Source organism: Triplophysa rosa, linkage group LG18 (assembly GCF_024868665.1).
Source record: "Triplophysa rosa linkage group LG18, Trosa_1v2, whole genome shotgun sequence".
NCBI classification, from domain to species: domain Eukaryota; kingdom Metazoa; phylum Chordata; class Actinopteri; order Cypriniformes; family Nemacheilidae; genus Triplophysa; species Triplophysa rosa.
This window is the reverse complement of record NC_079907.1, coordinates 1,064,520-1,178,984: the sequence shown is the minus strand read 5'-3', so window position 1 is coordinate 1,178,984 and position 114,465 is coordinate 1,064,520. Positions and strand designations below refer to the sequence as shown.

Sequence of the window (114,465 nt, the reverse complement as noted above, 5' to 3'; positions counted from 1 at the left end):
CTGGTCAGTTTGTAGACATAATAATGTCCAGGACAAGCTTTGACTTGGATTGGGTTGGATGTGTAATGACTGCACTGGTCATAATGAGAGCCGTAGACTTCACGAGTAACAACTCCATCTTCTACTCCAGGATGAGATCCACCAAGCCACAGAGAACTGAAACCTCCACATGACATGTAACTAACACACCAGTCGGGCATCTGAGCACTCGATCCATTGATGAAGAGTCGATACCAGCCGTCCCATTTCACACGCGTGTCATCATGTCCAGTTATATATCCATACCAATACCAGTAATTGAGTGTGCTCCTCCAGTATTCATCCACTGTGTTGTAGTCTGAGCATGGGTCATCTGAGATTAAAACACATTACTGGTGAGAATGAGGGTAATTGTTAACCTGGGCCCATATTCTTAAAACATTCTTTCAGAAAGCTCCTAATTTATCTTAAAAATGTCTAGTCTCAGCTTAAAAGTGATTCAGAACCTGAATCTGAAAACTCTTGAAAGTACCTGAAACTCTGAGCGAGGGCAAAGACAAAAACTTCCCTGATAGCACACATACATCTGTATGTAAAACTGCTCTTTCTAAAGTGTTTATCAGATGTTTTTACACGTTTTCCAGATCTCCAGATCTTTAGCAGACGTCTTACAGATTTACTTGCTAGTTGGGATTTATCTAAGTGAGGAGGTTAGGTGTGACACACTGATCTATATAAATGACTGGATTGCTCATGACGTCATTACACTGAAGCCACCGCGCCGCCATGTTGGTATGCCCAAACATTTATTGTAATAACAGGGAGCTTATTACAGTAATGATAAAACAATACCTTAACAGTCCTTAACATTTTTTATCTGAAGTCTTCCAGTACATTCTTACAAATCTAATTCTGTCCAACACATTTATTTTCCTTCTTCTCGTTTTGTCCTTTGTCCCTGCTGCTAAAGTAACTCTTAAGCTTCTTAAAAGTCCTCGTCTATACTTCTACCAACTCTGGACCTCATTTAAGGGTTAAGATTCTTACTGAATTACTTTTTCTTTACTAGGATCTTTCCTTTTATTTTAAGGGGAAACGCCCACATTTCTAAGAATAATCTTTGAATTGTGTCACAATAGGAACAACTTTTTGCACTACGACTTTTCATGAATCTGGTTGTAGGGCTGATTCTGAACCCCCGAGAACATGACTCACCCCCTTCAATCCCCCACAAGATCTTCAAAACAACAAGCATTTTAATGAGTAATATGTGTCATTTTTTTCATTGTCTGTGTATCTTCTTGTTGTCATTTTTAAGTCTTGATATCTCTATCTATATTTTTCTTTCAGTTGTTGTGTTTAGTACTCTTTTTCGTCTCATCTCTGCCTTCCCTCCTCAACTGCTTTGTGTGTCTTTTACACCATAATGTTTTTCTGTTTCTCTTATTTTATTGATTTATTTGAGTGTAAGCTGTCTTAAACTGTAAAAAACATCCAGTCAATAAATGAAAAGTCATAAAAATAAAATCACCACCATATTACATTAATTTGTAAGACTTGAAGTAGCCATTTATTATTGAAACTTACTGACAGTGATGCTGGATCCAGGAGTCAGAGTTGTGGTTGTTATGGAATCAGTCTGTGATATAGTGCTGACATCTGAAAAACAAAATATTTTCAAGATATGACTAAAATAACATGAATTAGAAAGTTTGAAAGCTGGAAAAGCCGTACCTGTGCAGTATCCTATACACCAGTAGTCTTGTGGTTTCACGAGTTCATAGACGTAATAATTTCCAGGACAGGCTTTTACTCTGATGGGTTTTGACTTGTAATAACAACAGCTTTCAGACCAATAATCCCCCCCACAGACCTCCCGGGTCACCACCCCATCTTCTATCTGAGGGTGAGGACCGTTGAGCCACAGACCAATGCCTGAGTTACAGCTGTATCCATTAACACAGGTCTCTGTCATCTGGATGTTCATCCCATAATAATAAAGTCTGTACCAGCCACTCCAGGAGAAGGATTCATCACAAATCCACAATCCACTTTCAGTCGTTGCTCTCCAGGGACGATCCAGAGACTCATAGTTGTAACAGGGATCATCACTGGTGCTGCTGAAAGAAACTGGCATGAAGAAAAGAGATGTTAGTAAAAGATTTGTGATTAATGAAGTCAGGCTATTCAGAGAGAGGGTAAAAAATCATTTAAATGTAAAAATGAATTTCTGTACATTGAAATATGCATATAATAAATCAGCAAAATACAAAACACTAATTTACAACTTGAAAAGCAAATTTGAATGATGCTCGACTTCTTCTAATGTCTCACATTGTCTCTCTGATGGAGACTGTTAAATGTGTTGTTCCCAATCAAAACTGAGCATTATTGAGATGGTGTCACGGTCCCACCGTCTTGTTTATGAAATTCTAGTCGTGTGGTGGGATCGGGGCAGAGTCCTTGGGTTTTATGTGGGAAGACCATGAGATGTTTATACCTCTCATGTGTTTTTCCAGTGTCTCGTCTCTGTTCCCGCCATCTCGTTTCCTCGTTATCCTTCCCTAAGTGTTTGATTACCCACACCTGCCCTGTGTCGTTATCCCTCGTTTGTGTTCCCTATATATACCCTCTTGTTTCTTTGTCCTGTGCTCGTTCGTTGTTCTTGTTCCTGTCCGTACCAGTGGTCTGTTTAATTTTCCAAGTCAAGTCGAGTTTTGTAAGTCTGTTATTTAGCGTTTGTCTAGTGTTGTTCAGTTTACCCAGTCTTAGTTAATCTGTGTCCTGTCTGCTGCATGTTATCTTGTTTTCTTGGTTTTCCCCATCGTGGGTGNTGGTTGTGGTCGTCTCAGTGGTAGTGGTTTCTGTGGTTGTGGGCGTCATAGTAGTGGTTTCTGTGGTTGTGGTCGTCTCAGTGGTAGTGGTTTCTGTGGTTGTGGGCGTCATAGTAGTGGTTTCTGTGGTTGTGGGAAACGAGTGATTATACAAATCCATGAGCTCCTGTATATGTATTTACCTGTACAGTACGTTAAAAATGTCTGAACAGGCTTAACTCTAACTACAGTATGTGTTTACAAAATAAATCATCACAGGGACTCTTTTGGATATAATGGGTCACTTCATGTTTTGGCATCTATTGGTGGAATTAGTGTCACTAATACACCCATGTCTTGGCAATAACAGTGATATTAAGAGCCCCATGAGGCTCGACCTGATTTTGCCAAGTGAGAGATGTCCTCAGGGCAACATATTTTGTTGTCCAAACAACAACATTTTTATAAATAAAACCTAAACCCAGCCCAAACCCTCACCCTAACGCTAACATAAAAATCTGTGAGATGTTTTTATATGGAAAAAATATGTTTTCATTTTGACAACAACTAACCAAGATGTCTATGACCAGGCCTGGAAATCTCTTGGATGTCACCTAAAATATCTTCATTTGTGTTCAGATGTTGAACGTCATGTGGGTGAGTAAAAATGGCATAAATTAAATTTTGAGATGAACTTTTCCTTTAATGTTTGCTTCAGTAAACCATCTGTGATCATTTCAGATTTTCCTATTTTTACATTTACTTTACTGTAGCGAGGAAGGCGGGACGAGAGCCGTGGGGCAGGAAGGCGGGGCCGGTGGCGTGAGTGATAATGAGTATCAGCTGTACGCACCGGTCCCGCATGCCTCACGGAGGAGATCGGGAGCATAAGAGGACGAGCGACAGGACTGCCGACAAGAGAGGACCGGGCTGGACATGTTAAGTTTTATTTATGTTTGTGTGGCCGGCAGTCGACCATGAGGTGGCTGCCGGCCTTTTACTTCCGTGTTATTGTTTGGTTATTTTATTACAGTTTATTGTTAAATGTTCGCCGGTTCCCGCCTCCTTCCTTCCCTACTGGGATCTGTGTTACATTTACATTTAGTCATTAGACGTTACTATCCAAAGTCTATCCAGTTAGCCTACCACAGCNCTCACACACCACTCAGACATCTGAGCACTTTCTCCATTCAGATACAGCCGATACCAGCCGTTCCACTCAACAAGTCTGTCGTCATGTCCATAGTCCAGGTATGGGTTTTGCCGTATGTCTCTCCAATGGTCATCAATAGTGTTATAATCAGTGCACGGGTCAGAGATGGTGGTTGTAGGTACTGAGAAAATAATGTAAAAAATAAAGACGTCATTTGATTATACAGTATATGAAGAGTTTGGTTCCAAAATGAACCAAATTTAAGAACTCTGTTCTTAACATTTTTCAAATATCATGTTTTTTATTACGTTTTCATGTTTTTATTGCGTTTTATTGTACTAGTATTTGTTATTATGGCTTAAATCAAAACAAACCAACTGCAGTTTGTAATTGGAATTTGAAAAAATATTCTGAAACATTATCTCATTTTGGAACCAAAGTCTTCATTTACTCATTCACAGACTTTTCTTAGTAAATCCTGTAAGTAATAGAAACTACATTTTCAGCAAAGCACATACGAGTAGTGGTTTCTGTGGTCGTCTCAATGGTTGTGGTTTCTGTGGTTGTCTCAGTGGTAGTGGTTTCTGTGGTCGTCTCAATGGTTGTGGTTTCTGTGGTTGTGGGCATCTCAGTGGTAGTGGTTTCTGTGGTTGTGAGAAACAGGTGATTATTAAACAAGGCAACAGTTATCACATATAAATTCATGAGCTCCTGTATATGTATTTACCTGCACAGTATGTTAAACTGCAGCAAGTTGGTCTCACAAACTAATGAATATCTGAACAGGCTTAACTCTAACTGCATATAGTATGTGTTTACAAAAGAAATCATCACAGAGACTATTGGATATAATGGGTCACTTAATGTTTTGGCTTCTATTGGTGGAATTAGCCAGTGTCACAATACACCCATATATTGGTAATAACAGTGATATTAAGAGCCCCATGAGGCTCCACCTGATTTTACCAAGTGAGAGATGTCCTCAGGGCAACATATTTTATTGTCCCAACAACAACATTTTTATAAATAAAACCTAAACCCAGCCCAAACCCCAACCCTAACCATAACTTTAAAATCTGTGAGATGTTTTTATATGGAAAAAATATGTTTTCATTTTGACAGCAACTATAACCATGATGTCTATGAGCAGGCCTGGAAATCTCTGGGATGTCACCTAAAATATCTTTATTTGTGTTCTGAAGACGCGGGAGGTCTTAAAACATGTTGAATGTCATGTGGGTGAGTAGAAAGTAACATAATTTTAATTTTGAGATGAAGCTTTAGTAAACCATCTGTGATAATTTAAGATTTTACTATTTTTTACATTTACATTTAGTCATTTAGCAGACATTACTATCCAAAGTCTATCCAGTTAGCCTACCACAGCATACGAAGCTGAGTACAAACTAAATTCTTTTTCGTGTATGTAACGATAGAAAAAGAAGNGCCTTTTACTTCCGTGTTATTGTTTGGTTATTTTATTACAGTTTATTGTTAAATGTTCGCCGGTTCCCGCCTCCTTCCTTCCCTACTGGGATCTGTGTTACATTTACATTTAGTCATTAGACGATTACTATCCAAAGTCTATCCAGTTAGCCTACCACAGCATACGAAGCTGAGTACAAACTAAATTCTTTTTCGTGTATGTAACGATAGAAAAAGAAGTAGAAGAAGAAGTTGAAATATGTATTACTGGGTCAGGTGTTGACTGTAAGAATGAAAAGAATGACACAGATTTAATCATCTTTATGTTAACGTCTGTTCTGTTGTTAATGTAGTCCTTAGGTATAGGTTTAAGGTCACACAACAAATTTACAACACCCTCATATAATACAATATTAATAAAAAGTTTAAGAAACAATATAGCAGTATATTGAAGTGTTTTGATGCAAAGAATATCATTGTCTTTACACTGATGGTTGTTAGCTTTTTAATGATATTATCTGAAGGTGAAACAGATGGCAAACCAAAGAATTTAGAGTGTATTTAAAGAGAAAGATTGTGGTAGGAAGTTTAGTCAAACTGCAGCAATACAGCAAATGTTTTTGTTAAATCAAAGACGGCTTCATCCGCTGAGCATTTTAATGCATTTAATCTGTGAAAACCTGGCTACAATTTATGCTGCAATTATAATTATAGAAAAGTTAACCTGCCACGGCAGCAAATTCAGCAGCTTTTGGATCTTGTTGGTCTAACTTTGTCAAGAAAACTCGACGGAGCAGCCCCTAAATTCAGCTCTTGGTGTTTTTCCTGCTATAGCTGGTGATTATGTTCCGCGTTCTGCGCTTTAATTGAGTAAATAATGACACATATCAACATATATTATGTTAATATAAATTAGGGGTTACCAAACACAGGTGTAATCAAAGGTTATCTCATGGCACACCTTTTAAATAGAAAATAGGGAAAAAACACATTCATTTTAGTCATGAATGAATAAGTTTAATTGCAATATCAAAATACCTCATTGTAGGGCTGCACAATGATGACATACTTGTTTATATTATTCCCCTTGATATTGTAAGTGATTAATAATGTTGATTATATTTTCATGTTTTAATAAACGCGGCCATAAGATACATGCTTCGCGCTGTAAATGCGCCGCTGCGCATCCAATGTCCAAGCACAATAACGTTTGAAATATACAAGTAATAATTGTTAGTTGCTGGAATAAACTTTTTTAATGCACCGCAACAGCTAGTGGCTTTGCGTGACCCTCCTTATGACCCAAAGTTTGAGAACCTTTGATATAAATGACCATTCTGCCAGTTAGTGTAGCGGGTTTATACATTTGGGCATGAGATTGCGGGTTCGCACACTCATTTCACAACTTAATCATATCCATGGTTGGATTTGCAATTCGTTCTCCTAATAAATGCAACTTCAACTAAAGTGCTTATTTTATAAAGAACGCCGCTACCTCCCATAACGCAGTGAAGCAGTCCCTGTACAGTATAGAGTGAATAACTGATTGTCGAACGATCGATATCCATTAATTCAGCCCCACAGCCATGTGGACAGCACTTGGTAACGTGGGACGTAAGAAAGTAACCTCCTAAGCCTAAAGTATAGTTCAGGAAACAAATGTATAACTCTAGTTAAGGGGTACCTTAAGAGTCTTCGACGCGCGCTAAGAGACAACGTTATCGGGAAACGCAGCAGATCACAGTACGTCAAAAATGTGTATTCCATTGTGTTTTAATTCATTTTGTATAAAATTTAATTAAAATAAGTCAAACACATCATTGCACAAGATGGAAAATTAAACGAATTTATATGATTTCATTTTTTTGTAAAATTTTTAATTTGTTCATTACTTTGTATATGAATAATATACTGTATATGTGCACTGTGTACCTCAGCATCAGAAATAATTGTAAATATTTAAATGAAAGTTAATTAGTTTGATTTAAACCAGATATTAAATAAAAGATGAATTAATATTTAATTAACTTTAGGCTAACACTGTGTTGTTGTCTTACCACTGCAGTTTAGCGGGCTTTCCATTTCACAGCAATTGATGTCAGGTTATTTATATCAATGATATTAATATCAAATAGGTGTTTAACTATATGTGTCAGAAACACAAAACATATTTACCCTTACATATTTTATTAAGCTTTTAATATAGAAAGAAAACAAAGACATTGCTTAACAAATGTAGGTCATTGGGGTACAATGAAGTGGTCGTTATTTTTTCTTTGCAGAGTGGAGGCGACTGGCGCGCACCTTTCAGTCGCGCGCATTAAAGGAACAGAACAACTACTTGTTGTATTCTTATAATTCAATGAAGAAGACCGAAGAGTTTCCTTAATTTCTGCCCTCCAGTCATTTTTTATTTTACAGAATTGTATTTAAAGTGTGTAAAACACTCACCATTAATCAGCAACAGAAGACACACACACAATGAGAATAAGAACCTCATTGTGACAAATTGCCCCTCCTGCACCTGCAACACATCATTTACACAAAACGTTTTTGATTGTGTATTTTTGTGTGTTCATTGCACAATAAACACAAATGAAAACACTAATGGGCTAAAGTGAAAAGAATTAAAAGTACCTGAGATGACATGCTACTGCAGAGCAAATTCAGTGAGGTTCTCTATTCAACAGTGGAAGCAGAATAGTGATGCTACAGGTAATAAACTGCGTTTTATTCTTTAATGTGGGTGGAGCTTTACTGGAAGCAATTACTCACTGCAAACGTGTTTTTGTTTTTTTGACAGAAATATATTTGATGTTTGAACATTGCTGCCTTGTTCACCTGTCATTTAAACTGATGTTCTTTGTCTTAACGTGAATAGATCAGTATGCAGATGGAATGAATGGAGGCAATGAAATCAACACAAACGCAATGCTATTTTTAACTTGTTTTGTATTATGTAGGCTCCCCATTATTGCATCTAAAGTTAAATCGCATCAATCTATTTTGTTGTTCGACTTTTAAAACATAAGAAAGCTTTAGAGAAAAGAGTCAAAAAAGACAAATGCTGCAAAAAAAATGTATAAACGGCAACAATAAACAAATTTAACTTCCGGTGGACCCCTGAAAAGAATCAATAACTGTTGAGTAGTTTAAATAATTTAATACAATTAATAGCCAATCAAATATGAATATAAATTAATATGAACAGAAATTATATAAAAAATAAAAATTTATATTACAACCAAACACAGGCCGAAACCGTCTATATTGTGTAATGCGTACGTTTTTTAAGTAAAGCTGTTTGAAATTCAATGCACATTTTTTTAATAAAAAATACGTAATTTAAATGTAAAAAATATTTGTTATTCACAAATCTTTGACATACATATGAAATGTTCTTTAATTGCCTACTGAAATCATATTGCTGCATTTCAATTCTTGTTTCTTATTTTTATTTTATTCAGTTGATGATTGAATCTGCTAACCTTCTACCTTATGTTCAACAGACAGACAAACAAAAAGTATTTTGTTGTATACACACCTTTTTTGTGTTTAAAGCTGGTGCATTATCACTGTTTCGTGAAACAAAGGTAGATAAAAATGCTGCAAAGCAGCTTTCCCAAGCTCAAAGTGTGCTGTCAGTATTTTATAAATGGATTTACTGGTAACTCATGAGGCTGGTTGATCAAGATTCCACTATAGTATTACATGACTGTACATCACTGCACCACAATATTTGCTTTTTAGTTTGCATCGACAAATTCATTTAGATTTTATAATACGCTGCTGTTTTATCAAATGTATTTTAGAAATAATTTTACAATCATCCTGTTGATATTTGCTTCAATATTTTGGATTAAATTAGAATAAATTACAAATTAGAATTATTAAATTATTATTAAATTAGAATATTACAATTTTCTAAATGATAAATGAAAGCAACAATGGGCTTTAGTGATGGTGTCTTAAATCTATTGACTTGTGTCGATTTAGTGATCATAGAAACTTAATTTAACGAGTGCAAGAGGGTGCCCGAGGTTAGTTATTGGCAAAACATGCCCCGACCAGCTCCATTTAAGAGTTTTCTGCCAAGTGGTTTAATTTTAGTGTGATGTAAAATGTTTTTATTAAAAAAAACACGAGTGGATGGCATCTGATTGATCTGCCTTTGTAATCATTTTATGCTTGATCGGAGGTAAGCGTGAACTAAAAAAAAACCTTTACGTAATAAGGGGCCTAGTCAAAATGCCCTCATAATTGTCGATACGGACGTGCCAGCTAGCCAAATGGAAATAGATCTTTTTCAATAAATTTCTAGCACGCGCATAGCAGTCAAATAAATGTTTGGACGCATTAACTACAGCTTTTTTGTAATCCTTTCAAGCACTCTTACAAGTTTCATCTCAATCATACTTTCTTTAAATCGCACTGCAAAGTGCACAAGCTTTAGCCTAATTCAGAATGAGATGTCACGTCTGAAAGTTGGAGCGCTTGCATGCGTTCATCTGCAGCTCATGTCCTCAGTTCAGACTGGGCGTTTGGTGGTCCATGTGTGTAATACACAACATACTTGATAGACCTTTTCTGGTCGTTCGTACGCATCGTTTTAAAGTCGTTCGTACGCATGCTGAATAAGACTCAATGCGTTCACAGGACTAAACAAAATATTAAACAAATATTCAAAACAATATTTCCATAACCAAAACACTAGGGTGAAACATTCATAGCCTAAATATTTGCGTCTTTGGGAATGAGTGAAAGAGAAATATCTTGCATGTCATTAACCATCCGATGTTCTGAAAAAATATATATTTAAATCAAATTCAAAAACGTTTACTGTTACACTCACTGAACTCGTTTCATTCTTCTTATTCAGACTGAGTGCTCAATAACATTATTTTATCACCTGACAAAAGCATTTTAACCAGCGCAGCAACATTGTCCAAATCCCAGAAGTGAAAGTAAAATAAAACATTTCTCACGCAAATGAGTTTCAGTATCATTACCTTGAGAAATAACAATTACACAGAAAAGTTTTTTTTTATCCCACAAAAAAGAATTACACAATTATAAAATTACAGTTCTTCTAGGCTGATTATGACGCCAAGAAACAGAAAAATTCAATCCAGAATTACAGCTAACTTCAGATTTCCATTGGCAGCATAAAACACGTTTAAGAACTTCTGTTGGATTTGCTCTTTAATTCTGCACCTTTTCCTGACTCGAGTTAATTTATTTTATTATTTAATCAATGTTAATTATTAAATGTCATTGTTGATTCTTATTAGCAAACACAAAGAGTACTATTATGAAATAAATTTAGAGAGCTGCAATCTGCGTAACATAAAATTAGAAGATGATTTGCATGTATATTGTTGCACATTTTTGTGTGTAAATCTACTGAAGGAAGGTCAGAACACCCATCAGAGAAACAAACAAAACCATCAGAGAACTACACAGACACGAAGCCACAGACGCCTTCACTCGTTCTGAGACCCACAGATCTGTGAAGAGAAAATATAATACAACACAGTGAAATAAAATTCATCCACAGTCAAAAAATCTAAAACATCTGTTTAAATATTCACCTGCGTTTCTATCAGACACGACCAGAGAGGGATAGCAAAATTATAACTGAATAAACCTGAAATGTAAAATACTTTTACCAAAGTCCCCAGCAGAGGGAAGCAAAACAAGTCTCATAGCAATAGAATCTCAAATGTTTGAGCAAAGTTCCACATGAGACCAAATTTTATGTCACATACAATACAGTATTTAATGTTTGTAATTTCAATAAAAACTAATACATTTCAAATGTACAATTATGAGTTTGAGAGTTTATAAACTCACAGTTGTGCAGTAGTTGTTGGTCAGAAGACACAGATGAACAGAACAGTGCAGGTAAACTTTAGTGGTGTTTGAGCTGAAGATAAACATCCTGAAGGAGAAACGGCTGGATGTTGAGACACCATTCTGCAGAAGCTCCACTGTGTTGTCTTGTGGATTTGGACACCTGAAGATAAAGAGGATTATTTCTTGAACTCAAACACGTCTTTAAACACGTTAAGAAGAAAATTTAAAAGTGCAGAAAGGTTACATGATACAAAACAGTTTGTATCAGATCAGTGTGTCATAAAGTCCTAATAAAACATGGTGTGTGGGGGGAACCTACTCAATGTGATGGTGGATCCACAGCTGGAGTTGTTGTGATGTCCGTATGTGATATTGTGCTGACATCTTACAAGACAACAATGTAGTTACAGGCATGAATTTTTACAAAACAAAGTTAAAGAGAGAAAGTTGGAAAAGCTGTGCACACCAGTAGCCTATTGGTTCCACGAGTTCATAGACATATAATAATTTCCAGGACAGGCTTTTACTCTGATGGGGTTTGACTTGAAATCACAGCAGTTTCCACCCCAATAATACCCCCCACAGACCTCCCGGGTCACCACCCCATCTTCTATCTGAGGGTGAGGACCGTTGAGCCACAGACCACTGTCTCTCCAGCAGTCATCAATAGTGTTATAATCAGAGCACGGGTCAGAGCTGACAGCTGTAGATACTGAGCACAAATTCATTATACAAGATTTTGCTTACTCGTACCCCTTTATTCCCCAAACCTTACATATTGTTCCCCTTTATCTACAGATACAGTATGTACATTATTGTTACAATTAGTTGAAGAAAGCTGTAAATCCTGTTTAATTATGCGGTACTTTGCGGGCCATAGACAGACTCATGTACCAAACAGAGTTGTAATACTGCAGGACACTCATAATTACTGACATAAAGAATAATACAAGAATCTGTTTTGCTGCTCCAAATGTCCCGAGGCGACTGAGGAAATGAATGAGCACAGGTTGGCGAAAATGTAGGCTACATAAATAATCCTACTATACATTAGAAGCAACAGAACAATGAGATGTACAATGGAAACAAAGTGAGATAAAATGCTGCAAAGCAGCTTTAAATAAAAGCTCCAAACTCAAAATGTGCTGTCAGTAATCTGTACAGGTTGATCAAGATTCCTGTATATCAGGGCTAGTCAACCAATCATCTTCACCTGGCCCACCTTAACATTTCAAATAAGTGGAGAGACAATGTGCTTGAAGAAAGAAACGTCCTGAGACGCCACATCTTTGAAAGTCCAAAACGCTTCTACATTCAATGCAAAAGTAATTCCTGCTGCTCATAGCAATATGATGTCTTATAAAGCGATTTAATCGGTCTGTTCAAGGACTTAAAGGGACAAGCAGATCTCATCCCCCATTGACTCCCATAGTATTTATTTGTTTTAATATATGACCTATAAGTAACAGCAACAAAAAACAGCATAAAATGAACAAAATGCAGTAAATAACAGAAATACAAAATAATAGAAGAAATAAGGATATAGTAAAAAAACTGACCCGCATCCTATTTATACTTTTGGAATCTGGCCCTCAAAGAAAAGTAGTTGAAGACCCCTTGTGTAGATTATATCTTCTCAATATTTGCTTTGTAATACACAAGAAATTTGTTTAGTAGATGTTATCCACCACTCATTGGTTTTATTCAAATCAGTTGTCAATCATTTGTACAGTATAAAAATAAGAAGGACTTTTCTGAAATGAAGAAATGCAGCAATGGGCTTTAATGGTGGAGACTTAAATCACAATTCAGTAGTTCATACTATTCAAAATAGTATGTGTCTTTCGAATGAACACTTTTGTCTACTTTAAACATTTCTGTGAGCACAATACATGTAAGAACTGAATGTCTCCAACTCACGGCAACAGTTTGGGCAGGGCCCTTATACATTCCACATGCCCCGCACACAACAACAATCATAGAAAAATGACTGACACAGTTTAGTGTGGAAGAACTTGACTGTCCTGCACAAAACCCAGACCTCAATCCAACTGAAGACCTTTGGTGTGAAGTGAAATGCAGAATACAAACCAGACTCTCATCCCCAACACCCATCTGTGCCTTGTGTACAGTGCCCTTTCCAAAACTATTGAAAGAAAAATATGGATACAAAATTCCTTATGTCATAGTATAAGAAATTTGTTTTTGGATGATATGCATGTAAAGTGTTATCTATTTTTGTGTGTAAAATGAGAGAGAGAGAGAGAGAGAGAGAGAGTGAGAGAGAGAGAGAGAGAGAGAGAGAGAGAGAGAGAGAGAGAGAGAGAGAGAGAGAGAGAGAGAGAGAGAGAGAGAGAGAGAGAGAGAGAGAGAGAGAGAGAGAGAGAGAGAGAGAGAGAGAGAGAGAGAGAGAGAGAGAGAGAGAGAGAGAGAGAGAGAGAGAAGAGAGAGAGAGAGAGAGAGAGAGAGAGAGAGAGAGAGAGAGGAGAGAGAGAGAGAGAGAGAGAGAGAGAGAGAGAGAGAGAGAGAGAGAGAGAGAGAGAGAGAGAGAGAGAGAGAGAGAGAGAGAGAGAGAGAGAGAGAGAGAGAGAGAGAGAGAGAGAGAGAGAGAGAGAGAGAGAGAGAGAGAGAGAGAGAGAGAGAGAGAGAGAGAGAGAGAGAGAGAGAGAGAGAGAGAGAGAGAGAGAGAGAGAGAGAGAGAGAGAGAGAGAGAGAGAGAGAGAGAGAGACGAGAGAGAGAGGGAGAGAGAGGAGAGAGAGAGAGAGAGAGACGAGAGAGAGAGAGAGAGAGAGAGAGGAGAGAGAGAGAGAGAGAGAGAGAGAGAGACGAGAGAGAGAGAGGAGAGAGAGAGAGAGAGAGAGAGAGAGAGAGAGAGAGAGAGAGAGAAGAGAGAGAGAGAGAGAGAGAGAGAGAGAGAGAGAGAGAGAGAGAGAGAGAGAGAGAGAGAGAGAGAGAGAGAGAGAGGAGAGAGAGAGAGAGGAGAGAGAGAGAGAGAGAGAGAGAGAGAGAGGAGAGAGAGAGAGAGAGAGAGAGAGAGAGAGAGAGGAGAGAGAGAGAGAGAGAGAGAGGAGAGAGAGAGAGAGAGAGAGAGAGAGAGAGAGAGAGACGGAAACAATTATTAATAATGCATATATACACACTATATAAATTTATACAGTATATACTGATATTCTAGGGTACATCATGATGAATAAAAATTGTGGAAATGTACAAATACAAAAGATGTGTTTGTAAACTCACAGTTGGCAGTGTTGTTGGTGTGAAGACACAGATGAACAGAACAGTGCAGGTAAACTTTAGTGGAGTTTGAGCTGAAGATAAACATCCTGAAGGAGAAACGGCTGGATGTTGAGACACCATTCTGCAGAAGCTCCACTGTGTTGTCTTGTGGATTTGGACACCTGAAGATAAAGAGGATCATTTCTTGAACTCAAACACGTCTTTAAACACGTTAAGAAGCTCAAACTGATGTTTGTGTCTTACTCTCCAGTGATGAGATCCCAGCGCAGACTGTAATCTGGATCATTCACAGGTGTAGCCCAACATGTGTCAATCACTGTGACAAACTGACGGCTGTCAACCAGGGGCGAACTGACCAGTGGGACATTCTTTCAAAGTCCAGAACAGCCGTCTCACCGTTGCGAAATCTGTATTATCGCAACTTTTCCCAATGGGCCGCTAACGTATGGACACTCGGGCTGGTGAGAGTGAGACGACCACGCAAGGAGCAGTTGTGACCAAGATACTGTAAATTAACATCAGAACACAAAGTATTATTAGGTGTTTTATCTTATTGGAAATGAACTGACTCTGCAAAGTATGTAGAAATGAAATGTTTGTACTTGTTCAGTAAAAAGTAAATTATTCAATCTTCTGTGTCTGCTCATTTTTAGGTAAATTCAACCTTTGATGATGTATAAGTTTAACTATTCTTATTGATTGATTATTTAGTATTAATAATAATTAAAGAAACACTTTAGAACTTTTGCTCACGATTTCCCCCATGTGGTTGATAAGCGCAATTGTCTGTTACCAGCGTCCGGTTAAGAGTTGTTCTACCACTGAAATAATTTTAGAGACATTATTTTAAGGTCGAAAAACCTCAAAGTGTTGCTTTAAGTAGATGAATGTTGAGTGCTGTCAAAGGGTTAACATTACTCAAGTGTCATTAGTAATTAGTTGTCAAATGTATTAGGTAGACTTTACCCAATTTCTTTTAGTGTGTTATAGCTCATAAGTTTAGATACTCTTTACTCAAAAACATAGGATAGAATCAATGTACTCTAACAAAGTGAGTGCAAATTGTTACCTCAATTTTATTAAGTAGATTCTATAGGTTGTGTTTACAGTGGGACTGGGAGAACTGAACCGATGTATTTTTAAAAAATGTTTTAACAATTTATGATAGCAGTCAACTGAAAAATGTAACTACATAATTTACTCTACTTTCAAAATAAACTACAAGCTCCTTTTGCTGTGTTTTGCAGTGTTGGGTGGTTGCTGATGTATACATCAACATCACCTGTCACTCTCACTGTCATCCTTTCTGACCCTCTTGGGAAAAAAGCCATCATATAAGTGAACTATTGTTTCCCCTCATTGATGACATTCATACCTCGTTTTTTTTTTATTAAAATTGAATCAATTTAAACGTTAATTCAACATACTTGAATGCAGAATCGCCAAGCCCTTCTCTACAGTATTCAGTACACAGTATCTCACCACAAGACTGGTGCCACAGATCTGATAATTGTTATCAAAGTGAAACTGCCACTCAAAAAAATGAAACCTTGACTTTAATTAAAATTTTTTTGTCAACAGGTTCCACAAAATATAATTATGAAAGTTGAAAACAAATATTTCAAGGTTATCTAACTTAATGGGGTTGTTTTAGGAAGAAATAATATTTTTGACTCAAGCCAACTATTATCACTAATTTTTACTCAACAAGAGACGTTTGAGTTTAACTTACTAAAGTCAGTTATGTTATATGGACTAACAAAATTTACTTAGAAGCTGCATATTACATATTTGTCTATTCAATATAAACTAATGATTTTACAACAAAACATTCAATTCAAGCTTAATTAATCAAAATAAAATGCCTTCACTTACTTTAATTTTTACTAGTTAGGTTAAATTAAATCTAGTTTGTCAACAGGTTCCACACAAATTACTTCATTAAACTCAACTCAACATTTGTTAGTTCCTTTATTCACCAACACAAGAAAACAAATTCTGTTTTACAAAACAGAAAAACACACATTTAAACATACCAATGAGTGACAGCATTTAAAGAGGGTTATCTTAACCTTAAAAAAAAACTCTGGACACGCTTTACATGCATGTCACACAGAACACTGGTGCAAAAAAAGGTATAATATTTCATATTATATTTCAAATTTTCAAATGTTTTCAAGTGCAAAGCAGGCCTTTATGTTAAACGCCACAAACTTTTAAGTGCTCAATGTTGGTTCACTCATACGGTTTGTTTTTAAGCATCTGTACTCGCTTTACATGACAAAGAAACATGTCACCAGAACAGTGGTGCGTATTACACAAAAAAACACTATTCCAACATCAACTGGATTGGTGGTGGCATCTCCTCCCTCAGCATTAATGCTGTAGAAAAAATTAAAAAAAACTCTGGACACACTTTACAAAGAAACATGTCACCCAGAACAGTGTTGCTTCACACAAAAAAAAGAAAAGAAAAAAGGTATATAAACTTTAAAGTGTTTTTCAATTTAATGGTTTCAAGTGCAAAGGCCTTCATGTTAAACGCCACACGCTCAATGTTGGTTCACTCATACAGTTTGTTTTTAAGCATCTGTACCTTGGTTGAGAGTCTCGTAGCATCCAGCTGGAGGAAGATTTTCTGAAGCACCTCAAAGAATGTTTTCAGTTCTTGAGGATAACTGAGGTTCATTGCATATATGACACCCATTAAGAGTGCACATGCAGAAGCGATGTCTCCCAAGTCGTGAAGCACTTCAACACCCTCAATCACTATTCCAACATCAACTGGAATGGTGGTGGCATCACCTTCCTCAGCATTAATGCTGTAGATGCCAAAGACAACTTGTTCAAGGTCCCTCTGGGCAGCACAGCCATCTGAATCCTTTCCACACACAAAAAAGGACAACAATGAAATCACCAGCCAATTACATAATTCCAAAGAGCTCATTTGCATTGCAGTTTTCTCCGTAAATTATTTAAAATAGTGCTTCATTACTAACTTTAGGTACAAACTGATTCCTCACAATTTGTACAATCACTGGCCACTTTATTAGTACACCTGTATGATCTGATGCCATAAATTCTACTTTTATAAGTTTATAATTTTCAATTTTTAAGATTAAATGATCAGAAATGTGATTTTGGTCGAGACCAAAATTGCCATTCCTAAAAGCCCTAGGATACCATTATTGCTGCAGTGATTGTTATTAAAACCTACCAGATAGTCTTTGAAGAGACTGCTCGGATCTTCATTTAGATGGATACAAAGTGCCATGAGGAGGAACTCCCTCTTCTTTTCAACAGTTTCATTCTAAATAGAAAAAAGCAGCATCAACATATATACTACAAACCTATTACACTTCTATAATTATGTGAAATGGAAATTATGGACTCTAAAGAGGTGTGATGTAAGTGCATTCCATGACTTGAATGTACATGGACAACTAGTATATGTGCAAGGATATGGGTGCCTACGCCCATATTGAGGATGTTTTAACCTATGTTTTAGTAACTGACATCTAGTAGAGGTCTTTGAACCTCAACCTTTACACTGCCACATTCAATATCTGTAAAAAGCACACACATCACCAACCCCCCCCCAAACAGTGATTTCAGTTAAAAGAAACTTGACTTGCAAAAAAAATATTTATATAATTTTTAGAAGAGTTTTACAAAAAGCATATCATATGACTTTAAATATTTTAAAATACTAATAATTTTTAAAACATTTATATAATCTGTTAAAAACTGATGAACTGAAATCAATTGCTACTGATAAATAAAAGTAAACGGGATTAGGGCTGTGCAAAAATATCGATACATGTAACTATCGCAATATTTGTTTTTTTGATAGTGTATTGATAGCGATACCTCTATCGATATATTTTTTTAAATCATGTCATATACATACGGCCAAAAGTAAGTGGAAGTGAGCATGGCGAAAAATATAAGGCGGCTTGGAGCTCTCAGAGCTGATGTGTGGGTGTGCTCTGGTTTTCAAAATAAGTAATGGAGTAATGAGTTACATAAAATAATGCTGTTTGTAGGCTTCGCAAGTCAGGACACAAGTCACTTGGCAAAAAGTTTATTAAGAAAAGTAACAATGACATGTATTGTGCTTTCACGGATGTGACACCAGCACATTTACAGCACTGATGAAGCAGGGGTTTTATACTGCCCATATTCAGTATTTTAACTGTAATGCACCACAACAGCCAAGTGACTTGAGTGAGCCACCTTATTCCCCTGTGCTACCCATTTGAGGGGCGCAATCCACAGTTTGGGAACCCAAACCTCAGGTCCATGCATCGCACATCATGGCCACTCTGCAGAGCTAAGGGATGTTTTCACAATTATCCTTACAGAAAACCCCCGCTGGTGCACAGCATGTTGTATTTCTAGCTCTACTTTTTACATTTTCTATTTAAAGTATTGCAATATATCGCAAATGTGTATCGTATCGAAATACATATCATATCATATCAATACAATACTATCGTGATATGTATCGTATCGGGAGGCACTTGCCAATACACAGCCCTAAACGGGATACAAACAGAAACACTCGGAACAAAAAATAAATGAAATGGTCACGCAAGAAACAGTATTTACATTTGTAGATGTTGCAGATCTTACCTATTGTGAGTAAAGCACCTTGGCAGGAACACAAAACACACCTTTCATTAAGGACCTGAAAAATTGCAAAGGACAAAAACAAATAAAACAATTTGATAAAGATTTTGTGAAATTGAATTAATCTGAACTGAAAAACTACAAACCAATAAAATAATCACACTTCGTAATTTTTATTGAAAGTATCACAACAAATTGGAAAAAAAAAGTTTCAAACAAAGTATTAACCAATTTTGACAGCAGATTTTAGTTTAGTTTTAGTCTAATGGACCTAACGTTAGTGGTTGAACTTAGTATTGCAGTTTCAACGGAGAATGACTGTAGCATTGTTTTCAAATTAACAAGTATGTTATATTAGTACGTTTCTTAAATATATCTGCAAACATATTATTGTATTTTTAAGCTTTAGTAGAGTCAAAAATTTACAACATCTTAAACGCTACAGTCAGAAAAACGAAAGGGAAGTTACACGCTTCATGTAGACATTTGGACATTGTGTAAATCTATCTAGAAAAGATAGATTAGACGTGTAGAATAATTTCAAAAACATTATAAATGTTGCGTCCAGGCGTTCATGATATAAAAAATAAACATACAAGTATAACTTTTAAAACGGAGTGAACACGGAGCAGTTTTTCCGTGAGCGGGAATAGAAAACCCAGAGTGGATTCGGAGCGGCGTGATTAACAGAACCCTTAGAGTAGAGAAGAACGTGCTTTTAAGTCCACTTCAGGCTTTGATCACAGCCCCCTTTAGCGGCTGAATACACCTCATCTTTTCAAATTCAAATTAAGAAATATATTACACTATTTGAGAAATGTAATCCTATTTACAGCCTTAAAATTATGAAAAGTTAATATAAAACATTAAGGACAGACAGGAACCCTGCCATGGACGGAAAAAAATCCAACTCGCTCCAGTTAACGGAAATCCATCGTAGCGACGGATAACATTAATCCATTAACTATCTTTCTTTTCGCCCAAATAATGGATATATGCAGCGGACCAACCTGCGCCACGTGTCTAAACTAGCATGCTTACTTCAGCATGTCTAAGACCCTAGAACTCTCTAAAACTTACTAATAAAAAAGATCGGTACTGGAGGAAAAACAAATATCCACCTACCTTTACCAGCTGTAAAAAATATAAGACGTCCTTCTGTCAAATCCAATCGAGGAAAAGCTTTGCAGGGGATCATGCAGGTGTGCAGAGTCAAATATCATTGCGCGTCTTGCTTTTCTTCTTCTTTGGGGTTTCGTGGCAGTTGGCGTCGCACTATACTGCCACCCTCTGGATGTAAGATTTTTTTACTTAACATAAATGGTTTGTGTTTAGACAACGCGTTAAGATTTTGTAGAGTCAAGTTGAGACATAATTACGTGGACCTTAATAGAAAAAAACATTTCAAGTCAACAAATACAATTATTATAAGTAAACTGAATATAAACATTTTATGTAAAGTGCACAACCTTCCTTGTTCATTTTTTTGAGTGTGCACTCTTCCATTCTGGATGGTTCCTGTGCAGCCGGGGTCATTGAGATGTAGAACATGAGCTGGAAAACCAGCTTCAAACAGCATAATGTGAACACCCCTTTAAAGTAAACACGAGTAAATTCTCTCAGAGCCCCCAGAGTCTTCCAAGTCTCGAGAGCCCTCCCTGGAGTCCACCACAGTGGCCATTGTGGCATTGGTGCTGGCGTGCGCCGTGGCTGCGTGTGCACCCCAGGATTTCCTAAATAAATGGGGAGGGCTATTATACCCACGCTGTCGTGGCCAGTCCATGGGAAGCACCTCCTTGCAGCGGTTGTCCTGGCTGTTTCCAGCAGCCTCGCAGTGGCCAGGACAACCGCCTCCTCCTCCACGCCCAGGCCCCCTGAGCTCCCAGACCATCCGTGGTGCCCCAGCTCCATGGCTGCAGCGTCCGTCCCTGAGCCAGAACCCCCTATGCCCCCTGAGCTCCCAGATCCTCCGTTGTCCCCCTGATTCCCCTGGCTGGGAGCACCGTCCTGTCCTGTCCCTGCACTAGCCTCCAGGACAATTTTTAACTTGTGTATATAAAAGTTTGTATGCACCATTAAGAACTTGTTATCCCTCCGATTCCCTCGCCATTCCCTTGATGGTTTCAATGAGATCATAGGCATGAAGCTGCAGGAAAAGCTGACTTAGATCATCCCAAACTTGGCTGATAAATACTGTACAATGATAAATTCAGTCACCTACAGAAGTCTTAGGCACTGTGCGCGTGCTTGCATGTGTCAGTGTGTGTGTATATTGTGCTCTGTGCATGTGCAGTTGTGTTTTATGCATGTGCGTGTGTATGAACCTGTGTGCGTATTCTGTGTGTGTTCACTTTTTTTTACTTGTGTAACTTTAATGTTTTGCTTATAGTCAATATGTTTCATGTACAGCTGCTTTAAATCAATAGAGGTACATTTAACATGATTTATTAGTAGACTGATGTGTTTATCCAAAGTGACAAATGAAAGAGCATTTAAAACTTTGTCTAAAGAGCTATAGTCTATAAACCTGTGTTTACATAGGAAGTAGGCAAAAGATAAACAACAGCAATTAAACCTGCATGCTTGTTTTCCAGTACACCTGAATACTTTCTCAATCATCCTCGAACATAAAGCAGTGATGTTTAATGTTTACACTGGTTATAAGGCGCATTAGGCTACAGTCTCAGAGATACAGTATGAGGAACTTAATGTAACGCCATGTGCAAATGGTAGAATGGTTTCATTTTCAAAAAACAAAATGTTTGCTCACCTCTCCCTCCCAACTCCATTTCTGCATGGAAACATATAGGCTTGCTTTGTATGCATATTGTTTGCTCTTTAGACAATGTGGCATCTTACTTTAAGACATAGGATTAAAGACAGGATTGAACAATTGGTCATTCCTATTGCTGAAGCATAGCCAATCATCCTGATCGTGTAGGCTTTCATCATTTATTCCGCCTCATGTGGTTCAAAAACCAGTACATTACTATTGTTTCTGATAACACAAAAGATATTTTGAGAAATGTCATGACATGAGGTTGAATAAATAAAAGAAGCTTCATTTTTGTGTGAGCTATCCCTTAAAACAGCACTGGTACACTCTAAACAAGAAAGGTGCCATTCACTCTTAAATAAACAACGCAAGCGCATTAGCTGTTTGTTGTGAGTGACTTATTTTTTTGTCTCCGGACGAATGATTTGAGACGTTTAAGATGAAACTAACCGCAGAGGAATTCAGGAAATATCATTTAGCTAAACCATTGCCACTACACGTGTGTTGTGTTGACACGCCGGACAGAAGGGGGGTGGGGTTCGCTGTAACTCATCATCATTTAAAGAGACATGCACCAAAACGGGTTGCTGCGAGCATAGCTGTTTTTGACGAGGCAAGAAGGGTTTTGTTTACACAGCCATTGAGTGTTTTTAAGCAAAATATGTTCCAGACATTTCATGAAGACCCTAATAAATCATACCATCTTGTTGAAAGTGCTCGTCTGATTAGACCTTTAAGAAAAAAACATCACATAATGTAAACGAGTTGTCCCAGAACAAGAATATCCATTAACTCAAATTTAAGGACGAGACTAAATTTCATAAGCTCTTAGTGAAGGTAGTTGTTCAGTGAGAACACACCGGGGCTTTAACTGGAGACGGATGTCATGACCTCTATGATTCTGTAACAGAAAAATCTCATTTAGCCATTGAAAAAGACATTAAAGATAAAACATAAGTTAAGGCAGACTATTCAGTTATACCAAACAAGAACTTGAGTGAATGGTGTTGAATAGTGATGAACTTACCTCTCAGCTTTAACTCCACGTGCACAGAGACGAGCAAATACATGCATGTGCGACAAGGCGAACTGAAACTGTGTGTGAAAGAGAGAGAATATAGATTTACAGTATATACGCAATAATTGAGAGGGACAGAGAGTTGGTTTCATGTCATCATAATTGAATTAGAATGTATGTTTATTGTGTTGTTCACCTCTTCCTTGTGCCAGTCGAAACAGGTTGTCCTAAAATGCTCGGCGACAGTTTTGAACGCATGTAAATCCATCCGAGAATAATCTTCACCTCGACCATCCTCAACTACAGCGCCAGGAAAGCAACGCTGACTGATAGCTTTAACTGTTCTCTCAATTTTAGCTCTAGTCTGTAACATAATGATGATCTCAATCAGAAAGCATGTTCAAAATAAACATTTTACTTCAAATTAATTTGAAAGGATTTTAAAGATGCTGGTATAACCGTATGTTCGAACACGATCGTGGCATGAGCAACAATGTTCAGTTCAACAAGCCATTCATAGTTTGTTGCTAGATTTGTTCCAACATATATACATTAACTTGGGTTTGGGACTACTGGTTAGATATTTTTTTAATTGTCGGAAATCGTCTAGGTTACCTTCCGAAGCTTTAGTTAGTTAACAGCTCATGAGGTTTTGAGGATTTTTTGTCATCCAATAACACACAGCTGTATAGAACATCTGAGCTTGATAGTTAAATATATGATGTACTGTATTAAAACGATGTCAAACCTGATGAAGAGCTTCATATTTTCCGATCAGATCTCGTATCTTGACTTCATCAGTTTCTGTTTTAATTCGGTGCTCCAAGATTGTGAATGGCACTTCGTGGCTAGGGGTCAGATGAGTTAACTTGAGCCCCTCGGCTTTGGTCTTGTCTCGAACTGTTTTAGGGGTGTTAATCAAAAACACGCTGATTGGACATTCACCAATTGTCTAAAGAAAAGACATCCCAATACTGATGAATTCCTCATCTGAATGTCATCCTATATACATTGTATTGGTGACAATAACAAGAAAGTGAATTTAGTGTTTCATTTATTAGTTTAAAATGTTTTTACCATGTCCCCAAAACGGCAGGAGTGAGATCCCTTCATCGTTTCCTGAAGATAACTAAACTGATCCCGGAATGTTTTATTTTTAAGGTCATTCTGAAAAATAAAAAATACTTTTATTTACAGTCTTATTTGTTAGCATAATTCTTTACTAAGACAAACCGTTTCAATGAAGTACATCCAACGAGCTGAGAATTCATCAGCTAGATAGGTCTTCCTCACAGTGTCAAAATAACAGGCATAACTGTTCTCATCGGCTCTCGCTGCAGTCACTGCGTACACTGGAAACACAGTTGCATACTCACTATCTGTGCTCGGAACAAAACTGCTACTTGACTCTACAGTTGGGCATTATTCCCCACCAATTTCATTACAGTTTATTACGAAACCCCTTCTTACCATGAAATTCACCTGAGAGATCGGTGAACATCGATCCAGAATGACAGGATTCCATATATATTACCATCTGCACCACATAAGAAAAAGAGTTGGTGAGGTGTTTAGAGGTGTTACAAAACCTTAAAAGTTAATTTGGGAGAATAAAAATATTTAAAAAATATAAACCGGGGCTGTTTCAATCGACATTTTTTTAAACGGTCTTTGGTGGAGAAAACACTCAGTAATGAATTTGAACATGGTTTGTCTTAAAGCATATTGAAAAACACCACAAAGACATATAAACAACATTAAAAATCTCACCACAGCGGGATTTTAGGTTAAAGCAATAAGCCCCAAGAAGCAGTGGGTTACAGTGCATTTTACAACAGCTAAGGGCGTTGTGGCACGACGCGAAGCGGAGTATGCTTAGCAAGGTTTCATAAAATAAAGTAAATAAAATGATATTTAGGCTATGTGGTCAGCCGTTATATATTGAGGTATTTTATAACGGCTTAGAACTCCGCTCAGCCAATCAGAATCAAGGACCAGAACTGACCGTTTTATAAATGGAAGTTGAGTTCATAGAACTCCTCTGGTGTTCTATGAAAATAACCCATACATGGACTACTTTTAACTGGTGTATATAAACTTTACCTTTGAGAACTGGTTATTTCTTGCCATTTGAGTGATTGTGTCAATAAGATCATGGGCATTAAGCTGCAGGAAAATAATGGAATTATATCGTCACAATATAAGCAGTAAAATACCGCACAATGCTTTATTTCAATATGAATCTATTTACACTTTTTTTTCAGCATTTCCAAGCTGATCATAAAAATATTGGACAATAATGAAAAGTTACTGATAGCTATATGAATGATTCCAGTTCTTGATTTGAAATTCTTATAAAGAACTTTGGCTCCACACATTATTTTGTGGTTATAGATACGTAATACCAATATACTTTTAACCCTAGAGGTAAAAAGAAACTTACATAGCTGTTGGGAAAACTAAATAGGCCTGTAGCTCCATGATCTGACAGATAGACGAATATTGTGTCATTTTCTCCACTGTGTGACACCAAAAGATTACATTTATTCACAGAGATTTATTTAATTGCATTTTCACTATCATTAAAAACGAAACAAATTAAAAATTTCATTATTCTGTCTATTATTAAAGTCCCTGTGAACCGGAAGTTGCGATCGTTTTTACTTCCATATTTTGACATTTGCGAGTGAAGTGGAATTTCCAATGAGAAAATTAGTGGGCGTGGCTTTCGTCTTTTTCTGCGATTTGATTGGATGACGTATAAAAACAGACTTTGAGTTTTGAAATGAAACTGGCAGCAGACTGACAGTTGAAGGGGAGGAGTTAACGGATGCTCTGCCCAAACAGTCTAACATACGTCATCTACGATGGATTGTCATTACAGGAAGGAAGTGCATTTTCAGATTTTAACTGAAGTTTATGAGGACACAGGATTTTTATAAAGAGAATGACCCACATTGATAAACTATTTACAATAAACGCAGCAATATTTCATGATAAAATAAGAATAGTCATTTTTAATTTCACTGGGACTTTAACATCAGAACTGTAATTGACTACAATCAGACAAACCTTGCAATGACTTTTTTCGGCCCACTCTTTTTCACAGCACTTTGGTCTCCTTTGAGTGCAGCCAGAAAGTTTTCAGGTGTCACATCCTGTAATACAGTGAGGATTGAGCAGAGATACAGGATCAAAATATCTGCTTTGTGTTTGACAAAAAGAACATTACTGTACCTCTCCGGTGTAGTCTTTTGGAACCCCGGCATACACGTTCGCTCCTTTTGGTTTATTGATAATGTTTCCAAGATAAGGGTTTCTGTGGAGGCAGATTAAACATTATGTGGGTCATTTTTCGGGCAAAACACTTTTATGACCCATCATGTGTGTTGCTAATACACTGGGCCCAGTTTCACAGACAGGGCTTAGCGTAAGCCAGGACTCAAGAGCTCAGTTAAATTAGGATATTCATTTATAAAAATGTCTTAGAAAAACCATAACTGGTGTGCATCTTGAGACTAAACAATGGCACAGATGTAATTTAAGAAACGTCAGGGCAAGTTATTTTCAGATAAGACGGCTCTAACATTTATTTTAGTCTTAAGCCTTGAATTTTTTCCCTCAATGAGATGTTTTATTACCAAGTGGTACAGCATGACAGGAAAGATCTATGTGATTGTTGTGTTAAATCTGCTCTTAATGTACATCAGCAATGAAAATGTGCATGAATCTCTTACTGATCATTATTAGCGATGTCATCATACATCATCACCACGATCTGATCGTCAGGAATTCCATTCTGATGTTCTATCTGATAGGCGTGACACACGTCGGCCTGAAATGGAGGTGTCAAAGAAGAGATTTCTGTACAAACTGTAGCATCAGGCAACAACATGGAGCACGGAGGTGCCATGAACGCTAAGATCAATGGCTTGATTCACAGTGAAGGCACATATTCATAAGAAAAGTCACTGTAGGCCACATACTTGGTGTCTGTAATTGCCCCATGTCTTTGAACCAGCAACAAGCATTACCCACTGTTTTCCATTTGTGCAACCCATTTCAAGAGCAAAGCCTAATTCAGGTAGAAAATAGTGTCAATGTAATGCAACAAGTGTAATATTCACAGTAATATTTTCAGCGAACTGTTGATCAACTGTCACTCAAAACAGCTCACTTTAAAAAACGATTCTTTATATACTGAAGACACAGAATGTGACCGATATCAAGCAGTCATAGTTCTTACACTGACATGACCTCCTAAAAGCAGAGAGGTACGATGATCACATAAATGCTTTTTTAGGAAACACAACCAGAAACGCGTTTCATATTTGTTTTTATGTATACTCGGCTTCCGGGAAATAAATCTGATATCCACCGTTGTCCTTCTCAATAACAATGTGTTTCATTTCTTGATGAAATACTTAATATATGCAACACATAGACTGTATAAAACATGGACGTAGTGTCCGTGACTTCACCCGTAGGTTTCTGAGGTGCTGTTTTGAAGCTTAAAGTGGGCGGAGCCAGCCGTCGCCTTCTTAGCAGCACGTCACTCCCAGATAATCGAGAATGGGCAAAGAGGCGGGACGTGGTTGGAGCTGAGGTACCTGGTTGCTGAAACCACTTGTCATTTAAGTGGCCACGCCCCTAGTTCGCAGAATTTTAAGTCTTAATATAAGTTAAACGGGTGAGTTGTAAAAACGATCACCCTCCTCACAGCTGTCATGAAGGGTAAAATTAGCTATATGTACTGAAAAACAAATCCCGTAAAAAACGGATAAACTGCAGACAATTACCAGTACAGATTCCTTCATTTTACGGACATTTCCGTTAATGCTAAAATGTAATTTAATGCAGTGCAAAATGTCAAATTAAGATACAGGTAAAACAACTGTAAAAATGAATGCGGAAAATTACTTCATATTAAAACAGTATATTGTGCCCTATTTTTACGGATTTTTTTGCTGCTTGGTTCAACAACAATTTCATTTTAATTAATTTTTCATTCTTTCACACTGGTCAATCTTTAAAAACCACACAGAACAAAATAAAACTTGAATGTCAATAAAATAATGAACTAGAACATGCTTCTTGTGGCATTTAATCTGAAAGTTATGACACTTTTTACATATAAAAAGGGGTCCGTACAGATCACCTATGGACCACTACCAAACACAACAAAAAGAATCAGTTGCAAACTTTCAATGAATTGTCTCAAGCATTACGTTCGCAGGATCATCATTTGAATGAAATGCAAACTCGATAAAGCACCCTTACCAAGAGGAAGAAAAAGAGAAAACCTAATCTTACCGGTGGTGTTGGGACTTCTTTTTGTTTAGACCCAGAGATTTCTCTCTAACAAGAACTGTGAATGAAGACACAAGCGTTTCTCAAACACCACAATGTAAGGGTTTATATACAGGCTACCATCCAAATTTAATGTTCTAGGAAAAAACAAGTGAAACTAGACATAAAGGCATGTTCGTGATGTTCTGATGACACAGATCAAATAAGAAGAGTTGATTCCTGGAAAGCTTTAAGAAAAAAAGGCAAATATGGTCAAACCATTTACATGACAAGGCAGATGTGTTCGAAGGTGAAAAAAGTTTTTGTTGAGAAAAAATCTTTCGACACTACAAGAAGTCAAGTGCAGTGTAATCATTTCATCATCCTTTCCTAATTTATATAAAAACCAGAAAATTGAACTTTGTGCACCTGCCATGGCAGCGTGTTAATTAGTAAACTCTTGGCGCAAAAGATTGGAGCACCTTTATTAAGAGTGTATGTTTGTATTGGATCCTACCACAAGATTAGTACCACAGATTTACATTTACATTTAGTCATTTAGCAGATGTTTTTATCCAAAGCGACATATAAAGTAGGGAAAACAGTAGAAGAAATTTGTGCAACAAAAGAACAACAATGCATACGTGCAGTACAACTGGTCTCAGTCAGTCTATCACAGTATACCAAGCTAAGATTTTTTGGGGGGGGCTAGGAAAGTAGTGTAAGATCTGATCATTATCATCAAAGTGAAACTGCACTCTTCTGTTCTGGATGGTTCCTCTTCAGCTGGGGTCATTGAGATGTAGAACACAGAAACCCAGCTTCAAACTGCTGACAGCGAGATAGAGATCAAAGGGCAATAATTACAGAAAAAATACTGTGGAGGGTTGATTTGAACCAAAGGAGTGAGCTTCAGATCTGGTTTGGCAGTCTTTACAGAAACAGCCGTAAACAAAATTTCTCTCTCCACACCATTCATCTTCAGTTCAGTTGAGTAAAGGACATGAGTCAGTCACAGCTAAAAGAAGATAACAGAGATAGATTAAATATATGGTGCATTTCTGAAACCGGTCCTACTCGCAAACAAGGTCGGTCGGGCCTGGGAGACGGGCGCTCTAACGAGGAGGCTAAAGACCGCAGCCACGAGTGTCCGTCGCTAGAGCACCTCTTTTGGTCGGGGAGTGATGTTTACTCGCACAGCTCTCTCTTGCTGGCCTCCGTTACACTTACACAAGGTCTTAATGGTTTTGAGATATAACTGGCATGAGCGGTTGCTAGGCGAAATGGTTACTAGTCATGATGCTCAAAGACTGCAGTATTTGTCAACCCTCCAGGTAAAAGAAAAACATCCCACCCTCTTGTTGTAGCAATGTTATGATCTAGACTAGAGATTTCCCTCTGATCCCTTTTCAAGTTTATGAGGATTGATGTTAAGGTGCTGTCTCTGGTTGTTGGGTTGCTTATTGGCACGCCAATCTGAGTCAAATGAGCTCTCTCAGGTCAATCATTTTTCAATTAAACCCAGAAATTTTAACAATCAAAGTGCATGCGAGTAAATGTTCTACCTGCACAGTAAGCAGCACACTGTGTTGGTCTGACAAACTCATAGACATAATAATCTCCTGGACAGGCTTTGACTCGTATGAGATGAGATTCACAACCACAGCCGTTCCATGAGGACATACAGACGTGTCGTGTGATCGCTCCATCTTCCAGCTGTGGATGAGCATCTCTGAGCCAGAGTGGGCTGTAAGTGCCACACATCCCCCCGTAACACAGACTTTTACCTTGTCTATACATTTTAGAAAGAGGAACCAAGCAGACCAATTTCACCTCGAAGTTACACAACATACAAATTCAATTAGCCACCAATAAACAAAGCCCTAACAGGTTCCAAAAGGGTTTCAGAAACAGTCCATTGAAAGAATGCACGGTTAAGCTGAGAACCAAACATTTTGCGTTTTGCATTCTCGATTGGACAATGAAACGACATGGAAAGGTACTTGAAGGGTCATTTTCACATCAAAGAATGAAGTACATGGTTGCTTGACAACAAGTTCAGTTAAAATGTAGATGGGAATAAACTCCCATTTTGTACTTTCAAAATGAGCTTTAGAACTACAAAGTTCCTCAAAGGGTCACAAAGGCAAAAACACCATGAGACAAGTGGCCTGCTGAAAGTCGATGAGTGAACTTCCAGCTTTTACTTCCTCTTCACCCCTCCTTTTAGAGCACCCTGTAACGCCGATGGGAATAATGACCAAGCTGTACTGAGAAAGCTTCTGGTACAATAGTAACAGGACAACTGTTACACAACAACTACACTAACACATGATTCTGACATCTGAGCGTTCTGACATGAAAAGTCTGTACCAGCCAATCAGATTCACATATACCGATACTGATACTGTTTAATCGGGAAACCTCACTGAAAAATGTACTGCTATAGCCTAATTTAATATTCATACACCATTTACACTTCCTTCCATGTGAAAGATTTAAAGTGTTTACTTCAGCAGCTGAGCGACACAGACAGAGATCAGACCTTCAACTCATGTGTAAAATAAACATTCACATCATGATTATGGGTAATACAAAACCTTCAGTTAAATGAATATAGATTTTTTTGTGGCATAAATTAAAGGGCTGCACAAACAATATGATTTATTTATATTTGTCCAGAGCAGATATTTTGTTACAATTTATATAAAGCTACTATAAATATCGAACATCTATCATTTTAATTTGTGTGTTTGGCATGAGATGAATCAATCTGCATGAATTGTCATTTTATTGTATTTTAAATGGTATTGTGTGTGATCTCACTATTATCGTTCTGTATTGTCTTGCTCTTGTTGTCTAATAACAGTGAGAACAATCTATTCATTGATTACAATTAATATACTTGTTTTCATTTTTTATATTAACAATCAGAGATCAAAGATAGAACAAATGACTAAAATACATGACTCAGATCAATCAAATGCAGGTGAATTACAGGTCAAATATGAATACTGTAGCAGTAGACAAGATAAAAGCAACGTAAAATATGTGCTGGGTTTGGGGGTGGAACCAGGACTAATCTCTTAACAATACCTGTTTTTTTATTTCTTTTCATGTTAAGCAAGTGAGTATCTACGGTTTTAATCACTCACATCAGGTGTGAACTGGTTTCCGGTCACTGTGTGTTCTGATATTATGACAACAATAGTGTATATTAAAATTAAGATTCTGTTTGTGTTCATACGAACCAGCAAACTTTACAATAAGCTGTGACTCTTTAACATTAAATGATGCATAAGGTATCGTGAAGCAAGTCAAAATATTGTTACGTTTATTTTTTAAGTGTGTTTTTTATTTGTTCATATTAAACAGAACTGAATTGCTCATTCGTTTTGTTTGTTTGTCTATGATCCTTTAAATTTGTTCCTCCCTGAGAACATGAGCCCTTTGTTTTCTTTCTAATAATTTTAGAAAGTTTTTGTTGACTTGCACAGCGAGTAATTTTCAGATGAGCACATACTTACAAACTCATGAAAGTGTGATTAAATATAGCAGGCATTTTTTTTGTGTTTAGAACATTATGTATTGTAAAAGCACTACACTAATCCAATGGCATGAAACTTAGTGTGTTCAACTGCGAGACGATTATACTGATCCTGATTTAATAGACGCGTTAGCTGAAAGATACGAAAGAATTAAAATAAATGAGTCTTTTAGTGAGAAAAAAGGTCTGCAAAAGGTCTTCTTTTAACCACAGTTATGGTTGATACATGAGCACATTCCCTCACAGGTTGGACTTTTTTAAACATAAGCAACTTTCATTATTTCTACACATTGTAAGGATTCATTTAGTCTGATTTTCACACGCTTTTATAAGCTATGGGAACACACTGGATCTTTCTCTGACTGTTGTTATGACCTCTTTGATTCTGCAACAGAGAAAAACTCATTTAAAAGACATTAGACATTTAAAATGAATACCACATTTATAATGATCAAAAATAAACAAAAAATAACAAAAATGAAACTGCCTGTGAAAACCAGGCTTAAGTCTCAGAAGCTCATCATGAGATTAGCATTAAAGTTTGATTTCAACTATTCATTTCCCTATTAATCATGTCAATCTTTTATCAAGGTTATATTCACAGAACGTTCTTTACACTATGCAGGATGATATTATGTAGAAAACAGTATAAACTACTTAAAAATCATTTCACCTGGGTTTTCACAGGCAGGGTCACATTAAGAAACAATTAGAGAATCTGTGAATCAGATTGTTAAATTTGATTTGATACTTTTTCTAAACTAATGTAACTTGTCTGGAATCATAATTCACAAGTGAATTCAAGTTCCCCGTGCTTTCACTTTAAGATGGACTGGTTTTTCCAGCTTCTGAATTTTGTCAAAAAACAAATGTATAATTTGCATATGTAACTACTTTAATATCAAAAAACCAAGAACTTGTTAGTAAATCCATAAGGAAGTCAATTTCAATTTTTGGTGAATGATGTTGAATGGTGTCATGATAAACATACTTCTCTACTTCAATTCCACACGCACAGAGATGAGCAAATACATGCATGTAGGACAAAGTCATCTGAAACTGAATGAAAGAGAGAACACAAACAATATGAACAATAAATGATAGGGTTTAATCTTCACTTCATTGGGCGTTTTGTTGTTTTATTTACCTCTTCCTCATGCCAGTTAAAGCATCTTGTCCTGAAATGCTCAGCTACAGTTTTAAAATCTTGTAAATCAATCGCAGAACTATAATCCCCATCCAGTTCATCCTCAGCTACACTAGGAAAGTAGCGGGTGATAGCCTCAACAGTTCTTTCAATTTTAGCTTTAGTCTGGAATATAACGATTTATGTATTAACACAGACATTCAATGTGTAAGTTACACATGTAATGTACTGTATTGAATGAATAGAAAACAAACCCGATGAAGAGCATCAAGTTTTCTGATCAGATCTTGCCTTCTGCCTGCATCAGTTTCTGTTTCAATTCGGTGATTTAGGATTTTGAAAGGGACGTCGTGGGTGGAAGTCAAATCGGTTAACACGAGCTCCTGAGGTTTATTCCTCTGTCTTCGAGGGGTGTTTTTCAAAAACTCACTGATTGGACGTTTACTAACCGTCTAAAGGAAAGTCAGAATAAAGAGGGAAAAAAGTCAAACTTCAATGTCTTTCTGTTATACCTTGTAATGGTGACGATTACAAGAAAAGTGAGAATTCATTCGTGGTCAATTCTGCGTCACTGTGTAAATTTTGCAAACGTTTATTTCACCATGTCTCCAAAGCGACAGGAGCAAGATTTCTTCATCTTTTTCTGAAGATTGTGAAACTGATCCTGGAATGTTACTATTTCAAGGTTAACCTGAGAAATAAAAAATGTATTATCTGTATAGTATTCTTTGTATTTTATACAATCCTACTATCAACTCAGAGCAGTGGCGGTCCTTCCTACAGGCGACATAGGCGCTTGGCTAGGGCGCCAACTAGTGAGAGGCGCCAAATAAGCGGCGAGTAAAAAAAATATTTTTTATAAATAAAATGTATTTATTTAATTAAGTCTATTTAATTTTTTCAACAGTTTTTGCCATCCCTCTATCTACAACAATACTTTGACATAAAAAATAAATTAAACTTAAGTAAAAGAAATGACAATTCTGACGTGACCTTTAGCTGTCAATTAGCGGTCACAACATGCTAGCGCACACACTGATGCGCAGTCGGTCGGTCGGCTCGGCTGTGTGTCGACGGGTTACAGCTACGGAAAATGAAACGGCAAAAGCTATTTTGATTAATAGGTTATATGAATCACATTTTACAGTATCTAAATTTGCACACAATGTTTTATTGTTAGTTTAATTTTTTGTTTTGATTCTTTAGTGTGCACTTTTTGTTCTCAGATGTTGCACTACTGTTAAAGTTAAGTTTATTTTTTGTATATTTATTATTGAACAGGTTTATTCTTTTGCACATATTGTTATATTGTTTGTATTATCATTGTTTAAATAAATGTGCAATTCTTTGGACAGGGGTTCTTTTCTCGTGGGGAATGGGCGCCATCAGTCAAGCTCGCCTAGGGCACCATATGGTCTAGGACCGCCCCTGACTCAGAGCATTCAAAAAGACAAACCGTTTCTTTGTAGTCCATCCAAACAGCTGAGAATTCATCAGAGAGAAAGGTCTTCCTCACACGGTCATGATAGCAGGCATAGCCCTTCTCGTTTGCTTTAGTTGAAGTCACTGCGTATACTAGAAGCACAGTTTTCATTTCAAAATCTCAAAATTATGACTGCTGACTTTTGACTGCTATGGCTATATGGTTGAGCAATATGTTATTTATTAAAAACAGTTATTTTTCCTCTTCCTATACTTTCCTTTCCTCTCTTTGGCCCTTTTACTCTCTTTTGTTATTTATTTGCGTTATATCTTGCTGTACTGTACATATTTCCTGAGAATACCATATTCCATAAGGCAAGTATGTAATGTACAGTATATGTTTTTTGTATATTAGTATGAAGACAGTCTCCCTTTGAAGTCCTGCTACGCTCACCTTATACCCATAGCACTTCTATACAGATTGCCACTATTTTTATTTAATAAAGGAGAAATATGACAATGCTCTTTTAAATGGACCGTTTTACCTGATGGTCCTCTATGTGTCTTTTCATTCATAAATTACTGTAATTCCTCTTTCTTACCATGCACGTTGCTGGGGAGGTGGGCGAACATTGATCCAGAATGACAGGATTCCAAATATATCACCATCTGCACCGCACAAAAGGGTTGGAGAGGTTTTACAGAGGTGTAACAAAGGCTTGTGTTTTGGGAGCACCCATGTCGGGGCTACTTTTTATTTGGTGTATATACACTTTTATATGTTCTGTACCTTAGAGAACTGGTGATTTTTCACCATTTTCTTGATCGCTGTAATAAGATCATGGGCATAAAGCTGCACAAAAAGGATTGAAGTAGATGACAAAATCAGCTGTTAAAAGCTGTTTCATTGATTTACTTACAGTATCTATTTAGACAAACATTATGACATAGAATAAAAAAATGAAGAGTTGAAGTTTTAAATAGTTCTTAGGAGTACATTTTCAAGCTGATCATAAACATATGGCTAAATAATGAAAATGTAATGGTATATAAATTATGCTAATTCTCATAAAGCACTGTGCTTCCACACATTATTTGAGCAGATGAGACACCAAAATATAAAAATTCCCTTAAAAACATAGAACTGTAAACTTAGTCAAACACATCAACTAAAAAACTGTAAACTCGTAACTGTGTTCAGCATTATTCAACACATATTTTTCAAGTCCTTAAATGGGATGGATACATCCCGGCAGACAGGTTGATAGCTGGCAGAATGGCAGCCTCTACTGCAGGGGTCGGCAAGTAAGTAAAATTTCGCCACTAAATGGTGGGCCAGAACATAGTCAAAAGATCATTTAAGAAATTAATTGATGAAAAATGCAGAATAGCCTGTAGTGACAGACTGTTACAATGTCTTTTGTAAATGGCAGTGATCTGTTGTGTTAAATCCTGTAGGACAGTCATTAACAAAAAGCTACATTTGTGTGGCGGTGTCCGGGTTTTACACTGGATAAATTAATAAAGCAGAGTAGTGACACGTAACCTGGCAAGTATCTTCATTCACCGACTTTCAACACAGACCGCCTTGCTGACACACATACGTGGAAGATGCGGAATGGATTAAATGAACTACAAAAATACAAGAGGACTTGAATAAGCCCATTATTGGCATGTTTGAGTCATTCTCTTATGCAACGCATGTTTTATTTCCTCTTTCCATATTGTGAATAATAAATGGATATCATTTTAATTTGCTTGTTACACAATGGAGCCTAACTTATTGTAATAAATATTTGACGTAGCCTAACACACCTCACGCACTAAACTGCATTATTATTATTTTTGCGTGCTGGCTGGGGTAAGGTATTACGTCGTGTGCAGAGTGATGTTACCAGCTAAGAGAGAAAACGGCACTATCAGAGAATCTAAAGAGGAAAGTTGACAGTGAAAATAGGGCATACAAAGAAGAATGGAAAGACAACTATGCGTTTATCCTACCTAGTTTTGTGAATGCAAAGCCGGTGTCTTATCTGTAACGAAGTTGTCGCTGTTTTTTCATACAACACATTTCATGACAGCTATTTTAGAGGTGTGTATAGCAATCGACAGACTCCTTTGAATGTCTTTCAGAACTTATCAAACTAAAAGCTCTCAGTTCATTTTCAAATGAAACATTGCTGCAAAAACTTTCTCGTACTTTTATTTTGAAGCCAAAATTACTAAAGATGTGATTGTGAATAACTGTTGCTGTCATGACAGATCTATTTCAGAACCAGCCGTTATGAAAATAATGCCTGTTGCCGACCCCTGCTCTACTGTCTTGAGCTCAAAAGCAACCCACATTTTTCAATGGAAAAATGGAAATGCAGCATGCTCATCTGGGCAGACTTGAGACAGCCACTTGTTTTTTTAAGTCACATTTTAGTTACTTATAACAACAAAATCTCTGGCACCCTCATGAAAATTCACCATGGTTTATGGCACTTTCAGATAAAAAGGTCGTTCTGCACTTTTCAGAATCTGCACACCAAAATTTATGGTCAGGATCGGTAACTGGTAAATAAAGATATTTACAAAGCTTAATAAAACTTACAGTGCTGTTAGGAAAACCAAATAAACCTGGACTTCCATGATCCGTCAGGTAAACGAATATTGTGTCATTTTTGTCACTGCATGAAAAAAATGATTTTATTTTTTCATTGTCAACTAGAATTAATAGGCCATCTCACTATCTACTGGCCATGTTTTTTTTTTTATATTTGTAACTGAAAATGTAATAAGACTTTTTAAATAACGTTACAGCGAGACTTCTTACAAACAAACCTTGTAATGACTTTTTTCGGGCCTCTCTTTCTCACGGCACTTCTGTCTCCTGTGAGTGCAGCCAGAAAGTTTTCAGGTGTCACATCCTGTAAGAACGTCAGAATTGTGCTCAGATACAGGATGAAAATGTATCTGCTGTGTATGACAAGATTACCTCTCCTGTGTAGTCTTTTGGAACCCTTGGATACACATCCGGCCCATTTGGTTTATTGATAATGTTTCCAGGATAAGGGTTTCTGTGGAGGCAGATTAAACATCGTGTGGGTCATTTTTTGGCAACAGATTTTCATTCCCCCATCATTTGCATCCCAATAGACTGGATGTAATATTGGACAGGGGTGACTTATATGGCAGAACATAATAAAGAAATGATCCACGTGAACGTTGTTAAATCTAAATGTCATCTGCAATGAGCCACATGACTTTCAAAAGCTGCAGGAAATATCTTACTTAGGATTATAAGCGATGTCATCATACATCATCACCACGATCTGATCGTCAGGAACCCCGTTCTGATGCATTATCTTATAGGCATGACACACGTTGGCCTGAAATAGGGGTATCGAGGAGATCAAAATCTCTTTTAGGAATAACATCATGTGACAACATTCCTCAAGTCACTTTCACTCTGCATAACTGAACTGGTAGGGCATGATGCTAGCAATGCAGAAAGTACTATACGCACTAGTTAATAGATCAATACACTGCCAGTCCAAAAATCTACGTATGCCACAAACCTGGTGCCTGTAGTTTTTCCATCTCTTTGAACCAGCGACAAGCATTACCCAATGTTTTTCACTTGCTGCAGCCATTTGAAGAACCAAGTCTAATTCACTTAGAAAGCAGTGTGTTAATGTAATGCATCAACAATTATTTTCATGATATTAATACAGTAATTATGTTTAAGTAAAAAGTATGTTGTAAAACAACATTTTCAGAGCTTGTTTGTCTTTACAAGACTACATGTTTTTTTCATACCCGTTTCCGTTGTCAGATGATCCTCTCGTTGTCAGCTCCGTAACAATCAAACATATACTGATGAAAACTACACAGAATGTGACTTCTATCAACCAATCATAGTACTTATGATGTTCATGCGGAATGTTGTTTGAGGAAACGCAACCAAAAAAAGTGTTTCATGGAAACCAGTCAAACCACATTAAGCTTTTTGTTTCTGTTGAACAGACTATGGGTTTGGCTTGTTCAGTTTGTTCTTCTGAATTTTACTCGCAAATAAGAGATGCAAACAAGCCATTTTAACCTCAACCAGAGGGAGGGGCTTCATTGAACAAGGAACAAAATAGAGCGTTTCTAGGAGGCAAGGCACAGCGGTGAACAATCGAGGTAAAATATCTGCCAAAAATTTTATAAAAATAAAATAACAAACAATTGATTGATGTTATATTACACAGAAAAAAACACAACCAGGATCACGAAAACAGGCAAATGGGAGCCCTTTAACCCTATCAGCAGCAAATTAATGGGCTCAACTGCCCATTTTTTAGGGTTTTGATCATAAACCAACCATTTCCAGGCATCGTAGAACTTCTAGGGGTGGTTTCCCGTACAGGGTTTAGGCTAGTCCTATAGACTAAAATAAAAGTTAGAGCTGTCTAAACTGAAAACAGCTTGCACAGCTCACATTTAAAAAAAAAACAGTGCCCTTGTTTTGTCTCAAAATGCACATTAGTAACTTATTTAACTAAGGCCTAGTCCTGGCTTAACCTAATTCCTGTTCTTTTTTTTAGTTTTCCTTCATGGAGTGTCAATGAGCAATCAATGAGTGTCAGCAATGGTCCAATCAATGCTGCTTGCAGCTTTATTTTCAACTGCCTCCAGTTCGACCAAGAAAGAATTCAAATCTGCTGTATCACATCTAAATTTCAAGCCTCTGTACATGTGTATTCAATATGCCAAGACCAGTAGGATATAATTAAAATAAATTTTGATTGTTTTAAAAATATGAAGCATGGTCTGACATTCTGGACCAAGTAGCATCCACTGCTGTGGGGGATATTCAATGTTAAAGTCACAACATAACCTTAAAGTGATAGTTCACCCAAAATGAAAATTGTGTCATCATTTACTCACCCTCTTGTCATTTCAAAACTGTTATGACTTTCTTTCTTCTGCAGAACACAAAAGAAGATATTTTGAAGAAACTTTGTAACCGAACAGCACTGGACCCCATTCACTTTTGTTGTATGGATGGACACAAAACCAATGCAAGCGATTGGGTGCCAGTTAACAACCTTCTTCAAAATATCTTCTTTTGTGTTCTGTGGAAGAAAGGAAGTCGTACAGTTAATGCTGACAATTTTCATTTTTGGTTGAACTATCACTTTAAACTAAAAAAATCTTCAATTCATTATTTTTCAGATTTAGGTGACCAGGGCATGCTAATGATTCTTATGTACCAGTATAGTATATTTCTATGACACCCCTGTATCACTTTGAATACATTCAATTCATAAATGTATGTCTTTCAGAGCTTTATAGAATCTCTGAAAACCAAAAGTGAAACTGCACCATAGCAATGTTTTCCTTAACAGTATTTTTAGACTCTCAAATATCAGGCACGTATCTGCTTTCAACATTGTTTCATTTGTTTACCTTTGCATGTATTAACAAATGCTTTTACGCAGTGTGGGAATATTTTTCAGATAAAAGTATGATTTAATTATCAATATAATCAATAAGTGTTTTCTTTCATTAGATCATTAAGCTGTGTGCTTTTGTCATGTGCTTTCTGTATTGCTCAGTGGAAAGTTACTGTGGCAGATGAGGTGAGACAGGATAAGTGGGGGTTGGAACCATAAATTGTCTAAATCAACACACACACACAAAGAGTGTTTTTCACATAAAAAAGAAATGTTATGAATCAATCCACTGCATATGTTTTAAGTATAATCATGAGTTGTGATGTGTTTTAATGGATCATAGGATTAAGAAACAACGCTACATAATTAAAAGTATTAGATGATTGAGTGTTTTCTTTTTACTAAAAGAATGTTAAGAATGTTGGTATGTTGTCCGGCCACAAGAAACTGTCTCTAGGAGACCACTCCCCAAAAGAAACTGTCTCTAGAGAACATTCCTCAGGACTGGCGACTGACCACAGGATGTGAGGCATGTGTTGTGGGGGGATGTTGTTTTGCAGGAACTAAGAAAGAAGGATGGAGTCAGATATACGTGGTTCACGGTGATTGGTGGAAAGGGAGCAGCACTCCTTAAAAGGCAGGAGGAGTCAGAAGATGCGAACGACGTCACATACTGAATAAATATGGGTGTTTTTGAATAATTTGGGTTGTTGGCTTGTGGTGGAGTGAGGAGATCGTCTGACAACCCAAAGCTTTGTTACCTTTTTACATCTGATAATAAAACTTCTATATAATTTGGAGAAACGTCTCTTGCAAATTTTTGAACATGCAGGACTGCCTCAAAAGTCCAACAGCAGTGACTTACAAATGAGAGAGCATTAAACATCTATAGATCTAAAGATCTATCAATATTTTGTACAAAGCTGTATTTACAGTACATGTAGGAAATAAGGGAACATTTAAATCTGTACGGGGGTTAATTGTGAGAAGAACAAGAGTTAAGGGGGCTGGAAACAGGACACTACTTTCCTCAAACCAGCAATCCACTTCATTTGTATCAGTTATGTTTATCTTACATTGCCTGATCACATTCTCATTTCTCAACCTTCCTTAAACCATGTTCACACCAGATGCAATGTGTTGCACTTAAATAAATGTGTGTCCATTAATGTAGGGAAAAGATCACTTTTCTAATGTGTTGTGATGTGGTGTCACAGCTGGTGTCGACACAATGGCTTCATGTGCAAACTGTACCATTTTCACTTGTTAAAAATAACTCGTCTACATTGTTCAACTCTCCCATTTAAATCCATTTCTGCATGAAAAGAGCTTTGACTATGATAACTGTTAAAACCTAGACAAAATACATTTACATGTATGCATTTGACAGACGCTTTTATCCAAAGCGACTTACATTGCATGATCCTATACATTTGTAAAATACACTCTCGTTTGTTAGTCCTTTTTTTAAAAGCTGACACCATTGGCATTTACAGTAGAGTAGGATATTATCTATATCATATTTCAACTGAAAACAACTTGCACAAAGCTATCTTAAAATAAGGAAAAAGATGCTGCCATCTTTATAAATTATTTCTTATCCATTCATTTTGACCCCACACTCTAGAAAGGGGATAACTGAGTAAATATGCATCCATGGCATTTAATAGTTTGGAGTTTTTCATAATTTCAGCACTTTCTACAGAAAAATCATTTTTAGACAGGCACAAAGTGGAGTACAGCCCATTAGGAGCTGAAGTTGAAAGTTAGGTTTTAACTATCAGCTAATTAGTAAACAAATCGTGACAACAGTAAACAGCACCTGAAGTCACTGTGCAGTTTTATGTAAACCAGCAGTTCTCCTGCTTATATCATAGGAAAATATAACACTCAACAAAACTCTATAAGCTATACTATATAACTCTATAAGCGAGTATAAAGATTGTACAGAAAAACTGTGTAGATCAAACATCATTTGGCCACCAGAGGGAGATGTAACATAGGCTACTTTAATTCAACATTTCTTCTCCAGTATCCAGCTGCAGAAGCGCAGCACCAGTTTCAGAACCACAGCTACAGAACGGAGGTGACGGGCCAGTTATTGACAACGAGATAAGCATTGAGGAGAGCACATATGCTCAATTAAGCGTTTATTTACAACGTATTGAATTTGTGCACTTTGTTGCAATTTGATTTATTTAATTATATGTTGTATACTGTTATGTTTTATTGTTTCTTTTAAAATCGTGCTGCTGTTTGCTTTTCTTATACAATCTAGTAGTATTTTAGTTATATTTTTATTCAAATTTCTGTTTTCATATAGAAAATGCATGCTGCAGATTCCCATAAAACAATAAAATTGATAGATTAATACAAATGCCCATAGGTTTGAAACATTATTTCTTACATAATATTAGCCTACACAAGATATTATGTTTTTAAAGGCTTTTTGTACTGTACCTTTCTGTGCTCCAACTATGGTTGGGACGATATATCATGCCATCCTCGGTTTCCTCAAAGAATTACACTTATGCCGCAACATCCGAAAGCCGTTTTAAAAACAAACAAAATAAAAAAAACATGTTGCGTGCAATTCCCCATATCCTATATTAAATATTTGGGAATATATATTTTCATATTTTATTAGGTTCTTTGATTTAATGTTTAATGGTCTATTTAATGGTCGCGGGTATATATAGCACACACACAACTGAAAAATTAACCATAGTTTTATATTATTGTAAAAGGGCAGTATCCATTTGTATTACCATAGCTTTCCCAGAAATACCATGGTTTAACCAGGGCTGTAGTCAAGTCCACCTTTTTCGAGTCCAAGACAAGTCCAAGACCCGGACTAGTCGAGACCGAGTCAAGACCGAGTCTAAAGAGGTTCGAGTCCAAGTCAAGTCCAAGTCCAAAGAGGTTCCAGTCCAAGTCACAACCGAGTCCAAATGAGACGGTCCAGACAGAGACAGAAAAAAGAATCCTCTTCAAAAATCAAGACCACATACTTTATTTGTAATGATCAAAAAGCAGATCAAATTATGTCATTTTATTTATTATAGGTATAGAAATTTCAAGTCACATAAAGCTGAAGTGCAACTTCAGATTTTCAGTCTTTTTATTGTAGTGTAACAATCACATTCTGGGTTTCCAATGGAAAATGTTCCCATTCTTGGCTTGTTGACTTGTCAGTGATAACTGCATTGAATCAACATCACTTTTGCCACCGCAATTGATGTTTCAACAAACATCATTATTGTGATCAGTATTTTCTTTAGTTGGGTTCTTGATTCTTATGTTTTAACGTTAGGTTTTCATTGTCACTTATGTGCTCAAATACAATTGTTGAGGCACAGTATCACAGTAACAGTTTAATTTGGCACAGTATCTTAGCTTTGTGAACCACAACACTCAAATCAGTCATTTAGTATAATTTAATTTAGTATTATTTATCATCTTGACTTTTTTTACAGCTTGATACCCATCACAAAAAGTAACCTATGCAAGAAGAAATATAATTAACTTAATGAAAGTCAAGAGTCCAACTAAAGCAAACATAAATGCTCCATCAATGGTTTTGTTTGGAAGGAGAAAATATTATCGGACTCAGTCGAGACCAAATAGAACATTTGGCGAGTCCAATGACCGAGTCCGAGACCAGTCCGAGTGCCGATCCCAACGAGTCCAAGACAAGTCCGAGACCACAGAAAAATGTCTCGAGTCCAGACTCAAGTACTTCAGCACTGGGTTTTACTATGCATATTGCTGTGAGACCATAGTAAATTTGTTTAGTGTCATTTTGAAAAAATATATGGCGATAACAAATAACAAGCAAGAGTTGAATCATTCAATTTTTAACTAACGCTACAGGCCTACTACTTCTCACAATGCAGTATATTTGTAGGGTAGCAGAAAAAAAATTCTTGTTCAAAATCTATCATCATTGTTTTTCAGAATTGTATGCATGGTCAAGACCACCTCACTAGTGAAGTGATCAAGTTCCTTAAGGCTAGAATACACTACAAGACTTTTGCTCAGATTTTGCCCAGATTTTCAGTCTGGACTTGTTACAGAAAGTCTGTGCCAGTCTGCAGATTTGATCAGTTAGTGTGTTTCTATCTGAAACTTTCAAAAAGTCTGCAAGTGTATGATGTCTAGTATTTTAAAAAATCTGTTCCGATTTTAAAAGTCTTATAGTGTATTCCAGCTATTATGTGTTTACGTGTATATTTTTACCAGTTTACCTGCAGCTGAAAGATTCACAAAAGTGCAGGTTATAGATGGCGGTACAGTGTGTTATTTTAAGGAAACAGTCCATTGTATTCAATACAGGCCACACTGATCTCACAACACGCTTTAAACTCCTCCGCCTTTCTAGAGTAATCGGCCAGCAAATATGTACTCAACACACCCGGAAATCACCTGCTTTATATCCTGCTTACGATCCTGCTTTACCAATCCTCAGCGAATGACTCTCATAAATATTCATTGCGTAACGGGACGCTAGCCCTTTCGGCCAATCTGATTGGCTGGAATAAAAAAAGACACCAGTCATCTGGCGAATCAACGAATCCCACTATCGTAAAGGCGTAGCTCATGGGTATTAATTAGGTTACGTACAGGACGCTGAGCAAAGTCATGAGTCAACGTCAGCACGGCGTAATTAATATTCATGAGGCAGCCCGTAGCCGTAGTAGGATCGGTAATTTGGCGTCGCAGACAGTCACCTGGAGTTGGACAGCTGGTGAGATGGGCAATTCCGACTCTAAACTTCTCTTCAGAAAAGCGGTGATACAGCTTACAACCAAAACACAGGTGAGGAATTTTAACCCGTATTTATAAATATGAATATTGTTAAGTAGAAATGTTGAAACAGCGCTGTGAAGTGTAACAGATGGAGGACTGACGCTACAGTATCACTAATTATTAACATATACCTGATAAACTTGTTTGAAGTGTCTTTCATCTTAAACTTGTCAAATCCTTTAAATGTTTGCAAAAAAAGACAAAAAAATCTGAAAGAGACTAAGCTTGTTTAAAGTGAGATTATCTTTCTTTATTTCCATGGTTCTGGCATCGTTAAAGAAACCGTGTTTTTCTCAAATGGATCATTTATGACCATGGTTTTACTACAGATGTCATGGTGAAACTATGGTAATTGTGGTAAATCTATAATAAACTTGTGCTTACTTTGGTTTACTACAAATAGCTTCACCTTACTGTAGTAAAACCATAGTTGATCTTCATACTAAACCTTACGTGATGCTGATTTAAAGTGGTTTAGTCTATATTTAGTTTTGCCTGATGTAAATATGCCTATAATTTACAAAATTGAAATTTTAAATCTCCATAAATCTAGAAACACCTTTTATTGTGACGGGGCAGCTCATTTTAGAAAGTAAATATAATGTACAAAATCATGTGTATGAATACACCAACCAGAAAATCAATGTCAAGAAAGCCAAATGCTAAAGGATCTGATGGGGAAAAAGTATACAATGCTATACTTGTTTGGACATTTTAAAATGTCCTACAAATGTTGTGAAACAAAATATAAAAACATCTCCTCAAGGAAGGTCGTCCTCACTAGTAAAACATGATCATAAATTGGCCAAATCCAATAATGTCAACAGGTGTGTCAAGCATCCTAAGCCTGGTATGAGACGTTTTCACTAATATAATGCAACAAACCTGTGGGAATCTCATGAAATCTTTTATCCCGAAATCGAAAGATTGCTAGGACTGACCCTTGTGTCTTATAGCCTGTAGAGGCCTGTGATGATGTGTTCTGGGATCAGTTCTGGGCCAACGTGGATTTGACAGCGCAGGATATTTTTGCGTTGATTCCTGCTGCTGAGATCCGCGCGGTGAGAGAGGAGTCTCCCTCCAATCTGGCAACCCTCTGCTATAAAGTACAGTATCACCCATTTAGTATCTCTTTATTTTCTATTGCAGAACAAAACTCGCTGTTTTTTATTCCCATTGAGCAAATTAGCTGATATTTTAAATACTTCGCGTTCAAAATAGTAATGATATTTTTCATAAACTGAGTTCATCAGAGCAGTTGTGCTGAAAACCTGCCAAAACACAAAATGTTGCATGAACCTAGAAGTTTAAAGTGTATGTCAGTAAAGTTTTGTTTGTTTGTTTTGCTGGTTGATACAAAAAAGTAAACCTTTAAATAACACTGATATTATTCAATTCTGTCAATCTAAATATACATTTAACACAAGCCAAGATTAGATCTGATGTCTTAAGGCGCCTTTATGTGTTTGTAATTGTATGTGGTGTATTTGGCAGGCGGTGGAGAGACTGGTGTTGAACGCAGACTCCAGCTGTGTGTGCGAGAGAGACAGACGGACTGTGCTCAGCTGCACTCGTCTGCTGACCCGGATGCTGCCGTACATCTTTGAAGATCCGGACTGGCATGGATTCTTCTGGTCTACTGTACCCAAGGCTGGCAAATCTGGGGTGAGAAGTTCACTCATAACTGGTTTGAAGCTCTTCATTAATCCCTAACCTATTAAGAAAACTACACATGAAGGCTGTAGACAGTTAAGTTAAAGTTGTTCACATTCTCCGACTGCGATGTGTTTTACCTTCAAATACGTTCAGAGTCGAGTTGCACAAGCAGTTTTTAAGACACACCGTGTGAACTTTTGTTAAAAACATCAGTTGTGTAAGTGAGAGAGTGGATTTTTTTCCTGAAGTGCGTTTTTGCGGTCTCTTGTTACCGGCGCTGAACACTAGTCTGATTGTGTTTGTCTTGAAGAAGGAAGGTGTATTAAATAACCTGTGATTATACAGAGAGACACAACACAGATGAAGAGAGAAGGTCTCCCAATGAATGTAATGTGATTGTGTGTGTGAGAGAAAAATCTTTCGATGTTGTTTTTGGCATCATCAGGAAATCACTTTTGGATCCTTCTTGAATGTGTTTGTGTTTTTTTGTCGGTGGACGCAGGATGAAAGTGAGGATGAATCCACACGACCGTTGGCGGAGTCTCTCCTCACAGCTACAGCTGATCTGCTGTTCTGCCCGGATTTCACTGTGGAGAGTAACCACAGGACCAGTGCGGTAACTCTCGCTCTCTCTCGCTCTCTCGCTCTCTCTCTCTCTCCCTCTCACTCTCTCTCACTCTCACTCTCTCTCTCTCTCTCTCTCTCTCTCTCTCTCTCTCTCTCTCTCTCTCTCTCTCTCTCTCTCTCTCTCTCTCTCTCTCTCTCTCTCTCTCTCTCTCTCTCTCTCTCTCTCTCTCTCTCTCTCTCTCTCTCTCTCTCTCTCTCTCTCTCTCTCTCTCTCTCTCTCTCTCTCTCTCTCTCTCTCTCTCTCTCTCTCTCTCTCTCTCTCTCTCTCTCTCTCTCTCTCTCTCTCTCTCTCTCTCTCTCTCTCTCTCTCTCTCTCTCTCTCTCTCTCTCTCTCTCTCTCTCTCTCTCTCTCTCTCTCTCTCTCTCTCTCTTCTCTCTCTCTCTCTCTCTCTCTCTCTCTCTCTCTCTCTCTCTCTCTCTCTCTCTCTCTCTCTCTCTCTCTCTCTCTCTCTCTCTCTCTCTCTCTCTCTCTCTCTCTCTCTCTCTCTCTCTCTCTCTCTCTCTCTCTCTCTCTCTCTCTCTCTCTCTCTCTCTCTCTCTCTCTCTCTCTCTCTCTCTCTCTCTCTCTCTCTCTCTCTCTCTCTCTCTCTCTCTCTCTCTCTCTCTCTCTCTCTCTCTCTCTCTCTCTCTCTCTCTCTCTCTCTCTCTCTCTCTCTCTCTCTCTCTCTCTCGCTCTCTCTCTCTCTCTCTCTCTCTCTCTCTCTCTCTCTCTCTCTCTCGCTCTCTCTCTCTCTCTCTCTCTCTCTCTCTCTCTCTCTCTCTCTCTCTCTCTCTCTCTCTCTCACTCTCCTCTCTCTCTCTCTCTCCTCTCCTCTCTCCTCTCTCTCTCTCTCTCTCTCTCTCTCTCTCTCTCTCTCTCTCTCTCTCTCTCTCTCTCTCTCTCTCTCTCTCTCTCTCTCTCTCTCTCTCTCTCTCTCTCTCTCTCTTCTCTCTCTCTCTCTCTCTCTCTCTCTCTCTCTCTCTCTCTCTCTCTCTCTCTCTCTCCCTCTCTCTCTCTCTCTCTCTCTCTCTCTCTCTCTCTCTCTCTCTCTCTCTCTCTCTCTCTCTCTCTCTCTCTCTCTCTCTCTCTCTCTCTCTCTCTCTCTCTCTCTCTCTCTCTCTCTCGCTCTCTCTCGCTCTCTCACTCACTCTCTCTCTCGCTCTCTCTCGCTCTCTCTCTCTCCATCCCTCCCTCTCTCTCGCTCTCTCTCACTCACTCACTCACTCACTCTCATTCACTCTCTCAAAATTTTGGTTCAGGATGCCACTGGTGATGTTCAGTCCATAGACAGCTGTGAGTTTATTTGGGAAGCAGGAGTTGGATTTGCTCAGGCTCCGCCCCTTAACCACACCCTCGATTCCAACAGGTCAGAGGCAAAGCTCCATCCCCTTCACACATCTCAAATATCACCAGCACTACTTCCTAATTTACATACTTTCATCTCAGATCTTTGAAAGTATGAAGTCAGAGGTGTCCAAATTATAATTTTTTTAGTTAGCATTGATCAGTGCTTTTGTGATATATTTAATGTATTTAACAGTGGTTATTTGACTGACTATGCAGTCGGATGAAAGGCTTTACTGGTGGACTGTCATACTAGACATACCAGTATGCACTTTATTATCACCAGTGAAGTGCTGTTTTAGTGCGTAGTTGGTTGCTCTTCTTACGTTGGTTCTCTCTCTCTCTTTCTATCAGGACAGACTTATTGAAGCTTTTGTTAACATGTTTCTCAGAAGACATTTACCAGTCTCCATCTGACAAACACACAATCAATCCTTGGGTGTCGTTCTTTTGCTCAGGAGAAAACAGGTAACTGCACACACACCTTCATTAGTGGTGCGGTGATGCTTGCTAATGCCAAAATCTCAATTTCAAATATCTTTGTTTGCTCCGTCTCTTTAAGACATGCTCTGCCGCTCTTCACTTCTCTTCTTAACGTGGTGTGCGCGTATGATCCCGTCGGATACGGCCTTCCCTACAATCACCTGATGTTCTCTGACCAGCGGGGGGCGCTAGCAGAGCTGGCGCTGCAGGTCTTAATCGTCTCATTAGAGCAAGAGTTCAATGACACCAGTAACACAAACACCAGCTCGACCCCGAGCACAGATCCCGACCGCACCTTATCTGACACGAACGTGAAGACGCCTGCTGAGGGAAGCCAGGTGAAGACACCACACACATCTGTGTCACCGTATTAAATATCTTTTTATGTTTACCGCTGAAAAAGCTACCTTTAGAATGCTGTCTGAGTTCAGGTCAGTCACTGTCTCGAATTTTGTTTGTGTGTGTTTGTCTCAGGCTACACGAGGCGAGAATTTGTTTGTGAACTACCTGTCCCGGATTCATCGAGAGGAGGTGAGACAGAGCCGCACTCCACCAGTCAGCTTATATCTCACAAGTACTCAACCACATCTACATGAGACTTGTGATGAGAATTTTTACTAGTAGCTTCAGACTTTGTGTGTAAATGTGTACAACTGTCCCATCTTTATTCTTTTACTCTGTAGGACTTTCATTTTATCCTGCGAGGGATCAGTCGACTGCTGAATAACCCGCTGCAGCAGACGTATCTGCCTCACTCCTGCAAGAAGATTCAGTTTCAACAGGAGCTGCTGGTGCTCTTCTGGAAACTCTGTGACCTCAACAAGGTACACGAAAGAGCACAGGAACACACACCAAGACACTCACAATCAAACAATTTCCTACATACACACAATCCCTCTCACACAGAGTTCAACAGACACAATGGAGAGGATCAGAGATGACTTATTTTTGTAGGCTAACCCGGAAGTTAGCGCCGCGCTGGTCCCTCAACCGAAAGCCTATGCATTTGTTCCCATAGACTTTTGGAAGATCGCAAAAAATAACACTTTTTGTCTATCAAGATAATCTTTACAGATTAATACCACATTTGTTACTTTTGAAGCTGAAATACAATCGGCAGAATTAAAAAGCTAACACGATGCTATAAACTGGCGACACGGTTGCTCGATATCGACGTCACCACCATGCCTCTGACAACTCTTTCAGACTTTATTAAAAGTGTGTTCACTATTTCGAGGTTTTGTTTACCACAATCCTTATTTTGGGGCGATTTGCCAAAAACCCATTCAAAAAACCCACAGACTTTGGGGCGTTGGAACCAGAAAGTCTTAAAATGCTAACTCGCTTCCGGGGTTCGCATACAAAAATACGTCATCTTTGCGGCTCCCTATCACACCCTCACATACAAAAATATGCACACAAACACTTATACTGGAGCTATTACTGTATTCTTTCTTTTATCATTTTCTACACATTCTATCTACATCAATTTGTTTGTGTGATTTGTGTTTAAAAAGTAAACGAATAAACATTTGTTTTTGTCAGTAAACGCATGATTTGTCCTCTAATGTTTAGTCATGAGACAGCGGAGTGTACAGTATTTGTGAACGCTAGATTTTGGCTAATCTGTTCCTCCAGTACCTGTATTTATACACCTGTACAGTTAAGATGTTGATGTTTTTCATCTCTGTGTTTCAGAAGTTTTTGTTTTACGTGTTGAAGAGCAGCGATGTGCTGGAGATTCTGGTGCCAATTCTGTATTCTCTGAACGATGCCCGAGCCAATCAGTGTGAGTTTCTAAGCCATACGTCACAACTACAAAATCACTCATGTTCGAACCTTATTTTTAGATACAACGGGTGTCCGCGGGGTCTTAAAAAGTATTAAAAGTCGATCGATCAATGTAGAGAAAATGAAGGCCGTTAAAAAATTATTCAAAAGTCTTAAATGCCATTTTCCAAGGTTTAACATTTTGTATCGTCTTTTCATATTTGTCCAAAGAGGTCGTATGCTAAAGTTTGCCTGAATGTAATCATTGCGTAGGCAAATAGTGGGAGGTCCATTCACACCCGGTTGTTAAACAACATCGTTGACTAATGGGGAAATGCAAGTTTTTGTGCAAATGGTTGGAGGATAAGGAGTTGGAAGCATGGCTGAGAGCCGTCTCTGGGAATAAACCTGAGGCGTACAGCTGGGTGTGTCGGAAAGCGTAGCCTCAGTGGGGATCAACACTGTCCGGTCCAACATGCTAAGTGCTAGCCACAAAGATGGTTTCTCTTTCTAATAAACCTTGCATTGGGTTAGTCACTCAATTGTTTCTCTTGTGCTTTGTTCCAACCCTTCTAAATTATGTTACATTAATACAAACTAAGACTGTTTAGATGTGCTATCTTCCATCAGTATATAGTAAACGTAAGGTTAAGTGTCACCAATGTAAGCGGTTAAAACTTGAAGTGCCGATGAGGTCTTTAAAAAGGTCTTAATAAGTAGTACGTTTAGCTCCATGATTCCTGTATACACCCTGTACAAGCTATGAGGTGAAATGTTGCTCATACAGGTGCATCTCGGTGTGTGTTTTCAGCACGTGTTGGTCTGGTGCACATCGGCGTCTTCATCCTGCTGCTGTTGAGCGGCGAGAGGAATTTCGGCGTGCGTCTCAATAAGCCGTACAGCGTGCGCGTGCCCATGGACATCAGCGTGTTTGCCGGGACTCACGCGGATCTGCTGATAGTGGTGAGATGCAGACACACATACTGTATACATTACATCTTCACATGTGGGTAAGAGAAGAAAATCATTGTTCTTATCAAATGTCAGGTTTTTCATAAGATAATCACTAGCGGACACCAGCAACTGCAGCCACTCTATGACTGTCTGCTCACCGTCATAGTCAACGGTGAGATTTCCGCAACAGAATAAATTAAGATTCATACATCGTTCAAAAGAGTGAACGAGAAATCTCTGCTGTTTTTCAGTGTCTCCGTACCTGAAGAGTCTGTCGATGGTAGCCGCTAACAAACTGCTGCACCTGCTGGAGTTCTTCTCCAGTGGCTGGTTTCTGTTCTCCTCGCCGCGCAACCATCACCTGGTTTTCTTTCTGCTGGAAGTTTTCAACAACATCATCCAGTATCAGTTTGATGGTAAGAGAGATTTGGATTTGTAAGGATTGTAATTTGCACCTGGATTCGTATGAATCGCTCTCTCTCTCCATCAGGGAACTACAATCTAGTCTACGGCATCATCCGCAAGCGCAGCCTCTTCCACCAGCTGGCAAACCTCCCTGCAGACGTCATCTCCATCCAGAAAGCTCTGCAGAGGAGAATCCGGAGCAACAGTAACGCTGTCTTCATGGAGTCTAACAACAATGTATCGCCCAGCGAGGGAGCGTTTAAAACCACGCTGGTACAAACAGGCACGCTGAATGCCAGCCTAAAGGCAACACCGGGTAACTCGCTGCGTCTCATACACACAGACGGCTGTGTGTTAATGTGTGTAAACTGGGCTGAATATTCAGGGATGCTGGGATTGGTGCGTTGACTGATTTTGTTGGTTTTTTGTTTGTCGCAGGCATTGATAAACTAACAGAGAAGTCACAGGTGTCTGAGGACGGAAGTACCCTGTTACGACAGCACGGTGACTCTGCTCACAGCCAATCAGATCACAGCCCTCAAACAGGAGTCCCTGAATCAACCTCAGGGGGAGTTGACAAGGTACAGCCCTGCCTGATGACCTCTGACCCCTTACATTTAACCTCTGTCATCTGCGAAGCTTTATTTCTCGTAGAAAGTCATTAATTGTAGTAATATTTTGTTTCATTTTTCCTTTGGAACTGTGAAGTCCATAAACGGAGATTGTGATGGAAAGAACATTGGTGTGTCCTGTACCGCAGACTGGGGTCCAACTCCAGATTGGGTTCGTAAAACGTCTTGTTTAGCGATACGAACATTTTCATTAGCAAGATGTAAAGTTGATTTTTAATCATTTGGAGCCTTCGGCAGCTAAAGAAACGTACACGCAAATCCAAAGCACTTTAAACATAAACACAAATGCAGCATGTGGTGCTAATCTCATCCAGTGTGGTCATCAGTCTTCCTGCTCTCTTTCAGGTCCTCTCCTGGAAGAGTAAACTTCCTCTTCAGACTATAATGAGGCTTCTGCAGGTGCTGGTCCCGCAGGTGGAGAAAATCTGCATAGACAAGTGAGACGTTGATACTCGCACACCCACACACATTTGTCACGAATGCACAATATCTGACATCAACATCACAGTTTAGCTCTTAACAGTGAGAAGCCTGACTGTTAGTGCACCTACAGTAAATATTTACACACCCGGTTCAGAATGAGTCATGGGGGCGTGCTTGTGGCGATGGGGTCGTGCTTGTGGCAATGGGGTGTGTTTGTGGAGATGGGGGCGTGTTTGTGGCGATGGGGCGTGCTTGTGGCGATGGGGGGCGTGTTTGTGGTGATGGGGTGTGCTTGTTGCGATGGGGGCGTGCTTGTGGCGATGGGGGCGTGCTTGTGGACGAGCTTGTGATGCGGTTGTGTTTGTTTCTGCAGAGGTCTGACGGATGAGTCTGAGATCCTGAAGTTTCTACAGCATGGAACTCTGGTGGGTTTGTTGCCGGTTCCCCATCCCATCCTCATCCGCAGGTACCAGGCCAACGAGGGCACAGCTCTGTGGTTCCACACATACTTGTGGGGCGTCATTTACATACGGTATGAGACACTCGGTTTAAATACGATTCTTTATACGTTTCTAATGTTAGGACTACTGCCATCATATTTAGTCTACAATGTCCTTGCTCTGTCTCCCTCTACAGGACAATAAGAAAGACATATTTGATCGCTCACATTTACTTCAGAAAGTTTACATGCCTGTTTTTTTATGTGATATAAGTTTAAATGTGACAAATGTCTGCATCATAAAAAGGAAATTCTTAAGATTCTGTTTTCTTATTGCTTCAGTAATGTGGATCCTCCTGTTTGGTACGACACTGATGTCAAACTCTTCGAGATCCAGACAGTTTAAAGACTTGAAGAATTACATAAACTCTCTTCATTCCTCCAGTCAGAACACACCCAAAGAATTCACAACATCTCTTTTCATCTTAAACATTTAATTAAGGGTAATATTTTTGTTTGTTTGTTTAATGTTCTATTTGTTTTGGGGCATGAGAATGTACATACAACACAGTCATCATGTTATTGACCGTTTATATTGTTAGTTTATCTGTTTTTACTGTTTTTTGTTTATCTTATTTTACCATAATAGAGCCGTGTGTGTGTATGGGTATAAATGAAGTCTGTACATAAAATCACATCACAAAAACATGATTCATAAAACAAGAAATCTATTGTGAATGCTGCTAGTACAGTTTATTATTCTCTGTTACAAGCTTTCCTCTGTCCTGAAATTCATTCTTTAATCTACCAGCACTTTTAATCAGATCTTTTGTCTGTATTTTCCAGTAAAATATCTAAACACCCTTAAAGAAACTGATGTGTGATAGCGTAAGAGAATAAAATCTTCAATTCTGTTAGATGTTTGAGTTATATAAGAACAAACACTTTACTTGTATGGTAAGAAAAATGTATGTTTGGATATTTATATTGAACAAGACAAAGATACTGATTCAGAAAATAACTGTTGTTGTAAATATAAAATGCAAGGGATATCACAAAGTCTGAATTGTGAATTATTAAAACAAGATACAAGGATAAGCAAACATGACTAGTATGCCCTCAAAACTACAAACTGCTTCATTTTTAAAAGGTGTTTGCCGATAAAATCAGATGGCACATGATAGTAAGTAAAAGTGGATGAAAAGTAACCAGGTGTCTGTTCATGTGACTGTACAGTAGGTTTTGTCGGAATCTATGCAGAAATTAAGATCTCCATCAGGACCCCCACAGAATGCATGCGGTAAAACACGATAAGCGGCTGACCCAGATTCATCAGCACAAACCAGGCCACGAACCCAAAGAACTGTTTCCCAACTCCATTCTCAAACTGAGGGTGAGCACCAAACGCTGGAATGACCCAGAGCTGCACAAACACAAAAACAACATCGGTCAGAGTCGGACCCAATCATGTTCTTCATATCACCTGATGCATCTATAAGACGTGTGTTGTGCACAATACACCGATTTCTGTAAATATACAGTCACAGAGGACGATCAGAACTTAGTAATAAGTATCAACGTGGTGTCAGATGTTTCTCCTAAAATTGCTAAAAGGAATAAAAAGAAGAATCAAATGAGAGTGTAATTGTTGGAACGCATGAAGAGTCTGGAGGAGGTGTAAATGAATGTAGATTGTAGAGGTAAAATAATCTGGATTTGAGTAAATGTGATGAGAAATGTGTGAGTTCATAATATTGAGATCTTCAATAATATTGACTTTTGATTGCAGACTTGACAAATCTTTGTATAGTTTGTATATTTAGTAATTCTTCCTGACGTTTGTTAGAGATCTGCAGTGATCTTTTAAGGCAGATGAAGAGGTCAAAACATCACATTTGTACAATATTTGGAGCAATGATAAACCTGTCTGTATGCAACTTGCATATTTAAACTCTGTCTAATGCAGCATCTGAAATGTTTTAATATTTATCTTTCCTTTCTTACCATGATGTTGGAGAGAATGAGGAACGCACAGATCTCTTTAATAATCCTTCTGCTCCAGTTATGATGATCACAATCCTTCTGTTGGCCTGGAGAGTCATTTCCTTCCCCAAAGATTGCATCACTTCCTATTGGATCCGGGACCCTCTCTCCCTGCTGTCCTTATGAACATAAATCAATGCTTTTGATTCAAAATCTTTTGTAAAGAGTAATGTTAAAGGGATAGTGCACCCAAAAATGTTATCATTCATTCACCCTCATGTCATTTCAAACCTGTAGTTTCTTTCTTCTACAGAACACGATAAAAGATATTTTGTTGATAATTGAACAACACTGAACTCCATTGACTTCCATTGTATGAACACAAAACCGCTGAGACATTTCTCAAAAGATCTTCTTTTGTGTTCCACTGAAGAAAGACTCACAAGTTTTAAATGACATGAGGGTGGCAAAAATTAAATAAAATACTGAACTATCCATTTGAAAAGCTAGCATAAATGATATAAATGACCAGGTATGATAGGTTTATTGTGAGTAAAACAAACCTTATATATGATGTTTTCTTCTCTCTGTCCTCTGGCCGTTTTCTTGCGGTTGGAGTTGTTCTTCAGTCTCTTGGCGTGTGCGTGGCCGTGTGTTTGCAGTCCCTGGATGATAAACACATTCTGCACCAGGAGCTCCAGCAGGCTGAGGATGGAGAACGACAGGTCCAGCTCTCCCATGATGCCGTTGGGCCCCAGAGACAGCCCGGCCACTAGCGATAGATAAGAGAGAGAAAGCTGCCCCAATGCTGCCCCCAAAAGCAGCACCACATCCAGACTGCGGGTGGGATTTTTCATGTGTGCCAGCTCGTGTTTTACGTCATCGCTGTGCCCGTCCGCCGTCATCTGAGTTCTCTGTATTATTGCAGCTGATAAAGAGCTCAGCACCATGATGGGAATCAAACCCAGGTGGAAACTGTAAAACAGCAGGAAGGCGGTGTCACGTCGGGCCTGTTGGCCGACCCACATCTGGTAGAGCACGAACACGGTGCCGCCCGTCAGCAGCACCAGTAAACCCAGCACAGGTCCCAGCAGAATCCCACCACGCCGCATCACGTTCAGTGTGATGTTATGAGCCTGGTGTGCACCTGCAGTGTGACGGCTCACGTTCTTCCACATCACGTAGAGCATACTACCAGCCAGAAGACAGAACTCCATGTTGAACGGGTACAAGACTTCATAACCTTTCCTCAGAACAACACACACGGGCTGAGCGGCACAACGACACAAAGTGTCATTATCCCAATCTGAAACAGTGTGTATAGATCTGGTCATTTTTATTATGTACATTTTCATTTACCTGTCTGTCTGTCTGTCTGTCTTCCTATCTCTGTCTGTCTGTCTGTTCTGTCTATCTGTCTTTCTTTCTCTGTCTGTCTGTTTGTCTGTCTTTCTTTATATCACTTTCTGTTTGTCTGTCTGTCTATCACTGTCTGTCGGTTTATCACGGTCTGTCTGTCTATCACTGTCTGTCTTTCTATCTATGTCTGTCTGTTCTGTCCATCTGTCTGTCTGTTCTGTCCTGTCCATCTGTCTTTCTATCTCTGTGTGTCTGTCTGTCTTTCTATCTATCACTGTCTATCTGTCTTTCTTTCTGTCTTTCACTGTCTGTCCGTCTGTCTTTATATCACTTTCTGTCTGTCGGTCTATCATGGTCTGTCTGTCTATCACTGTCTGTCTGTCTTTCTATCTCTGTCTGTCTGTTCTGTCTATCTGTCTTTCTATCACTGTCTGTCTGTCTGTCTTTCTATCTATCACTGTCTGTCTGTCTGTCTATCACTGTCTGTCTGTCTTTCTATCACTGTCTGTCTGTCTATCACTGTCTGTCTGTCTGTCTATCACTGTCTGTCTGTCTGTCTATCACTGTCTGTCTGTCTATCACTAACTGTCTGTCTGTCCGTCTGTCCGTCTGTCACTGTCTGTCTGTCTGTCTGTTCTGTCTATCTATCTGTCTTTCTATCTCTGTCTGTCTGTCTATCACTGACCGTCTGTCTATCTGTCTGTCCTTCTGTCACTGTCTGTCTGTCTGTTCTGTCTATCTGTCTTTCTATCTCTGTCTGTCTGTCTGTCTTCCTATATATGTCTGTCTGTCTATCACTGACTGTCTGTCTGTCACTGTCTGTCTGTCCTGTGCTGTCCTTCTGAAACCTTGTATCTCCATATTTCGAGATTTAAATTTTTTGCCATAAGTCATTATTATTAGTCACCCTTTATGTTTGTCACTGGGTTTTGTAAATATCTAACCAATAAAAAGTATTAAAAAGTGCTTTTCAACTTTGACTATAAAGTATACAATCATTTGAAAAGGACTGTATTTTTTCCATTTTCTGAAAAACAACCAGTTTGGACATAGGAGGTTTCATAAGGACAGCGACGATATCTTAAACATATCAGTGCCTTTGTTTGGTCTCAAGATGCAAACCAGTAATGTTTGTTTTATAAGGCATGTTTGTAATTTAAGGCCTAGTCCTGTCTGGGAAACCACTCCATAAAGTAGTAATAATAAATAAATGTTAAAAAAGTCAACTGGCCATTTAAAAAAAAGCAATAGTAAAGAAAATAGTCAAATCCTTTTACCTGTATTATTGATGTCATTTGTGATCTGTTTCTCCATCTCGATCTCCATATGAATGGTGTCCTCTGTGACCGCTCTCAACCAGAGCAACACATCTGTGCTCAAAATCAACATCAGCCCGCATCTAAATGACATTACAAACATGTCATTTACATAAAACACTCATTTAATCTTATACATCATTAAAGGTATGTATTATACTTAAATGAATATCAATGTGAGCCGTGCTCACAGACCGCAGGACAGGTGTATGTATGTACCTGGTGAGAATGGTGTGTTTGTGAATACAGTCTTTAGAATGAGCCCACAGTAAATACGTCTGTAAGAATGGAGATCAGTACAGATTCAGTCATATCAACAGGTCACCTTACAAAACACACACACATACGAGTTTATCAAAGACAAACACAGGCAACACTACTAAGCTTTCCGACAACATTACACACAAATGTAATACTTATGATTGAAGGTCTGGATGTGCGAGGGTGCGATTAGACTCAGGTCACGGGGTTTGGCTCTGTTTAGATTGGATTGTTGGGTATTACATTACTCACCTGCATGAACAGGAACGGTGTTTCAAAGAAGGGCAATAAAAGTTTACTGGTTGAGAGGCACGAACTCAAGACAATGTTGTAACCCATCATGAATACACACAATAACAGACTGCAAGCCGCAAACAAGATCAGGACCCCTAATACACAAACACACACATTAAACACTGTTAGAAACATTACTACAATGAAAGTCAATTAATTTGAAAAGGTATCAATAATTGCTGGAATATCTATGAATGGATTTATATGGGTTTTATTTTAATAAACAAAAAAAACATAGAAAAACAAAAAGCTGTTTCTGACCCCATCAGTCATTCTCCTGGCTCTTGACTCATGTGTCATTTTTTACAATCCTTTTTAAAAGGTTCTTCTCAGAAACATATTTAATAATGTAAAGGACAAAGACTTCAATTCTCTTAAGTTGGACAGCATTTTGACCACTACTCGCCAAAGCTTTTATGATGAACGTATAATAAGTGATATTGAAATTTCCTTCTTTAAAATACAACAAAGCATTTATAGCTTTATATCTCAACCATTTTCCTGGAGGCTCGGCAACGGCACACAGTTTGGATCATAAATACATCAGATCTGCACCTCATTATTAGAGATTAACATGGGTGTGTCAGATAAAGCTGCGCGCCTGATTTAAGACAAACATCACAGTTCCCACAACTGTTGACTTATTAATCCTGTTATTTGCCACTTTAAGAAGCTCTTAATGACATACAAATTATTTAGAAAAACAATTTTTGAAGAAATTTGGTACACATAAAATAACAATTTCCATGACTTACACCCAGAAATAATTTCAATAATTTCATCTCCATGAGCATGTTATTAGTAGGTCGACAGTGGTGATGTTTGATAGCTGTTACCTGTGACAGTAGCGCCTCCTGCATGATGGTCCGTATGGGGACTGATATCCGGCTGTCTGCGAGCCCACAGCAGGTACCAGAGCATCCACATCAAGCTCAGTACCATCAGTACCAGCACAAACACCGCAGGTTCCATAAATCTCACAGGCTGGAAAGCATCTCCTGTCACCAGAGAGCCACCGAAGAGCACTATGTTGAGTCCCAGCAGTCCAGAGATGAGACCACGTCCACTGGGAACCCTCAACACAACAGGCTCCAAACCATCATCATCTTCCACCGACGACACCACGGGATTCTCATCACGGTCCAAATCTGATGTATGATCCACAGAAGATAATTCTATCTCTGAGTTTCCTACCATACCTGCCAGCGTGTGAACCACTCTCACATTTCCCAACTCCAGCAGCGTGTGTGTGTGTGTGTGTGTGTGTGTGTGTGTGTGTGTGTGTGTGTGTGTGTGTGTGTGTGTGTGTGTGTGTGTGTGTGTGTGTGTGTGCGTGTGTGTGTGTGTGAACTGTTTTGACCTACACTATGAGGACACGATGACTTTATATTGTGTTGTGTATTCAGGTTTCAGGCCACACCCCTACATTATGAATACTTGCAGGTGTCATTGTAATTTAAAATGCAAAATAATCACACTAAACGAATTTATTAAAATTGTAAAAATGCAGAACGTTTTCTGTGAAGGATATGTTTAGGAGTGGGGTAAGGGGATACAATACACCGTTTTTGCCAATGAAATGTCTCTGAACCTGTCCCAACATGTGTGTGTGTAGCTTCCGGCCTGCCATCATAAAGTATAAGTGGGTGTGTCATCTTACCTGGTTTAGAGCTGTATATTTGGCATTGGTGTAGATTGCATGTGAAAACTACATGGCACCTGTCCCAGCCTACACCAGTCACTGATACTGGCACACTTCAGCTACTGCACTTTTGACTGTTATTATGGGCGACACTTTAGAAGCCACGATGAAAGATATGAAATTCAGAATAGTGTCTCCATTTCACCTACGAAAAGCATGACTTCAGGATTGGTCCAACATATCTAGATCCAACATTTTTAAAACTTTCATGTGTAAATAGCTACTATTTGTGGAGAATGTTACTAAAATATTGTTTTACCTTCATTTTGTTGGGGCTTCTGTACAAAAATCTCAATTTCTTGTGATATAAACACAACCTAATTTCTAAGATGTCACATTTAAAAAATAAAGGGTTTCTCACCGTGATGCTAAGAACAATAAAAGAACCATTTTTTACCTTTTCATAATTAAAATATTTGTTCCACTGTAAAGATCCTTTCGTGCTGCAGAATGGTTCTGGTGATGTTAAAGATTCTTTATGGAACCATACAGCCCGACAAAGAACCTTTCAGGAACCTTATTTTTTTCCATTTTTGTTATTTTACGCATCTGTTGTTTACTTTTTAATTGTAGTTTCATTTTGATGTTTCATTTACCGCATTAAATGCTCCTAACACGGCAATAAATGTGACAAGTCATAATTTATCTTCTTATCATCTATTAGGCTATAAACTTTGGGATCCGTGATCTTACGTCCGCTTTACATCAAACTGTCACCGCAGCTCTGCTCTCTCGTATCTCAGGCGTGCGCTCAGGCGGAAGTGGGCGTGGTCATCCGGGGACTCCTCCCCTAGCAACCGCTCGAGCTCTCGGTTCCCCGGTGGGACACATACGCGGGCAGCGCGCGTGAAACCCGCGGGGAAAACACGCGCCAAATGAGCATCAGTGATCCGTGAGAACGCGTGCAGCCGCCGCCATGAACGACAAATATCACCGGGCGGCTCGGGACGGCCACCTGGAGCTGCTGAAAGAAGCGACGCGTAAAGATCTCAACGCTCCGGATGATGACGGAATGACGCCGACGCTGTGGGCCGCGCACCACGGCAACCTGCACGCGCTCCGGCTGGTGGTGGGGAGAGGGTGAGTCATGCACCTTAAACTCATTTTAACAACTGATTTATTGACATTATCAGATGGAAACCATGTTTGTTCTGACATGTCAGCACAGTTTTTCGCCAATGTATTTGTCATTTTCACTTGGAACGGCCCTGGACATCACTGGTCTTCCATTGTTCGGACGATCAGCTGTTCCTTCGCATAGTGCTGTCATTTATTCATCTTGCGTCATAGACATTACAGTTATTGCTCTGGTCACTTCTGCTGTCCTTATATAAAACCAAAGTCTTTCTTTTCATGCATTCCTCTAGTAATAAAAACATAAAAGAGAGTTTTAACTCTGTGAACCAAGAATGTGATTGTTATCCAGTACAACATCTGTAAAGCTTCAGTTTGGGTTTATTGAAAACAAAAACAGGCATTAAAACCAGTTCAATAGAAGTGCATGTCTACTGTACAGACCAGTTCACTAAATTCAATGATATTGCAGGAAAATCAATGCATTTATTTCTGTCGTGTGCCTATAGAACAAACCCCGAACATGTTATATTTGATTAAATTAATGTTGTATATAATACACTCTCACGCGATTCAAAACACTTCAGTGTTCTCTACCCACTTGTCCAGTCTCGCTGATGCATTGATTTTTATATATAATTCAATTCATTTGAATTTTACAGCCTCGGACTAATTGAAGTAAAGGTCACTCAGGAGAATGATGTATGTTTGCTGTGGGTTATAGCAGAGTTTGGTATTTATATCTGATGTTTGAAGCAACCTGGATCAGGCGAGTACAGCGGCGTTTTATTTGCAAGTCATTAGGTAATGAGATCTAAATAACCTTCCTCTTATCTCATGACAGGCTTAGTAATAGAAGCTAAATGTTCTGCTCTGTGATCACCTTCTCTGTTCTCTAATCAGCGTTCTGCATCAGTCCCTTACACATCTCACACCGGAACACCAAACCTGATCGCTGAAGACCAAACACGTTTTGTCTTAACTTTACTCTCTCCGATATTCCTCGGTGGGTGGGTTCAAAGCAACGTGTCGCACTGATGTATGATGCACAATAAGACCGTAAATGTGTCTTAATTAAATAGGGGCTCACGAACAGAGAGAGAGACAGAGAAGTTTTATAGTATTTAAAGGTCGACATGATGAATGATTCCTTCTCTCTGTTTCTCTGGCTGTTGACATTTCCACTTGAATGTCAGCACAGTCGACGCCACATTTTTGCTTTCTGTACCAACTTAATCCCGTGACACTTGAGTAGTCCTGGACAATACATTTATTCACGCGAGATTTTAGTAAGGGTAGAAGACGCCATATTAATGTGTTGTGATGTTTAGATTTCGTGATCTAAATCAGTGGTTCTCAAACTGGGGGCTCCAAGATGGATCCAGAGGGGCACAGATTTTGCGGTATTTTATGAAATATAGAAACGTATCATTAGTGTTATGCCATCAAACAAACCAAAATAATGAATGTTCCAGTATTGTGAGTATGTTTTTGAATGATTTAAAATTCTAAGTTTAATGAAATAAGTCTTCATTTGGGGGGTCCGCAAAGCGATGCATCCTACATCAAGGGGCGTTACAATGAAAAGGTTTGAGAACCACTGATCTAAACACATGGCTGATCAAGCTTTTGTGGTGGCTGGTACAAGTCTATTAGATTTTGGCCATTTCTAAGTCGGCTTTTTAATCTTTTTCTGTTGTTTACCGTATACTTATTTTCGTATTTCCTAATCCTGAATCGGTTATGTATTACAGTTCACTTTTACCCTTGTAATACACGTGTTTGGTCACCGTATGTTTTATTAACCTAGTGCCATATTAGTAAAACTGACATTGACATGTTAATAAAAATGGATGGATGTGATGTTAGCACATACTGTGTGTTCAGCGGGACATGCTGTGCTCTTGGGTGTTCAACGTTCAGCCAAAAACACATAGAAATATGAATACATTATGCATGAAATGTGTTAAAATGATGGTTGGTTGGTTGGTTGGTTTGTTTTGTTTGGTTGGTTGGTTGGTTGGTGTTGGAGGCGCATGTACATGTTACACGCTACACAGTTTTGAATGACCTCATGAGGAGTGAGTCACAAACGCGGTTTGCACGATGTGTTGGCGGGTGTATGCATATGTAACGTTTTACAGTTGGTAAGTGGATCTCCAAAGCATCATGTTACTTATTCAGATTAACACCTTAACACACGCCAGAACACATGCACTCACACCTGAACACACGATTCTCACAAATTACTGACAAGAATATGACCTGAATTACTTGACATGAAATGGTTTTTAACAGCAAAGTAGACATTTGAATTTGTCATGCAAAAACTAAAATAATGCTTCTTTTTCATATGTGCAACTGTTGTGTTCACAGTATATTTATTTTCAAGTTAAGGCAGTGACATAAAATAGTCTAAATGAAGTACTCCATCTCACATTCTTCATCCAACCACTCGAGAGTGAATAAATGATGACAAAAGATTTATTTTGGGGTGAATTATCTCTTTAAAAATTGCAAAATCCATATCATCCATAATGGACATGGCCGTAACTCTGTTTCTGTTTTTCCGCCTCCAGAGGAGATCCGGACAAATGTGATATTTGGGGAAACACGCCCCTTCACCTGGCGGCAGCGAACTGTCATCTGAACTGCCTGTCCTTTCTGGTGTCGTTCGGTGCAAACGTGTGGTGCTTGGACAACTACTACCACACGCCGCTGGACATGGCGGCCAGCAGAGGTCACATGGACTGCGTGAGATACCTGGACTCCATCGCCGCCAAGCAGATCACCATCAACCCCAAACTGGTCAGCAAACTGAAGGAACGTGCCTTCCGTAACGCCGAGAAACGCATAAAGAACTGCGAGAAGCTCCAGCGCAGGCATCACGAGCGCATGGAGAAGCGCTTCTTGCGAGAGACGTCTGCAGCCGACGCGCTAGACACCATGAGCTACAGCAGTTTTAGCAGCACGTTGAGCCGCAAGATCCCACAGTTCAACACCCTTGACTCCACGACGTACTCGCAGGTAAAGCTATTATCTGCCGGGGTGTAGAATTGAATAAAAGCTTAATAATGAATACTAAATAACCCCTGACTATCCACAGGCAACGCTTCAGTCCACAGCAAGAGGCAAAACCAAAATTCAGCGCCGCCTCGAGAAGAAGAAACAAGGAGACGGGACATTCAAGATATCCGAAGACGGACGGAGGAGCGTTCGCTCCCTCTCTGGTCTCCAGCTGGGCAACGATGTGATGTTTCTGAAGCAGGGTACGTACGTCAGCCCGCGGCAGCAGTCCAACCCCAGACTCAACATCCGTAACATGTTTTCCAGTAAACCGGATGAAGATGATGACGTCGACACGGTTTCCCGAGCGCTCAGTGACCCCGGTCTGTATGACGCTGCATACTCTGAAATTAGCACAGACTCGGGGCGGGACTCTCTGTTTAACCGGCCGGGACTCGGCACTATGGTGTTCCGCCGGAATTACATGACCGATGGGCTGTTCCGCATGGGACGGGATGAAGGCAGCGTGGCCGGGAGCGAGCCAGTGGGACGGGCACCCAACGTCCGGTTACGAGGGAGATTGCCACTCAGATCACCCAGTCTAGATGAGGTCAGCGTCGGCAGCTCGCTGAGTCTCCAGGAGAGAAACTTACAGGTATAGACATCATCTTTCCGAGTCATTGAATCGGCTCGTGTGAATCTGTTGGTTTGACTTTGGGTTGGCGTTGTCCTGTAGGATTTGCCGTGGGAGGAAGGAGATCTGGGTCTGGAGGAGGAGGATGATGAACAGCAGCCTTCGTCGGCACCTTTGGAAGTGTTTTTGGCATCTCAAGGTCTGACTGATTTTCTCTCCGTCTTCCATCGGGAGCAACTGGACTTGGATGCGCTGCTCCTGTGTTCGGAGCAGGACCTCATCAGCATTCACATTCCTCTAGGACCCCGCAAAAAACTGCTGGGCGCATGCGGCAGACACAGTCACGTGCTGGACGGAGCAGGTGACATGCAGGACACTGTGCTGTGACGAGTATGTGCGAGTTGTCTACAATGAGATACTGTATATTTATGTTTTTATCATCTGCCATATTTGATTTATTTTATCACGGTGCATTCTGAGATTGCCTTCACCTTTAAAGATGGATACAGTACAACCTCAGAATTTGGATGGAATATCTTATAAGGTAACATAATGATGCTGACTTTATTTTTAAAGCAGTCTTCCGGTCAGGATGCCATCAACATACTGTAAATGTAAGCAGCTTACATTGAGGTTTGGAACAGACTGTTGTTGCATACATGTCTGTTTGCGTTTCACTGTGTACATAAAAAATATATAATTGAACTCAAACGTCTGTAAGTGACCCTGTAAACACAATTGTGCCCCCTTGTGGTTGATAGGAAAACTACAGCCCCTCTAATTCCTTTCAATGCAAAAGAAATGCTTCCACTGTTAATTAATATAAATGTTTAAAGTATCATGAGACCAAAACCATGATAAAAATGATCTCTGTCTGTTGACTTACATGCTTGTGAATGTTACAGCAAAATCATTCAGAAAATGGCAGAGAAACAAAAGCAGTAGTCCTTCATCAAAAAAAGCAAACCAAGTTTAGACATTATCAGAAAATGTTGTATCTAAAATGTTGGTTTCATTAAAGATAAAGCTCAATCGCTATTACTGATTATTTTATCAATTGAAGTATACATAGTTTTTACAACATGTGAAATATATGTAGCTGTGAAAAACAATGTAATTCAGCCAAAAATTTGGTTATTTATTTATGCGATTTTTAACCTGTATGTTACTCTTTCTTCAGTGGAACACAATAGAAGATATTTTGAGAAATGTCTCGGTGGTTTTGTGTTCATTCAACAGAAGTTGATGGGGTTGTTTAGTTATCAACATTCATCAAAATATCTTCTTTTGTGTTCTGCAGATCATACAGGTTTGAAATGACATGAGGATAAGGATGTGATGACAGAATTTTCAGTTTTGGGTGAACTATCCCTTTTAGAACAACATTCATGTTGATTTGATCATGCATTATACAAACACACACAGTGTTTGTATAGTTTCATATCTGTACAGTTTTGTGGAGGAGCTTTATTTGTTTTGGACTCTGTGGTCTTTGCTCTTTTATGATGGGGCTGTGCTGCAGGTTTTAGATGCTGACCTACTGAAAGGTGATATAACTCTTGTTACTTTATCTCTCTATCCCACACACTCATACAAGCAAACACACCCACCCACCCGTGGCTAACATATTTACCCTGTTCTTCACTTTATCTTAGTGTAAAGTTTTAATTTGTCTCCTTTACTTTTGGTCTACAGTTCTCTTGCCAGTCTGCTCAGATTTGGTCCCATTCCCGAAAGACGAGTTCATAAGAATTCTGTCCTGCTGGTGTTTCATAAATGACTATATTTATTTATTGTTATGCCTAGTCCATTTTAAGGGTCTAGGTGACATTTTAATGTCGCTATCATGATGTATAAATACTGCCATTTAAATAACAGAGTATCATGTTTTGCGTACACTAATGAGAATTAGGATTTTTTTATGTTGGGCTAAAATGTGTCCCGGCACTTTTTCATTTTTTGGGTCGCCAAATGCCAATGTATTCAGTGAAAAGTTGTGGCAAAATGTTAATAAACAAGTTGAATATTGAAAGGACTTGTAGTTATCTACGTTATTTGAACTTTTGAGAGTAGAATCACCCACTCCTTTCCCACCCTTCTGTTCTGACCCTTCATTCTTTAGCTGCATTCTTCCTTTGTTCTCTGATGAGAAAGTGCTTTTATAAGGCACAGAAGTGATATTTGTAGTTAAAACCATTACACATCGTAATCAATTCACTCTCCATAAGGGAAGTAAAAGCATGCAAGAACATTTCTGTGAATATAGTTTATTAGGCCTGATTTTGTGATTTAACCATTTCGAGCAAATGTGACCCGGTCTGTTACATCCAGGCTAAAGTCTTAAAATGTAATTTATAATTTATCAAAGTTTGATTTTGATTATTAATTTCTCTATGATTTCAATCTTGGGCAGATTGAAAACGTAAATATATTTTTTCACAGAATGTGTTTTACATGTGAGATCTACATCCAGTCATGTAGGATGGTTTTACATAGAAAACATCAATAAATCACTAGTTGGATTTTAACAGGTAGGCTCACAAATTGTTCATAATCATTATGTTGATTATCGTACTAAACTTCCTTACGTTTATTGACGCAATAAATTGCTGGTAAAACAAAATTGTTAAATTTTCGTAAAACAAGTTTATGATTTAATAGTTTAATTTGTGTCCGTGCATTTTACCACCTTTATGGTGACAATTTCGTGTATTATAAGGTATAGGAGATTTATATAGTAAAATGCACGGTTACGAATAATAGCCAGTGTTATGTATCAAAATTGTAAGTTTTAGTTCATTTGCAACGTTACTTTTTTGTATTTTTACAGACGTTTTCTAGCAAGTTTTTACCTTAAAATCATGTTATGTCTGTGTGCGCGCCCGCGTGCATGCTACGGAGTGTGTTCTTGGGATTCAAGACGACGCACTGGCCCTTGCAGCACTTTGCGCGCGCTCCTGCCAAAAGTATCGCCCTGGGAACGAGAGAGAGAGAGAGAGAGAGAGAGAGGCTGCTTGTAGCGCAGTCAGCACTTAAGTCGCGCGCTACCTCGTTTCACGGGCAGGACAGCAAGTGTGAAAGTGTGTCATGCCCCTCTGAGCTCGAGAAAATGCAGAACAATTCAGTGAAGAGCAGAGACACCGGACAGCGCGTGTCCCGGGATGGCACAGGACACCGGGACTCTGTACGGGACGGTGACGCGGGGCACGTGCTCGCGAAGCCCGCAGACACGGAGCGCGAGACTCTGATGATGGAGCTCACGCGACTGGTGCAGAAGAGTGTGCGCGAGAGCAGCTGGTGGGAGAGGAGAGGACTGGACTGCACCGTCCTGACCACAGCTTTCCTCTCTTTACCTGCAGGTACACACAACCAGATCCACATACATGTGCGTGTTTTAGAAGAAACTTGATCATTTGCACAGAAATTGTGTTGTTATATTTGTTTGCGTATTGTTATAGCCTAATGCAAAAATCTCCCGATCGTTTCTTTAATGCAGAAAAGGGATGAATAGTTTTAAAATGGTGTTTACTGTATTTGTTGACATTTACGCTGATTATAATGTAGTAAAAGGATCATTAAAAATACTGTATGTTAGTATTTACTGTTGTATTATAATAATAAATGCTCTTGGTTAATGTATAATATAGTATTCTGTAGTAGGCCTATTAACTGTAGTGAATTGTACTTTAGTAAAATTCAAAAACACTATAGTATCTTGGAAGTTTACTATCGTTTACTAAATATAATATTATACTACAGTATTGTTTATTGAAAATTCATTATAGCAGGAAGAATTTTGTCATCTTAACTGCTCTAAAAAAATGTAATTGTTGTAAAAACTATCACAATGCAAAAAAAGTCTTAAAATCTATTTTTGTAAAACGAACCCCTTTGTCAGACTTTTATAGTCTGTCAGTCAGCAGTTATGTGTGAGAAATGTGTTGGTGACTACGTTAGATTTAGCTGATATCATTGAAACCACACTAGAGATGTTCAGTCTGGGTAACACTCGAGCGTGTTATTGTTAGTCTATGACTGTATAGTGTGTCATTATTATTTTTATTAGGGAGTGTTTTTTCAGCTAAAATGCATTGTTTACTTAATTCTTTCAGTTCAGGGGTGTGACCGCTTTATGAGGTCAAGCTTCCCTTTGACTTTCGCTATAACAGATACAAATTCAACCCAAATCTATTAACAAAACTTTTTTGCCAAAATGTTCATGCACTTGTGATCCACACAGATCAGCTTTATTAAAGCTTTGTTGACTCTCGTGACGCTGACCGTTTAGTTTACGTTCAAATTGCTGCAGCACTCCTGTGGCGTGGTTGTCGTGGTGACCGGTTCGGTTTGGGTGCTCCCCTCCCATTGGGCAGATCCAGTTTCCCGCAGCACTTAGATCTGACTCATCTTTCAGGGAGAAACCAGTGACACCGCTCCAGCGAGGATGTGAGGAGAAACAACATGCCTTTTATCACTGCATTACAAAATATTAGATGTTAGCTGCTTGATAATCATCATAAGATTTGTTCATAAAAATCAACAAATTCACGCTTTTGTAAGCTTATCCCACTTCATTTGGAGTTTATTTCTCGCTGAATTTTACAACCAGATGCGGTACAATGTTTTTGGAAACTGAAAAATGGAAATCGATTCACAGCAATTAAAATGTTGACTGTTCCAAGATGGCGGACATGTTTGGCGGCATCTACATATACATATCAATGGCTGTTACTATATTTTATCTCAGCTGGAAAGCTGTATTGACCAATCAGCATTCAGGACCTCAACAATCTGTTTAATAATAAAACATAAATCTTGTTCTCGCCGAACTGTTTTTCGTCATGAGTCACGTGTTTGTTTGGTTTCGTCTGTCTGCAGGATTTCTATTGTTGGGTTCTTCTGAGCCGCTGTATTTCCTGTTGGGTCTGATGATTATGGGCGTGGCTCACGCCATCATTACCGTTAAAGGGACACACCTGGCCAGTCACGGTGCACTCAGCGAATCTCCAGCTTGGACCGAATTCTGGGCTGTTTTCTTCATTGAAGTGAGATGCTGTCATTTTCTGTTGGCCAATATATTCACCACATATTTCTGGTGATTTACACCAGAAGCAACAATACCAGCACATTTTTTTCCTTTTTAATGTGACATGTTGTAAACCACTTTTTTAACATTGCTTTGCTAAAAATCATTTGATAAATGATTTTCTTATTTGTGAGTCACTTTGGATAAAAGTGGATAAAATTCATTCTGACGAATGAATAAATGTAAACCCACACAACTAAATGAAAATATGACAGAACACTGTTTTAACCCATTTGTCCATATTTGACCCAACCCGCATCATATTAAAGAGTGAAGGAAAAGAATGTGCTTTATGAGATTAACTTCTCATAAACTAACTTTGAGATCAAGCGGATTTAAGGTTTCCAGCATCTCGGGAATTTAAATGACCTCCTTTGATCTGTGCTAGTAATGAAGTTCATTTCATTCAGTCCGTGCACACATGACAGTGGGGTCCAAAAATCCACAATGTTTGTCAATTTAAAATGTCCCTTATTTAAACCGAGCTTTTTAGCCAATGATTAATGCTGACTGTGTGTGTTTGGATTGGTTGAGATGTTTTTGGTGGGTGGGGTTTATGAGGAGAGGGTGTGTTTAGTTGTTAATTTGTAGATCACATATCAAATTTTCATTTATAGTTTATTTTTTATTTTTGATATTGTACAAAAGGTCAGATTTTCTCTGGATGGTCTTGGACACATTTCGCAATATTGACATAAACATTCAATGTCATTTTTCTGACGGCTTGTAACTGAGCCGATTCCGTTTTATCCACCTGCCTGGAGTGTTAGTTTTAATTTCATACATTTGAACTCAAATTCATGCATTTAATATTCAGTTCCATTCAATTATTCAGACAGTAATATTATTATGTGTCTGATTCTGTATGCGTGATGTAAATGTTGAATTGTGTCTGATTGTGTGTGTGTGTGTGTGTGTGTGTGTGTGTGTGTGTTGTGTTGTGTTGTCAGGTGTGCGGGTCGTTTTCTGCTCGAGCGGGTGTTCAGGCTCACGTGAAGATGCATCACGCTCACACAAATGTCATCGGTCTGGGAGACTCCAGCACCTGGAAAATCCCTTTCCTGCCTCGATCCGTGTACCTGTTTATCGCCCCGCTAGCAGTGCCCATCATCACTCCTGTTGTTGGCATGGGTGAGAGACGCTTGTGTGTTCTGGCGTTTTTGTAAAATCTCTTTGGTCAAATGAGTTTTTCTCTTTGACCTTGAGCTGAGCAGATTTGACCTTGCCCATCACTACATAACATTTTGTTTGCCCCTTTCACTTTCATTGCGCACCATCATCATCTGCACATTAGCTCTGTTGTGTTTTTATGTGTGTTGCAGGTCAACTGAGGGGTCAGTCTCCGTTTCAGATGGCACGCGCAGTGTTTTGTATTTGTTTAGGGTTTTTCTCTCAGTATTATCTGCTCAGATGTGTGTCCGGTCTGTCCTGCGGCTCGGCGCTGGCCGTCATGCTTCTGTGTCGAGCCATGTTCTCTCTTCCCTACATACATGTCAACATCTTTCAGGTAAAACACAAACACATCCGATGACCAATAGCACCCAACTTTGTGAGTGCAAACCTACAGCTAAGCTAATAGAATCGTAATAGGAATAGTTATCAGAACGTTCTCTCAATGTTCTCAAAAAAACATTCTTGCGGGAATGTTAAAAGGGCATTTTAGCAACAGTATGTCATTGCGAAACAATATTCCTACATTGAAAGAGGAACGTAAAAAAACACAGAAATTAACGTTGTCATATTGTAATGGGAATGTTAGCCAAACATTCTTAGAACATATTTTTGTTAGCCGGGATGACACTAGTTTTTATTTCATGTTTCCTGCAGTCCACTTTTCATTGGATCGATCTCTCTGAAGTAACCTGAGCTTGAGTGCTTTATTAAGCTGACAGGTTCAATTTTTCAATTGTAAAATACTTTCTTCTGCGTAACGTGCTGAGATGACTGTAAGTGAGCCATTGGCAGGCCTAAAGAGAAAAGTTTGCACTTTCTAAACTTTTGCTGCTTTAACGGTTTCAAGCAGCCAAACACCAGCTTCTGGCGCAACCAATGGTGTGAGTTTAGGGCGGGGCTATTTATATGTGCAACCAATGGCAGCAATGTTCTGTTTAGCCGGTACACCACACTGACCACTAACAACAGAAATGATCTTTTTCTAACCAGCACCTCTCTCTCTCTCTCTCTCTCTCACTCACTTTTAAGGCTATTCAACATCTCTTTCAATCTCTCTCTCTCCCCCCGGTATCACTGAATACGGCTTTGTTCTCCTCTTCTGCTCACAGGTTCATAGAGTTCATGTGTTTGAAGAAAGCAGAGAACAATTCACGCATGATTTTCCCAGGCAGAATAAAGAGAGATTGTACTTTTGTGTTGATCCTCTGAGGTATTTTTGCTGCTTTAAAGCGTTTTAAAGGGCGGTTATGAGCCCTGAGACCCCAGAACTGTGCGTGTTCTTTGTGTTGGCGAGAACGCTCAGTTACTGATACCAGGACGTTAAAGGGACAGTTCACCTAAAATGTCATCATTTACTCACCCTCATGTCATTTCAAACCTGTATGAGTGTCTTCCTTCAGCAGAACAAAAAAGAAGATATTTTGAAGAATGTTGATAATCAAACTACACTGAACTCCATTGACTTCCATTGTATGAACACAAAACCACTGAGACATTTCTCAAAATATCTCCTTTTTTGTTCCACTGAAGAAAGACTCACATACAGGTTTACAACCACACGAGGAAGAATTATAGATTTTTGTGTGAACTATCCCTTTAAGCACATGTGCTTTTGTCCTGTGTGTCCGTCTCAGTTTTGTTTGAATGTGGTGACCCCTGTGGTGTTTGTGGCGTCTCACAGAGTGCTCAGAACACATTACATCCCTCGTCCATCACACACTTAACTAAGGGTTCATTTTTTTAAAGATAAAGTATTTTCTGTTTTAAAATTCTGATCCAAGTTTTAAGTGGATAGACTATGCGTGACTTAAAGAGTAAATATTTTGTGATTTTTAAGGTCCTACTTTGGTTTATGGAGTGTCCAACAACAAGTTTACGTACATACAAGGTATTAAAACACTTTCATTTTCTAATAATATGCAGTTATTATCCCCTCACTTCTTGAGTGACTCGCAAATGATTCGCTCGGCGATTCATCCGTCTAATCCTTCCTTTCTGTCAGCCTACTCTGATCTGATTGGTCAGATGGTCTAGTCTGCTGTGATTGGTCTACCGTGTGCAGCATCGCAAATCTGACCCGGAACTGAAATTAGAGCAACAGACGACTCGTTCGTGTGATTCAGAGTCGACTCCTTTTTTTCCCAAGCCAATAACTTTATTCGTTCACTTTCGGCTTTACAGACTGCTTACATTCACACACAGCAACATTATATACTGCATGAAATGTACTTTTAAGGACAATAGTTACTCTTTAAAACAACCATGTGTCTCACTATGCTGTTTTATGCTCATCAGTTGTTTTGTGTCTTTGTTTAGCACATCGGTCTGCCCATGTTTTCATCAGCGTGTCGACCCAAAAGGATCCATCAGATGACCCACGGCGTGCTGAACCTTCCCAGAAACCCACTGCTGGACTGGACCTTCGGCCACTCCCTCATTAACTGCCATGTGGAGCATCACCTGTTTCCATACCTGTCTGACAACATGTGCCTTAAGGTGTGTGCGCGTGCGCGTGTCGTGCGTGCGTGTGTGCGTTTACACTTACAAATCAAAAGTGCAGTCAGAACTCCACAATCAACAACCATCTCTCTCTCGCTCTACCTGAAAATGTTGTACTTGCATAACTTATGAAAAATATAAACTGTAAAGTAACAATATTAAATTGTAATAGTTCAAATTGAGTAAACATCAACAAACAGAATATTAAGAATAAAATAAAATGATGCTGTGAACGCACAAATCAAATCATCGCTGTCTTTCCAAAACCTCGGATGGTCAAATGAGCTGTTTTTCAGGAAATCAAGAAACACACTGAATACTGTGTTGACAAAGTTGACCAGCACTCTTATGCTTTAACGAAATATTGAGATACAAGATACACATTAATAAGAACAATTATTTAAACAATTTTTTTTAAGTAAAATATGATGAGAAATCACGTGTTTGATGATTCTCCGACATGCTCTTTGTTTCTTTCCGTCTCTCTCAGGTGAAGCCCATAGTGTCTCAGTATTTAAAGGAGAAGAAGTTGCCGTATCAGGAGGACGGTTATTTCTCCCGTCTGTCTATGTTCTTTCATGAGTATCAGGAGCTGATGGTGTTCGCTCCTCCCATCACTGAGCTGGTGGGAGTTCAATGATGAGTCCAGAATAAATGAGAATGTGGACATTTTTAGTATTGTGCTTTTCCAAATGTTATTCACACATGCACATAAGTTCAACATTAGAATGAAAGTCAACATGAAATGATGTTCACGGCCTGCTGATTTCTGAGCGAAACAAGATATTAAAGAAGAAAAGAATGCACTGTTGGGAGGGATTTACAAAACATTCTTAAGAAGAAAAGTCTTCTAAACTGCCATTTATTTTCTTAAATTTAAATTGAAGAAAAAATGTAGGAATGTCTCGAATTCCTGAAAAACTTCTTATGACAGTTCTTACAGTTTTTCTCAAGATTGATTTACGAAGCATATGCCATTTTATTCTTATGAAAAATATGAAGATGAGAAAATATTTGAGAACTTCTTAAGAAGGAACATTCTTACGAACTTCCTATAATTTATCTTAAGAACAATCTAATGTTTTGTCTTAAGAACAGTTTGGTGAATTCGGCCCCGGGAGCTGATTGAACTGTGAAGTGATGTTGAGCTAGTTTTGATGTAAGACCAGATAGACGGATAACATGCGCCAGTGAATCACGAGCCTAAACGTGGATTAAATCAAATTCAATTTCACATGACTTTAGTAGAACTCATGAGCTCAGTGTCGACTTTAACAAGCGGTCTCACTTTAAGATGTGATGGATGAAGGTTAGGTGAGGATGAATCACAGAAGTGTTGTGTGATGTCACATTTATATGCAGTGACATCATTGGCTGTAATAATCCTTGTGTGTGTGCTGACATCAGATCAGTCACAGTACTGTACACTACAATAAAGGTGCTTAAAAGGTTCTTCTCAGTGATGCCATAGAAGAACCATTTTTGGTCCCACAAAGAACCATTCAGTCCAAGGTTTTTTAAAGAACCGTCTCTTTCTTACTTTTTTATAATCTAAAGAACCTTTTTCGCTACAAAGAACCTTTTTTGTTAAACATAAAAGTTCATTGGATGTTCAAGGTTCTTTATGGAACCATTTAGACAAAAAGGTTCTTCTATGGCATCGTGAAGCACCTTTACATTTAAGGGTGTAGCTCTAACTGAACATGACCTCTGACCCCTGATCTGCTCTCAGCTTCAGTCTGAACACCAGAATACTAGAACCAACAATTTTACCTATAGAACACACATACCATAGGTTAATCTATACAGAAGACAAATACACAAAGAGGCTTTTGTGTTGACCCAGAGCTGTTAGTGATGTTTGCTTAGGCAAGCCTCGCTGTTGTTCAGATTTGTGGTCAAAGGTTTGTTCAAATTCTTAACCCATACTCATCCCATAATGTTTTAAAAATCAACATGAATGTTTTATGTTTAACATGATGTACTGTTTGATATAAACCCTTTGGCTCATTTGAAATTAACCACACAGAATATCTCAGCATGAACGAACACCTGGCAACCCCACAACAACATGCAAAAAAGTCTTATAATACCCTAGTAACTAGTTTCTTGGCAACATGCTAAAAAACTCAGAATATCTTACACATACATGTAGTAACGCAATGTTAAAAGGGCAGATTTCAAGCACATTCAAAAAATATATTTTTTTAGAATCGAGGCTTAAGGCTACCAGACTAAAATTAATGTGTGAGCTGTCTTAACTGAATATATCTTGCCCAGAAATATCTTAAAATATATCCATGCCCTTGTTTTGTCTCAAGATGCTCACCAGTAATGTATTTTTCTAAGGCATTTTTATAAAAGCGACATAAACATCTTAATTCAACTAAGGCTTAGTCCTGGTTTAAGCTAAACCGCGTCTGTGAAACCGGGCCTTTATTTTACAATCTAATCCAGTGCATTCAAAATAATGTTAATAAAGCAAGCAGCTGTACAGAGCTGATTCAATGTACCCATTATTTACTGTTATAAATGTAAATATACATTACAGATGTGTTTGTTATTATTCATATTTTTGGAAGGTGAGTGTGTGTTTAGTGTTTAATGTGTCTGCACTGATGAGGTTGTGAGTTTGTGTCTGTATGGTCTGTAATCACTCATTTAAAAAAACAAATGAATGTAATTGCGATGGCCAATGCATACGGATGTGTTTGTGTGGGAGAGAGAGAGAGAGAGAGAGAGAGAGAGAGAGAACGGATGTTGCTTTCTTTGTCCAAAAACATGTAGGCTATGAAGATGGGCTATAATAAAATAAACCAAAATTAACAGTGGACAGATTTCAAATGGTGTTTTGGCTTTTTTTAGTATTTCTTTTTAGCATCAGTTCACATTACATGCTAAATATGTGCGAAAATAAAATCTTCTCTGTGTTTCACGTCAGGAAGAATATTGGAACATGCAGAGAAAAAGTTTTATCAGAGATGTTCATTTTAAATTTCTGTGTAAAGATGTGTGGTTCATGGAAAAAAACACATCATCGCCTGTGTGGAATTATTTAAGTAAATACATTTTTTTATGAAGCTTTTGTTTTTTTTGTGCCGATCTTCTGTGTGTACACCTTTCTGTCCAGCAGATGGCAGCACGGAACTGTTACTCACTCTTCTTCCTGTTTAAAGGGAAGGTTCAGCCAAAAATACAAATTCTGTTAGCATTCATTCGTCCTCGTGTCATTTAAAACCTGTATATGACTCTTTCTGAGTGTACCACAAAAGAAGATATCTTTAGAAATGTCTCGGTGTTTTCTTTTCCTACGTTGGAAGTCAATGGGGTTCAGTGTTGTTTGGTTATCGACGTTCTTCAAAATATCTTCTTTTGTGTTTTGCAGAAGCACATGACATGAGGCTGAGAAAGTGATGACAGAACTATCCCCTAAAATCAAGTCCAGCTCTTGCAACAGTGAACATTGCCCTACATTATTGTGTAACACTGTCGCCACTGTATGCATGTGACTGTAGTAAAAGGTAGTTTGCTGATATTTAAAGTGATAAGGATTTACATTTGTGTTTCTTTTACCACTAAACCACACCACCACCATGATTTAAAACCTTGGTCTGTAACTTCATGAGCTTCGCCATCACAACAGTTGTGCAACCACATGTCCTCGTGCTTTGCATACTGACTCCACCCACATCCCTGTGTAGCCCCACCCCCTGCCTCAGGCTGTATTAGTAGGAGGGTAAACATGAGGCAATGCTTGAGTTTCAGGGGGAGTGGTTATCTCCAACTCACCTCTTAATACTTTGGGCTTGGCTTTAACTAAGTCAAAGCTCAAGACAGACAGACGGTGAGCAGTCATGGGAGACCAGGAGCTGGTGGAAGATCTGCCTGCGAGCAGCTTGCGTTCAGACAACCTCAAGGAGAATAACTCTGAGGAGCTTAAAGACAACGTGACACCCACAGAGAAGGAGAAGACTCAAGAGAATGGAACTCCGCTGATCGAATCCGAGAAAGAGACGGAGATCCAGTCAGATGGAGACAAAGACGGTTCAACCACAGAAGAGAGCAAGATACAGGAGGACCTTCAGGAATCTGAAGACCCTGAGAAACCTCAAGAGGAACCGGAGGAGGTGCTGGGGCCGGATGATGTCTTATGTGACTCCTGCATTGACCGGCCAAGTCGGGCCAAGAAGTCTTGCCTGACCTGCCTGGTGTCTTACTGCGAGTCTCACCTCAGACCACATCTGGAGAACGTGAAGTTTCAGAGCCACAAGCTGGTGGAGCCGCTGAGAGACATCGAGAGACTGACGTGTGAGAGTCACGGCTGTCCTCTGGAGCTCTTCTGCTGTGCAGACACCTGCTGCGTGTGTCAGGAGTGTGTGACGGACAAGCACCGCAGACACAACACGCTTCCCATCACTGAGGCACGCAAGAAAATAGAGGTACAGCACACACACGCGTCTCAGATCCTTCCTATATTTATAGTAACGTTAACTTCAGTAACGTTAGTATGTTGACGTTGATTCAGTAACGATCAGCTTTTCTTGAGAAGAGAAAGGGAGAGACGAGACTCACTCTGTACGTCTATCCAAGATTAAAAACACCCAAGAATGATAACCATCTGAAATATTTCTGGTAAAACTGAAGCAGCTTGTGGTTAAGAGAAGTTGTGAGGACTGTGTAAGGAATATGAACGTCAAAAGATTACTGAAAGGTTTTGTGTCTGTATAACAAATATTTTCTTTAGGCACGTCTTCTTGAAATTCTGTGAGAAGGATTCAAGTTGATTGACGTTTTAAAGTCACCATTTCACCAAGGTTCTTTTCATGCAAGGCCAATAAAACATACATTTATCAGCCTTTAAATTCAGCCATCGTGAGCCTGTAAACGTTAACCCTGATCAAGATATTAAATCTCATTGACTCCACCTTATATTGTTCCTCTTTTCCATACAATGAAAGTATGTGATGACCAGAGGCGTATTACAATATCACGAGATGCACAGAGAACTTTCATAAAACATCATATAGACAACACAAGCCAACAGTTTCTTTAATATAAAGATTCTTGTAACCTCTCCGCAATGTTGGGAAAACTTTGTCCACCAGTTCTCAAACTCTCAACTGAATAAACACGTTACAGATTGTTTGATCTGTTGTTCATGTAGAGCAGGGTGTGTCCTTGAGGGATTTTAAGACATGTTCATGGGATGCTTTGAGTTTTGGATCAGACCGCACACTGGATTACACAACGTAGACGACACAAGTGTTCAACAATGTTGACCGACAGCTTTGCTAGACAGGAAGACTCGAGACAACAGAACTAACACACCCTACATGTCAAGTTACATCCAGAGGAAAATCTCCTCCTCTGAGTAATAAAGAGAAACTATGACAACAACGAAGCTCTTAAATCATGAGGTTATTGACCGCTTTACACACACATTCAGAGATGACGAGTCTTTCGCTGGTTTTCACATTGATGACAGGTTGCAGTTGCTATGCAGATGTTTCTGGAGTTTTCTGCGTGACTATGTCGAAAAGATCTTACCCACAAGTCTCTCTGATCTTCTGCCATCTAGATGCTTTATGGCTCAAATCCTCCCTTCAGTAAACGTCTATGTGAGTAGAAATGAAACGATACGATAGATGATACTGGGTTTACAACTGCAACAATACTTTGAACAAGATTTAAAAATGACTGACAACATTCAAGGTTTCATTCTCAACTAATAGGATTACACAGACGTCATATCTATGATACTTTTTGTTGTATCACAGCATGTTAACAAGGTTTTAGAAGAACCATTGTTGGTTCCGAGAGCCATTCGGGTGAAGTTTTATTAAAGAATCTTTTTTTTCACTTCAAAGAATCTTTTGTGAATCAGGAAGGTTCTACGCACGGAACCAAACACCCCAAAATGTTTCTTCTTCATGGCATCGTGGCACCTTTATTTGAAAGGGTTTGTAAGTTAGCAATGAGGTCTTAGGATCCTGGCCATGAAAGAAAACATCCACAACACTGCAGCAAGTTAGTAACATTCAGAAAACATCAACGCCCTTTACGTCTCATTGTGTGAGCTCGCAATTGTGTCCAGAATGGCATAGACATATGAGAACTGGACTGTTGATACAGCCTTTATCTTTCATTCGTGAGATGTGTTCAGTTCTGAAGGCCATCCCGAGAGGATTTCTGAACGTGTTATAACCGGAGAGCGTCAATCTGAAAGTGAAGGATGATGTTCTTCATAACTCTGGTGCTGTAAATATCTACAGAGAGTAAAACTGTTCGGTGATGATCAGGTTTACAGGAAAAACACTGACTTTTGGTTTCACACTTGAAAGCATGCTCTGTTGTGTCAGATCAGGTGTTTCCTTTAGGAAAGATGCATATAGAACAACAGTAACATAACCCTCTCTAACTCCACTGGGTTTGTCTGAACCTGTCTGTGGAATGCAAAGCAAAGCCTGAACAGAACGAAACAAGACGAGCACAATGGAGAGCCGATCTGATTACTTACCGATCCAAAGAGAAACTGGATTCAGTTCAATTTCCATACATGATGCAGCATATGAATCAGCATCTGGCATTACATTACGTTGAGTAATTTCATATTTCAAACTAAAGCATATGTGTTTTCAGAGGGAACTTAAGGACAAACAGATAGATGTGTTAAAGACCATCACTGCGGCTGACAACGCCATCAACAAACTGCAGCTCAACACTGTGACAATAGAGGTAAAACAACTTCTGTCTGATGGTCTTAAAGGGATAGTACACCCAAAATGAAACTTCTGTCATCGTTTACTCACCCTCGAGTTGTTCCAAATCTGTACAAACTTCTTTGTTCTGATGAATACAAAGAATGCTTATAACCAAACAGATCTCGCCTCCCATTGACTCCCATAGTAGGAAATTTTACTTTATCGTTTATTTTGTTCTGTTGAACACAAAAGAAGATATTTTGAAGAATGTAGGACAGCAAACAGTTCTGGGGCACTTTTGACAACCATTGTTTTTTTCCTACTTTGGGAGTCAATGGGTGTTGAGATCTGTTTGGTTATAAGCGTTCTTCCAAATATCTTTCTCTGTGTTCTCTGTGTACTATCTTTAAAGGGATAGTACACCCAAAATTATAAGTATTATAAGTGTGGTTGTAAATCTGTATGTGACTCTTTCTTCAGTGGAACACAAAAGAAGATATTTTGAGAAATGTCTCCGTGGTTTTGTGTTCATATAGTGGAAGTCAATGGGGTTCCGTGTTGTTTTATTATCAACATTCTTCAAAACATTTTTAGTCATACAGGTTTGGAATAACATTTTCGTTTTCGGCTGAGCTATGCCTTTATGTCAATGTGCAACCCAATTTACATCCAGATGAAGCTATTTCCATGTCAAACTGGATACGTGTTTGTCATTTCAGCAGTTCCTCCAGGCTGTCACCTGCAGGTCTTTTTGTCAATAATGTTTATGTTATTAATAGTACAAAATGCTTAACTTAATAAAATACAAGACAAATATTCTAAATGAAACAAACACAAACTTGGATCAAGACATTGGTCACTAATGTATTTGAATGATCTCGTACACGTTTGACATTGCATTAGATTTGATTGATTGGCTTTCTAGCCTCCATTGATCTTTCCATGTAAGAATAGTGTCTTTTCAAACAGCTTTCAAACAATACACAAGATTTTTGGATTTTATCCAAAGGTATTTCCTTCCTTCCCGAATTACACCTTGCATAAGAACAAGCCTTTTCCTCTGGCTGACCGTCTATCAGATAAAAGCCAGGAACTGTTTTGCTGATATGATGTGAAAATGCTGGATGACGTCTCTTGCGTCCTCAGGCGTCTGTGAAGGAGGTGCAGACAGTGATCGAGGAGCAGTTTAATGTTCTTCTGTCGGCCGTGGAACAGGCCAAGAGAGATGTGAACGAGATTTTAGATGTGGAACAACGTCAGGCTCTGCAACAGGCCGAAGGAATCAGAGTTCATATGGAACAGCGATGTGCTGAACTAAAGAAAACTCAGAGTCAGATCGAGAAAATAACAAAGAACAAAAGTGCTATTGGCTTCCTTCAGGTATGAAGACTTCAACACTCCAAAAACAATTATGCAGTATTGAAGTGTGCATGCCCAGTGGAGGTAGCTGTATCCCTTCCGGGCTAAAATCGGGTACCGCAGAGATGATGTATCTTTGTATGCGAACCCCGGAAGCGAGTTAGCATTTTAGCACTTCCGGTTCCATCGCCCCAAAGTCAATGGGTTCTTTGAATGGGTTTTTGGAAAATCGACTGAAATGAGGTCTGTGGTCAACAAAACCGCTAAATATTTACACGTTTTATTCTATGACATAAAACACACCAATTATAACCCGCTTGTGATTTTTTTAAAGCCGTATTGTGTCTTAAAATCGGAGGTTGTTAACAAGATGCTAAAAGCGACTATTTGGCAGGGACGTTCCATGTCATCGTGCATGTAAATCTCACAAATAATGCAACATGGTCACAAATCTCTAAAAACATTGTTGGGGATTCATTCACGGAGTAATTACTTATCAGGGAACACATTTTTAATTAAGTTTGAATAAGTTGTCGGAGGTTTGGTGGTGGTGACGTTGATATCGAGCGACCATAGTGTAGTCTGTTTATAGCATCGTGTTAGCTTTTTACTTCTGCCGATTGTATTTAGGCTTCAAAAACAGCAAATATTGTGTTAATCTGTAAAGATTATCTTGATAGACAAAATGTGTAAACATTATGAACATTTGTTAATCACAGAGTTTATTTTTTGCGATCTTCCAATAGTCTATGGGGAAAATGCATTGGCTTTCGTTCGAGGGAACCAGCGCGGCGTTAACTTCCGGGTTATCTCTGAGGTGCTCTATTGTCACAATAAAATATCACATTTATTTCTTATGTCTTTAGTAACCATCTTCATATAATCATGTTAAAAATTACTTTCTAAATAGTCTCAAATTTTCCCACCAGCATTGCGTTTTCATCTTAATATTGTGTTTTTCAGGAGTATTCAGAGTGGAAGAAAGAATCGACTGATGTGTCTTTACCTGGTGTTTATATCGGCCTCATGGATCGTCTCCAGACGTTCAGTCGTGTTGTAAAAGAGTCCACAAAAGCGATGTGTGACCAACTGCAGATATTTTATAACAACAAACTTAAAGAAAAGGGTGAGCACACAAGCAAACGTTAAACATATGTGTGTGGTACTGTGAAATGTGGCTAAAATAACACATTTTCATCTTTCAGAAAATGTGGGCATAAAGACAACCGTTTATGCCATTATGGCTGCTAAACACAACATGTCAATCCCAAACCCAAACACCAGAGATGACTTCCTCAAATGTGAGTATTTACCTGTAACAGACCAGTCGAAACCAACCTAAACAGTATTTCAATTCATTCTGGCCTTTTTCAGCAGGATGTTTCTGCTTTTCTCAATTTGCTTCCTCCTCATTTGAATGTCTTTTGAATAAACTCACCTGCTAAATCACATGTTGTTGATCCTCTCTTACAGACAGCACGCCTCTAAACTTGGATGCAGACACGGCGCATCAGTTCCTGCGTCTGACAGAAGAGAAAAAGAAGGTCACGAATACGACGCCGTGGCAACACGGCTATCCTGACCTGCCCGAGCGCTTCGAGCACTGTCGTCAGGTGCTGACGGTCGAGAGCTTCTACCTGGGCCGGCATTACTTCGAGGTGGATTTGAGAGGAGAGGGCACTCACGTGGGCCTGACGTACAAGAGCATCGACCGCAAGGGTTCTGAGAGCAACAGCTGCATCACGGGAAACAACTTCTCCTGGTGTCTGCAATGGAACGGCCGGAGCTTCTCCGCATGGCACAGCGACGTGGAGACGCCTCTCAGCGTTCCTAAAGCCACACGGATCGGCGTGTACGTGGACTACTCTCGAGGTGTCCTGACGTTCTACGACGTGGAGAACAGCATGGCCCTCATCCATCAGTACCAGGCACAGTTTCGAGAGCCTCTCTACCCTGCGTTCTGGCTTCCAAAGAAGGAGAATACCGTGCTTCTGGTGGAACCAGGAGGAGCGCTGACCCTGAAAACTCCTTCCCCTGTTTCTTCTCCATAAGTTGCTTTTTCATCTTGCATCCATGTCATTTCCACCTCGTAGGTCCCATTTACACTCTGTATCTGGGATGCACTAATATGCACTAGGAGACACATTTGGGATGAATGTGAATACTTGGTGCAAACAGGGTCGTAAGGGATCAAACTTTTTTTGACTGAAGTTTTATGACTGCCATAATGCAATTATACAAGATGCTTCATACTGTACTGTATATAAAACTAAAGATTTTTTAATATCTATTAGCGATTTCTGTATCTATATTTATCACACTTCACAAAATGTCTTTAATTAACAGTTAAATGCATGAGATATATAAAAAACACTCCATGTTTCTATGCAGTAGTATTGCACAAGAGATTGTGTCACAGAGGCACATTGCAGTAGGCCTATAGAGTTTATATGGGGGGGGCAGGTAATGCATGGGTTAACAGGACAGACACATTTCTATTGTCTTTGTTTTCAGTCTGTATGTTATGGATTTCACTGCTATATTGTTACATTTTGTTGCTCTGTGAGTTGTGGCAATAACTGTGTCTGCATAAGAAACGTCACGTCACTGCAAATAAAAGCTAAAACTGCTACATTGAGTATTTGATCCTGTTTTACCATAACTGGTTCTACCAGTCTATGTCACAAAGTATACAGGAAAGTATATGCATAATGCTTTATTCTTGTGTTGTAGGTGAATGTCATATAATATAATAAAAAGAATGTAAAATAATATAATATTTTGTTATATTTTAGTTAATATAAAGGAAACATTCACACGTTATGTTTATTACTCAACTCTCAACTTTATTTATATAGCGCTTTTTTACAATTTTCATTATTACAAAGCAGCTGTATATGAGACATATTGACTATAAGCAAAACAATTAAAGTTTTACCTGTAAAAACAAGAAAAAGGTGAAAACACAGAAGACAGACATACCCACATACAAAACACTCCACACACACAATATGCACACGTACTAACACACACAGACACACACACACACACACACGTACACACACAAGTACGCACACACACAGACTCGCACGCACAGTGAGAGCACACGTTTAAGATAAAGGAGAGAAGCACAGGTCAAATATAACAGACTATAAATTCCTATATGCAATATTAATTAAGTAAAACTTTAAGTTTTTAAAGTTTATTAGGCCTACCAAAATATGAAAAGGGGTAAAAATAATAGAATGTCATAGAATAGAATAAAACGTTAGATCACTAGAGCTGAGAGAGTATTCTGTTCTGTTATATTCATTTTTAGCAAATAAATTACTTTGTATGTCATTATTACATACTAGTATTGAAAGCACATACTAAAGGTTAGGGGAAAATATGTTTTTGACAGATATAAGACACACTTTATTTTGAAACGTGTGTATAGTTTTTGATCAGGCGCGATGAGGCCAGTCCCGGTCCTCGTAGACCCGGAAGTGACGTGTAACCGCAGCAGCTTTGGCTCTAGCACCGACAACAACAAAAGTTACAGCAATAATGAAGCTGGTGAGATTGACGTTTTGACTTTTATATTTCATACATAATATAAAAAGTACATTTGAAAAGTTTGTGAGTTTTAAGATATCGAGACCACCCATTCAATGAGAATAAACTTTGTTTATCTTAGCCGTTCGACTTAACAGTAACGTTAAACAGATCATTTAAAGTCATTGAAACGCAAATAGTTTGCTAATGCTTAATTATTCTCTATCAAGTCAATTAATTAAACTGTCGTTTTGTTTTCAGGACGCGAATGATGATGATGATGTGTCGTTATTCGATGCTGAGGAAGATTCCGCTTCACGAAAGAGCAAAGTCAAGTGTGTGTTTGTTACTCATCTTAATGATCAACATCCATTAGTTTAGAAAGAACAGATTGTTTTTTACCTGTACTGGTTGACGTGGGCTTCTGCTTGTTCTTTAAGTAATTTATTTTGTAGTAATATAGTATAGAATTGCATAGATTTGAGGATAATGTTTTTATATATGATTTGTTTATAGGCATGGTTTGACTTAGGTATTTCATAGTGACTGTATGTTGCAGCAGTCTGTGTGGGTTATTCTAAAAGCTAAACGTGTGTGGTTTCATTCAGGCATCCGGTGGCTTCTTTCTTCCACCTGTTCTTCCGGGTCAGTGCAATACTGGTTTATCTGCTGTGTGGATTATTCGGTGGGAGCTTCATCGCCTGTATGGTCACCATCATTCTCCTCCTTTCATGTGACTTCTGGACTGTGAAGGTTTGTGCTTTCTCTAAATGGCTTGATTTAGAAATGATCAAATTCTCGACAAAGAAGGTTTTAAACCTAAGTCCATACCTTTGTATTACGGCCATGATTTGACACCTAAAAATATTTGGTTTGTTGAGGATAGATGGAGTGAACGAAATTTTATACTTCAAATAAAGAAAGGACCAAAAACATATTTAAAGACCAGAATATTATAGAGATAATTTGAGCTCTTTTGACTGGTCAGTTAGCAACAGTATTTTTTTTTAGGTATAATCCAACAGGTTTGGAGTTTGATGACAGACTGTTGTTTTGTTTATTTACTATGTGTGTTGCTGCCAAGCTCTCAGCTGTAGCTGAATATGTGTTTATCTTGTACAGAACGTTACAGGTCGTCTGCTGGTGGGTTTGCGCTGGTGGAATCAAGTGAATGATGATGGAAAAAGCCGTTGGGTGTTTGAGTCAAGAAAGGTACTAAGACACACTCATACACACTCCTCTGTTATGACAAGGACAGTACATAATGTTGCAACGATTCATTTCTTTTTTGTACATCACAGACAGTGCGTTCTAATGGTAAATTGTGAAAATGGTTTATTATGTATAGTTTCATTTGGTTATGTGTAACGACACTGACGTGCGCCCTGTGTTGTGTGTGAACAGACTAATGGGAAGCAGTCTTCTGCATCACAAACCTCAAACGCAGAGTCTCGTATCTTCTGGCTGGGTCTTATCGTCTGTCCTGTCCTCTGGGTCATTTTTGCTTTCTCCACACTTTTCTCCTTCAAGATCAAATGGCTGGTGAGTTCTCATATTGTATAAGTCAGCAGGAACTCTGCTTGTGATGGCTGAGGTCAAAAGATTAATTCTGATATTTTTCAGCCTTGGTTGGAGGTATAATGTAAGATACAAGGGCCCAGTTTCACAGACACAGTTTAGCTTAAGCCAGGACCATGCCTTTGTTGAATTAAGATATTTATGTCGCTTTTATAAAAATACCTTAGAAGAACACTGAAGAGCTGAAGGTACTGTCTGTGAGGATGTGTGCTGTGTGTAATGCTGTGTTTGATCTCACAGGCGGTGGTGATTTTGGGAGTGGTGTTACAAGCCGCTAATCTCTACGGATATGTGCGCTGTAAAATGGGAGCTAAAACAAACCTGAGAAGCATGGCCACCAATTACTTCGGAAGGCAGTTTTTCAAACAGGTATGTTTTTTAAGCACATGTGACTCATTGATTTAAAAAATCTTTTCATTTTTGTTCATAATAATGTTCTTATTTTATATTGGACATTCTGATGATGCAGTATGTAACTCCATTTTGTTGTCTGGCTTTATTTTTCAGGCTTTTACAAAACAGGAGGAGTCTTAGAACAGAGCGACTGACCTTAAGAATGTACACGCTATATTTCCACAAAATAAACTCTTAGTGAAATTTTTTTTTAATTACTTAATTATGACTTTATTTAAGAAAGCTGTCACTTTGATCTTTTTTTTCCTGCATTTTTTCCATGTATCTTGTCAACTATAACCTGTTATACAATGTGTTTAACATTTTGTGCAAAGTGTTTAATAATATTGCATGACCTCATGCTGATGGTGACAAAAACAGATGTACATATTTATATATAGCAGTAAATTATCTTTGGGGGAAACTGAATAAATCCATTTTTGTTTAAATGATGTGACTGTAATTGTTTATGTTTTTAATAATAATAATAATATAATAACTTTAATAATAATAATAAATGCGGTTTGTGGTAAAACTGAGGGTCACTCTGCATCTGTGAGGTTGGTAAAGTAACCTGTAATATGTTGGTGTTGTTTTACCAAAATTAAAGTCCCAATTGTTTTATTTACAATAAATTCTAAATGGTAAACAACTTCAGTGATTAATTCTAAGGGCAGTGTCATGAATAAAGCTACAATATAAGTATAGAGTGAATGCTGGAAATTTTTACATCAAGAAAGTGTATGAACAATAAATCCCCATAGAATTATAAGGTTCTATCTGACATTTTTGGTCAAAATTGAGTTATTTACATATTCTTATTCTGTGACAATTTATTTAGATTATGCCATGTGTGTTTTTAAATGTGTACATTTTGGGACTTTTTGAAGAAAACAAAAAGGTTAAATCTACAAAATCGAATTATAATTTGGTTCTTTAAGGTTCTAAAACAAAGTGATTTTTCAGAATCAGAAGGTTCTGTCTGCGTTTGACCTGTTCCAAAAATCCCCATTTACAAATTTCAGAAAATGTTGATATTGTACATTTACCATACATTTAGGGTCTCTGTCTTTTTCATGTATGAAAGAGATTTGTAACCCATATCATTTTTTCTATATGAAATGCAAAACCTTTGATGCTCAATATCTCGAAACTACTCAGAAGGCAGATAGAACCTTGTGATTCTAGGCGAACTGTTAAATGCTAATATCCATTTAATACAGTTAAAATTCTTCATAGTCTTTTATTTAAATCTAATATATCATGTGTGCATTAGCAGTAGAATATTACATGTTAGATAGTTTAAGGATATTTTAAAGGATTAACTTAACTACAGCGTAACGTTCGGAGACTTTTATTTTGACTGTTGTGTTGCGGCCATCTTGTGATTGATTTTGTCTTGTTATCGCTCTGTTCGCTTTAATATTTGGATATTATTGTAAATGTTGCACTGATTTGGACGGATCCGTATATTATTCCCATCACATTTCTGTCCGTCAATATGATCACGACAGAAGACGCGTCCGCGAGGAAGCGCGAGATCGAGGAGAAACTCAAACAGGTGCGTCAAAATCACAAGAATAATATCAGGAGAAATCCCGTGATCTCAGAGCGGATGTCATTCATCTGTCATAAACATTGATACACTGTTGTGGGTCAGCTGTCTATTGGTCTCATTTGTTGAGTTCAAATGTCACATAATTACATTGTAGCGGACGATCTGTCAGATTATATCATAGGCCTCAGATCAGTGACATAAACAAACACGCCCTAAACGCTTCGAGTAACGTATACATGATAACATATAGGAATTAACATATACATTATAACACGTATAAGGGTTAACATAGGGTAAACATATAAGTGATGACACATAGGTGTTAACGTATAGTTGTTAACTTAGAGAGTCAACGTATAAGTATTAAAGGAATAGTTCGCTCAAAAATGAAAATTCTTTCATAATTTACTCGCCCTCAGATTGTTCCAAACCTGTATACATTTCTTTGTTCTGTTGAACACAAAGGAATATATTTGTAAGAGTGTCAGTAACCAAACAGATCTCATCCCCCATTGACTTCCATTGGCAGTAAATGGGCGAACAAAGAAATTCATACAGGTTTGGAACAACCTGAGGGCGAGTAAATGATTACAGAATTTTACCTTTTAACATAATGTGGTCAACATAAAATGGTGTTAATATATATTACTATTAAAGTGCTACAACCTATTATAAATCTGTCTGTCATCCTTTGAAATTGCGCAGATACTTTTCTGTCTATGTGTCCTTTTTTAAAGATTGATTATTCTAATTTAAATGATAGTTTTAATGTAGCTTAAACTTTTCATTTACTTTTCTCAAATCAAACTTTCGCTCAGTGTGTTTAATGTGTCTGATCTACAGGAACAGGAAACACTGTCTTTCATTCGTGAAAGTCTAGAGAAAAGTGACCAGCTCACTAATGGAATGGTGAGATGTGATGCTTCATTTCAGTGCGTGTGTGCGCGCGTGTGCGTGTGTGTGTCCTTTCAATTGATGAGATGAAGGGTTGTGTTGACTTTAGGGTTAAGAATAGCTGTAACCCTGTGATTTGTAAATTATTCCGAATCTGTTTGACTCGAGTGAAGCAGAGCCTCTGTACGTCTGTGTTCCACAAGAAATGTGTATTATGATCTGTCCCGCCAAGCGTGGGTTGTTATGTAGTTCAACTGCGTTTGGATCTTTCGAAGGTGTCCATTCTGTCCTCGTTTGAGAGCCGTTTAATGCAGCTGGAGAACTCCATCATTCCAGTCCACAAACAAACGGAGAACCTGCAGAGACTTCAGGAGAACGTGGATAAAACTCTCTCCTGTCTGGATCACGTCATCAGCTATTACCACGTCGCCAAAGATACCGACAAGATCATCCGCGAGGGGTGAGTGGCGACCTGCCCTGGAACGAGATGCTGTGGTTTGAAATCAAGTACATTCTGATGTGATGTTCTGTTTCAGGCCGGCGGGTCGTCTGGACGAGTATCTGTCCTGCATCGCCAAGATCCAGAAAGCCGTGGAGTATTTTCAGGACAACAACCCCGACAGCCCAGAACTCAACACAGTGGTACATTTCTCATCCTCTTCTCACAGATCTTTCACTGTTCTTCCCCGTCACGTGTGCCGAGTGTTCTTCAGTGCCGGCCGTTGTGTTGCAGAAAGCTCGCTTTGAGAAAGGGAAGGAGCTGCTGGAGGCTGAGTTTCGCAGCCTGCTGACACGTTACAGTAAACCCGTGCCGCCCATTCTGATCCTGGATGCGATCGGAGGAGATGAGGACATGGAGGTGCAGGAAGACGTGACGCTGGACCACCTGCCCGAGGCCGTTCTGCAAGACATCATCTGCATCTCAGCCTGGCTGCTGGAGTATGGACGGAACCAAGGTACGCACTCGCACGCACACAAATGAGATGTTAAATGTTCAGAACCCGCCTCCTGTAACTGGAATCTCGTGTGTGTTTCTCTGCAGATTTCATGAACGTGTACTTTCAGGTCCGGTCCAGTCAGCTGGATCGCTCCATCAAGGGTTTGAAGGAGCACTTCCGTAAGAACAGCGCCACCTCTGCCATCCATTCCCCCGCCGTACAGGCCAAACGCAAGGAGACGCCCACTAAAAAAGCCCCCAAACGACCAGGTCAGTGACCCCTGACGTCACCACATCTCTGGGTTCCCCACGCTCTGATGACATCACTCCAAAGCTCATTTCTCCCTCACCCAGTGTGTGTTCTTACTAACGTGTCCTCCCCTCTCTTCTCTCCTCTGTATCACCCGTGTTTAATGATGTCAGTCTACATCCCAGGTAAAGTGTTCATCGCTGACGTGTCGATCGCTTGCTTCTGTTTGCAGGGGGGCGGCATCTTATCCAAACATGCACATAGCCATGCACAGAAACGGCTTAGATCATACATATTCAATATTAGCTTTTGCAAATTAATGATATTTATAGCTTACGCACACACACATTGGTCATAAAACAATATTTTTAACATTTTTTTATTTTATTCACACAACAATGGGTGACCATTGAAAAACAAGTTAAATAAATCACTAAAACATTCACAGTTTGCTTTATAAATTCATTATTTTCACGATTTAAAGGCCAGTTTATTTAAGAAAGCAGATCTTCAGCTTGGTTTATAAATCATGTATGAAGGTGGCCGATCTGATTTTTACCATCATTAAATTGAACCTCTGCTAAAAATCTCGGTATTATTAACACACACACACACACACACACACGCGATGAACATGTCAGTAGAGAAAGACAAGTGTCAGATAAGCATGTTTTTACATCACGGTTAAATCAAGAACTGTAATGTAGAGTTTTATTGATCTGTTTTGCGCGGGCTTCCGGTTGGGTTTCTGTTCTGTACGTGTGCTTCTGGGGTTTATATGTGGTGGGCAGTGAGAAAGGACACGGTATGATTTTCTCTAGCTTGACCAGTGAATGCATGAATACACACAGACACTCACTGCATGTCTCTTCTGCCTCCACCGGGAGGCGCTGTGTCTGTTCGGCCCTCACTAACACATAAACTCACATGTGTCATGTTCACACAATCACGTTTGATTCTAAAGAAAATGTGTCCTGCTTATTAATGTCTTATTAAAGGGGTCATATTATGACTGATGTTTTGAAATAAGAGAGTTTGTAGCGGAAGAACATACCATGTGTTTTAAAGCTCAAAATGACCTCCCCAGTTTAATTAATTTATTTATGAAGCAAACGTGTTCTGATCTTCCACAATTTTCTGCCACCTGAAGGTCGGTCTGTCCAGTCACAGAGCAGTAATTGTGTGGAAGTAGAATAGAAACAGATTTTTTCTACACGACAGAAGAACGATAAAAAGAGTTAAAGAGAGACTTTTACTTTGAAAGTGTTATGTGCCGTTTCTGACTGTCTTTGAAATCTCCTTCTGAAGAACATAAAAACCAGCAGCTTAAAGTGACCGTTCACCCAAAAATGAAAGTTCTGTCATCATTCACTCGCCCTCTTGTCGTTTCAAACCTTTATGACTTTCTTTCTTCCGTAGAACACAAAAGAAGATATTTTGAAGAAAGTTGGTAACGGAACAGCATTCACTTCTATTGTACGGACACAAAACCAGTGCTAGTGAATGGGGTCCAGTTAACAACATGTTTCAAAATATCTTCTTTTGTGTTCTGCGGAAAAAAGACACTTGAAACGACAAGAGGGTGAGTAAATGATGACAGAACTTTCATTTTTGGGTGAACTATCACTTTAAGCTGGCATAATAGATTGAGAGAGAGAGGCTGGCGAATGGGTTTCGAATAATTTTATTTGTTATACATTTCTGACCTAGAAGGATCTCAGGAAAAGTAAATAATAAAATAAGTGATATGACCCCTTTAAGAAACATTCATTTCTTGCATTTGACCATCTAACACATCTCACTTCTTCTTGACTTGTGTACGTGTGTTTTATGGGGAATGGACTTTGCGAGCATGTGATGTATTTGAGCATCTGTAATGCTGTAGTGTTGTTGACTGTATTAACATCACTGTTCATGTGTGATGAATTAACTGCTTGTTTTTTTCTGATGTTATGTTTGTGATGTTTATATGCACTGTGTGTGTGTGTGAGCCGGGGTCGTGGTCTCGGTGGGTTTCTCCGGGTGGATTCTGCAGTGGTTCTGTGCTGTCGGGTGATCAGGGTTTTAGACGTCTCCCCTCTTTCTCTACGTCACGGTCTCTTCCTCTGTTTCTGAAATACCTGCATCTGTCCCCCCTCTCTTTCTCTCTTCGGGTGTTGATGGGCGCAGGCACGATCCGTAAGGCTCAGAATCTGCTCAAACAATACTCTCAGCATGGCCTGGATGGAAAAAAGGGTTCTAACCTCACTCCTCTGGAAGGTAACGCACGCTGGCTTTCTGCTTCTTCACCCTTTTCTCCTTTGCCTGTGTTCATGAACTGCTGTCGGGTGAAACGGAAGCTTATGGGTCACAACAGTTTCGGCCTCAGCGGGGCGCTGCGAGATGGCCGTCGTGGTGGCAACTGCTCAGAGAACAAGCTGTTGTGACATCACTTTCCCCCATAAGTCTTTGCTTGGCTGGGTTTATTGACGCTCTTAAAGCACCACTAACATCCTGAAACACACACACACTCAGCCGTAACGCTCTGTCTGTCTGTGTGTGTGTGGGTGGGTGGGTGGGCTGGGGTTTCTTTGCTTTGTGGGCGGGGCGAGCTTGTTCAACACTCCCTCTGTAACCTGGGGTGAGTGACCCGGGTCATGTGACTATATCCTAAACAATCAGGTTTCGATCATGACCTGCGTGGGGTTAAGCACCTGTCTGATGACAAGCATGCGGCGGCTGCAGGTGAGTCTCAACTCAAAGATTCAAAATAGTTACTATAAAGTAAAACTGAATTCAACAACACAGAGTCATTTATGAATAATTCCCCCCTAAAAAAACGAGTGTATATAAAGTCAATAACATTTTTGGTCTTTTAAAAAAAACGTTACAACTCTAAAGAAAAAAATAGAAAAAATAAACTTTAGAATTAAGTACATAATAAAAAGGTAAAACTTAATTCAGTTTATTTTTCTTAACCCGTTGACCGATGTTTTTGTTTTGTTATAAGCATAAACTTTAATTTTAATATATTTTTTAGAAACCACAACTTAATGTCTTTTAAGTTAAAAGGTGAGCTATTTCTACTGGAGGATAAGACAAAAATATTAGAAATACATTTTTGCAGCGCAAATCGTTTTTTTTTTTGTAAACTAGTGATATTGAACTAATGATTTTCTAAGTAAACTTGAAGCTGAATTTATCATCATCAGTATTTGATCAAAACTCCTCACGTCTGGTTGTTGAAACGCATGTGTGTGTTTGTGTGTATCAGGGAAAGATGACGTGTTGGACGTTGAGATTGATTCCTACATTCACTGCATCAGCGCTTTTGTGAAGCTGGCTCAGAGCGAGTACGCCTTACTGACCGAGATCATTCCAGAACATCACCAGAAGAAGACCTTCGACTCGCTCATACAGGTCAGCGCTCATCATCTCTGTGTGCCTTTGCTCCTTTTGCATGTTTTATGGATCGATAGAATTAAATTGGACACGAATTTGAAACGCCCATGAGTGCAAGATGATGTCATCAACATTCTTCACCTGTAGTTTTAAATGCGTATATCCGCTACAAGTGTAGAACTACACAGACCTACAGAGAATAAAAACATCGGCTAAAAGTCTCAGAAGTTCAGCTCTATTGGTTTGTTGTGTACTGTGTGTGGTTGCAGGAGGCGTTGGATAATTTAATGTTGGAGGGCGATAACATCGTGTCAGCTGCACGCAGAGCCATCATGAGACACGATTATTCTGCCGTTCTCACTATCTTCCCCATCCTGAGACATCTCAAACAGACCAAGCCAGACTTTGATGCCACGCTACAGGTAGAGCAACTTTTCAGCTTGTTGTCATAGATGCTATACAGTTAACATTTATAAACTCGCACATGTCAAACCTGCTGAAAGATGGTCGGGAATGATGTTGTGATGTCATATCCTGTGTTGTTTCGCAGGGAACGGCCGCCAGCACCAAGAACAAACTCCCGGCACTCATCACTTCCATGGAGACCATCGGAGCTAAAGCGCTGGAGGAGTTTGCTGACAGCATTAAGGTACAACACAAGATCCTGGGTTCAAACTTCAGAGGGAGAGAAGTGATAAAACACCAATCTTTAATTCAGTGTAACACAAAAGAAGATATTTTGAGAAATGTCTCAGTGGTCCATACAATGGAAGTGAATGGGGTTCAGTGTTGTTTGATTACCAACATTCTTCAAAATATTTTCTTTTGTGTTCTGCCGAAGAAAGAACCTCGCACAGGTTTGACATCATTTTCATTTATTAGTGTACTGTCCCTTTAATGCGTTTGTGTTCGGGCGTCCGCATAATGTTGGTCATGTGTTCATGAAATATAATGTTTGTATGGTTTTATAATTCATTATTTTTCATTTCATATGTGTATGGCAGTGATATGTGTGTGTTGTGACACTTAATTCCTCATGATGCCTTGACAATGTGACGGTGATTCTGGAATGATTTATGTTACATTAACGAAAAATGTTCCGTCCCAACAGAATGATCCGGATAAAGAATACAACATGCCAAAAGATGGAACCGTACATGAGCTGACAAGCAATGTAAGATCACTTCACTTCATACGGTCTGAAAACACTCGGACTCTGGTTTGCTTGGAACGCTGTTAAAGAATAGTTGTCAAATAGCCCCTAGGAATCATTTACATGTGCTAACTGTACCAAACAACATGCAGATCACTTCACCTAAAGAACTGAGATTGTGGAAGTCCAGATGAGCTCATACACATGTCAAAATCATGTATTCAAATGCCGTTCATCTCTGAGCTGTTAGATAAATTGTGTGTTTGGGTCTGCAGGCCATTCTCTTCTTACAGCAGCTGTTGGATTTTCAGGAGACGGCCGGAGCGATGTTAGCCTCACAGGGTACAACTACACACACATTACAGTACACACCTCTGTGATCTCTGTCAAGTCCTGTAAACAAGTATTCATAAAGACAACTGATCGGTCATGTTGGTGACGTTTATTCTGTGGGTGATGTCCAGAAGAACGCTTTATATTTTTATCACATTGAAACAAACCGTCTCAAGATGTCCATCCTCACCTGTTCTCTCCTCTGCTCATCTTTGTCTGCCGTGTTGTGACTTTCTTCTTGCTTTCATAATTTACACAAAGTTGCATGAAGAAACTATCCTGAGATCAGGCTTAGTGTTTTAAAGAGTACATAACGTGAGATCATGAAAATGACATTTCGTGCAGTGTGTAATGTTGCCGTGTTTGAAAGTAAGCAGTCTGCCAAGTTGTAAATCCGAAGGTGAATGAATAACAAAGTTATCGGCTTGGGAAAAAAAGGGAGTCGACTCTGAATCGCGCAAACGAGTCGTCCCGAGTCCGATTCGCCGGGGATTTACGTCACTACATATAGTCCCCGCCTACGTTTAGCTAGGACTGCCCGCGAAAACTTCACTCTTCTCCCCCAAACACTGTTGCTCGTGAGCCTCATTCACGGTAGACCAATCACAGCAGACTAGACCATCTGACCAATCACATCAGACTAGGCTAGCGGAAAGGAGGGGATTAGACGGATGAATGGTGGAACGAATCATTTGAGAGTCAGTCAAGAAGTGAAGTAAGAATAACTGCCTATCATAACGAAATAATAGTGTTTTTACACCTTCTATGCACATAAACTTGTTGTTGGACACTCCATTAACCAAAGTAGGACCTTAAAAATCCCTAGTTATGTACTCTTTAAAACAAATTCAACTGCTTTTATGCACTTCTGGGCTGTTGCTTTTTTTACTTAGAGGGACAGTTCACCCAAAAATGAAAATTCTGTCATCATGTACTCACCTTCGATTTGTTCCAAATCTGTATAAATTCCTTCGTTCTGATGAACACAGAGAAAGATATTTGGAAGAATGCTTATAACCAGACAGATCTTGCTCCCCATTGACTCCCATAGTAGGAAAAAAACAATGGTATTCAAAAGTGCCCCAAAACTGTTTGCTGTCCTACATTCTTCAAAATATCTTCTTTTTTTGTTCAACAAGTTCAACAGAACCAAAAATGATCAAGTAATTTTTCCTACTATGGGAGTCAATGGGGGGAAAGATCTGTCTGCTTATAAGCATTCTTTCAAATATCTTTCTCTGTGTTCATGAGAACAAAGACATTTATACAGATTTGAAACAACTCGAAGGTGAGTAAATGATGACAGAATTTTCATTTTGGATGATGTATACCTTTAAATCTTTTTCTGCCCCTATGCAAAAAGTACAGGTTTTGTGCCCCAGCAGCTCTACTTTTTTTATTGTTCTGTTATTTTAACTTTGTAATAAATACTTTAAAAAGCACTTCGTTTACGTAAAGAAAACTTTGCTCATCCAAGAGGTTGAACTCATTTTAATATGAGCTGTTCTATTTCTGTTGACTTTTTTTAGCCTTGTCACCAGAACTTAGTTCCAGTTCTGTATTTTGCATTACTCTTGTAGCCAGACAGGATTGAAATCATGAAAACATGCATATGATGTTGCATGAATATTTAAATCTGCTTTGTGTATTCAACCCCTTTCTGTATCACAGGTGTGCATGTCACCTGCAGCCCCTCCCACATGTTCATAAACCCCGCCCACTCACCACAGCCCCTCTGTCACTCCTCCACGCTGGCTGCCTATTAGATGTTCATCTCTTCACTAACAAAAACTGTTTTAACTTCTTGCCCTCTGCTTCTCTCTCTCTTCTGCTTGGCTTCTGTCCTGTAGTTCTCGGGGACACTTACAATATTCCTTTAGACCCCCGAGGTAAGCGGCCGTGTAGATGGATGCAGTTAGACTCTTAGCTGACGAACAAAGATGATGCATGTGTTGTGTGTTAGTTATGTTCAAATACAAATGATCGTTCACGTGCTAACGAACTGAATGTGTTTCATGAAGGATTCAAATCTTACAGCGAGTGAAAACTGATGCGTGTTTCTTGTTTTTAGAGAGCAGTTCATCCGCCAGCAGCTACAGTTCAGAATTCAGCCGAAGACTTCTGAGCACATATATCTGTAAGACACACACACACACACACACACACACACATGTCGAGTTATGCTCAAATCTCTGCTTTGACTATTGGTCATTAAAAACAGATCATCATTTATTCCTCATCATGTTGTTTACGTCCTGTATGTGAGTCTTTCTTCAGTGTAACACAAAAGAAGATATTTTGAGAAATGTCTCAGTGGTGTAGTGTCCATACAATGTAAGTCAATGGTGTTCAGTGTTGTTTGGTTATCAACATTCTTCAAAATGTCTTCTTTTGTGTTCTGAAGAAGAAAGAAACTCACACAGGTTTGACATGAGAACGTGAAAATCATTTATCAGTGTTCTGTCCCTTTAATGCATTTGTGTTCGGGTGTCCGCATAATGCTCATGGAGTAGAATGTTTGTATTGTTTTATAATTCATTATTTTTCATTTCATATTTTCTATGGCAGTAATGTGTGTGTATTATGTTCACAGATAAAGTCCTGGGTAACCTTCAGCTGAATTTGTCGAACAAAGCGAAAGTGTATGAAGATCCAGCGCTGCGAGCCATCTTCCTTCATAACAACTACAATTACATCCTGAAGTCTCTGGAGAAGTGAGCGTTCACGTGAAATACAGTTCACATTGCTGCGTGGTTAATGATTTTATAAAGACCTCACTAGAACTCAAACATCGTCAAATCTTGTATTTTCATCACGTCTGGTGCCGTGCACATTTTTCTTTGAGGATTAGCTGTAGTGTTAGGGGTTAGTAAATATCAGCAGCCTGATATAAAACCTATGAAATGACTTCATTTGTGTTGTGCAGGTCTGAGCTGATTCAGTTGGTTGCTGTGACTCACAAGCGTGTGGAGAGTTCGTACCGTGAGCTCATCGAGCAGGAGATTCAGAATTACCAGCGCAGGTATATTCACCTGCAGACGTCTGATCTCAAACACATCGTGTGATTCATCACTTACTGACCTTATGATCTTTATTCACACACAGCTGGTGTAAGGTCACAGAGCATCTGACAGAGAAAAATGTACCTGCGCTCATGCCTGGGACCAAGGTAAGAAGAGGACACACACACACACACACACACACACACACACACAAATAACCACTTGCTTGAAGGGGATCGGATCTGTTGTTAAAATGTTTTCTTTAGGGTGGCGTTAAATAATCCTCATGTAACTCTGACCTCTTGTGTAACAGCTTAAAGACAAGGAACGCCAAATCATCAAGGACAAATTCAAGGTATGACAGACATGTTTCAGGTCATATCAGTGTTTTAAAGCCGTATAAAATGACACGTTTTGGAGGAATCGACTTCTGGGTGTCTTGACACACAATCTTTTCTTTCAAATAAACAAACATTTGTAATGCTTCATGAATGTCGTCGTTCAAAAGATTTTATCGAGAAAAAGTATTAGAGTGTGTATGTTTGTGTGTTCAGGGCTTTAATGACGGTCTGGAGGAACTGTGTAAGATTCAGAAGGTCTGGGCCGTTCCTGATAAAGAACAACGGGATGCTATCAGACACGCTCAGAAGAGAGTCGTATCAGACGCTTATAAAGCCTTTCTGCAGCGGTGAGACATACTTCAACAAATCTCCCAACAATCCCTGCGATGCGGTTTCTTGTTAAATACATTTATTTCTATTGTTGGGAAGTCTTTAAAGTTCTGTAGCACCTCTCAAACGTCTCCATCATTCAGGATGTCCCCGTTTGTTTTTACAGATGCGCAAACATATCCTTCACCAAAAATCCAGAGAAATATCACAGATACACTCCAGAGCAGGTGGGGGACATGATTGACAAGCTCTTTGACACCTCTGCCTAAGCCACGCCCACACCTTCACCATAGCAACAGACCTTCTGCTTCTGCACACTACCCAACTGGAAATGTATTGTTCCTGTTTTGTATGAACAGAATTATTTATGTATGTCTCTTTTTGAGGATGTGACGGATATAAATAAATATGAACGATTCTTCGAAATTCCTGTCATTTTTCTCAAGTGCTGCGTTTCTGGAAACATCACGGCACACTCTCAGAAATATGATGTCACATCCTGCAAGATGATGTCATTAAGAAACTAGTTAACATAAAAATGATATTGTTAAAAACTATCAGTGTACTGTAAAGTAACACCAAGGATATAGAAGGAACCTATAAATTGATTCAAAAAAGGGACGCTTGGAATAATTCATCCATTACCTGTGGATGTGGCACATTTTGGGATTTTGTTCAAACTTGTGCCATGTGATTGGCTGAATGTCTGATCTGTAGTTAATCCGTGTCTCTGAGTAAGATGCACATCACAATGAATCTGAAACTAAAATGATTCAGAATGATTTCAGTCGGTGACTTTCTTTTAAAGCGGCCTCGAAAAGTGACCCATGACTCCGAAGAAACACTTTTCTGAAGCCGATCAGTTGAACTGATCTCAGTGTGATGTTTGTCAGAGTCAAGTCTGCTTTATTGTCAATGCTGCCACATGTACAGTACATACATATGGAGTTGCATTCCTCTCACACCCCTGGTGGAAGGACCTGCGGATGAGGTCAGAGTTCAGTGGTGCATGGGGCAGGGTCGGTGGATGAAACTCTCTTTTAGTCTGCTGGTCCTGGCCTGGAGACTCCGCAGTCTCCTCCGCGATGGCAGCAGCCCGAAGAAGCTGTGTGTCGGGTGGGTGGGATCACCAGCAATGCAGAGGGCTTTGCGGGTGAGACGGGTTCCATAAATGACCTGGAGGGAGGGGAGAGAGACACCAATGATCTTCTTAGCTGCTCTCACTATGCGTTGGAGGGTCTTTCAGCAGGAGGCGTTGCAGGCGCCATACCTCACAGTGATGCAGGTGGTCAGAATGCTGTCAATGGTGCCTCTGTAGAAGGTGCACACGATGGGCGCTGGGGCTCTTTCTTGGCCAGTGCTGCGGTGTTGTTAGTCCAGGAGAGATCCTCAGTGATGTGCACCCGCAGGAACGTGGTGCTGCTCACTCTCTCCACAGTCGCACCATTGACGTCAGAGGAGCATGCTGAGTGCGTACTCTCCTGAAGTCAACAACAATCTCCTTCGTCTTCTCCACATTCAGAGAGAGATTGTTGTCACTGCACCACCTGGCCAGGTGTCTCACCTCGCTCCTGTAGTTCATCTCATCTCTGTTGCTAATGAGACCCACCACAGTCGTGTCGTCCGCAAACTTGATGAAGAGGTTGGAGTCGTGTGACTGTGTGCAGTCGTGGGTCAGCAGGGTGAAGAGAAGGGGGCTAAGCACACGTCCTTGGGGGGCCCCCGTGTTCAGTGTGATGGTACTGGATGTGTTACTGCCCACCCGTACCACCTGAGGTCTCCCCGTCAGGAAATCCAACAGCCAGTTGCACATCGAAGTGTTTATTTGCGAGTGTTTGTGTTTATTTACCAATTTGCGAGTGTGCTGTTGAGGGATGATTGTGTTAAATGCTGAACTGAAGTCTATGAACAGCATTCTGAAGTACGAGTCCTTTTTGTCCAGATGAGTGAGTGCAGCGTGGAGGGCAGTGGCGATGGCATCATCGGTCGAGCGCTTGGACCGATATGCAAATTGGAAGGGGTCCAGGGAGGGGGGAGGACAGACTTGATGTTGTGCATGACTAACCGTTCAAAGCACTTCATGAGAATAGGAATAAGTGCAACTGGACGGTAGTCATGGAAGCAGGATGGAGATGACTTCTTTGGAACTGGAATGATGGTGGTAGCATTGAAGCATGTGGGGACAACAGCCTGTTTATTCATCCTGTGTGTTTTGCACGTGTCAGGGATGATTAATAGTGTTCCGGTTCCGTCAGATGGGTGTGGTGTTTTTAACCACATCACCTTTAACATTAATCACTGACCTACAAACTCACGTGATTTTCTGCATTGATTTCTCTATAATGGGTCTATCGTGCACTTTATCCAGCTCTCGAACTCATACAGACCGAGTTACAGGCATGCAGTCATGGAATACTCCTTAAACCGAGACCCAGTGGATTTCTTACCACAATCTAATTCACTTTAACTGTGTCCGTGTGCACAGCTGAGTATTTCAGAATGTGAAGGAATGTTTTGCAGATGTTCCTGTGCCCGGAATGAAGGCTCGCTGCCTCCGCAATACTTTAGAAAATCCAAATGTGGAAATTCAAAGAAATTTGAATCATTATTAATATGATTCATTTGTCTAGTGTTGTGTGAAGCGGTTGTGTGTTTGTCCCACCAGCCCCACAAACCTCTTTCAGCCAATCACAGGAGACTCACATGCTTTATATAGGGAGTGTTGAGCTCCATCAGAATCAAACAGAAGACACACACAAACACGGTGAAAAGCGTTTACCTGCCCGATCTGCACATCAGGTGAGCTGGTTTCTGACTTCTGATTTTGTTCTTCATAGTGAGAAAATGATTTTGTGAAAAGCAAGCAAAGCAAACGGATGTGATGTCTTGACATGTCAGGCAGAGAGCTGACATTATATACGCTTCATCTAAACCTCTTTTAAATGACAAGCTTCTAATACTTGAATCATGATTTTTATGCGGTTTTCATATTAATTCAGAGACTAGATGCTACAGTATATTCATGAATTTATTTCAGTCAAAAAAAAAATGAAATTGCATCTAACATTAGTAAAGTCCTGATGTGGAAAACTGATTGTCATTTATTCATTTATGCTTTGTAATCGTTTCAGGAAATATCAAATCGAATGACTGAAAGAGGGTGAGAGAGAGAAAGAGAGATGGCCAGATTCTTTATGTTGAGTTTGATTCTTGTTCTGTCAGCGATCACAGTTTGTGTAAGTATTTTATAAATGCATTTTTAACTTGGAGATCTAATGATCTGATGGGATAGTATAAACATTATTTAAAGCTCTCTCATTTGTAAATCACTTTGAATAAAAGAATCTGATAAATGAATAAAAGTAAATAGTTCATGTAAACAGATACAAACAGATTTGACTTTATTTTGTCCTGCAGAGAGCACAAAAAATCCATTATAGCCATCACCACACAAAACCAGGTACAGAAACTTTACCTTCTAACACACACACACACACACACACACACACACACAATCTCAGTTTGAACTTAATCTCAGATGTTTCTCTTAAAGCTGCTCAGGAAAAATACAATTTAGATTTGTGTAAATCTGATGAGTTGATATTGAGATCTTCAATCATATTGACACATTTGATCACAGATGAGACAAATCTGATCTCAGTTTGACACACTGTTGACATCTCTTCTCAAACTCTCATGACAGACACATTTGTCAGATTTCTGACTCTTTTTCTCAGTTAAAATATCTGAGATATGGGATCTCATTTGTCATTTCTCTCTCCGATCCGGTTCTGTTGGGGTTCTGCAGATGTTGGGTGTCTGAACGGAGGAAGGTCTGTGTCTTTACACTCAGGTTTCACATTCTGTCTCTGTCCTGACGGCTATATGGGCTCCAGCTGTGAGAAAGGCACGTGTTGTTAATGTTAGTTTGTTGTCGTTTCTTATCTGTCGTTTGTGTTCATGTTTATTCTGTTGATGTTCACTGATAGAAGATTCTGACTCTTGCCTGGATGGAAACGGGGAGCTGTACCGGGGCTCAGTGTCTCAGTCGGAGACAGGGCGAGAATGTCTGCCGTGGAACTCAAAACGCTTGCATGCGATCAGAGGACATGACAGACATCTTCACCTGCGACACAACAAATGCAGGCAGGTCTAACAGTTCAAATCACACAAAAAACATCACAACACAAGAAACAAGAAAAGAAAACGACGAACCTGACAGGATCATTCATTACTCCTACACAAACGCGCTTTGTACAACATTTTCAATAGGACAAGAAAAATGTTATCTGTTGATCAAGTCCAGACCTGACGATCCAAACACAGCTGCTGAAATGGTTTTTCAGTGGCATTCATGCAGATCTGAATTCCTTCATAAAGGATGCATTCAGTTTTTATATCGTCTTGGAAACTTCCATAACATATTTGATTCCATTCCAACAGAAACCCAGACCACAGCTCTAAACCCTGGTGCTACGTCCAGACACGATTTGGGATTATAGAAGAAGACTGTGACATTCCTCGCTGTACAAACCACGGTACTGAATTCTGTCTTTGCAGTTATCTTATCTGTATGAATGTTGCGCAATATGACGTATTAAATGTGTTTGTTTATATTGACAGGTGCTGATGTCTCTCCCGTCAGACCAACAGTTTCACAGTCAGGTGAGAATTATTTTTGACCTTAAGTTAACATAAAATCATTAAAATACACCTCTATATAATGCAAGCACATGCTTTTTAAAACTTCTTAACATTCATTTAAATATTGGAGAGTAACGTTTTCTGTACTGTAAACTAGAATTAGTGTTATTGTAAAAACAAGAATTTAGTAATTAAGTATAGGATACTTAAGCAAAATTCAAGTATATTTCTCAAGCATGCTTATAATTGGCCCACTTTTTCGTTTATAGAAGTGTGCTTATAGAAGTGTGGTATATTTAAAGTTTCTGTTTCTGAGGAGTACACAAAGTATATTTCTGAGAAGCAAAGTTACTATACTTTAAAACAAAAACTATTAAACATTTTGTTAATTAAAATCAAATGAAATTTTGGCTCATGTAGGGCTGTTCAACGATTAATCGTGATTAATTGCATTCAGAAGAAAGTTTGTGTTCATACTACATGTCTACAGATACATGTCTGTCTACTGTGCATATTTATTTAGTATTTATAAAGACATATACATACATGTATATATTTAAGAAAATTATTATATATATATATATACATATACATTTTCTGGATGCGATTAATCGTTGAACAGCCCTAGGCCCAAGTATTATTTGAAAATCTGTAACCAAACGAAAATGAGAAGTGTTGTCTCAGCTAAAATAAGTGAAGGCACTAAAATGATTAACTAAAACAATTAAAGTACATATGTAACCAAATTTCTAAAAACTCAAGTGAAACAAACATGAAAACCAAATAAAATCTACTTCAAAGTATTAATAAAACTACAACAAAAGCTACAAAAAGTCCATAAAAAGTAGACTGAAATTTGTATGCCATCAACACACTTAAATAAACCTTGTGTATTTCCTGCCATGTGATTGACAGGTGTCATTTAAATATTTTCAGATTTGCAGTGTGGTGTGAAGGAGGAGAGCGTCATGAAGGTGGTGGGCGGGGCTTTGAGTACAGTACAGCGCCACCCCTGGATGGCTGCGGTGTTTACACGGAGGTCTCAGAGTCAGACTCCAGTGTTCATGTGTGGCGGGAGTCTCATCTCGCCCTGCTGGGTCCTAACGGCCGCACACTGCTTTCCTCGTGGGTCAGTACACAAACACCTGATGGATGTGTGTGCGTGCGTGCGTGTGTGTGTGTACGCATTCATCTTCTTGTGTGTGTTTGCAGCTCTCGAACGAATAAGAATCAACTGTCAGTGTTTCTGGGGAAGAACACAATAAATGAGACGGACCTGCAGAGAGAGCAGAAGTTCAGAGTCTCTGAGGTCATCATCCACGAACACTTTGACAACACAGACGGCAACTTCAACAATGACATCGGTAAACAAAAGACAAACTACGCACACGTTTAAATTCCACTTATGTCGAAAAAAAACAATACAAACTATCAGAGAAATCATGCCCGGTTGAAAGAAACAGCATATGCTGCTTTGGTATGTTTTGATGCTGGTTTGCGCTGGTTATGTGCTGGGTCAAACCAGCATAAAAACATACCTAACCCAGCATATATGCTGGTTTTTTCAACAGGGTGGGAATTGCAATGGTTTTAATGGTGTTTGTAATGGAAACCATTAAGAATGTTCCATGTGAAGCATACTTTTGTGTGTTTTTAGCGTTGTTGAAGATTCACAGTTCTAATGGTGAATGTGCTCGAGAGTCCCGCTCGGTGAAGCCGGTTTGCATCCCTGATCCTGAACTCTCGCTCGATGACGGGACGTCCTGTGATGTCACCGGATACGGCAAAGAGAGAGAAGGTACAGCAGTGTGTGTGTTGTGTGTCATTTCTGTCTCCACAAGTGAAGAGTTACATAACAATAGTGTGTGTCGTGCAGGGTCGTGGCATTACTCTCGCCATCTCAGAGAAGCAAAGGTGGATGTGTTGTCACATGATTTGTGCTCCAGTAAAACATACTACGGCAACATGATGACCGACAACATGCTGTGTGCCGGGAGTAAAGACTGGAGCACTGACACCTGTAAGGTGAGAAAAACACAAATTACACACAAAAAAACAACTTTATTATTTCTTCATGCATTAGGAAATATATCAAAACTTCAAACTAAAAATCTCAAATTTACCATAGCGTGAAATGACGACAAGCTTCCCCAAAATAATTTGATGTTTAGTTGAATATGAATAGCTATATATTCAACTATATAATCTCATTTCATTGCCTATTTATTTATTTAAGTGTCTTATAAGTGACCAAAAATGAATTATTGCTCGTTTCTATCACTAATCTGATGTTTTGACTCTTTCAGGGTGACTCCGGCGGGCCGCTGGTGTGTGCGGTCGGTGGTCGTGCGTTCCAGTATGGTGTGGTGAGCTGGGGTGAGGGATGTTCTAGAGAGCTCCGTCCTGGCGTTTATACAAAAGTGAGCAACTACTACCACTGGATTCAGGAGAAAACCGGCCTGTCGTCCCTCACAGCGACGTCTGCTCACCTGTGAACCTCGTTCACACACCTGTACCTGAGGCTGGGTGTCTGAACGAGAACATTCCCAAAGTCATAGACACCAGTTTACAATTCTGAGCCTTTACAATCAGTCAACTAAGACCAAATGTGTATAAATAGCTCACTGGAGTTCAAATTTACAGTAACACTTTTGATATTTATTATTTTGTTATTTTATAACTTTTTAGGCTTTGGTGGTGACATTGGTGATTTACAAATCAGAATTGCTGATTAATCTGACAATCATTTGGTCATTTTGAGATTATGGCCAATAAACTGTGTGGACCAGTGTGGTTTTTCCACACAGACAAGCGTGTTAATAGCCAACATGGATAACTATTCCTGTTTTTCTTTGGCGTTTTAATAAATATCGGGGTGGCTTAAGCCTAGTCCCAGACTAATTTGGATGTTAGAGGATCGAAAACAACTGACACTGACATATCTTAAAATATCAGCGTGATTGTGTTGTCTCAAGATGCACACCAGTAATGGTTTTTTTTGTAAAGTGTGTTTTTAAATTGACTTAAATATCCTATTTTTAACTACGGCATAGTCCTTAAAAACCAATTTACCTTAAAGTAATTATTGAGTTAATATCTCTTGTTAGCAGGAGGTAGTTCTCACAGTTTATAAATGTTAAATAAACTGTGAGATTTACACACACACTTCATGTAAATACACAAGCAATGTATATATATATATAAATTGTGTAGTTTTATGTAATTTTTAATTTACAGTAAATCCCAAAATGTATTTTTTATGAAGTGTCGTTTATGCCTGTCTAATATTTTAGTGACTGTATGTTGTGTTAATTTTACACAAAACTGATGAGTGAGTGAGCGACTCAGACAGGATCCTAAGAACAGCTGTGAATGTAATTCCAGTGCAGCTGCTGAAAGGAAAGGCCACATTACATCCCACTGATCACATGATCACCAGAGAGGTGATGTCATCACTTCAGCAGTGGTCAGTGACTCAGAAAAAAATTAAACAATGATGTCACTCATTGATTTTAGAAATGTTACTGAATCGCTTTGACATCACTAATGAAAATGTTCACAGATGCTCTTTAGCTTATAGAGCTTCCAGTAAAAAACATGGGTATACTTATATGTTGCTATAGAATTCATTGTTACAGTACATAACTATTGTGATTTATGTTATAAAATGGTGGATGATTATAAATCCAGAACAGATCTGTTTGTATCCTTCGTCTTTTTCTGCTCATTTTAGGAAGAGCTGAACTCTTCTCTCTGTGACTGGATGCAGTATCATATTCAACCACTAGATGTCATGTGTGTAGAGAACATGAGGACCTGACTCCCCTCTAGTACACATCGACTGGCACACACTGCATACTTCACACTGATACACACACTAGGTTGCTGTTTTAAACATGACAGACATCAATGCTGTGTTAGGTTAGGTTTAAAGCAGTTCCTGTTCTCAGTTCGTACTAAACCAACCCTTACGAAAATTAACCATGGTACAAGTGTAGTAACCATTGTTTTTTGGTGCATTGATTACTTGGGCCAAACCCATGGTTTTACTACAGTAACCATCGTTTACTATGGTTTTTACAAAAAAATATTTTGTGATAACCATTGTTTTACTACAGTAACCGTGTTTTTTTGGTTTTAACTGTAGTAAAACCATGTTTTTTCAATTTTAACTAGTAAAACCATGGTAAATTTTCGTAAGGGACCCACATAAAAGAATGTGAAACACAACGTCTAAGTTTGTTTCATAGAACGCAAAGATAACTATCCTGTTATTTTGCTGTTACAAGACTTGTTCCACAAACACATCCAGTCTCTGGGGTCGGACACACGGGTGTGTTTACTCTCAGCACTCGGCATCAACTTCCTTAATTCTTTCTTTTTGGAATCTTCCATATTAGGTCATGAAGGCTGTTTGAGGGTCTCTGCTCAGATGTTGGGCGAATTCTTGGGCTGTTTGAGGCGTCTGTTGGTCCAGAACAGCCAGAGTTACTGTTATTGTTACTAAAATAAGCGAATAAATCAGTTTTTATGATACGGGCTGCGGTCTATTCAAAATAATTTGAATGAATCCAGAATCCGACATGTTTTATAGGAATATTCATGTAGTAACGATGCGTCTATTGTTGCTCAGAGCACTTTTGACAGACACGTTCATCCAAAACTTCCAGTTCATTCAAGTCCATTCATGACTCGAGCATTTCCCGAGAATCAAACCGACCTTGTTGTCCACACTTCACCAGTTTAATAGCAACTTTTTGTTATAAATTCAGTGATTTATACTTACATTTATAGGCTATAGCATTAGTATAAAGTAGTTGGTGCATTTGTAGTTAAGTATCACTAGTAAGTTTGTCATTGCCAGAATTATTATTATAAAATGATTTGTATTGTTTTCTAGGTGTTTGCTGATCTTGTTAAATTAAAGTGAACGTGTGAAATAAATGCTAAGGAATGCGGAGCAGGATTCCAGTCTTGTGCCCGCTGGCACTCTGAACTTTTCCTCTAGAACACCAGAACCAAGTCTCCTTTTTAGGGCATGAGAATGCATGACGTCATTTGGGAAGAGCTCGCCGCTCTCGCAAACCAGACAAGGCTCTCACTAAATCCTTAGTGTTTCGAGTCAGATCCGTGGGCGTGGCTTGTTGGCTTTGACTAAATCCTTGGTGTTTCAAGTCTTACGAAACCTTTACCCTAACCCTAACCTTACTCTAACCATCTAAACTACCTATGATTGTTAAACTTGCCAAAAAAACACGGTTGCGTGATGACGTCACAGCCGAAACACCAAAGCGAGGGGCGGAGCTTGCGTGCACGAGCGACGTGGGCCTGAACCAATCGCGCTCGCGGGCGCGCCCGTGGCTTTTGTTTGATTGGTGAATGGCATGCGGACGTCATCAGAGAGCTTTGGGTGGTGTGTGATCGGTCCAGTGTTAGGACTTCTGATTCATTTGAGCGAATCGGTTCTTTTGAACTGTTCATTTAATTGAATCAGTTTTAAAACATGTATCGGTCACTGCAACCTTATTTTGTAAGTGACTTTTCTTTTTGTTTTAAAGATGCTTTCTTTGGATTGTTTGACTATTCAAAAGAAAATACAAGAGAATTTTACATAATTAATTTATGTCTTTTGTTAGCTAAATTTCACATTCATTTAAACAAAAGTTTACTGGCTCGAAACCTCTTTTTTCTTTGTTCAAAGTTGACTTAGATGAATATGTGGAAACTATCCGAAGTTCTACTAATTTGAAAGCTATGAAAACTGTATCTCTGTATTCATCCTTTGTGTTTTCTTAAGATGTAATTTTATTACCTAATTTTTTTGTTAACACTGGCAAGTCTGTATGTTTTTTTTTTTTAATTATTTTATTGTGGTTAATTAAAAGTGTACTTGAAAATGATGCGTCATCACCTACTCTTGGTTGAAAAAACCAATCACCATCAGAAATTCAAAGAGATTTGACGGTAATAGGAATTATATAGAATGGTCTTTGAGGGTTTCTAGCGGTTATGATGGGGTTATTTAGCAGTATACCATTAAATCCCACTAGAATGAAGTCCAAAATCACAGCGCACAAAGTAATTTTCATAATGTTTTCACTGGTAATAGAAACCATTTTAATTTACAATTGTTTATTTCAGCAGCGTTGAATCAGTTGGTCCGGTTTGACTCCGACACATGACTCGACTCACATGAACGATTCCTCTGCGAATCGGAGGTTACCACACTAGTGGCTTGCTTCCCACGATAGTTGTGTGAAGTGGGAGTCGGTGTGTTCGCGCAGTTTCGGTTCGGACCGGAGACGAGAGCGCGTTTGGAAACGGGGGACTTTGCATACAGAGAGGCGTCTTTCTCTTCAGAGCGACTCATCTGAAGGTCTCATCATGCCGGTGTTTCACACCAAAACGATAGAGAGTATTCTGGAGCCCGTGGCTCAGCAGATCTCTCATCTGGTGATCATGCACGAAGAGGGAGAGGTGGACGGTAAAGCCATCCCGGATCTCACCGCGCCCGTGGCCGCCGTGCAGGCGGCTGTCAGCAACCTGGTCCGGGTAAGACCTTTCATAGCACACAGAACAGAACATGCGCTAAAGTTGTATGTGTGCACAGCTAAAGTTGTTTAAACGCAGTGGCTGGATACAAAGTATGTCGCGGACATTGTTGAGTGTTACAATGTATCCGCGAAAGTTTCCTGGAGTGGCTTTGATCCGCCTTTTCCTCCTGGAGTCCAGCTCGCCCTGCCCACTGTGCCACGCCACGCCACGCCAGGGTCTGAGATCTGACTTAATGATCAAGAGAAATAACTCATTTAGTCTTTACTGACTAGTGCTCTAGCTGATGTTGTACATCAAGTGTTCACCGTGCTCGTACATTAGATGTCTAGTGTGCAGCGAGGTTAAGGGACTCAAGGGCATAATGCTGATAGTTCATGAATCAAACCTTGTGGGGTCGAAACCGAAACCTTCACACGGAGACGATATGAGATAGAGTTACTGAACAATTACACACTCCATTGTTGCGAAGCTTTTTTTACTATAGTAAATTGTAGTAAAATTCTTAGATACTGTAGTGTAGTGTATTCGAGCCATACGTAGTAACTATTATACTACAGTTAATGTTAGTACCTCTATAGCCTCATTTGGTGTTTTATTTGTTCATTCACGAACTGGCACAGTGCGATATGAGCTCTTCAGATGATCCTCCGTAATGTCAAATAATGCTGATCATGTCAAAATAGATGACTGAATATCGCTGCGGTATACCTACACGTGACCACACATTTCCTGAATGCTCCACAACCTATCTCTGTTCTCTCTGTAAAACATGTCTGAACTCCTGCACATGTTAAAACAGAGGAGGGAAGTGATCTGTCATGGAGAGATACTGGAGGAGAGCATCTATCAGCTGTCTCTCAGCGTCTGTGGTTATTTAAAACGGAAGCAAAACCTCCAGAAGCCTGTCAATTCATGACCAGCCCTTCTGTTCTGTTGTTATTTTTAGCGGTGGCCCAAAATTAACTTCAGACGCCGTGTGTCCCTACTATTAGACTCAAGTCTGTGTCATTTTAAATGAATAAAGTGTCATCATCATCACACAGCGAAGATACTGTCAAATTTCAGATCAAAGCTGGGTTTAGTAGTTGAACGCCGTGATTTGAGATCAGGGTTAAAGTTTGATGGATTCGCAATGAATTTGAGCTCAGATTGAGGTTTATTTGAGTTTATGTGTCTAAAGGTTGATGTGGCTCCACCCAGAGCAACAGTTTCCTCTGCAAAGCCACTTCAGACGTTGTTATTGTGTCAGAGATCACTCAGCCGTTCCAGTTTATCTAAGATGTTCAGAGCGTATGCTTAGAGAGGCTAAATATTGAGCAGAATATTGAAGTGTTTATTCTCATCTCTATAATCTATAAACACTTCAATCGCCGTTTCCTCTTTTGACCTTCTTTAATTTAGTCCTAGTTCCTCTATCGATTTATTTGAAATTGCATTAGCATTAAGGGTGTAACAATACGCTCAGCTCACGATTCAGTACGATACGATTACGATTGCATATTAGTAAAAAAATGAAACTTGACCGATTTTTCCCCCCAAAACATTAACAATTTTAAGTAACATTTGTTATTTTGTTAAAGAATTGACAAAAGTTTTAATTCAATCATTTTTATGTAACCTTAAAATCTGAGTAGATCTGTCATTAACAAAACAAAAACAAATGTAACTTAAAAATGTGATTTAAAAATATATTGCAATAGTCTACGAAACACACAGTATCTTAATAGCTCTACATGTCTTAATGTTTTTGTTGTGGGATACGCGATACTTCAATATATTGTCGTTACACCCCTCATTAGCATGAATCACTTGATTCAGTGTAGCTTTTGTGGATGAATGCAGACAGTGTTTATGGTTTATAATATTCTCTCTCGGCATGAGCAGGAGCAGCCCAGAAAGATTTCATGTTCGTGTCGAGATGGCACAATAGTATCAAAAATACGGTTTCTACGAAATGGCACCAGGAAACTTGAATAAACTCAATCTTGTGTTTTTAATGTCAGATCACAAAGAGACAGACAAATGCAGGACCGTGTAGTCGTGCTGTTTAACTGCAGAGGAAGGAAGGTGAAGAACGGCACCAACACGTCTTTTACCGCTTGTTGGCTTCTATAAGGCACTGGTTTTTTATAGACATGATGATGTACCTCATGACGTCAAGAGTCTTGATGATAATGTAGGAGTCCTTCGAGAGCGACTGCTGTGTAACTTGATTTATTTAAGGGGGTGGAAGGGTCACACAGATTTCTCAAGACCACACGGATGAAAATCTCCTCCATACACAAACACGCCTGTATGAGGCAGTGCTGCTGCAGAAGCTTGTGCAGTCGTCTTGTTCTTCTTTTAGTGGATTTCTTTAGGAAGAGAACTTGATCCCCCTTCTACCAGCTGTATTTATTTCTTTTTGCTCGTCCAGCCTTAAAAACGTGCATTTATCCCCAGAGCTGCTGAGATCTTTCACTTGATTTTCCTCCAAAAGGCATCTGAGGGAAGTCGCTCTTTTTAGAAATGGGATCTTTCACATCTTTAGTGTCTTTACCAAAGCTTTGAGTTGACTTGCGTTACTTTATGAGACAGAAGATCTTCACCAAAGCTTTGAGTTGACTTGCGTTACTTTATGAGACAGAAGATCTTCACCATCGATGTCCTCTTGGCTCAGATTTTGGCAGTCTAGTTATCATTTTAAACATTTGGTTTCACTTTTGACCCAAAGTCTCCTCTTATCGGTTTCATACAGACATTTTTTCCCTTTCTAAATGTTCTCTGAAATGAGAATAACATAATCTGAGGATGTTTTCTTCCTCACAGTTCTGAACAGAGGGGTTGGAACGGAAGTTCTGTCTTTGTCTCAGGATTATAATGTTTCAGACTGTTGAAGCGAGAGAGAGAGAGAGAGAGAGAGAGAGAGAGAGAGATGTTCAGTGTGTTTGGATGTGTGTCAGAGAGCAGACAGATATACAGTCCGTGTATTGAGCAGCTCTCGCAGAAGGAAACATTTATCATCTGTGAAAGAAGTTTAATGACACGCTGAGATAATGCGATCCTAAATAACCCTTTAGAGGACACGACGGGCCTGGAAACTTCACATACGCTCATGGAATGAGATGGAGCTTTATTCACGCTCAACGGAGCTTTTATATCAGTCGTCTTGTTTTTGTATAAGATGCGTTATTAAACATTTGCACAGGTTCTTCACAGCAGTGCCGTAAAAGAACCAACTTTGGTTCGGGGTAAAAGATTCTTAAAATAACCATTTCTTTTTTTACCCTTTTATAGTCTGAAGGTCGTTTTCATAAGAGAAGTAAATTTACTCATAAACATTTTTATAGTATTAATCTGACCAAACGGACGTCTCAGTGACGCTTTACTCTTCCTGTATTCTAACGGCGAGTGTTTCAGAGTGATTTTATTTTTACTCTTAAAATAGAATCATTCATGATGTTATTCAATAGAGTTTAACACAAGAGCTCTCACAGTCACTACAGCCAGCGTGAGAGGAGCGCTTCAACTCTGAGAGCCGTGTGTGTGTGTGTGCGTGCGTGCGTGCGTGCGTGTGTGTGTGCGCGTGTGTGTGTGTGTGTGTGTGCGTGCATGCGTGCGTGTGTGTGTGTGTGCGCGTGCGCGCGAGTGTGTGCGTGTGCGCGTGTGTATGGGGAGCATTGAGAGGAGATACAAAGAAGCGTCTGTTAGTCTGATCCGGCCGGATTGTCAGAGGACTTTTATCACATTTCCACCATCTGATTGTCAGCATTCTGAGCTCTCAAAGAAATCTTTAATCTGCTGCTGTAATGGGCTGCGAGTGTGTGTGTGTGTGTGTGCGTGTGTGTGTGTGTGTGTGTGTGTGTGTGTGTGTGTGTGTGTGTGTGTGTGTGTGTGTGTGTGTGTG

General features: G+C 39.0%; 12 protein-coding genes and 1 long non-coding RNA gene across 25 annotated transcripts in view; 8 read left to right on the top strand and 5 right to left on the bottom strand.

The window, feature by feature from the left end:
- si:ch211-226h7.3 (uncharacterized) overlaps window positions 1-8,056 on the bottom strand; it is a gene marked incomplete at its 3' end in the record, with an annotated part of 22,136 nt that extends 14,080 nt beyond the window's left edge. Inside the window, exons 1-7 of the mRNA XM_057359211.1 lie at window positions 8,008-8,056; window positions 7,822-7,894; window positions 4,464-4,589; window positions 3,939-4,126; window positions 1,714-2,182; window positions 1,567-1,638; window positions 164-352 (exon numbers count right to left, since the gene is read on the bottom strand). Of these exons, the coding sequence (XP_057215194.1) occupies window positions 164-352; window positions 1,567-1,638; window positions 1,714-2,182; window positions 3,939-4,126; window positions 4,464-4,589; window positions 7,822-7,894; window positions 8,008-8,019 (1,129 nt within the window). The remainder of the gene's footprint in view (window positions 1-163; window positions 353-1,566; window positions 1,639-1,713; window positions 2,183-3,938; window positions 4,127-4,463; window positions 4,590-7,821; window positions 7,895-8,007) is intronic.
- Window positions 8,057-10,989: 2,933 nt separating this feature from the next.
- LOC130569466 (uncharacterized) lies at window positions 10,990-11,582 on the bottom strand. Its single transcript, XR_008964848.1, has 3 exons — window positions 11,546-11,582; window positions 11,224-11,386; window positions 10,990-11,017 (listed from the first exon to the last, which is right to left on the bottom strand). It is a non-coding gene; the product is annotated as an uncharacterized LOC130569466 (long non-coding RNA).
- Window positions 11,583-21,286: 9,704 nt separating this feature from the next.
- LOC130569449 (legumain-like) lies at window positions 21,287-30,579 on the bottom strand. 2 transcript variants are annotated; one of them, XM_057359114.1, is made up of 15 exons: window positions 28,207-30,579; window positions 26,880-26,968; window positions 26,631-26,728; window positions 26,131-26,212; window positions 25,966-26,051; window positions 25,337-25,412; window positions 24,997-25,059; window positions 24,364-24,430; window positions 24,127-24,245; window positions 23,971-24,060; window positions 23,642-23,845; window positions 23,090-23,257; window positions 22,903-22,970; window positions 22,736-22,776; window positions 21,287-22,606 (listed from the first exon to the last, which is right to left on the bottom strand). In XM_057359114.1, exons 2-14 carry the CDS (start codon window positions 26,952-26,954, stop codon window positions 22,743-22,745), a joined length of 1,230 nt encoding a protein of 409 aa, XP_057215097.1. In that variant the 5' UTR covers window positions 26,955-26,968; window positions 28,207-30,579; the 3' UTR covers window positions 21,287-22,606; window positions 22,736-22,742. The 2 variants fall into 2 exon arrangements, with proteins under 2 accessions (XP_057215097.1, XP_057215096.1); XM_057359113.1 differs by having other exon boundaries at window positions 21,287-22,776.
- A 291-nt stretch (window positions 30,580-30,870) lies between these two features.
- Window positions 30,871-38,338, bottom strand: LOC130569448 (legumain-like). 3 transcript variants are annotated; one of them, XM_057359112.1, is made up of 14 exons: window positions 38,103-38,337; window positions 37,862-37,958; window positions 37,575-37,672; window positions 37,279-37,360; window positions 37,125-37,210; window positions 36,895-36,970; window positions 35,089-35,151; window positions 34,901-34,967; window positions 34,333-34,451; window positions 33,478-33,567; window positions 33,131-33,328; window positions 32,877-33,041; window positions 32,721-32,788; window positions 30,871-32,114 (listed from the first exon to the last, which is right to left on the bottom strand). In XM_057359112.1, exons 2-14 carry the CDS (start codon window positions 37,934-37,936, stop codon window positions 32,063-32,065), a joined length of 1,239 nt encoding a protein of 412 aa, XP_057215095.1. In that variant the 5' UTR covers window positions 37,937-37,958; window positions 38,103-38,337; the 3' UTR covers window positions 30,871-32,062. The 3 variants fall into 3 exon arrangements, with proteins under 3 accessions (XP_057215095.1, XP_057215093.1, XP_057215094.1); XM_057359110.1 differs by lacking the exon at window positions 30,871-32,114 and having other exon boundaries at window positions 32,124-32,788; window positions 38,103-38,338; XM_057359111.1 differs by lacking the exon at window positions 30,871-32,114 and having other exon boundaries at window positions 32,124-32,788; window positions 37,862-37,950; window positions 38,103-38,338.
- A 6,097-nt stretch (window positions 38,339-44,435) lies between these two features.
- hid1b (HID1 domain containing b) lies at window positions 44,436-53,702 on the top strand. 2 transcript variants are annotated; one of them, XM_057358802.1, is made up of 19 exons: window positions 44,436-44,542; window positions 45,490-45,594; window positions 46,028-46,198; window positions 46,692-46,805; window positions 48,056-48,162; window positions 48,495-48,608; window positions 48,703-48,961; window positions 49,098-49,154; window positions 49,307-49,447; window positions 50,322-50,412; window positions 51,205-51,356; window positions 51,441-51,519; window positions 51,599-51,763; window positions 51,838-52,068; window positions 52,191-52,333; window positions 52,461-52,535; window positions 52,730-52,821; window positions 53,181-53,339; window positions 53,589-53,702. In XM_057358802.1, the coding sequence occupies exons 1-19, from the start codon at window positions 44,477-44,479 to the stop codon at window positions 53,650-53,652; spliced, it is 2,385 nt and encodes a 794-aa protein (XP_057214785.1). In that variant the 5' UTR covers window positions 44,436-44,476; the 3' UTR covers window positions 53,653-53,702. The 2 variants fall into 2 exon arrangements, with proteins under 2 accessions (XP_057214785.1, XP_057214784.1); XM_057358801.1 differs by having other exon boundaries at window positions 45,490-45,639.
- Window positions 53,703-54,483: 781 nt separating this feature from the next.
- Window positions 54,484-60,183, bottom strand: LOC130569268 (proton channel OTOP3-like). 3 transcript variants are annotated; one of them, XM_057358804.1, is made up of 8 exons: window positions 60,120-60,183; window positions 59,296-59,525; window positions 58,418-58,554; window positions 58,124-58,182; window positions 57,866-57,987; window positions 55,793-56,535; window positions 55,251-55,403; window positions 54,484-54,669 (listed from the first exon to the last, which is right to left on the bottom strand). In XM_057358804.1, exons 2-8 carry the CDS (start codon window positions 59,429-59,431, stop codon window positions 54,499-54,501), a joined length of 1,521 nt encoding a protein of 506 aa, XP_057214787.1. In that variant the 5' UTR covers window positions 59,432-59,525; window positions 60,120-60,183; the 3' UTR covers window positions 54,484-54,498. The 3 variants fall into 3 exon arrangements, with proteins under 3 accessions (XP_057214787.1, XP_057214786.1, XP_057214788.1); XM_057358803.1 differs by lacking the exon at window positions 60,120-60,183 and having other exon boundaries at window positions 59,296-59,656; XM_057358805.1 differs by lacking the exons at window positions 54,484-54,669; window positions 60,120-60,183 and having other exon boundaries at window positions 55,257-55,408; window positions 59,296-59,785.
- An 886-nt stretch (window positions 60,184-61,069) lies between these two features.
- Window positions 61,070-66,897, top strand: ush1gb (Usher syndrome 1Gb (autosomal recessive)). Its single transcript, XM_057358806.1, has 4 exons — window positions 61,070-61,241; window positions 63,815-64,262; window positions 64,342-64,896; window positions 64,978-66,897. The coding sequence occupies exons 1-4, from the start codon at window positions 61,078-61,080 to the stop codon at window positions 65,260-65,262; spliced, it is 1,452 nt and encodes a 483-aa protein (XP_057214789.1). The 5' UTR covers window positions 61,070-61,077; the 3' UTR covers window positions 65,263-66,897.
- Window positions 66,898-67,849: 952 nt separating this feature from the next.
- fads6 (fatty acid desaturase 6) lies at window positions 67,850-76,571 on the top strand. Its single transcript, XM_057359467.1, has 6 exons — window positions 67,850-68,234; window positions 69,754-69,920; window positions 70,912-71,092; window positions 71,284-71,468; window positions 73,451-73,630; window positions 74,124-76,571. The coding sequence occupies exons 1-6, from the start codon at window positions 67,985-67,987 to the stop codon at window positions 74,271-74,273; spliced, it is 1,113 nt and encodes a 370-aa protein (XP_057215450.1). The 5' UTR covers window positions 67,850-67,984; the 3' UTR covers window positions 74,274-76,571.
- An 871-nt stretch (window positions 76,572-77,442) lies between these two features.
- Window positions 77,443-84,452, top strand: trim16 (tripartite motif containing 16). Its single transcript, XM_057359255.1, has 6 exons — window positions 77,443-78,072; window positions 80,273-80,368; window positions 81,481-81,714; window positions 82,657-82,819; window positions 82,899-82,994; window positions 83,167-84,452. The coding sequence occupies exons 1-6, from the start codon at window positions 77,488-77,490 to the stop codon at window positions 83,742-83,744; spliced, it is 1,752 nt and encodes a 583-aa protein (XP_057215238.1). The 5' UTR covers window positions 77,443-77,487; the 3' UTR covers window positions 83,745-84,452.
- Window positions 84,453-85,143: 691 nt separating this feature from the next.
- tvp23b (trans-golgi network vesicle protein 23 homolog B (S. cerevisiae)) lies at window positions 85,144-87,650 on the top strand. Its single transcript, XM_057358673.1, has 7 exons — window positions 85,144-85,251; window positions 85,492-85,565; window positions 85,839-85,983; window positions 86,353-86,442; window positions 86,635-86,772; window positions 87,049-87,177; window positions 87,316-87,650. Exons 1-7 carry the CDS (start codon window positions 85,243-85,245, stop codon window positions 87,340-87,342), a joined length of 612 nt encoding a protein of 203 aa, XP_057214656.1. The 5' UTR covers window positions 85,144-85,242; the 3' UTR covers window positions 87,343-87,650.
- A 911-nt stretch (window positions 87,651-88,561) lies between these two features.
- On the top strand, window positions 88,562-99,806 carry exoc7 (exocyst complex component 7). Of its 6 annotated transcripts, none has more exons than XM_057358147.1 (21): window positions 88,562-88,762; window positions 89,603-89,668; window positions 89,929-90,113; window positions 90,190-90,295; window positions 90,387-90,609; window positions 90,696-90,860; window positions 91,014-91,025; window positions 93,502-93,564; window positions 94,094-94,239; window positions 94,491-94,643; window positions 94,772-94,870; window positions 95,333-95,395; window positions 95,650-95,716; window positions 97,558-97,596; window positions 97,779-97,844; window positions 98,301-98,421; window positions 98,634-98,729; window positions 98,813-98,876; window positions 99,023-99,064; window positions 99,264-99,397; window positions 99,547-99,806. In XM_057358147.1, exons 1-21 carry the CDS (start codon window positions 88,703-88,705, stop codon window positions 99,647-99,649), a joined length of 2,073 nt encoding a protein of 690 aa, XP_057214130.1. In that variant the 5' UTR covers window positions 88,562-88,702; the 3' UTR covers window positions 99,650-99,806. The 6 variants fall into 6 exon arrangements, with proteins under 6 accessions (XP_057214130.1, XP_057214128.1, XP_057214129.1 ...); XM_057358145.1 differs by lacking the exon at window positions 93,502-93,564 and adding an exon at window positions 93,010-93,099; XM_057358146.1 differs by lacking the exons at window positions 91,014-91,025; window positions 93,502-93,564 and adding an exon at window positions 93,010-93,099.
- A 2,266-nt stretch (window positions 99,807-102,072) lies between these two features.
- Window positions 102,073-106,953, top strand: plaub (plasminogen activator, urokinase b). 2 transcript variants are annotated; one of them, XM_057358151.1, is made up of 12 exons: window positions 102,073-102,179; window positions 102,512-102,616; window positions 102,798-102,840; window positions 103,189-103,287; window positions 103,370-103,526; window positions 103,824-103,918; window positions 104,004-104,045; window positions 104,961-105,153; window positions 105,237-105,388; window positions 105,682-105,822; window positions 105,901-106,049; window positions 106,331-106,953. In XM_057358151.1, the coding sequence occupies exons 2-12, from the start codon at window positions 102,560-102,562 to the stop codon at window positions 106,517-106,519; spliced, it is 1,317 nt and encodes a 438-aa protein (XP_057214134.1). In that variant the 5' UTR covers window positions 102,073-102,179; window positions 102,512-102,559; the 3' UTR covers window positions 106,520-106,953. The 2 variants fall into 2 exon arrangements, with proteins under 2 accessions (XP_057214134.1, XP_057214135.1); XM_057358152.1 differs by lacking the exon at window positions 102,073-102,179 and having other exon boundaries at window positions 103,373-103,526.
- Window positions 106,954-110,256: 3,303 nt separating this feature from the next.
- The window catches only part of vclb (vinculin b), a 21,432-nt gene continuing 17,223 nt past the window's right edge, over window positions 110,257-114,465 (top strand). The window contains exon 1 of the mRNA XM_057357842.1: window positions 110,257-110,576. Within this exon, the coding sequence (XP_057213825.1) occupies window positions 110,409-110,576 (168 nt within the window). The 5' untranslated portion in view covers window positions 110,257-110,408. The remainder of the gene's footprint in view (window positions 110,577-114,465) is intronic.

What these genes read in the sequence shown, in the direction of transcription:
- LOC130569449 (XM_057359113.1), bottom strand. Translation starts at nt 26,954, where the DNA reads ATGGGTTGCACAAATGGAAAACAGTGGGTAATGCTTGTTGCTGGTTCA. An exon ending in GGGGCAATTACAGACACCAA is followed by an intron (nt 26,729 to 26,879) that starts GTATGTGGCCTA and finishes CCTCCATTTCAG; the next exon opens with GCCGACGTGTGTCACGCCTA. An exon ending in CAAAAGACTACACCGGAGAG is followed by an intron (nt 26,052 to 26,130) that starts GTACAGTAATGT and finishes ACTGTATTACAG; the next exon opens with GATGTGACACCTGAAAACTT.
- LOC130569448 (XM_057359110.1), bottom strand. Translation starts at nt 37,936, where the DNA reads ATGGCTGCAGCAAGTGAAAAACATTGGGTAATGCTTGTCGCTGGTTCA. An exon ending in CCGAAAAAAGTCATTACAAG is followed by an intron (nt 36,971 to 37,124) that starts GTTTGTTTGTAA and finishes TTTTTCATGCAG; the next exon opens with TGACAAAAATGACACAATAT. An exon ending in CCTGTCGCTTTGGAGACATG is followed by an intron (nt 33,329 to 33,477) that starts GTGAAATAAACG and finishes ACTTTCCTTTAG; the next exon opens with ACGGTTAGTAAACGTCCAAT.
- hid1b (XM_057358801.1), top strand. Translation starts at nt 44,477, where the DNA reads ATGGGCAATTCCGACTCTAAACTTCTCTTCAGAAAAGCGGTGATACAG. An exon ending in CGATGCCCGAGCCAATCAGT is followed by an intron (nt 50,413 to 51,204) that starts GTGAGTTTCTAA and finishes GTGTGTTTTCAG; the next exon opens with CACGTGTTGGTCTGGTGCAC. An exon ending in GCTCACCGTCATAGTCAACG is followed by an intron (nt 51,520 to 51,598) that starts GTGAGATTTCCG and finishes GCTGTTTTTCAG; the next exon opens with TGTCTCCGTACCTGAAGAGT.
- LOC130569268 (XM_057358803.1), bottom strand. Translation starts at nt 59,656, where the DNA reads ATGGTAGGAAACTCAGAGATAGAATTATCTTCTGTGGATCATACATCA. An exon ending in CACCGTTCCTGTTCATGCAG is followed by an intron (nt 58,183 to 58,417) that starts GTGAGTAATGTA and finishes CCATTCTTACAG; the next exon opens with ACGTATTTACTGTGGGCTCA. An exon ending in AAATGACATCAATAATACAG is followed by an intron (nt 56,536 to 57,865) that starts GTAAAAGGATTT and finishes ACACTGTTTCAG; the next exon opens with ATTGGGATAATGACACTTTG.
- ush1gb (XM_057358806.1), top strand. Translation starts at nt 61,078, where the DNA reads ATGAACGACAAATATCACCGGGCGGCTCGGGACGGCCACCTGGAGCTG. An exon ending in CGGCTGGTGGTGGGGAGAGG is followed by an intron (nt 61,242 to 63,814) that starts GTGAGTCATGCA and finishes TTCCGCCTCCAG; the next exon opens with AGGAGATCCGGACAAATGTG. An exon ending in ACTCCACGACGTACTCGCAG is followed by an intron (nt 64,263 to 64,341) that starts GTAAAGCTATTA and finishes GACTATCCACAG; the next exon opens with GCAACGCTTCAGTCCACAGC.
- fads6 (XM_057359467.1), top strand. Translation starts at nt 67,985, where the DNA reads ATGCAGAACAATTCAGTGAAGAGCAGAGACACCGGACAGCGCGTGTCC. An exon ending in GGGCTGTTTTCTTCATTGAA is followed by an intron (nt 69,921 to 70,911) that starts GTGAGATGCTGT and finishes TTGTGTTGTCAG; the next exon opens with GTGTGCGGGTCGTTTTCTGC. An exon ending in CTGACAACATGTGCCTTAAG is followed by an intron (nt 73,631 to 74,123) that starts GTGTGTGCGCGT and finishes CGTCTCTCTCAG; the next exon opens with GTGAAGCCCATAGTGTCTCA.
- trim16 (XM_057359255.1), top strand. Translation starts at nt 77,488, where the DNA reads ATGGGAGACCAGGAGCTGGTGGAAGATCTGCCTGCGAGCAGCTTGCGT. An exon ending in TCAACACTGTGACAATAGAG is followed by an intron (nt 80,369 to 81,480) that starts GTAAAACAACTT and finishes TTGCGTCCTCAG; the next exon opens with GCGTCTGTGAAGGAGGTGCA. An exon ending in CAACAAACTTAAAGAAAAGG is followed by an intron (nt 82,820 to 82,898) that starts GTGAGCACACAA and finishes TTCATCTTTCAG; the next exon opens with AAAATGTGGGCATAAAGACA.
- tvp23b (XM_057358673.1), top strand. An exon ending in GGGTGTTTGAGTCAAGAAAG is followed by an intron (nt 86,443 to 86,634) that starts GTACTAAGACAC and finishes GTGTGTGAACAG; the next exon opens with ACTAATGGGAAGCAGTCTTC. An exon ending in GAAGGCAGTTTTTCAAACAG is followed by an intron (nt 87,178 to 87,315) that starts GTATGTTTTTTA and finishes TTTATTTTTCAG; the next exon opens with GCTTTTACAAAACAGGAGGA.
- exoc7 (XM_057358145.1), top strand. Translation starts at nt 88,703, where the DNA reads ATGATCACGACAGAAGACGCGTCCGCGAGGAAGCGCGAGATCGAGGAG. An exon ending in TAACCTCACTCCTCTGGAAG is followed by an intron (nt 93,100 to 94,093) that starts GTAACGCACGCT and finishes TGTGTGTATCAG; the next exon opens with GGAAAGATGACGTGTTGGAC. An exon ending in AGCGATGTTAGCCTCACAGG is followed by an intron (nt 95,717 to 97,557) that starts GTACAACTACAC and finishes TCTGTCCTGTAG; the next exon opens with TTCTCGGGGACACTTACAAT.
- plaub (XM_057358151.1), top strand. Translation starts at nt 102,560, where the DNA reads ATGGCCAGATTCTTTATGTTGAGTTTGATTCTTGTTCTGTCAGCGATC. An exon ending in TGTCAGCGATCACAGTTTGT is followed by an intron (nt 102,617 to 102,797) that starts GTAAGTATTTTA and finishes TTTGTCCTGCAG; the next exon opens with AGAGCACAAAAAATCCATTA. An exon ending in GCACACTGCTTTCCTCGTGG is followed by an intron (nt 105,154 to 105,236) that starts GTCAGTACACAA and finishes GTGTGTTTGCAG; the next exon opens with CTCTCGAACGAATAAGAATC.